At 51.5% G+C, this 139,915-nt stretch overlaps 4 protein-coding genes across 18 annotated transcripts in view; 2 read left to right on the plus strand and 2 right to left on the minus strand.

Moving 5' to 3' along the window:
- Positions 1–7,775, plus strand: part of PIWIL1 (piwi like RNA-mediated gene silencing 1) — a 15,261-nt gene extending 7,486 nt beyond the window's left edge. Inside the window, exons 11-21 of the mRNA XM_038152488.1 lie at positions 570–687; positions 839–953; positions 1,443–1,630; positions 2,158–2,230; positions 2,555–2,755; positions 2,841–2,944; positions 3,445–3,515; positions 4,044–4,197; positions 5,022–5,147; positions 5,722–5,869; positions 6,562–7,775. Coding sequence (XP_038008416.1) covers positions 570–687; positions 839–953; positions 1,443–1,630; positions 2,158–2,230; positions 2,555–2,755; positions 2,841–2,944; positions 3,445–3,515; positions 4,044–4,197; positions 5,022–5,147; positions 5,722–5,869; positions 6,562–6,678 — 1,415 coding nt within the window. The 3' untranslated portion in view covers positions 6,679–7,775. The remainder of the gene's footprint in view (positions 1–569; positions 688–838; positions 954–1,442; positions 1,631–2,157; positions 2,231–2,554; positions 2,756–2,840; positions 2,945–3,444; positions 3,516–4,043; positions 4,198–5,021; positions 5,148–5,721; positions 5,870–6,561) is intronic.
- Positions 7,776–9,036: 1,261 nt separating this feature from the next.
- RIMBP2 (RIMS binding protein 2) lies at positions 9,037–75,663 on the minus strand. 11 transcript variants are annotated; one of them, XM_038152622.1, is made up of 23 exons: positions 75,611–75,663; positions 53,330–53,419; positions 48,976–49,098; positions 47,330–47,434; positions 43,950–44,000; positions 42,728–42,748; positions 38,760–38,955; positions 34,902–35,053; positions 32,637–32,713; positions 31,771–31,880; positions 30,269–31,063; positions 27,618–27,769; positions 26,076–26,537; positions 23,449–23,598; positions 21,762–21,920; positions 18,148–19,467; positions 15,477–15,594; positions 14,525–14,709; positions 14,074–14,242; positions 13,129–13,235; positions 12,179–12,250; positions 11,823–11,957; positions 9,037–9,468 (listed from the first exon to the last, which is right to left on the minus strand). In XM_038152622.1, exons 4-23 carry the CDS (start codon positions 47,429–47,431, stop codon positions 9,277–9,279), a joined length of 4,725 nt encoding a protein of 1,574 aa, XP_038008550.1. In that variant the 5' UTR covers positions 47,432–47,434; positions 48,976–49,098; positions 53,330–53,419; positions 75,611–75,663; the 3' UTR covers positions 9,037–9,276. The 11 variants fall into 11 exon arrangements, 10 of the variants coding, with proteins under 10 accessions (XP_038008550.1, XP_038008547.1, XP_038008553.1 ...); XM_038152621.1 differs by lacking the exons at positions 9,037–9,468; positions 75,611–75,663 and adding an exon at positions 10,150–11,244 and having other exon boundaries at positions 53,330–53,338; XM_038152620.1 differs by lacking the exons at positions 9,037–9,468; positions 75,611–75,663 and adding an exon at positions 10,150–11,247 and having other exon boundaries at positions 53,330–53,338.
- A 32,888-nt stretch (positions 75,664–108,551) lies between these two features.
- On the minus strand, positions 108,552–124,483 carry STX2 (syntaxin 2). Of its 4 annotated transcripts, XM_038152784.1 has the most exons (11): positions 124,356–124,483; positions 117,880–117,951; positions 117,299–117,398; positions 115,927–116,001; positions 115,443–115,516; positions 114,722–114,830; positions 113,619–113,692; positions 113,381–113,518; positions 111,948–112,058; positions 110,845–110,905; positions 108,552–109,598 (listed from the first exon to the last, which is right to left on the minus strand). In XM_038152784.1, exons 1-11 carry the CDS (start codon positions 124,383–124,385, stop codon positions 109,423–109,425), a joined length of 1,020 nt encoding a protein of 339 aa, XP_038008712.1. In that variant the 5' UTR covers positions 124,386–124,483; the 3' UTR covers positions 108,552–109,422. The 4 variants fall into 4 exon arrangements, with proteins under 4 accessions (XP_038008712.1, XP_038008711.1, XP_038008709.1 ...); XM_038152783.1 differs by lacking the exon at positions 110,845–110,905; XM_038152782.1 differs by having other exon boundaries at positions 109,459–109,598; positions 110,778–110,905; positions 113,381–113,692.
- A 3,653-nt stretch (positions 124,484–128,136) lies between these two features.
- Positions 128,137–133,178, plus strand: RAN (RAN, member RAS oncogene family). 2 transcript variants are annotated; one of them, XM_038152873.1, is made up of 7 exons: positions 128,137–128,253; positions 128,839–128,881; positions 129,763–129,847; positions 129,941–130,066; positions 130,972–131,159; positions 131,669–131,839; positions 131,937–133,178. In XM_038152873.1, exons 2-7 carry the CDS (start codon positions 128,846–128,848, stop codon positions 131,979–131,981), a joined length of 651 nt encoding a protein of 216 aa, XP_038008801.1. In that variant the 5' UTR covers positions 128,137–128,253; positions 128,839–128,845; the 3' UTR covers positions 131,982–133,178. The 2 variants fall into 2 exon arrangements, with proteins under 2 accessions (XP_038008801.1, XP_038008800.1); XM_038152872.1 differs by lacking the exons at positions 128,137–128,253; positions 128,839–128,881 and having other exon boundaries at positions 129,706–129,847.
- The last annotated feature ends 6,737 nt before the right edge of the window (positions 133,179–139,915 follow it).

A 139,915-nucleotide genomic window follows, 5' to 3' on the forward strand; every position in this document is an offset into this window, starting at 1 on the left:
ACAATGCCTACTGAAAGAGGTCTTCTGACAGCAGCTTTCTGCAGAGTTCAGGGAAACTGTTTTGTTTGTATAAATGTGAGTTTAGGAGCACATTTTGTAGCCAAAAGATTGGATATTTCAGTGGGACTGGAAAGTTTGAGGGGGTTTGTTGTTGCATAGTGTTTAGCTATGGTGATCAGCAGCAGCACTCTGATAACTTGTAGAGTTTTGGTGGTAGAACTTCTGTTGAAAAAGAGCAATTTACTAGAAATCCATGGTAATTTTGTAAGATACATAAATACATGTTTTGCCCTGAGATACTCAGTTTGCACTAGCAGTACCTGAACATCTCAGCACTGTTTGTTTTGATTGGAAAACGGAACTGAAGAGCTGCAGTGTGCTTTCCTCTCAAGTGCAAAAATCCAGGATTTTTTTTTCTGTGCCAGTGGGGATGTATGTAAAACCTTGGCTATTACTGCCACCACTTCCTGTGTCTGCAGGGCACGTCTCACTAATCTGCACGAGCTGCAAGTTTAATTTTTACACTGCTTCACCTTAACTTGCACTCAGAAAAGGCTTTGCTGTTGCAGGACTGACTGACAAGATGCGCAACGATTTCAATATGATGAAAGACTTGGCCATCCACACCCGGCTGCCACCTGAGCAGAGGCAGCGCGAGCTTGGCAGGCTTCTGAACTACATCCAAAAGTACGGCACCCTAATTCCTCTCTGCTTCTGTCTCATGAGAGATGTGTGTAACAAGCTTCTCGCAGTGAAACTACTGAAATCTTGCTAGTTTTAAAAAAGTCAGCAGGAACAAATTTCTCACGTTTTTAATTCAAATCTTGTTTTTAAACAGAGATGACAATGTTCAGAAGGAGCTCCGAAACTGGGGTTTAAGCTTTGATTATAATTCAGTGTCCTTTACAGGAAGAGTTGTTCAAGGAGAAAAGATTTTTCAATCAGGAACCATGGTAAATGATAAATCAACTTCTAAAATCTTCTGGGTGTCTCAGTGATGAAGCAAGTTCTTAAGGAAGGAAATAGTTCTTTCTGGTTTATAAGTGAAGGATAAAGAGTGAAAATGTTATACACAAGTCTGTGTCCAAGCAGGAGATTTGTGAATTTGTTGAGTTGTTCCCAGGCTGTGGTTAGAAACCCTTGAAGGCACTCCTGAATCCCTACAGACTTTGTCTGTGAGATACCTGACAGGGAGATACTTTACATCACAGTGGGGTTGTCCTTGCAGAGCAGTCCTGGTCAGGTACGCAGTCTGCGAGACCAGAGGCGTTTCCCTTAGTGCCATCTGTTAAAAAGGATCCGTGGCTTTCCGGTGAAACCATTCCAGTGGGGTAGCTGGAGCACAGGCAGCGTGTGCTCAGTGCCAGGCAGGGTGAGCCGCGCGAGCGGTGGGGTGTGGATCCAGTCAGGCAGGTGTCAAACACGGGCTCTTTGCTCCGCAGTTCGATTACAACCCTCAGTTTGCCGACTGGACCAAGGAGACGCGCGGCGTGCCCCTGATCCGCTCCATGCCCATGGACAGCTGGCTGCTCATCTACACGCGCCGCAACTACGACGTGGCCAACACCCTGCTGCAGAGCCTCTTCAAGGTCACCCCGTCCATGGGCATCCGCATGAACCGGCCGAGCATGTGAGTGTCCTCGCCAGCGGAGGGGCCGGCACCGTGCTGCGCTGGGCTGCGAGGGGAGGGTGCAGCGTGCCACACTGCCGTGCCTGGGAGATCTCTAATAAAGCAGAGTTGCTTTCAGTCTGCAGATTGTTCCTTTTTCTCTTGGGATTGACTTTCCTTACTCATACTTTTATTTCTGAGAGCTTTTCATATGCCAGAACTAAGAAGTATCAGACAGTCAGTCGCTGAGCAAACCCTTCTCTAAGGAGCATTTTCTGCTGACTTAGGATGTGTTCTGATTCTGATCTGTTCTCCTTGCAAATGTCCTCCCTTGAGTACCTGTACTTGCTTTTAATTTTGAATTTGGAAGCCTAAGTTTGGAGGTGATTCCTTTTAATCTTCAGATGTGTGAAAGTGGTTTGTTAATAGCTGTAAATGTGACATTTCATACACTATTGATGCGTAGTGAGCATTTTTGCTTTTGCTGAAGTTTCAATAGCTGTTAGTTGTTTTTTTTCTGTAAGCATTTTCTCTCTCTCTCTTTTCAGGATTGAAGTAGATGATAGAACAGAAGCATATTTGAGGGTTTTACAGCAAAGGGTTACCTCTGACGTAAACATAGTATGTATTAGAATCCATCATTTCAAATCCTGTTTGTTTCTATAACTGGTGTTTAGTGGATTTGCTCTCAGAACTGCAACTTTGGGCTCCTGAGAATCCACTACTCGCTCATCCTCCTGTGCAAACCTAACACTAACCATGGGTGTCCTTCTGGATAAGAGCCTTTGGTCCCAAAGTACAGTCACTGACACTTTGCAGTTCTTTCTTTCACTGTGAACATTTGAATATTTCTCTTGAGCATAAGAACTTTTCCCTAAGGAGCTGTTCAAGTGCCATATAACTCTGAGAATGCAGCTTCTTACAAAGATTCTTTTTTCTTCAAAGGTGGTTTGTATCTTGTCTAGCTCCCGAAAGGATAAATATGATGCCATCAAGAAATACCTGTGTACAGAGTGCCCCATCCCCAGCCAGTGCGTGCTGGCTCGCACCTTGAGCAAACCGCAGACCATCATGACGGTGGCAACCAAGATTGCCTTGCAGATGAACTGCAAAATGGGTGGAGAGCTCTGGAGCGTCGAGATCCCCGTGAGTATTTTCCTGTAGATGGTAAGTGCTCTTCGCTGGGCTTTATTTCAAAAGCAAGCATGGGCTGTGTGTGCTTGCTTTGCAGCTGAAGCAGGTGATGATTGTGGGCATTGATTGTTACCATGACACCGTCTCTGGGAAGCAGTCCATCGCCGGCTTCGTCGCCAGCCTGAATCAGTCAGTCACGCGGTAAGAGCAGGCTGCCAGAGGTAAAAACCCCCAAAACACTAAAAAAGCCCTTTCCTTTGGCTGAAAAACAGCTTCAGTGGCGTGGTCCATCAGGAAGATTCAGAATTGGTTTGCTGTAATGGTTAATATGGAATGTATTGTGAATTTTACCCACTGCATCCCTTGAAGGAGTGGCCTTGTCCCACATCGCTTGAGAGAGGAGTCAGGTGCTGGAGATGTGGCTGGGATGAATAGAGAGCATCAGGGTGACAGGGTCTTTCCCCTTTTGAGTTGACTTGTGTGAAAGGCTCTTCTTGGTTGAGAAGAGTTTTACGCCATGTACGGCACTTTCACCGTGTTTTTATTTAGGGGAAATGTTCTCATAGGACCCCAGCTCTTCCTTGGCTGCATTGACCCACAACACCCATGAAGACGAAGTGCTCATGGGCATTTAAAAAATAACTTCATGGCAGTAAGCCTGGGAAATGCTTTGAAGGTCTGTTTCATTTTGCTCTTCACAGGTGGTTCTCCCGCTGCGTTGTTCAAAGTCGTGGGCAAGAACTTGTGGATGGAATCAAAACCTGCTTGCAAAGTAAGGGAAGGAAAGGGAAGGGATTCTGCTCTTGTGGAGCCAGATCTAAGAGCTGACAATTCAGCTTCCTCAAACCCTCCTCTCCTGCTGGCCTGAGGGGAGGCTTTACCAGCCTGCACTTGGATAACAACAGACTAAACATTCCATTAGAAATGCTGCTGAAAATGAATAGCATCTCGTGTAAATCTTTCACTGATTGCCACACTCCTGTGCGATAATTAAAAACTACTGAGCAGTGCACTTACGGGAATGCTGTAAGGGAGTCTGATCTCAGGGAGGGAGCTCCTGCTGAGAGAGGCCAGCAGAGCACGTGTGTCCTTGGGTCCTCTCTGTTGGTGGGTGCATAGCAAACCAGAGCTCTTCCTTGCAGGTATGTTTGTGGAGCATGATGCTGACCATTTCAGGTTACTGAAGGATTGAGGACATTACTTTTCCAATTTACTGCTGTTTCTCTAGGAATAAAAAATCTATTTTTGTTTTGGAATGAATTGTCATTACAACTAATGGCTTTTACTCTGCTTTTTTAAGCTGCTCTGAGGAACTGGTCTAAATGGAATAAGTCTTTGCCCTCTCGTATTTTTGTGTATCGTGATGGTGTTGGAGATGGCCAGCTCAATACTTTGGTTAATTACGAAGTGCCTCAATTTCTGGATTGCTTGAAGAGTATTGGTACTGACTACAGGTAAATCTGTTTCTACCAACCCTCTTCTTTACACTGCCAGAGAAGTAAACACTGGCATACAAAAGGAGGCTGTGGATGAAGACTGTGTTGTCTTTCCATCCTGATTTTCCCCTGAGCTCAGATAACTGCTTTTCTGATGGTTATTTACATGATCTCAGATACTTGACTTGTAACATAATAGGAGGATTCTTAGTGCATGCACCACGTGACTGCCACACACACGTGGGCACATCCACTCTTGGGCATTCTTGGTGGATGTGATAATTTACCTCTGCCCCCCTGCTTGGTCACAGCCTGACTGTTTTGTGTCTGCTAAGGCCTTTTTTTTTCTTTCCGCTTCTTAAAGGAAGGTGTCCAGTCACTTGCATTTTCAGCATTCTGCTTTGAAACTTATCAACTGCAGTGACTTAATCTGCCCTGAAAAATAAAAAAATTCCTTACACTGCAGGCAAGCAGAGCGATTGAAGTGCTCAGTTCTGTTTGGCTTTTGTAAAAGGTTTTACCAAAAATACTGTTAAAGCAGAGTGTTTTATGTGGGAAACAGTGGGGTAGAGAGTAGCAATCCAGTCTTTATTTAGACAATCCCTTTTTGATCCATTTTCTACTTCTCTATGAAGTTAAAGGAAAGTTGGATTGGTGAAAAATAATGTGAGCATTGTACCTCAACTGAAAATCCACAGTTGTGAACAATGTCGTATTTAATCTGAATCAGTAAAGACTTGCATGTGAAATTAATGCCCTGCAACTCCAGAGAACCTGCTCCTGAAACACTCCTAGTGCCTTTTTCTAGGAGAGTATTGTTTTTCCCTTTTCCTTTCTTTTAGCCCAAGACTCACTGTGATTGTGGTGAAGAAACGAGTGGGTGCCAGGTTCTTTGCAGAGATTGGGGGAGGACTCAAAAACCCACCCCCTGGGACTGTTGTTGATACAGTGGTGACCAGACCAGAGTGGTGAGTTCCTGCAGAGGTAACACCTACTGCTCCTGCCAGCAGCCTGCTCAGAAAGGGGATCTATCCACCTGCCACGGGCTGTGGCATCAAGTGTGTGACACACTCGTGTGGCTCAGGGGCTGGGGAGATGAGCAGTGTCAGCTAAGGGCATGTGCAGGGTGGCTATCGGGAGGAAAACAGGATAGAACAAACAGTTATGGGTGTTATGGTCTCAAGACCTGGTCTGTATAAGGAGATGATTCACGTGCCTCCAGGTCTCCTGGCCCTTCAGACCCAGAGGAAGCCCTTGTGGCCAGAGCCTGGGCACCCTTCTGGGGTGCACTCCATAAGCATGAAGTGACTTGAGAAAACAAGACAAATGCTTGGGGACTTGCATTCTCCTGAGGGCCACGGCCCTTACTGTGACAGTGACTGTGACAGTGACTGTGACAGTGACTGTGACAGTGACTGTGACAGTGACTGTGGCTGTGGCTGTGACTGTGACTGTGGCTGTGACAGTGACAGTGACTGTGACTGTGACTGTGACAGTGACTGTGACTGTGACTGTGCTGGTGGCTGTGCTTTCCCCATGCAGGTATGATTTCTTCGTGGTGAGCCAGACGGTGAAGAACGGCTGCGTGGCCCCGACCCACTACAATGTGATTTATGACACCAGCCAGCTGAAACCCGACCACGTGCAGCGCCTGACCTACAAGCTGTGCCACATGTACTACAACTGGTCGGTGAGTGCTCCTGCCAGGGACAGGGACGGGGGCATCTGGGCAGCTACAGCCTGCAGGAAGTGGAGCAGGTGGCCTTGAAGCACCCTGCAGCTCCAAAAAGCCTGCAAGGATGCCTTGGCACTGGAGCAGCTTGAGGACTGGGTGGTTCCTAGTTACCTGATCTCTCTGAAGATTACAGCCATCTGTATTCTCCCTAGCGTGTGCTTGTTGTGAGTATTGTTGCCAATTTCTGTGTCACAAGCAAAATGGAAATAATTCCTTACCTGCAGAAGTATCTACTCCTTTATGGAGGTGGAACTGTGCTGCTGCATTGCCTTGGGCTGTGCTGCACACCCAGCTCAGCACAGGCTCAGCTCGTGCCTGAGGTGTGCTTCAGCTTTGTCACCTGAGCAGCCACAAACGTCAGACAATGAGCCCATGTCCCAGCTTCTGCCAGGCCCACACTGAGTGTGCACCCGTGCAGGAGGTGCAGGAGGGCACTGCAGTTGGCAAGTGTGGGGGCTTTGGCATCAATTCTTCTTCTGCTGTGTTGGGTGTATGTAAAGCTGTTTTCACAAATCAGCATGAACAGGGAATACAAATTTTACAAGTGTGCAGACTTCAGAGGTCATGGGGTCTTTGTTGCAGCGACTGCATGCTTATTTAAATTACCTGAAATTAATTGCTTTCTTCTCTTCTTCCCCGTTCTGCAGGGTATTATCAGAGTACCTGCTCCTTGCCAGTACGCCCATAAATTGGCTTTCCTGGTGGGTCAGAGTATTCACAGAGAACCAAACCTGATGCTTTCAGACAGACTGTACTACCTTTGAAGCTGAGCTGCCAGCCAGACAGAAGGGAGTAGTTCCTCTCTGGGGAATGCAGAATTGTCTGGGCTTTTGGTTGAGTTTTAGTTCATAAGAGACGTGCACAGGATATGTGCAGTTGTGGAAATGATTTTATTTTCATTGTACCAAGGAAAAGCTTGAGATTTGCATTTTGAACGGGTGTCTGCTTGCTAGAATAACTACACAAATTTTTATGATTTTTGATACTTATTTTCTAAAGTTTTTCTCAAATTCTTCCCAAAAGTTTATTGGTTGTTCTTATTTACATTTTGATAAGTCTTACACAGAATTACTTCCTGTATGGGAAGTAAGAGAGTTATGCAGACCAGAATCCAAACTCTTCCAGCTACTATTTACCCCTCTGATTTTCAAAATGCTTCAATATTGTTGATTCCTTGTTTTTCTTGGTTGAAATGAGGGCCACATTTGTCTCCTGAGCTGTTTGATACCTCAAGAGGAGGTGACCAAGGCTTTGTCCGAAGGCTGCAGAGGGCTGCAGAGCCTCGGGAGGGTTTTGAACAGGTGTGCTGGTGAGGGATTTGCAGAGCAGCCCCAGGCTGGTGCTGCCAGAGGGCACTGAGGGGCTGTGCCAGGCTGCCTCAGCTGAGGGGCAGTGCTGTGCGCTCCAGCTGGGGCTCTCCACTGCCTCTCCTCTGCAGCTGGGGGCTCTGGGGGACAGGGACTGTCCTGGGGCCGCGCCTCTGCTTTGTCTGGCACTGCATGGTCACAAGAGAGAGGGCTCGAGACAGCTGAGCTGCTCCTGTGGGACACGGGCTTCTCAGCTGAGAAATGCCGTTTCCATCGAGGAGCGGCAGCCTTGGGGTTTTGGTGTTGTAGTTGCAAGCACTGGGAAGCTGCCCTGGTTTGTTGTCTGAGGTTTTCATTGCTGTTCTGCAGCCCATTTGTGAAACTAACAGCAGGTGTGGGGTGGAGGTTGAGTTCAGATTTTGGCAGTAGCAGAGTCAAACTACTGCACGTGGAGAAACTGAGATTAGTGCTGGTTTTCTTAACGGCCTTGTTGTGAACCTTGTTGCTTTTCTCTGTGAGATTCAAATAAAGTTGTTGCTGTAAGCCTTGCCCCTGGAGCCTGTTCTGTGCACTGTGTACTCCACTGGCCTTTGGGCACAGCTGGGCAATTGCTGGAGGAATTCTGCAACCCTTGCTTACCTCTGGGAAGCTCTTGCAGAGAGAGGAGCTTTTCTTTATTCTGCAGTAAACTTCAGCAGAAGTTGGGCAGTTCTGAAAAAAGGCTGACACAAGAAGCCAGCAGTTGACACACTGGATTTATGAAACATACTGCACTCTACAAAATATCAAATTATTTATTTATATAAAATATAATACACAACGATTGTACACATGCACACACCCACACAGTACCTTACCACAACTGTAGGCCAGTTATTTTCTTTAATTAAATGTTATACTCTAGCACACGGTATTTTACAGTAATTTACATTGTTATCTGAAGACACAATGGGGAAGCTTCGATCATTCATTTATAAACCTTCCGTAAATTACAAAAAGAAAGGCAGTCTGAAAAGTATGTATAAACAGTAAAAACAATTTACAAATGGACAAGAATTACAAAAGAGTAACAGCCAATGACCGCCATCAGCGTGGGCTTGGATTTTGTGGGATGCCAATGTTGCAATCGGGGTTTGGTTGGAGCTGCTGCCGCCTCGCAGGGCTGCGGCTGTGGCACCTCGTCCTTTCCGTGGAGAGGACCTGCCTCCATCTGACAGCAGCAGGATGAAAATGCCTTTTAACCTAGCACAGCCTCCACAGAAAAACAACTGGGGAGCAAAGGGCTGGCGGTGTGCAGTTGGGTTTCCCATAGCTCAGGAAGGGAACCAGGAGCCCCAGAGCTGGAGGCTGGGAACGGGTGAGGCTCTGAGGGACTCACGCTGCCTGGCTCCAGGGGAGTGAGAGTGACAGCAGCACACGGTTCGGGGTTTTACTGGGGCAGCAGAACTGAAAAGGGTTTAGCACAGCACGCACACTCCAGGAGCCCAGTGGCCATGGTCAGTACCAGCGTTCCTCTGGGATCGGGCGGGGGGATGGACACAGTACATACAAAGTATACGCTGCATATTTATTGACAGTACAAATCATTGTGCATTAATAAGGCAAAACATCAAGGCTGATTCAACTAGGAGTTTCAAGACCATTTTTGTCAATGATTGGATGCAGTGGGGTGATCTCTCTGAACTAGCAATCAGTGGAGAGAGTTTTCTCCCCCCACTCCTGCTTAAAGGAGACTAAAGGCTGAGATTTCTCCAGTGGACTTGCAGGTGTTGAGATGACTTCAAATAAAACCATGTTCTTCTGGTCTTAATCCCATAATTTTTTTTTTTTTTTTTTTTTTTTAACTTTTTGAAAAATGTTTTTGCAACAACAAATCCATTTCCCTTTTTTCCTTTGCTGTTTCGATCAAGCAATTGGCATGATTCTATTGATGTCAGAGTTAAAACTGCAACGGTCTGCTAAAGTACTGCATAGTCATGAAAGCCCTAGTTTTGACTTTAAAAAAAAAAAAATACACAGACTGGAAGCTTTACAAGTCGTCCAGGAGCACATGACTCATTTCACTGCACCAAGCTTTTTCAGCAGTTTCTTGCCTTTGGAAAGCAGCCCCTTTTTCTTTTTCGAGGCCATATCCCTGCCTCTCCCGGGACTACCAGAGCCCATCATAGGTGACGGAGGTGACCCGGAATGGAGATGAACTGTGGGGGAAGGTGCTCTCCGGGAGGTACCTGTATTCTCAGGAGGAACCTAGTAGGTACATTGTTATCATTTATTCAATCTTTGAAAGCGTCAAAGCCGTCAGCAGCAAGAAACTCGGTAACATCCCTTGTCCCATCACCCACTTAAACCAAAGGGCTGGTTTCTTTCTTCTCTCTGGCTTAAAATACTGCGTGGGCTCATGGAAAATACATCAATTTGGAGAAAAAAATTATAGAAATTGAAAACCCACCAGTAAAGCCCAGTTTTGGTTATACCTTTCTACAGGAAATATTGGATACTTGCTCTGCCAGAATTCTGGCCACAAAAGCCACAAAATGGCTTTGGTTTTTCATTTCAGTACTCTGATAGCACTAAAATGGAGAGGGATACTTTCAGCTATAGATTTAAGAAAAATAAACATGTTAATTACTACAGATTAGCAATCTATAGAAGCCAAACTCTTTTCAGGAGAAATTACTTAAAATGCTACATGATCACTTACTTTTTAATGTCCTTTAAATGCCTTTTCTTTAAAATTGGCTAGCAAACTTTATGTACAGATTAGAGAAGATGGCACACTGGCTTAAAAAAAAAAAAAAAAAGGAAAAAGAAAAAGCTAAAATGAACCTTAATTGCAATCAAAGAAAGCTTAAAGGCCCTGAGTGCTTGATGTGTATGCTGCAGCTATGAGGTTGTTAGACGACAGCATTCCTAAATATTTTGAACAGCTTTTTTTTTTTTTTCAGCCATCAAAAGCACTTGGATGAAAATGCTAAAATTGCATATACTCAGCCTATCCTAGCTACAGTGCCCAGCTGGCAGAATGGTTACTGTCAGTCCAGATGGTATTTTCATAGTGGATCCATGCTGGAGGGAGGCCGGCTAGCTCGCTCAGGTTAAAACATCAGCAATTTACTGGCTTGCTGTGCAACAGCGAGTTAAGCAAAGGGGCTTCAAGCCTACTTTGATTTTAAATCAAGGTCTAATTCTAATGAAAAATAAAAACCAAAACAAACCAAAACAACTTGGTAAAGCACCCCAACGTACACCTGAAGATACCAGATATCGAGTCTAATGCATTCATTCAGTGAGCTGCATGTTTCAGGTCGAGACTTTATTGCATTGGTAAACCAAACAGTGGCTAACGTTGCGAACGAGCTCTCGCTGGGACAAACCCAGGAATCGCACCACGGGAGGGACTGCTTTCAGAAGCGTTGAATAGTTGGTCTAGGCAAACTGGGGTAGAATAGATTGCGGAAAGCACATTTTAAGGCAGACAATTTAAGTAGCTGTGTTTGAGTGTAGTGAGTTTCAGAACCAACTATCCCCTTGTAAACTACCGTCCGTGCCAGCAGCACTGCTGGTTCTGCAGGGGCTGCAGCTGTTGTGCTTTTCTCTTGACACAGGAGCTTGGAATTTTTACATCCCAGCTTGGCTAGCAATGCAATATGCAGCTTTGCTTGTAGGGTAGTTAGACATCAAACTCTCCTCTCTATGTAAACATAAACACTGAGCTCGGGAAGAAATATGTTCCAAACGCTGACCTTCGTAAAGGGAGGGCTGATCGATTTCAGAGGCTCCTGTTTTAGAGGATTTGTCTCCCAAGAAAGGAGCGGGCTTGACTAGGAACAGCAAAGGCATGCAGCCTGTTCTTCTGTGGCCAAGGGGTTTGGAGACATATTTCTTTTCTTTTCCCCCACAATTAAGTTTCAAGACTTGCATTAGATAGCCAGGTAGCTTTAATTGAAATCTCTATTGGTATCTTCAGTTGCTCACTTACGTGAAGGCTACATTGCCTTATTAAGGTGTGAAATGAACACTCTTCTTCTGTTTCCAAGCAGATGAGCAAAGAAATAAAAATATATATAAAATATATAATATATAAAAGTATTGCAGTGATGAAACAAAACCAAAAATGAGATACTCTAAACATGATTAATTCTTTCATGAAAGAGAAGTCTCTGAGCAATTAATTATCGCCACTTGGAAGAGGAAGTTGTAAGGATTAAGAGACGACCACTGTCAGTCCATCAGCTGCAGTTACAGTTTGTATTTAGAGGAACACTGGTACCAGTCTTGTGCACAAGAACCTTTTCAGTAAGAGCAATTTAGGAGCTTTGGGAAATAACCATCACCAGGAAAGAGCGGCTTAAATTCAGGTTATGAAGGACGGTACTGCAAGGGCTGCAATCAAACAGTCCCTTCAGTTTCTCCATTTACAAACGTAACGAGCTAGCGGAGGCTAGAGTCATTTTCCCTCACGGTTTATTTTATATCTTTGAAAGATAACTTTAAATGGGCACATGAATTTAAACGTAACGTCAAAAATGATGTCTAAATTATGCATGGGACAGAATGAAATGGAGGATGTTAGTTCAAGTGTGCCTCAGCGGGCTGCTTACCCTCTTAGCCTTGGAGCGCGCGGGCGTGTCGTGGGCGTAGCGCGAGGGCGCGTCGGAGAGAAACACTTCCACATCGTCAGGCACTTCTTCGAGGAAGTTGGAAGGAACCAGCCCCTTCTGTCCATTGAGCTCGCCCTGCCAGCAGAGGGAAGGCACAGTGAGTGCTTTCATCTCATCACATCCATTCCCAAGGAGGCAGGGATGGTTTTGCCTGTCTCAAAGCTGGCGAGGAAGAGGAAATCCCCATCTGAGGCCCCTGGGGAGGCTGCAAGCTCACACAATTCCACATGCCCTCCCCAGGCTGGAGTAGGGTGAAGCTGGGAGCAGTTTGGGGTGAGCCAGCAGACCCAACTTACATAGTAAAATCCATCTTCATCGATCTCACCAAAGACAGTGATGATGTCCCCAGTGCAGAACGTCAGCTCGGCCTGCAGGGAGGGAGCAGGGACAGAAAAAGATCAGCCTCTTTTTATTAATAGGGAATCCACCCAGATTTCTCCCCACTCCTTCATGTTAAGACACTGGTGAAACCAAACTGATCTTTGACAGCCAAACCTCTTGTTTTTTCCCTGGGGGATTTCCCCCAGCTTGCTAAGCCTGGCCCTGTCCCACTGTGAGTGGGCGCCCACGGGGCTCCCTGTGACCAACGGCCGCGACGTTCAGGCCTTGAAGAACCTGCACCAGCTTTGAACTGCAGCCTCAAAGGGTCCCTGAAGCCATCCTGGTGGAGGGGGAGCAGCTCGGGGGTGGGACGTGGCTCGGCCCTGCTCTGTGCGAGTGCCAGCACCGAGGTGCAAACAGCTCAGGGCTGCTCAGGGGCTCTGGCATCGCCCAGCCCAACCCGAGGCACAACGCTCCTGCACGGCAGCTGGGCTGGATTCTCTTCAGCAAAACCTTCCAGTGGGCAGCTCCTCTCTGATCAGCACCCAGCGCACTGGGCGTTTTAATTGTCTGTGGCTTAAATGCAATTAGGGCGGGGCTTTTAAATTATGTTTAATTTCCTGTGGTCATGGGAGAGAGAACGAACAAAATCCCTGCAATACATCAGCACAATTTATTTGATTTGTTGGCCAAACTTCTTTGAAACACCATAATTTAGAAAAAGATTTGCCTCAGAAGAAACAGAAAACAACCCAGGCTGTGTTTCAAAGCACCAGGTCCCACGTATTTCCAAATTCCCTTTCTCCTTCTACAACTCACCAGTTAAAACCAAAACCAAAGAACATTTTAAAGGATGCCTGAGGAAGCTCACAGGTTCTGTGCCCCCGGGGTGCCCCCAGCCCCACGGGCTCAGCCGTGCCCCTACCTCCACATCCACGTTGGGGGAGCTCTCCCTGGGGTCGTAGTCATAGAGGGCCACCATCCTCCTGGTGGTCAGCGGCTGCTGCCGGCCACCGCGCCGGCCACCGCGCTCTGCCGCGGGCAAGGAGAGAGAGTTACTGCACAGCACTGCAGGTGCTCACTGCAGGAGCTGGTACAGGCACTGCAGTTACTGCACAGCACTGCAGGTGCTCACTGCAGGAGCTGGTACAGACACTGCAGTTACTGCACAGCACTGCAGGTGCTCACTGCAGGAGCTGGTACAGGCACTGCAGTTATTGATACAGGCACTGCAGTTACTGCACAGCACTGCAGGTGTGGATACAGGCACTGCAGGAACTGATACAGGCACTGCAGCTGTGGATACAGGGACTCAGTTATTGATAAAGGTACTGCAAGTGTTGATAAAGGTACTCAGTTATTGATAAACGTACTGCAGTTACTGCCAGAGCACTACAGGTGTGGATACAGGCACTGCAGGTATTGATAAAGGCACTGCAGGTACTGCCAGAGGCACTGCAGGTACTGCCAGAGGCACCAGGCCCAGCTCACAAACAATACCTCACTGTGGCCTGGCTCTCTCTGCTCTGAGGCACAGAACCCTCAGCTCACCGTGCACAGCAGGCTCCACAGCTCAGGGACTCTGTTCTATGCAAAACCCACTTTTTTTTTTTTCTTTTTTTTTTTTCTTATTTTATCAGAAAAGAAAGCAACAAGTGGAGTGGTGAAGCTGCAGGTCCCCCCTTGCAGCCACTGCTACCACCAGGATTAAATATTAGTTGTATAAAGTCATCCAGACACTGACACAGAATGTGTCCCCTGGGGCAGTGAATGACTGAAAAACTGATGCATCTGCATAAAAACAACAGGCAAATGCAGCCCAGCTGAGAGACCCAGGAGCCTGAAGGGAAATGGCTGTGTTTTCCCTTACCTATTTTCTCAATCGGAGTGTTCAAGGGAAGGAAACCTTGTTTAAGAAGCTGATCCATCATCTCTTCATCATCTGCCTGTATCTCAGAGACCATATTACACGGGATAAGGCCAACTCTTGCACAGGTTTCTCCACGGTAAAACCCATCAGCATCTTTGTCCCCATAAACCTGATATTCAAAGAACAATAATGTCGGTCAAAAAGAGTCACAATTTTGGGCTTATCCTAAATCTTTAATAAAGACTGGCCCTAACTATCTACAGCAACTTCGAGATTTTGTGATTATTTTTAAGCCATTAGCACTGGATGTTAATTGCCAGGCGGGTGAGATGCACAGCCTGAGGCTCTGAAGGAGGAGCCCTGGACTCTGATCTCACAGACAGCTCCCCCCGAGCGCAAAGCAGAGCCTGTTTGTGAAAGTGTCGTGGTTCCCCCTGGCTCCAGCTCTCACCTTGATGATCTGTCCTTCCTTGAAGGGCAGCTCCTCCTCTGCAGCGTCGGGGTTCGGGGACATCGTCAGGGGGTCGTAGTCAAAAAGTGCAACAAATATTCGGGTGGAAAGATCTTCTGTGCCAGGATCTGTTTCAGATTCCTCATAAATGTCAGGGGAAAGACGGTCATGGCCACCGTAGCCATCTGTGAAAGCAAATTCAGAAAAGAACAATTCAGTAACACAAGTTGGCCTCAGCATCCAGCTCTCTCTCCCAGTTAGTATTTGAAACACGTTTGGCATTTCAGTGAAAAAAACCAAACCTCACTGCATGTCCTATAAACCTTGGTGGGTTTTTTGGGGTTTTTTTATTAGCAAGTTGCTATTTAAAAAAAAAAAAAGCTCATAACACCTGCACTGGAAGCTGGGCTGATTTCCTGTACCAGACTGACATTTGCACAGCTCACGTCAGAAAGCCATTTCTGTTAGGTTTGCAAGAGTTCGCCATGAATTAATGAAAAAAGGAGTCAAGAGAATGGCAGGTGAACACAAAATGATGGCTGATGAAGGGCAGGATGCGTGGCTGGGTGGAGGCCTGGATGGCCACACTGATTTCACTGACCAGAGAGTAACCTGCCAGCAGGTTTCTCCTGAGCTGAGATCCAGCCGTGTCCAAGCTTAAGCCAGCTTAAACAATCTCAGCAGCCCCTGAGGGAATGGAAAGGCTCCCAGCAGTGCCAGTGACTGCACTCACGCCCTGGGAGCCCCAGCAGGCTCGTTGCAGCAGAGCTGGCTGCAGCAGAGCTGGCTGCAGCAGAGCTGGTTGCAGCAGAGCTGGCTGCAGCCCACTTCACCCCCTGTGAACCAGGAGCAGCCTGGCTCCACACCAGAGCCTGCTGTTGGTTTTTTTTAGGCTTTCCTCCCCAACTCTGAGGCTGCAAAGAACAGGAATGCACCGCTCTGTCCAACTAACCAATGGAAGGGACCAGCAGGGGCCGAGACCTTTGTGGCACTGCACTGCCATGGGAGGACCTTCGCCCTGCATGCTCCACCCTGTCAGGCCGTCCTGCAGAGGCTGGGTTACCTAAAAGCTAAAAAACAACAACAGAAAGAACAGGCTTGTCAGTTCCATGCATGGCAACATCGAGGTCACACGGCTGGACATGAATCAAGTCAATCACAATTGGAAGCGTAAGCTCTAAAGGCAACTAAACTTAGTTTTTAACTGAAAGGTTAGCTGAAAAGTGAGTACTGCTGCCTGGCAAACCTGCAAAAGAAAAAAAATGGTTCCCTGATTTATGGCAGAGCTCTGTAAAACCAGCAGTCACACGTCAGAACAAAAAGAAAAGAAAAGAATAATTTTTGAAATATTCTTTTGCCTTTGTCGTTGCGGCTAAGGTGGCGTTTGAGGGTCCTGGAGAGTGGCACGGGCAGGCTGAGAGCTGTGCAGGAGGGGCTGCCCTGGCAGGGCACACCTGGCAGGGCACACGGGGCAGCCCCAGCCGTGGAGGTGCAGCAGGGAGCCAGGGCACTCCTCGTGGCCCTGGGCACTCTGGTCGTGGCCTGGCCTGGCTGGCAGGGCTGCAGGCTCCACCTGGCACACTGGCTCTGCTGCCTGGGCACTGCAGGGGCTGCGCGAGCTCTCCAGAGCTCGTCCTGCCTCCCTGGCACTGGCACTGGCACTGGCACTGGCACTGGCACTGGCACTCCCGGTCACCACTCCTGCTGGGACGTGCCGGAGGGGCCACTCCAGCCTGAGCTGGGAGGCTCCAGGAGCAGCAGCTGACCTCTGCTCCTCTGTGGAACGTGTCGGGATGGAGCTGCACCCCCAGGATGGAGAGTGCACCCCGGGATGGAGCACCCCGGGATGGAGAGTGCACCCCCGGGATGGAGAGTGCACCCCGGGATGGAGAGTGCACCCCGGGATGGAGAGCACCCCGGGATGGAGAGTGCACCCCGGGATGGAGAGTGCACCCCGGGATGGAGAGTGCACCCCCGGGAAGGAGAGTGCACCCCGGGATGGAGAGTGCACCCCGGGATGGAGAGTGCATCCCCAGGATGGAGAGTGCACCCCCAGGATGGAGAGTGCACCCCGGGATGGAGCTGCACCCCGGGATGGAGAGTGCGGGATGGAGAGTGCACCCCCAGGATGGAGAGTGCGGGATGGAGAGTGCACCCTGGGATGGAGAGTGCATCCCCAGGATGGAGAGTGCACCCCCGGGATGGAGAGTGCACCCCCGGGATGGGAGTGCACCCCGGGATGGAGAGTGCACCCCCGGGAAGGAGAGTGCACCCCGGGATGGAGAGTGCACCCCCGGGAAGGAGAGTGCACCCCGGGATGGAGAGTGCACCCCGGGATGGAGAGTGCACCCTGGGATGGAGAGTGCATCCCCAGGATGGAGAGTGCACCCCCAGGATGGAGAGTGCACCCCGGGATGGAGCTGCACCCCGGGATGGAGAGTGCACCCCGGGATGGAGAGTGCACCCCCAGGATGGAGAGTGCACCCCGGGATGGAGAGTGCACCCTGGGATGGAGAGTGCATCCCCAGGATGGAGAGTGCACCCCAGGATGGAGAGAGCACCCCGGGATGGAGTGTGCACCCCCGGGAAGGAGAGTGCACCCCCAGGATGGAGAGTGCACCCCGGGATGGAGTGTGCACCCCCGGGAAGGAGAGTGCACCCCAGGATGGAGAGTGCACCCCGGGATGGAGCTGCACCCCGGGATGGAGCTGCACCCCCGGTGCTGCAGGCAGAGCTGGCTCTGCTCTCTGGGGACGCGTCCCTCACACCTGGAGCTCCTCTGGACATTACAGGGCAGAAATGCAAGCAGGCAGGATGGTGCAGAGCAGCCCTGGCAGCCGTGCAGTGGCCCCGGGCTCCCCTCGGAGCAGCTCTGTGCCTGCATTCTCTGCAGAGATGCAGTCTGCAACTCCAAAGGCAAGAAGAGATGGGCTAACGAGGACGGCAGCGGGGCGACAGCGCAGAGATAAGGCAGAAAATGAAAATGATGAAGCCGTGACTCCATAAATCTGGGTCACTGTCACACTGGGGGAGAATCTTGATTCTTGTCTTGAGATGTTCCATGACCAAGAGAATTTCCTCAAAATTCTGGGAATGAGATGAATGAAAACAACACGATGAAATGAATTCCTTGACAATAATAAAAAAAATTAAAAAATATGGATGAAACATTTCTCCAGTTAAAAATGAAGCTTTTTTTTTTTTTTTTTTTTTTTTTTTTTAGAGCAACATTCAGATGGGCAAAATAAAGAAAAGCAATCTTTTGGAAAAATTATAGTTCAGCTAACCCTTAATTAAAATTTAGATTCAGTTGTCCTTTAATAAAAGCAGCCATTACTGTAATTTGTTTGGGGGGAAAATCACTGCAAAGCAAATTAATCTGATTTCAGCATGACACAAAAGAGGACCATAAATGAAAACATAGAGTAACAAAGCAAAATGAATGGGGAAGAAAAAAAAATGGGGGGAAAATGTAGCAGATGGGTCCAAAGGATGGACTTTAAAAATCAATTTGGGAAAAAAAAATGAAAAAAGACCAAAAAAAAAAAGACGAAAAAATAAAGATAGCAAAGAAAACAGACTGATTTGGCAAGCAGATGTTAGAAGGAAGATACTTCACACACCAGAGAGTCTTCAGCATCTCTGTGGGATGGCTTTGCAGGGACAGCAGCTGCCCTAGAGTCCCCTGGTGTGGGGTGGCTCCTGCGGCCCCCCTGCAGCTGTGGCTCAGCCCCTCGCTGGGCCCTGCGTCCCCGCGGGGCCTCGGCCTGCCCGAGCGGGGCTGCCAGCTCCCCGAAATCCTCCTCGATGCTGCTCTGCCGGGTCAGCGTCCTCCTGCGGGCCAGCAGCGGCCGCGGGGCCCGGCGGCAGGGACGGGCCTCGGGGGGCAGCTGGGGGCTGTGCCTGGGCTCCTCTTCCTCACCGCCACCCCTGTGTCTGAACCTGGGCCGGGGCTGCTCTTCCTCACTGCCCCACTGGGGTCTGACCGAGTGCCAGGGCTCCTCTTCCTCACTGCCACCCCTGTGTCTGGCACCATGCCGGGGCTCCTCTTCCTCGCTGCCCCACTGGGCTCTGCCACCGTGCCGGGGCCGCTCTTCATCGCTGCCACCCCTGTGTCTGAACCTGTGCCGGGGCTCCTCTTCCTCACTGCCCCACTGGGGTCTGACCGAGTGCCGGGGCTCCTCTTCATCGCTGCCACCCCTGTGTCTGAAACTGGGCCTGGGCTCCTCTTCAGCACTGCCCCGTTGGGCTGTGACACGGAACCGGGGCCGCTCTTCATCACTGCCCCACTGGGGTCTGGAACTGTGCTGGGACCGCTCTTCATCACTGCCATTCCTGTGTCTGCCACGGAACCAGGGCTGCTCTTCATCTCTGACCCCCGGGGCCCTGCCATGGAGCCAGGGCTGCTCTTCATCGCTGCCATTCCTGTGTCTGCCATGGAGCCAGGGCTGCTCTTCATCGCTGCCCCTTTGGGCCCTGCCATGGAGCCAGGGCTGCTCTTCATCGCTGCCATTCCTGCGTCTGCCATGGAGCCAGGGCTGCTCCTGGTCGCTGCCCCCCGGGGCCCTGCCATGGTGCCGGGGCTCCTCGTCCTCGCTGCCGCAGTCCAGCCCGCTGTCGGGGCTGCGGGACAGGGTCTGTCTGCACCTGCAGCCTCGCTCGTCCAGCTCCTGCAGCCCCGGCTCTGCCCGGGCCTTGCCCGGGTGCCTGGGGCTGTGCTGCTGCTCTTGATTGCAGGGCCTGCGAGCTCTAGGGCCTCTAGCTATTCTGGGGTGCTTTTTATAGGGCATACCTAAACCCTGCTTGTACAGCACTTCAGAGTGTTCACCGTCCTCTTCAGCCACTTCTGGAATACTGAAAAGCCTTTTACTGTGGTGTGTCTGCTGGGGAAAGCCAGGCTGTTCCAAAAAAGTGGCTTCAGTGGCTTTATTCTTATCGTACTCCTTAAGATTATGTAATGTTAAAAACCAGACGGGGAACAAAGAGTGTGTGACAAAAATAAAATGGGAGGGAAAAGGGAGAAAAGAAAAATAAAGACAGAATTAGTTTTAGAGCAATGGCAAACATAAGACATGCAGCTTATATTATGAAAAGGATGTCATGCTTGGAATGAGGATCTGTGAAAAATAAAGACGTGATTAAGAAGTTGCTGGGTGCCAGGTACAACATGAGAGGTCAGTACAAACAACTGAGTGATGCTCTAACAAGAATAAACTCATGCATTTGAAACGGAGCAATGGAAGCCACAAACAGGTTCCAGCACGGTGGGTGAGAATGGCACTGAAACTCCTTCCTTGCCCCGTGCCAGACTGCCATCTGATTTTCTTTGCAACCAGAACCCATATCTGAGAATGACAGCTCTGCCCTAGCAAGCTTGCTCGCTTTGCAGCTCTTGGAGCTCCCTGTGTAAGTAGTAAATATCTTCAGCCTCCTGCCAGAGGAGAGCTATTCCACGGCCATCATTAAAGGAGTTCTGGTTTCCTTCCTAAAATTCTAAAAAACCCGCACCATTGTTAAAGCTTGGCTCCCAGGGAAAGCGCCCTGGGACACAGGCTGCTCTCTGAGGCGCCTGCTCTGCACTGCCCCAAACCTCACCCCGACCTTGTACCTGACTCGGAACACCAGCGCTTGAACAGCAGCCTGTCAGCAGAAGCAAAAGCCTCTGTTTGTGCCAGAAGCAGGCAAAAACTGTAAAACCAGCGATCTGCCATGCAGACACATTCAGCAGTTTCCCATGTCCACAGACCAGTGACAAAGAACCCTGGGAGTGCCCTGGCTGGGCCCTGGGAGAGGGAAGGGAGCACAGGAGCTGGCTCTGGCCGCCAGGATTATTGATTCTGCATCAGAGATCATCTCTCCTTGTGCCTAATGCCCGGATCAGGGGCACCTCTGGGCTCAAGAGCACCCAGAAATAACAACAGAATCCTCCTGGACGTGTCAGCAGCATCTCTCTCTGAGCACTCTAAACTTAGCTGCCGTTGGGACCTCGTCCCCTTCCACGCAGAGGGAACTTCCCAAGTTTCTTTAGACTGTTTCACCTATCTTCCTTTGTTTTTAAAATGTGTGCAACACCTGTGAAACTTGAGAAAAAGCACCACAGAAGTGAAAAAAGGATCAGTAAGCATGAACAACAGCAAGAAAAGCCTGCAAACCTTGGCAGGTCAAAAACGATTTCCCACACCAGTTAAGGCTCTGGAACTTTCTCAGTATCAACCCTGGTAATACTAATTGAAATCCAAGAAGTAAATACACCTTCTGATGCATAAAGAACAAGAACAGTCTGGGGATTATTCCTTTTGCCAGGGGAAGGGGATACAATGGGCATGCAGAAGGATTTTGGGTTCAACCTTTATGCTGGTGCAGCAACACAAACTCTGGTAATTTCTTCTTTTGTAAAAGTACCTGTCTCACTGCAGACAGTATCAGAATAAAAGGACTGAATTCACAGCACGTGAAAGCAGCCATAGGAATGGTCAGAATTCTTGTATGCATGACAAAATGGCACTGATTTCAGTTAAATAACAATCTGCTGAAGAAAAAGCTAACCTGTGGGTTTGTGCTTTCTAGGAAAACCCAGTCTGTGCAATTACTACACACACAAAGAAGCAAACACAATTCCATGTACAAATATAATATGGCAAATATCTATTCAGTACTGGGTGTGCTCCGTGTTCTGCACACGCTTTAGTTGCTGCACTGAAGCTGTCCTTCATGATGAATATTCCTGCACTAAAGCAATATTTCTGGAACGTATTTCCTACTCTCTCTGGTGATTCCCTGAAATTCAGAGCACAAGGAGTTCTGATAAAGCATTGCTCAAAGCTGGAACAACTCCCTTTCTTACAGGAATGCTTTAAGCCTGTGGAAGGGATGGCACTAGCACTGGGTACGTGGACAAATCACTCGGACAGGAAAAACAGAAGTTGTTTGGTAAGTTTTTACAGATCTCCTTGCTCAGAAACAACTCATTTTCCGGGGTAGCACATGCAGTATATCTTCACAGAGACAGGGGAAGCCCCCAGATGCAGAACAGAAATTGCAAGTGCAACAATCACATACAGGAGAAGAGTCCGTTAGTTAAAGGTTTATCCATCAAACAATGAAAAACCCTAAGGCAACAAATGCACCAAAGCAGCCCAGCTGTGGCTCTGCGGGACAGCGGGCTCGGCTCTCCCGTCTGCAGGCTCTGGGGGCCGCAGGGGGCCCCGGGGCAGCACCCAGGGGTGCCCAGGCTCACCTTGAGCGCACCGTGCGAGGTGAGGCTGAGGCGCCGCCGGCCGCCCTCCTCCAGCTGCATCTCCGAGTAGAGCTCCTCCTCATCCTCCTCCAGGATGTCCGACAGGTCCGAGCCCCGGCTGCTCTCCGTGTGGTACTCGTCCCCCAGGCAGTAGTGAGCCTGGCAGGGGAGAGAGCTCACTGCTAAAGCTGCTCATAATCCTGGCTGGCCCCGAGCAGCCACAGCACCAGCGGGGCTCTGCTCTGCTCTGCTCTGCTGGAGACACCCCCTGGAAAGTCTGGTTTGCACGTTTGTGATCCTAATTCAACAAACCCAGTCTCAATCCCAGTGATGCAAGAAAGCACATCTCCATGAACAGCACCAGATCTCGTGGAAATTCTGTTTTGCCCATTTTTGATCCTAATTCAACAAACCCAGTCTCAATCCCAGTGATGCAAGAAAGGACATCCCCATGAACAGCACCAAATCCAGTTTTAGTCTTGATTAAATGCCCCTTATTAAAGGGGCCCTTCATGCATCAATGGGCTTGCTGACCAAATTGTGAAAGCCTTAGGATAGTTCACGTATCATCTGTTCTTTGCAGCTGTTTGTTACATCACATTGTAATTTAAAAGTGGTCAGCATTTAATTCTTGCAGCATTCTACCACCACTGTGGACCCTCAACACAGGAAGTCAGGTCTTTGACTAAAGATTTTTAAACTATGCCAAGACATAAAAATAAAAATATCTTTTTCCAGACTTTACATCTCTTGAAAGTAATGTAATAAATTATTTAATATTTGTTTTCAGCGGGATCAGACTAAAAGCTGTTTGCAGTTGTGCAAAATTCTTCTGGCAACATATTCCATTCCTTGGAGCCAGTCCTACAGCATGCTTGTCGGCTGTCACTAGGCTGTGAGGACACAGGTGACATTATGGCTCACAGGAATCCCCCGTTCCCCACAGCAGGCTGCCACCCTCCCGTCCCCCACAGCAGGCTGCCACACGCAGCAGGGACACCTCGCCCAGCAGAAGCCAGAGCCCGAGGGACAGGACAGCCACTCTCTGTCCTCTGCCACCCTCGTGTGCTCACTGCCTGGGCTGCTGGGGGGAGGAGGCTCAGGAGAGCCCTGTGCCGAGCACAGGGACAGGGACAGGGACAGGGACAGGGACAGGGACAGGACAGGAGCTTCCCTGCCCACGGCTCAGCCTCACCTGTCACCTGTGGCACAGCCTGTGGCACAGCCTGTCAGTACAGGACACGAAGTGACACGCACACTGCTGCTCTCAAGGTGAAGAAAAAAGGGAATGTTTATTTCCTGACTCCAACATTTACAGATTTCCAAAAGTGACAGTGGATTGGAGGGTGACAGTGCCACCTCTCCAATGACACTGGACGAACCACCAGCCCATCAAATGTCTCCTCCTCCATAAAGGAATGCAAACCAAGGAGTTATCTACAGAAATTGTGTGAGAAAGTGCCTTACAAGAATGTAAACAGCAGAAAGCTTAGAAAATCTTAAAAAATCAGGGCGACAACGACCTGTGCCACAACCTGTGTCACCTGTGTCACAATCTGTCACCACCTGTGTCACAGCCTGTGCCACCAGCACAGCCGCAGCCCTCAGAGTGACCTGACAGAGCTGGCCTCTGGAAAACCCTTGGCTCCGGCCGAGACCTGGTGCAGCAGCAAAGCCAGCCACCCACCTGCTTCCCGAGCTCCGACTCCTTCAGGAAATCATCCACCGAGGCTCCCCTTCGCTTCACCCTGGGGGAGTCGTAGCCATCCTCCTCCTCCTCCTCGTCCGAGTACGGCACCGCAACGCTCCTCTCGCTGAACACGCTCCTCCTGTCCACCTGAGGGGACACAGAGCCGTGGGACACTGCACCAGGGACACACAGACACACACAAACACACACACAGACACTCCTCCTGTCCACCTGAGGGGACACAGAGCCGTGGGACACTGCACCAGGGACACACACACACACACAAACACACAGACAAACACTGACACACACACACAGACACTCCTCCTGTCCATCTGAGGGGACACAGAGCCGTGGGACACTGCACCAGGGACACACAGACACACACAGACACACACACAGACACTCCTCCTGTCCACCTGAGGGGACACAGAGCCGTGGGACACTGCACCAGGGACACACACACACAGACACACACAGACAAACACACAGACACTCCTCCTGTCCATCTGAGGGAACACAGAGCTGTGGAACACTGCCCTGCACCAGGGACACAAACACACACAGACACACACACAGACACTCCTCCTGTCCACCTGAGGGGACACAGAGCCATGGGACACTGCACCAGGGACACAAACACACACAGACACACACACACAGACACACACACTCCTCCTGTCCATCTGAGGGGACACAGAGCCGTGGGACACTGCACCAGGGACACAAACACACACAGACACACACACAGACACTCCTCCTGTCCATCTGAGGGAACACAGAGCCGTGGGACACTGCCCTGCACCAGGGACACAAACACACAAACACAAAGACTCAAGCACACAGCATTTAAGAGCACTCACAGTTTAAAGCACTGTGAGTTCCCCCTGGCTGGAACCTCTGAGGAGTTTTTCAGGAAGTTTTTGCCTGTTTTGTTACCCTCACTCCTAAACAGCTCCTGACCCGATGTGTCCATCAGCTGAGCTGCCAGCTCTGCTCCCTGCTCTGAGGAGTTTTTCAGCAAGTTTTTGCCTGTTTTGTTACCCTCGCTCCTAAAGAGCTCCTGACCCGATGTGTCCATCAGCTGAGCTGCCAGCTCTGCTCCCTGGGCCACTCACCCAAGCTCTCAGGGCTCTGCAGCCCCAGGCTGCCAGCTGAGACTCTCCTTTCCCCTTGGCAGAGGCACTGGCTGATCCCACAGCAGCATTTGTGGCCCAAGTATGAGGCTGTGGGCTCTTGGGGGGCTCTGAGGAGCCCCTAGGGCTCAGCAGCTCCTGCTGGCTGTGCTGGCAGTGCCCATCAGCCACCAACAGCAGGGGCAGGCACACAGCTCCTTCTGCAGCACTCAGTGAAGATTTATACCACAGGGGACCAAAGGCAAATATCCCTGGCAGGATTTGATTTAATTTAGAATCGATTTGTCTGTAAACTGCTGTCCAGATTCCTGAATAAAACATGCCAAGCATCGCTTAAACTGATGTAACCAAACGTGGTTCAGAGCACATGCTATGTCAGCAATTTTCCAAACCAGAAAAAGGATTTCTGTTCTCTTTCCCTATATGGTTCTTAAATCAACTTTCACCTCACAGGGCCAAAGAAACCAATTGCCTTTTCTCCCTCCATTCCATTCCAGTCTTGTTTATAAACAAAAGGGAGGTACATACAGATGCACACATGTTTTTATCAGAACTATTATTACTGACCCAGAACCATTCAGGTTCTCAAGAGCTGGCTTGATTTACCCACTGCATCAAATGCATCCCACAACAGGAACAGTCAGTCAGCTGGGGCTGCTAAGGCATGTGTGAACTGTCAAAATCAATGGAGTTATTCTGGAGATACAACGGGAGACTGGAAACTGGACGTAACAGATGACTGCCAGAGGAAGCACCGAGAAAATCTATGGGATAAGTGACACTTGCACGAAGTAACAGACAGCTGTGAGCAGCTTGTGATGAGAAAGTAACAGCCCAGGGCAATTTAAACATTGCACATTCGTGTGGAAAAGCCACAGCACGTTGTCAGGATGCATCCACATCAGCTGCACTGACCCCAGAGCCCAAATGTGGGACTGAAATCAAGTGGCAAAGGTCTGAGCCAGTGCACAGCCATGGGTCAATGTGGGACTGAAATCAAGTGGCAAAGGTCTGAGCCAGTGCACAGCCATGGGTATGGTGGGACTGAAATCAAGTGGCAAAGGTCTGAGCCAGTGCACAGCCATGGGTATGGTGGTCCCAGAGCAGGGGTGGCCTTGGGCAGCGGCACTGCTGGCAGCTCCAGGAGGAGCTGGAGTGAAAAGCAGCTGCAAAGCTGCACAGTGTGTGAAAAGGCAGCACGGGGAAGGACAAATGTGCACAATTCCCCGTGGATCCATGACAGCAGACACTGGAGGGCTTCATCAGCCCAGAATTCCAGCACTCTGCTTCTCACGCATCTTCAGAGCTTAGGAATGATTACCCACCCCTTGAAGCACACGATGAGCAACCTTTGATGGCAAGTGTCACAGGGACCAGCCCAGAAAAGCCCAGTGCCAAGTGTCACAGGGACCAGCCCAGAAAAGCCCAGTGCCAAGTGCACAGAGACCAGCCCAGCCCAGAAAAGCCCAGGAAGGGGTTTGCCCTTACCCTGTTGCTCTCTGCCACCCTCTGTGCAGCTTCTCTCGCCATGGCTTTTGCGACGGTGTTGGGCACTGGAGTGCCTTGAGGCTGGGGCAGGATTCTGTTGGGGGACGGAGACCTCCTGCCCTGGAGGGGGCCGTGGAAGGTGGGTGGCTCCAGCATGTGCCCGTGCACGGGGGACACCGAACGAGTCTGCTCCCACGACTCATCCCTTTTCAAATGTGGGCCTAGGTGTTCTTCTTTGGTTTCTGGGGCTCCGGCACTTGCTAATGGCTTAGATTTGGGAGCAGTTCTGGGGTGGGGGGTTGGAGGCACCAGGAGGTCAGATGGAATGGCAGCAAGAGCAGAGTCCAGGGACTCCCCCTGTGCAGAGAGCGTCCGCACCGTCACCTCCCGGGCGTCCAGGGCGCGCAGCCGCGGCAGCTCCACCGGCGCGCCCTCCGCCGCTGGGAACGTCACCTCGGCCACCTGCGGGACACACCGGCCCCCGTGAGCCCCCAGCCACCCGCTGGCCTCCCCTCGCGCCTGGTACAGCCCCCAGGGCTGCAGAGTGACCGCTGCCAGCACAGCTGTGAGAGCCCCACCAGGGCTGCACCTCACCCCAGTGGAACTCATCCCCCCAAACCCCTGGGGCCAGAAGAGCTCCTGGAGCCCCACCAGGGCTGCACCTCACCCCAGCTGTTCATCCCCCCAAACCCCTGTGGCCAGAAGAGCTCCTGGAGCCCCACCAGGGCTGCACCTCACCCCAGCTGTTCATCCCCCCAAAGCCCTGGGGCCAGAAGGGCTCCTGGAGCCCCACCAGGGCTGCACCTCACCCCAGCTGTTCATCCCCCCAAAGCCCTGGGGCCAGAAGAGCTCCTGGAGCCCCACCAGGGCTGCACCTCACCCCAGCTGTTCATCCCCCAGCCCCTCTGGCCAGAAGGGCTCCTAGAAAGGGAGCAGGTTGTCCCAAACACCAGGACAGGCTCCACTGGCAGTGCTGTCCCCGCCTTCCCTGTCACTGTCATATTTTCTGAAAGATCTCTTTGCCCAGGATTTTCTCCTGGGCAGCTGAGAAGCCTCAGAGAAAAAGGAAAACAGTATTATCTGATTTGCTTCTCCTGTCTTTTGCTGCTTTGGAATGCGGTTGGAGGTTGTTTATCCAACATGTGAATTATTTTGATTTGTGACCAATCAGGGTCAGGCTGTGTCGGGACTCTGGAAGGAGCCACGGGTTTTCATTATTATCTTTTAGCCTTCTGTCTGTGTCCTTTCTCTGTTCTTTAGTATAGTAGTTTAGTATGTTATATATATAGTTTATAGTTCAGAGTTATATATATATTTATAGTTTATAGTTCATATTATATATATATTTAGTATATTTTAGTATAATATATATATATATATTACAGTTCAGTATAGCATTCTTCAATACAATACCGATCATAAAACAACAAATTAGCCTTCTAAGAACACGGAGCCAGATCCATCCTTCCTCCCCACGTCGGGAGCCAGGAAACACAGCCCTGCCGTGCCGGCTGGAGCGCCAGCAGAGGTCAGGGGACTCACCCGCTGCCCTTTGGCATAGACCCCGTAGCCGGTGACGCTGGCACCGTGGGACGTCCCCGTCGCCGACAGAGCCGGGGGCTTCCAGCACACCTGCACGCTGCCCGGCGTGGGGCCCGCCCGCACGGACACGTCCTGGGGGGGAGCGGGAGGACCTAGGAGAGAGGGACGGGTCACTCTGCAGGCTCGGCTCGGGGCAGCCAGCTGGGCTGCAGCAGCTTGCACGGCTGCCAAAGGACAGCCGGGCTCACCCCTGCCTCTGCCCCGAATGAAAACACACACCCAGACACCTCCCAGGGCACCCGCAGGGTGTTAGAGTGACAGCACACCAAACACCTGCCCAGCTAAAAGGCATTGCCCTGCCATGAATAGCTCTACTTTGGCCAGAAAGACAAAGTAAAAATATCGCACAGATTATTAGTTGTAAATTTTTCAAGCATCCTGTTGTGCTGATTTAAGCACCAAACCCTGGGCAGAGGGTTGTTAGTCTGTAAATTTTTCAAGCATCCTGTTGTGCTGATTTCAGCACCAAACCCTGGGCAGAGGCTGCTGCTGCTGCGTGTCAGAGGCAGGGCTGGGCTGCAGCCACCTCTGCAGAGCAGAACACAGGGCCTGGCTGCGGTGAGACTGCTCCTCCCAGCAAACTGAACACAACCAGATCCTGCTCATCTACCAAAAAGGCTACAAATACTGCAGCTGTGCTTGATACACGTGCAAATATCACACAGCACACTGGCAGAATGCCAGTGCGTTTCACTGGTTTGCTGCCTCTGAATTTCGTCCTCTAGTGGACATGGACATGAAATCATGCTCACGTTCAGGACACTGCAGGCACAACAGGAAGCTTTTGCTCATACCATCCCTGCATCTCTAAACTATTTTTATCTTGCAAGCTGAGAGCATGCAAATTGACCTAATACTATTCTTGGCCAAGAGAGATTTTGGTTCAGGATTGAATTTCAGCTTTCCTGGCCATCCTGTTTTATCGACAGCCAGCACTCCCCATTCAGCAAGGCTGCTCAGCTTACAAGGAAGAATGCATCTGATCTAAGCCAGCCTCTTGCCAATGACAATGACATTAATCTGCTCCTGCAGGAGAAGTCACCTTCCTTCCACTCTCCCACCAGGACACCATCCCCAGGGTGTCTGTCTCGACCTTCACAGGCTGTGCAGAGAGAGGTTTAATAAAGTCCAGCGCCCCAGGCTCAGCGTGGCTCCTATTTCCTCCCCTCATTAAATGGGAAATGATTCCTGATGCTTTTCGATGGTCTTGGTCATCAACATAAATGTTTGCTTTGGAATTCTGCTACACTTTGCTCCTCGTGGGGTTTTTTACATAAACTAGCTCCAAAAACTGCAGCAGCCCCATTGGTCCTGATCCTGTGCTGATTTCTATTTTTAGATTTGAGTCCCAAGAGACAAACACTTCTGTTTCTATGTGAGCAGCTCCATTGCTCTGATGAATCAAGATGAGTTCAATTGCATGACACTCTGAGATGGCAATCCCATCACTGACTCCAAATTCCTCCTTTTCCTTTGCTCCAACGGCTCTGCAATCAGGCATCAGCCTCTAACCACTTCAACAGCTGCTCCTGTCTTTTCTCCACACAGCAGTGCAAAGTTGGCTTGTTTCTCTGGAAGTGCTCCCAGCGGAATGAAGCAGTGGGGATGAGATGATTCTGGGAGCTCTGGCTCCCAAAGCTGAGCTTCGCTGCAGCTCTGCACTGCTCAGCAGACTTCACAGCTAGAGGGAGATACAGCATGGGAAGGAAGTGCTTGGCCTGGAAAACCCTCACTCAAAAGGCCTTTCCTAAACAGCAAAGTTGAAATAAGCTGGAGCCAGCTCCCAGGCAGTGCCTCCCACCTCCCCCAGGACACGTGCCAGGTGTGAAATGCCCTCCCCTCCCTGCACCCTGCACTGCCGCGCACCCAGCGAGGGATCCCAGGCTGCAGAGAAGCGGCTGAGGGCATTCCACTGCAGCCAAGCTGCCACCAAAACAGGAGGCACAGAAGCTTCACCCCCCCGCTCAAGGGCACTGCTGCCCTCCCCGTGTCCTCTCCTCACCCAGGCCGAGCAGGGCAGCAGGATGGATCCTGCCCCTTGCTGGGATCACTCCCTGCAGGGCGTGAGCCAACCCAGCTCAGAATGCTGCTGGGGCTGCGCTTGCCAGGGGCCACTGCTGCCTGAGTGTCCCTTCAGAGGCACCCAGGGGTGACAGACTGAATACTGGAGGGGTCTCCTGCCTGGCCACGAGTAGATGACCGTGGGAAGGTGAATCTGTAAGGAAAGATACTCAGATTTTTTTCAGGTGCTGCCACACACCTCCAAAATTATGAGATTATGCTTGAAATCCACTGCTGTATTTCTGCTCTAGTTTTCAACACTGCTTCAGTGCTCTTGAACAATGGCAAACGACTGACAACACTCACCAACACTCCTAATGTAAAAGCCAGGTGGGAAAAGACCTCAGACTTTCCAAAGCACAACGAATCTGTTGGCTTTACAAATTCAAACTGTACAATGAAGTTGATTGCACCTTCACAACCAAAACACACTTACATCCCCTGAGGGCTGTGCAGGTTAAAGTATTTTATCTAGCATTTTCAGAGAAATTCAACCAAAGAGTTTTGGGGCAGGGAGGAAAACATCAAACCTGCTGGCAACGTAGAAAATTCCACAAAGGCTTCCTTTTTTTCTCGTTGCTCCAAGGGAAGCTGCCAGGGCATCTGGTGGGGCTTTGCCATGACCTTCACCTTGTAGGCCATGTTGGGCTTCAAATTAAAAAAATGGTACTTGTAGCTAGCAGCCTTGACAATGTCAAACTCCTCCTCGTTCAGGAAGATGACATGGCTGTAGTTACTGTTTGTGGGGAGCCAGGAGAGCTCAGCAGAAATCTGGGTGATGTTGTCCACCCGGAGGTTGGAGGGGGCCACGATGACGTCCTTGCCCACCAGCAAGGTGCACTGCAGCTCGTCGGAGTTGCCCTTGCTGGTGATGCTCTGGATGGATATCCTGTACGTGCAGGTGGAGGTGTTGAGCTTTTCTATCAGAGCTTTCGTCCTGCTGCCCAGGGCGACGTTCATCCTGACCTCCTTGTCCACCAGCACGTTGTAGCTGCTGACGGTGCCCCAGCCGGGCGGCACCACCGGCGGCTCCCAGCCCACGATCACGCTTTTGGCCAGCTGCTTGATGAGGGTGATTTTTCGAGGATAAGGCACGATGTCTTCTCCGATCTCGTCGATGTTGACGTCCAGGGTCCCCGCGCCGTTGCTGAGCGCGCCGGGCTCGCCGCGGCTCGGGGGGCTGAGCTCCAGCCGCCCCTCCAGCGCCGGCCCCGCGCGGTTCAGCAGGTTCTGCTCCTGCTCGCTGCCCAGCCGCGCCTCGCTGTCCTGAACAAAGTCCACAAAGTTCGAAGGGACCAGGCCTCTCTGTCCGTCCAGGAGCTCTCCTGCAGAGAAGGAGCAATGCCATTAAAAGCCCTGAAGGAGAACACCCTGTAGCCCGGATTTTTTAAGATTTTCTAAGCTGTTTACATTCTTGTAAGGCACTTTCTCACACAATTTCTGTAGATAACTCATTTATTTGCATTCCTTTATGGAGGAGGAGACATTTGATGGGCTGGTGGTTCGTCCAGTGTCACTGGAGAGGTGGCACTGTCACCCTCCAATCCACTGTCACTTTTGGAAATCTGTGAATGTTGGAGTCAGAAAGTAACCTTCCCTTTCCCTTCACCTTGAGAGCAGCAGTGAGCGTGTCATTTCGTGTCCTACAGTGACAACACCCCGTCCGTGGCAGTGCCTTGAGAGTGGGCAAGGGAAGGGGCAAGGGATGAGTGACAGTGCACAAACATCATCCCCAGCTCGGGAGCAGAAGGGCTTATCAAGGGAAATACCAGAACTGCCAGCAAGCTTTTTTGTCAACTTAAATCTTGCCAGTAGGAAAAGCTGACACCATAAAATATTTTATAATTAGCTCTGCCTGCAAGGAGCGGCTTTGCTGGTGCAGAAACTCTTTTAATTAACACCACGGTGATAAAGCTAAATTTAGCAGCCGATTTCGGAGCAGACGAAGGAGAGAATTTGGAGCGTGCTTGGCAGACGAACTGATCTCAGTCTGCTTGAATTAGCAGGAGTGGAAGGATTAAAGGAGACGTACCTTCGTAGAAGCCGTCCTCGTCCATGTCTCCGTACACATACAGGTACTTCCCTGCCGTGAGAGGCAGCTCCGCCTCGGGGTTCTCGTTTGGTCCATCGAAGGGGTTGTAGCTGTGGGGGCACCGGCAGAGTGCTGCTCAGGGCACGCCTGCAGCTCCCCAGGCAGAGCCTCCGCATCCCTCCCGACGCCCCCCGTGCCCGTGAGGCCCCTCTGCCCTCACCCCACGTCCTCTCCTGCAGGATGTGCTCTGACACTTCTCCCTTGGGGCTCTTGGTAACACCGGCCAAAAGTCTCTGTGTTTTTAGAGTGAATTAAGGCAAGCTCAGCTGTGGGGCCTTTTCCAGCTGCTGTATTGGATTTTATGTTCCTTTTACACCAGTTCATTAAACTTCTACAGGGGCAAGGTAAAAGAAGACCAAAACAGTGAGCTACATCTAAGAGAAGCTACAGAGAGACAAAAAAAGCACTTAAATCTATTTCCATCTTGGGAGAAGCTGCTAGCCACTGAAATTTTTATGGCGACAGTCCCTAATGCCTGAAATTTTAATGTGCAAAGCAGTGATGGACTTCAAATCTTCTCCTGCTTGAAGAAGCAATTGAAAGGAAGAGGGTGAGACCTCTCCTCTAGAGCAGGAGGTGCCCATTCAATCTGATTTGAACAGGAGGGCAGGAGGCAGGGGGTGAGAGCTCAGCTCCCTCTGGCAGCTGGGGCACAGGGACAGGCCCTGCTCCGCAGCAGTGCCAGCAGCACAGGCTCTGCAGAGCAGCCATTCCACGCAGAAATTCAGGGTACAAGGGAGGGGAGCCAGCCCTGCTGCTGAGTATCTCAGCTCTGGGTGAGTGCTGTAAGGAGACGGGTGCTTTACCTGTAACGGGCGATGCAAAGGTGGACTTTCCCAGAATATCTCTGCTTTGAGGTATTGGAATTCTGATCATTATCCATCTGTGGGGGTGTGGGGGGAGAAAAAAGATAATGTGGTTACAAAAAAAGAAGAATGAGCAGTTTTCCTGACAGGTGATATCAATCAGTAACACACAATAACAAGGAAAAAAGAATTAAATTCTGACATGGAGCACAACTGGTTAATTTTACTTAGAAGGGCAGAATCCAGTGACTGAGCACTTAAAACAAATGCTGAGTTTAGAACTGGTGCAAGTGTCAGCCTCCAAACACCTGGAAACCACGAGTATCACACAAAATATACCCCTTGCCAATGCAATCCAATCCAGCCCCATCCAATCCAGCCCCATCCCATCCCATCCCATCCCACCCAACCCACAGCATCAGCATCTCTTGAACACCACCCTTTCCACCAACTGAAGGAAATAACATATTTTCTCCTGAATTTCACATCACACTGAATTCAATCCTGCAAAGCCACATGTTTATTCTATTACAGATCTGGTCTAGAAAACCTGGAGGTTTAATTGGGGTGTTGAATCCAGAAAAAAATGACCAACTTTTTGCCTGAGCTCGAGAGAGTTAATTAAGGTAGAAATACTGGGTTAACAGTGGGATCAAATGAAATAAACTGTCCAAAAACAGAGCAAAATTTTACAGCCTAGGCAGAGTGAACACTGAGCTGCAGCTCCCAGCTCTAAACTGGTCCCTGCCAGGAGCACCCCAGGAAAATCCCCAGGGAAGAGGATTCAGGTGTCTGGTTGTTCCAGAAGGCTTTTTAATAGGAACAACCAGGCCATTGCAGACTATCACTGATTTATTTATTGGTTTATTGATTTCAGACTTCCCAGCACGGTGTTTCATTTTTCAGGTTTTATTCACACGCCCTCCCTTGGGTCTGGGTGTCTCCAAGGAGGAATGGAGCTTAATTTCTGTGAGCTTGCCTAATGTGAGCGTGTATCACATAATTACACTCTAGAAGGCACAAAAAGTACAGTTCTGCACAAGAGGGCTTGACATTCCCAGCGAGAGATAACTCAGAAATCACAGAAAAGGGGAATTAAATTGGACGTTTGCGTCTCCTGCTCCTTGCTGTTAGTTCTGCTTCCCTAAGTCTCCTTGCTAAGCTGCTTTTTCTGTGGCCTCTTCAAAAAGCAGTGAATGTTTCCACTTTTCAATAATGCTGCTGCACAAATATACACAAATATTTCCTCTGAATAATCCTCAGACATGCTTGTGGAATTCCCACTATACAAGAATCCAGTATTTTGTTGAATACCCTCAGGCTTGTGATCCATTCAGAAACATTCTGATTCCACCAACTTCCACATTTTCAGTACCAATTAATATAACATGGATAGAAAATAGGCACAGAGTTGCAACCTACTTACTGCTGTAAGGGTTAGGAAAGGGATTTCCTGAAATGAGGGGTAAAATCTGAAGATCATTTCCTCGTGGCTAGCTGCCCAAATAAGCCAGGATATCTAATAGAGAAAAAAACCCTTCTACAGACTTTCCAAGATTTGTTCTATGCAGTTTTTATATTTAACATTTGTCCTAAACATTAAAAATCATGATATATTATGAAAATCCTTTGCCAGGATTTTCTTCTCCTGAGAAGCTGAGGGGCCTCAGGAAGGAAATGCAAACAAGAACTCTCTGCTGCTGTGGGATGCAGCAGGTGCTGCCTTGGTTGGTCCATGGAGGTGTTTCTAATGAATGACCAATCAAGGATGCAGCTGGCTCAGGCTCTGCTCAGTCACAGCCTTTGTTATTCATTCCTTTCTGTTCCTGCCCAGCCTTCTGATGGATCCTTTCTCTCTGTTCTTTTAGTGTAGTTTTAATATAGCATTTTAATATAATATATATCACAATATAATAACTCAGCCTTCTGGAACATGGAGTCAGGATCTCTGTGTCTCTCACCCTTGTCCCAGCTGCCCTGAAGACCACACAGAGATGCTGCTGTGCCTCACCCAGGCGTGCTCTGTGCTCAGCACTGAGAGCTGCAGAGCTCCTCACAGCCCTGAGCTCCAACCGCGGCATCAGCCGCAGCTTCCCTGAGAACACCCCTCAAATCCCACCGGCCACGCTCCCGAGCTGCCTCAGGAAATGACAACATTGGTGTCTGGCTTTTTAAAAGCAGGTGGATCAACCTGCAACAGCCTGCTGGAGCAGAGGAGCCTCAGCCCCGAGCCACTTTTTCAGTTAAAAATTGAAGAAGACTCACGTCTGAATCAAATCTGCATCTTGGGGTACCAGGTCTTGACTTGGCCAGGAGCGTGGGTTTGACAGACAGCTGCTCTGGCTTGTCTCCAGATATCTGAAGGGGTCTGATGAACTCTGAGATCACACAGCGGCTTCCAGGAGGGCTCTCATGGCCTGGCACGGACAGAGCACACGGGAATCAGCAGCGGCTCCAGCACAGCCCTGCCAAGCCAGCACAGGGCACTCTCCTCTCCTGTCAGAAACCCTCCGGAGGAAGGCTGGGGGGGCTCAGCCTGGCAGCTCCCAGACCTTGGTAAACTGCTGAAGGCAACAACAGGTAGCAAAACACAGCCCAGAAAGGGAAGGCATTTCCACTGGCAGAGCCCAAAGGTACATGGAACAAAACACAGCCCAGAGAGGGAAGGCATTTTCATTAAAAAAACCCAAAGGTACATGGAACAAAACACAACCCAGAAAGGGAAGGCATTTTCATTAAAAGAACCCAAAGGTACATGGAACAAAACACAGCCCAGAAAGGGAAGGCATTTTCATTAAAAGAACCCAAAGGTACACGGAACAAAACACAGCCCAGAAAGGGAAGGCATTTCCACTGGCAGAGCCCAAAGGTACATGGAACAAAACACAGCCCAGAAAGGGAAGGCATTTTCATTAAAAGAACCCAAAGGTGAAGTTTCCCCAGTGAGAAGAAGCCACCTTGTCCCTTGGTGTGCCTGGGGAAGCTGAGGCACGCAGTGTAACACACCCGGCACTGCAGAGCTGCTGCTGGAGCCTGTATTTATTTTGGGGACCCTGTCATAATCTGGAAATCAGAGGCAAGCCATGCATTTGTCTTCTAAAACAGAGACTGGAATGCTAAGGATGCAGTTGGCAGGATATTCCTCTTGCAATAATTGTTTGACTTTTGGCAGGCAGGCAGTGCCAGGTGTCTCCTGGGAGCTCCTCACTGACACCAGCACTAAGCCACAGTGATTCATCCCTCCATTCTAAAACATGGAAACTCAGGCGATGCAAAAGGAAACGTCTCCAAAAATCCTTCTGGAATATTTTTACCGTGCTTCTTAGAAAGAGCTTAGAGGAAAGCAAAGAGAGCTCACACTGCCCACGGAGAGCCTCACCAGAGGCTGAGCTCTCTCCCCTCCTGGCTCAGGTGAGCACCAGGGGTGAGACAAGCCAAAGGAGCAGTGGTCCAGGCTCCAGTAAAGCTGAGAAAAGCCACTTGTACATTTTAGCTCTCAGCGTTGTTGAGTGCCCAGAGCAGGAGCTGTGACCTGAGCTGGTTTTGAGCAGGAGCTGCAGCAGGGCACAGCGAGCTGCTGCTCCACGGGCACTGGCACCGTGCATCCTGCCTCTCCTTAACACCAGCAGCCTGTGCTGCAGTCGTTCAGCCCCTGCATTTGTTTAGGTTCAGCATTTCCTCTCCTGCTCTGCCAGAAGCCTGACAGCAAGGTTTTGCTACTGAATTTCAAGATTCCCAGTCCAGGCCACCAGGAATTATCAGAGGAACCTCATTGTTCTCACTGCAGAGGAGAAAAAGCTGCAAGAACTCCATCAGAGGGTTTTCTGGTGAGCTCATTAGTCCAATATGATTAATTTTCTCTGCATCTCTGTAATTTACAGCAGGCCAGCTTCAGCACATCGACAGCAGGGAAATATACAACTCACCACACAAAAGATTAATTACAACCAGCCCCACTTAGAGCAATCCCCAGGCTGCAAAAGGGCACATTTTTTATTCTTGGAACCTTTCTCACGTCTACAACAGAGAAGCCCTCCCTGTTCAGGAGCCTTGAGCCAATTTAGCTCCTTCTGTTTGCTGTTAATGTGCTTGCCATCTCAGCCTGCCAGTGCCAAGCTAGAAATAACTGGGCCAACTGTGATTATTCGCTCAGAGGAAGCCTCTGGTGGGTCTCAGACCTCCGGCCTTGTTTCCAAACTGCTGGCACTAGGTACAGAGCCTGGAGCAAGGGGCAGGGCAGCCCTTGCTCTGCATGCACACAGGTAACGACCAGCGCAGGAGCACGCTTCATCAGGAACCCCAGGAAAATCAAGGTGCTGGAAGAGATCCTTATTCTTTCACTTGGCAAATAAGGTACCCAAAATGTACCCTGAGCCCGCCGAGGACTCTCATGGAATGACACAGTGCAGCCTGTGATTGACACGGGAGTTGTTTTTAGGTGTCCTCAGGTAACCTCTTGGCTGGTCTTTGTCCTTTCCTGTGAATAATGGATCGTTTACAAAGCTCTGCACGGGAGAGCCGTTGCCTCGGGCAGCAGGAGATGGCCTGGTGAAAGTTCAGCACAGAGCTTGGGCAAACACACACTGTTGACTGAGCTGGGGACTCTAGATGTAAGGACAATATCAATATATCAATACAGATTTTTTTTTAATTACTTGATGTTCTCCATTTCTCTTGAGACTGTTTTTTACTTTTTGGAAAGTTTTGCTTTCAAATTTTGATGGAGAAGTGCATAATTTCTGCTGCACAAATGAAACTGAGCCCAAGCCACTCTCATGTCTGTCAAAATACTCGATTTTCTGCCCAGCTCTGTTTAAATGGTTTTTTAATATAATGGATGTAATGTAATATAACTCCTCCTTCAGCAAGAGAGCAGACCTGCTTCTGTGCCTGGGACAGGGAAGGGCTTCCAACAAAGCCTGCACATGCAGACAGATGCATTTTACACAAAAACAGGCAATTTTAACCCTGAACAGGTTTCCTATCACTACACTCAACAACAATTGCAGAGAACTTTGCTCTCAGTGAAGCCCAGAGAGGCTCCCTGGAGCAGAGGCTGGACAGAGCTAAAGGAATAAAGCAGGGATTTACTGAAAAGCCTTCAAAGGATGCACCTTGGGCAGTGCCAGAGCCTGGCCAAGGCTGCACCCAAGATGGACAATGGTCATGAGTCTTCACACTTTTATGAGTTTTGGTCCATTTCCATCTTGGGTTCAGGGTCCAATTGCAGCTCCAGGTTGTGCAGTGCCTCCCTCCCAGGCTGCTCCCTCCATCCCCTGCTGTTTGCACTCTTTGGGTGCAGCTGCAGTGGTGCAGTGCCTCCCTGCATCCCCTGCTGTTTGCACTCTTTGGGCTGCAGCTGCAGTGGTGCAGTGCCTCCCTCCATCCCCTGCTGTTTGCACTCTTTGGGTGCAGCTGCAGTGGTGCAGTGCCTCCCTCCATCCCCTGCTGTTTGCACTCTTTGGGTGCAGCTGCAGCGCTGTCCTTGGCTCTGGGCTGGAAAAGGATTGCTGTGTGTGCCTGAGCTGTGAGGAGAGCTGCTGGCCCTGTGTGTGGGGCTCAGAGTCACACACCAGTGCAGGGCAGAGCCTGGGAATACGAGAGCTCAGACTGCAGGCATCACCAGCAGTGCCTGGATGAAACTGGAAGAAGCCCAGTGTAGTTATGACATTCTATGAAAATCCTTTTGTCAGGGTTTTCTTCTCCTGGGAGGCTGAGAGGCCTCAGCTTCAAAATACAAACAATTATTATCTGCTAGTGCAGAATGCAACAGGTGCTTCCTTGATTAGTCAATGTTAAGTGTTTCTACTCAATAACCAATGAAGGAGGCAGCTGGCTCAGACTCTCTGGGAGTCACAGCCTTTGTTATTCATTCCTTTCTCTTCCTGCCCAGCCTTCTGAAGGATCTCTCTCTCTGTTCTTGATAGTTTTAGTGTGCCGTTTTTAATATAATACATCACAATACAATAACCAGCCTCCTGGAGCATGGGGTCAGGATCTCTGTGTCTCTCCCCGTGTCCTTCTCTGTGTCTCTCCCCGTGTCCTGGCTGCCTGGGAGCCCAGCCCGGCGGGGGCAGCGATGCCGTGCGAGGTGTGCCCCGGCGGGAGCCCCCAGCCCCTTACCTTTGCCGATGGAGGTGGCGATGCCGTTCATCAGCTGGGCCAGGGCTTTGCCGGGGGGCCCCGGGGGGGCCAGCGAGGCGCTGCCCAGCAGCTCGATCTTGCCCGCCTGCTGCCGGAACCGCTCCAGCTCCCGCGACAGCAGCTTAAACTGCTCGCTCTGCGTGCGGCATTTCTGCTCCAGCTCCCGCACCTTGGCCTGCGGACACACGGCGCTCAGCGCCCGGGGGGCAGCGCGGGGCACACACAGCCCCCCCAGACTGGGGACTGGGGACACACAGCCCCCCAGGCACCACACAGCCCCCCCAGCCCGGGGATTGGGGATACACAGCCCCCCCAGCCCAAGGATTGGGGATACACAGCCCCCCAGGCAACACACAGCCCCCCGGCCCGGGGATGGGGATACACAGCCCCCCCAGACTGGGGATGGGGATACACAGCCCCCCCCAGACACAGATGGGGATATACAGCCCCCCCCCCAAGCCCCTCCCAACCAAAACACAGCCCCCCAGCTCGGGGATTCAGGACACACAGCACCCCCCAGCCTGGGGATTTGGGATGGGGGTTCAGGACACACAGCCCCCAGCCTGGGGATTTGGGATGGGGATTGGGGATGGGGGCTCAGGACACACAGCCCCCCCAGCCTGGGGATTTGGGATGGGGGTTCAGGACACACAGCCCCCAGCCTGGGGATTTGGGATGGGGGCTCAGGACACACAGCCCCCAGCTCCCCCCAGACCTCCCCACACTCGGAAGGTGGCCCGCGGGCAGCCCTGCCCCCCTGAGGTGATTCCTGCTTCCCCCACCAGCTTCCCGAGGGGAAATGCCTCATCTCACACCCCGGCAGTGCTGAAGAAATCCCTGCCAAGAGCACCCGCAGGGAGACCCTGCAGGGCTGTGGCTCCTTCTCTCCCAGCTCTGTGTGCCTTTCCAGCTCTCTAAAAGGCAGGTGTGGCATCTCTGGGGCATCTCTGGGCTTCGCCCAGCTGCTGCCATCCAGCTGAACCTCCTCACTGCTGCATTTACATTTGTGTCTTAAAACCCCACAAGAACAGAGCCCCCAGGGATCCTGCAGAGCCTGGGCCCAGCCACTGGCTGAACTCCCTCAAAACAGTGAAAACCAAACCACCCCGAGGCGCTCCAGCCAAGAGGGGGCTTCTGCAAGCCTGGGAGGGCTACCAAAACATGACGGGTTTGTCTGGATTTTGAGGCATCGGGCTTTAACAAAGCAGGACTGAAAGAGGAGCCCGTGTTGTGAACCTGCCCAGACAGAAGGAGGGGAATTGCTGAGCGAGCAGGGGAGGGGGTCAGACTCGTTCCCTGGCTGAAAGCAGGGGCCAAGGCACCCAGGGGAGCTCTGGGGGTCTGCACAGGTTGGACCACAGCACGAAAGCCCTTTCTCCAAGGCTGCACTCTCCCTGGCTGAATGGAGGCTGGAATAATGTGTCTGTGCTGAGCAAACATCACCTTCCTGCATTAAACCCCTTGGTGCCTGGCTGAGCAGCTGTACTAACAAAGGAGGGCTGGATAGCAATTAAACTCGTTCAACTGAACTAAGAGCTTCGGGTTTTTAACGGGAAAAACATTCCCTGTTTGTGTAAGAAACCTGTACATTTATACATCAAGAAAACAACGCTGTCACACAGCACCTATAAAGAGATCCTGGCTGAAGGAAAATGCTCACAGTACCCAGAAGAACCCCAAAACCCAAACGTTCTACTCTACAAGGTGGCACTGTTTGTTCCTTTTCTTGCACCTAATACTTTTTTAAAGTTAGAGTGGATTTTAAAGATATAATTTCCTTGCATCCATAACACACAAATCAATTTATTTCTGCAAAAGAAAGCTCAGGGTATCCCTCTGATTGATTATGAAACCAAGAACAGCAAGAATCAGACTTTGTGGGAGTTTTACACAAACATGAAATGCTTGGGGCTCTCGTCTTTCTTTTTTTTTTTTTTTTTTTGCTGTGGTTTTGAGCGAATGAAATGTCAGATTTTGCTACTTGTTAATTTGTTAACTTGTTAATTTGCTGCATGAAAATGGCATCTGTGCAGTTTCAAAAGGACACGAAGCAAACAAAGAAGAAAACTGGGTTACTTGGTTCCCACTTTCCAATGGAAAGCTTAAGGATGAGCCATTCAACCCTCTAAGAATATTACTGACCCTTCAGCAGGCAGCTATGGAAACTCTAGCACAGAATAAAAAACACAAGCATCGCAGTCCACGCCTCAGCAAGAAGATAAGGCTGCCTTAAGAGTATTTTTGAAAAAGCATTAATAACTTAGAAATTGTTTGTATTGCAGTAAATGCCCTGTCTTCTGAGCATGCAGAGGTTTCAAGTTCTCTCATGAGAGTAGGAAGCCTGGGAGAAAAATGCCTTTGCTGCTGTATTTGAGTAGGGTTGTGAGTTAGAACTGAGCTGGCACTTTATAAAGATAACTGGCCATGAGAGCCACGGTGGAGCCACCAGGAGGCATCCCCACGCTCATCCCTGCTCCCTGACCCCAGGCATGTGCTTGCTCTGCTCTCAGCCAGCCTCAGCTGCAGGAGATCCACAGATTTGGGTCTGACCCTGCCGAGCAGAACGTGCTCACAGGCTCAGAACTGGGAATTTTCCCCCTGTGCCTGGTCCCTGCCATTTAACCTGTGCTCACAGGCTCAGAATTGGGGATTTCTACCCTGTGCCTGGTCCCTGCCATGCAGCCTGTCCTGAGCAGGGTGTCCCAGGGCTGGCCCAGCTCTGCCTGGAGCTGGAGCTGCTGCCCAGGGCAGGGGATGAGCCAGCCCTGCTCAGACAGCCTGTCTGCCTGTCCCCTGGCACTGCCCAGCTCCCCTCCCAGCTGCTGAAACCCAAAGGCTCCAGGGATGGGGGGAAGCAGGCTCATCCATCAGACAGGGATTGCACACAGGGCAGGGAGGAGCAGCTCTGCAGGGCTGGATTGCACACAGGGCAGGGATGAGCAGCTCTGCAGGGCTGGATTGCACACAGGGCAGGGGGGAGCAGCTCTGCAGCTCTGGATTGCACACAGGGCAGGGATGAGCAGCTCTGGATTGCACACAGGGCAGGGGGGAGCAGCTCTGCAGCTCTGGATTGCACACAGGGCAGGGATGAGCAGCTCTGGATTGCACACAGGGCAGGGGTGAGCAGCTCTGGATTGCACACAGGGCAGGGGGGAGCAGCTCTGGATTGCACACAGGGCAGGGGGGAGCAGCTCTGGATTGCACACAGGGCAGGGATGAGCAGCTCTGCAGGGCTGGATTGCACACAGGGCAGGGGGGAGCAGCTCTGCAGGGCTGGATTGCACACAGGGCAGGGATGAGCAGCTCTGCAGCTCTGGATTGCACACAGGGCAGGGATGAGCAGCTCTGCAGGGCTGGATTGCACACGGGGCAGGGGGAGCAGCTCTGCAGGGCTGGATTGCACACAGGGCAGGGATGAGCTGCTCTGCAGCTCTGGATTGCACACAGGGCAGGGGTGAGCAGCTCTGCAGCTGGACAGGTCTGGATTCAGAGCAGGAATGGGCACGTTCTGCTGGGCAGGGACCACCCCACAGCCCCACTGTTCACACAGCAGTGGCTTTCACTGGGCAGCTCAAACCAGCCTCAGGGGCAAATATCACCTGAGCAGTCTCTGCCTTAGCAAAGGACAACCTTTTGAATTCAGACAAAACCCACACAGTCAGGAGGTCACACTCTGAGGGAACCACCAAACCACTCCTACTGGGCATGCTGGTGAGGAGCTGGCTGCAAACCAGGATGGAGCTCTCGTTAAGCCATGCCAAGGCTCCTTTCTTGCAGAAGTATCCTGGTTTGCATGGTTTGGTTTAAGGCCAACAGTGCAAAGCATGCTGGCATAACAAGGGCTCCAGCACACATCCCATGCGAGGTGAGGCCGGGCTCTGCTTCTCATGTGCAAGGGAGGAGTGCAGGACTCGGCACAGGGAAAGGAGATTCATGCCCTAAAATACCTGCATGCTGTCCAAGGTGTTCTGGGTGAAGTGCAAAGCAACAAATCCCAAACAGACACAGTAAACAAAGAGATGTGAAATAAACAAAGAAATAAAAACAGTTCTGAATAATTTCTTTACATTTCAAAGCAGCCTCTTAGAGGAGCTACACGTGTAAAAGCATGCATCAACGCGAGCAGCACCACAGCAACCAGCACTGCTGCTGATCTGAAACTGCAGAAGGCACACTCAGTAAAATGCTAACAAATAACGTGCTCACAAAAAGCAAAAGCTTTGGAAATCTTGTAGGGGTTATGCAAATCAGAGGTTGCAGACAGATCAGCTAAATCAGGATTGTGCTCGGCTTGAGGGGGTAAATAATCTCCTGCTCCTCTTGTTTCTGTTCTCCTGCATCAAACTCTTTGCACCAGGCATTGAATAATAACTGCAGCTCACAGTCTGGAAGCTAAACCAAACGTAATGGATATGATCATAATGAAAGCCTACGAGTAAAACACTCTCTGTGGGAATATTCACTTTTATAGATAATAGTAAACAATTGCTTTAATTTTTTTTTTTTTAAGTTGATCAATGCAGCAGGAAAAATCCACCTTTCACTGAGGCACGGCCAGCAAGTGCATACAGAAATACTGTGGGGAGGTGAAAGGACTGGAAATTGCCTCTAGATAAAAGGAAATTTCTAAATGAAACGTTGACAATGCACCTGTATTATCCATCCTATTTGTGCACGTTCTTTAGGACATGTACATTAACACTTAAAACCATTCCATGCCTTTTCCTCAGGCAGAAAATGAAGTGTTCTCCTGCCAGCACACCCTTTGAAGGTTTTTGAAGTACCTCAATTCTTTCATTAGGTTTACAGTTTCTGCCTCTTTGACATGTTGCTTTATGTTAATTAGGCAGTGTTTAATTAGGGACCCTAGGTAACTGGTGGGTATTTGCTGCTGTATTTCCAGCCTAATAAATCAAAATTCTCACCGTTAATCGCTCCCCTTAGTAGTATTTCACAAAAAATGGTACCAAAAGAGAAACATACATCACTTGCAACAGCTCAGCTCAACGCCCTCCTTACTGAGCTATAAATCCTAAAGGATGCAATTCTATCAGAAGAGAGAAAACCCTCTTTGGCTGCACGTGCCTCGAGAAGCTCCCAGTGCCCATGCTGGAAGTGACCCTGCTCAGAAGGGACCCGGGCAAGCCAAGGGAAGCCAGGGGATCTTACCTCTAGCAGCTGAACTGCTCCTTCATGCTCCTTCTTAGCTTCAACCTGAGCCTTGCATTCGTGCGAGAGGACGAGGGCAGAAGGAGGGGAAAGGAGGCAGAGGGAGAACGAGTTAGTCGTGCCCCGTTCACCGCGCTGAGAGCACAGCCAGCAGCACCCCCAGGGCCATCTCCAGGCAGCAGGGTGGCTGTGCCAGCCCGGCAGGGCTGTTTGCCTTGGGAGGTGGCTCTGGGAGCAGGGCTGCTCTGCACGCGCTGCCCCAGCCACTGCCAGCCTCCCTGCAGCCCCAAAGTGCAGCTGGAATGCACTCTGCTCTACACACCAGCCCTCCCTGCAGCTGGAATGCACTCTGCTCTGCACACCAGCCCTCCCTGCAGCTGGAATGCACTCTGCTCTGCACACCAGCCCTCCCTGCAGCCCCAAAGTGCAGCTGGAATGCACTCTGCTCTGCACACCAGCCCCAAGTGCAGCTGGAATGCACTCTGCTCTGCACACCAGCCCCAAGTGCAGCTGGAATGCACTCTGCTCTGCACACCAGCCCTCCCTGCAGCCCCAAGTGCAGCTGGAATGCACTCTGCTCTGCACAGCAGCCCCAAGTGCAGCTGGAATGCACTCTGCTCTGCACACCAGCCCTCCCTGCAGCCCCAAGTGCAGCTGGAATGCACTCTGCTCTGCACACCAGCCCAAAGAGCAGCTGGAATGCACTCTGCTCTGCACACCAGCCCTCCCTGCAGCTGGAATGCACTCTGCTCTGCACACCAGCCCTCCCTGCAGCTCAGGGCTGCCCAGCCCTTCAGGGGGACCTGGGTCAGGCCAGAAAGCCACCACCAAAACCCTAACCCAGAAACCCAAACCACAGACCAAAACTACAGACCAAATCCACAACCCCAAATCCACAGACTGAAACTACACACCCAAAACCACAAACCCAAACCCACAAACCCAAATCCACAACCCCAAATCCATAGACCCAAACCCACAGACTAAACCCACAGACCAAAACCACAGACTCAAAACCACAGCCCAAAACCCACAACCCCAAATCCACAACCCCAAATACACAAACCCAAACCCACAGACCAAAACCACAGACTCAAAACCCACAACCCCAAATACACAACCCCAAACCCACAGCCCCAAACCCACAGTCCCACAGCCCCGTCCTGCAGCCCAGCCCAGCCCTGCTGCAGCCCTGCTGTCACCCTGGTGACAAGGGACACGGTGCCAGCAGGTGCCAGCAGGTGCCAGCAGGGCACACAGAGCCTGAGCCATCCACCAGCACGCGTTTCACAGACTGGCAGACAATGGCACCCACGGCTGCCCCTGCTGAGCATCAAACCCCCTTGGGTTTAGGTTTTCTCAGAGAAGAAGGCTGGGTCCCCAGCAGCACCAACAACACTGAGCTCTTCCTCCCGCCTGGGAAACGGGGTCAGCCTGTGCAGGCACCAGACACGGAGTGAGCTTTTGTTCCTTGCAGAATGTGGCAGCAAGGCAGGGGCTGGGGCAGGGAAGGCTCTGCTCTGACGGGCAGCTTGGTGCTCCTCAGCCTTCCCAAGGCACGGGGCGTGCTGTGGAGAGCCACCCTGCTGCTGCCAGACTGCCACCTGCCTTGGGAAGCGCCTCCCCCAGGAAAGACAATGAAAAACCAAAAGGGAAGGAAGGGTTTGACACGCACTGGGAGCACTGGGAGGCCAGCTCTGGATGCAAGCTGAGCCAGCAGCTCCTGGTAAAGCTGGCAGGGACGTGTTTTAGTCCTTGGGTAACAGATTCATTTAAGACATTGATCTGCTGAGCATGTTGCATGGGTGGAACACCAAACCCAGCACAAGCTGGGCAGGGCCCAGTGCCTGTCCCTGCAGAAACAGGAGCACACACGTTTGTGCTGCCAGTCCAGAGGAGGATTTATGAGAAGAATGTGAGAAAAATTAGCAAAAAATGCTGTGTCTTCCTTTGATTTCTTTCCTTTGCCAGGAAATTTAAGCCCAAAATTTATGAGGCAGTTCTAATAATAACTGCTGAATATAACTAGAAATGGCATTTTGCAGTGTGCCTAAGTACACTTACTGAGAAAGACTAAAAGAAAATTAACTGGGAGATTTCATTTGGTCAACTACAGCGTTCTATTTCAAGCAACATTATTACATACATCTTTGATTCTGCTGAGAAGGTCCCTCCTTCCCAATTCCCTACCAAATTATCATTAGCAGCATTATTTCTGTGTTTTAATCTAGTCCAGCAATTGGAAAAATCAACATTAGCACTGAGACAATTGCAGCCTTAAGTGGCTTTGGCAAAACTGAAACTCAACATCATGGTTTTTGTATTACAATGAATACTGAGAAATTGCAGTGCGGGGAGAAAGAAAAGTCTTGAAGTGATTTGTGAATTAGAGAATGACCTTGGGAGTGAGTGAGGTGTTAAAGCAACTGCTCAGTTTCTGTGGGGGGCTGATGCTGGCTGGGCACCAAACCCTTACCACACAAACCTGACACATTCTTGAAAAGGAGGAGCAGCTGAGATGTGCCAGCACCTCACGAGACTTTCTTTCCCTGATTTACTGGGGAAAGGCAGCAAGGGTCGCACGTCTGGAAGAGGAGCCCAGAGAAATCCTGCCAAACACGGATGTGCCAGTGAGAACATCAACACAGGCTGGAAACGGCACAGACCTCGAGTCCGACTGCCAGGAAACCAGGACTGGGTTCCTTGGTGACATTTGAGAAACGCACAGGTGTCACCAGGCCAACCATGAGGGGAGCACTGGAAACGGAAAGGAAACCCAGGAGGCTGAGCCACTGCTGTCCCTGCTGGGCTCAGCAGAGCCCGGGACAGCGGGGCAGGTTCCAGCAGGGATCAGCCCTGCAGCACGGAGCAGCCCTGCAGCACGGAGCGGGGCAGGTTCCAGCAGGGATCAGCCCTGCAGCACGGAGCAGCCCTGCTTCCAGGGCACAGCAGGGCCCGGAGCCGCCAGGGCAGGCAGCAGCTGCAGCTGGCTGGGAGTGCCTCCAGCCCAGGGGATCCCACCATGCTCCTCTGCCCTGCAGCTCGTGCTCCCACCTGCAATCTCCTGCTTGTCCCTGTCCTGTCCTGTCCCAGGTACCTTCTGCAGGGGCTCCATTCCTCCCTGTCCCTGTCCCTGCCTGTCCCTCTTCCTGTCCCATCCCTGTCCCATCCCCAGGTATGTTCTGCAGCAGCTCGATCTCCTGCCTGTCCCTTCCCTATCCCATCCCATCTCCAGTGCCTTCTGCAGTACCTTGATCTCCTGCCTGTCCCATCCCTGTCCCATCCCATCCCTGTCCCCTGCTGTCCCCGTACCTTCTGCAGCAGCTCGATCTCCTGCCTGTCCCATCCCTGTCCCCTGGTGTCCCCTGCTGTCCCCGTACCTTCTGCAGCAGCTCGATCTCCTGCTGTTTGGCGTTGAGGACAGCCAAGGCTTGCTCATGCTCCAGCTCCAGCTGTTGCCGCCGTTCCGCAGCCTCTCGCATGTGCTGCGCCAGGAGAGGGACAGGACAGCTCTCAGGGCACGGGGACAGTGCCAGCTGCGGCCACAGGGGCTGCCACGGCCGGGGGGCACGGCTCCCACCCCAGACACCTGCCTGGCACCCTCAGAGGCAGCAGGGAAACCAGGAGGGGTGGGAGTTCAGTCAGGGCTTCAGCCAAAGGGAACTCAGGCACTTGGACATCAATTCCTGCCAGGACCCAGGGTCTGACCCTGCCAGGACCCCGGCTGTGACACTGCCAGGACCCCGGCTGTGACACTGCCAGGACCCAGGCTGTGACACTGCCAGGACCCAGGCTCAGCCCTACCAGGACCCAGGCTGTGACACTGCAGGACCCAGGCTCAGCCCTGCCAGGACCCAGGCTGTGCCCTGCCAGGACCCCCTCTGCAGATAGGAATCTTTTCATTCCAGGGTGATATTACTGCCCAGCATCCCTGCAGCTTCCCAACAGCCTGCTAATAAATGGGAGTTCAGAGAGATCTGTGCTGGATTCTGCTCTCTTCCCTGGTGGAGCTGGGGTTGAGGATTTTTATTTCCCGAGTTACACAGCGCTCCCACAGCGATCTCAGAGCAGAGGCACCACACCTCATCTGCAGCTCCGAGATACTGCACACAAAGCTGCGAGAAAGCAGCCCCTGGGAGAACAAATGCGTGGAGAAAACGGACAGGAACAGCCCAAAATGTCCCTGGTTGTCCACAGGAGAGCATTTCACCAAGCTCACTTCCCACCTGTGATGTTGTCACCTGCTACACAGAGGGGCAGCCAGGCAGGCTCTCTGAGGGGAAATATCTGGGCAGTTAAACATCTGAAATGAAATATCTGGGCAGTTAAATATCTGAAATGAAATATCTGGGCAGTTTTTCTCGCTCTGGGCTCTCTCCCGTTCTGGCTGCAATAGCTGTGCAGGGCAGTGTGCACTCAAGTGCTGTGAGTGCCCCATAAAGGTGTCTGGATGCCCCTGTGCTGCTTTGAGAGCCCTCTCCGTGCCTGGGGCTCTCATTCCCACTCTGTGTAGTTATGATATTTTATGAAAATCCTTTTGTCAGGATTTTCTTCCCCTGAGAAGCTGAGAGCCTCAGCTTCAAGATGTAGAGAAATGACTGTCTGTTGCTGTGGAATGCAGCAGGTGCTTCCTTGGTTGGTCCAGGTTAAATGTTTCTAATTAATGACCAGTCAAGGGGGCAGCTGGGTCAGACTCTCTGGGAGTCACAGCCTTTGTTATTCATCCCTTTCTATTGCTATCTGCTTTCTGATGCATCTTTCTCTCTGTTCTTTTAGTACAGTTTTAGTGTAATCTTTTTGATATAATATATTTCACAATACAATAAACCAGCCTTCTAAAACATGGAGTCCAAATTTCTCCTTCTCTTCACCCTTATCCCAGCTGCCCTAAAAAGCACAGCCCTGATCCCAGCCGAGAGGGGGGTTCAGTGCCTGGCTGTGCAGGGCCCCCCGGCTGAGCGCCAGGGACCGTGGGGAGCGGGGAAGGACTGGGATTTGGGATCTGGGATCTGGGATTTGCACCCACCTTCAGGACCTGCTCTAAGTTCTCCAGCTTGGCTTGGAGCTGGTGTTTTCCCCTGGCAGCCAAAGCTCGTTCTCGGGTCGCTCTCAGAAGGGTTTCTCGGAGGTGCTCATAGTCTGCGGTAACCTGGAGACACAAACAGGTCGCGGCTGCAGGGAGGGCAGGCAGCACACCTGGCACCTGGGCAGGGGAACGCAGAGGGAAAGGCTCCGAGCAGGCAGGGAGCCAGAGCCTCCCAGGGAATGCTCCCGAGGAGCCGTGCCTGCCCCAGGCTCACGGGACCTTCCCGCAGCAGGGGGGGAGGCTGCAGGGTGCAGCACAGGCTGCAGCACAGGCTGCAGCTGCAGCTACACACGCCATGCAAACTGAACAAACACAGCCCAGCGAGGCTGCAGGGTGCAGCACAGGCTGCAGGGTGCAGCACAGGCTGCAGCACAGGCTGCAGCTGCAGCTACGCACAGGCCACGCAACCTGAACAAACACAGCCCAGCGAGGCTGCAGGGTGCAGCACAGGCTGCAGCTGCAGCTACGCACAGGCCATGCAAACTGAACAAACACAGCCCAGCGAGGCTGCAGGGTGCAGCACAGGCTGCAGCACAGGCTGCAGCACAGGCTGCAGCTGCAGCTACGCACACGCCACGCAAACTGAACAAACACAGCCCAGCGTGCCCTGAACGAGGGACAGCCAAAACACTTCCACACTCCCTGCATCCCAGGGGCCCCGAGATGGGCGTGCTGTACAGAGAGGCAGAGATCTCACACACACACACACACATATATAAAAAAAAAAAAAAAATATATTTACATACATACATATATATTTATATATACATATATTTATATACACACATATATATTTATATACACATATATACATATATATTTACATACATATATATTTATATATACATATATATTTATATATACATATATTTATATACACATATATATAAATATATACATATATATGTATATATATTTATATATATACACATATATATTTATATACACACATATATATAAATATACATATATATCTTTACATACATATATATTTATATATATACATATATGTATTTATACACACATATATATAAAAATACATATATATATTTACATACATATATATTTTTATATACACACATATATTTATATACACATATATATATAAATATATATATATATTTACCTACTATATATATATGTATAAATACACATATATATATTTATACACATACACACACACACACACACACACACACATATATATATATTTGATAAAACTCAAATTTCCATTTCTTCTGGACTCTTTTAAGTGTGACCTGGCTTCAGAATAAACTCAAACACACATGATCAGCCCGCGTTAACGCTTGGAATCAGTGTGCCTGCAATTGTAAAATCAGTGTTCTTCTGCAATGAACCCCTTGCTCTGCCTTGAAACGTTTCTATGCAGAAGGTGTTCAAAGGATCAGACACTCCTGACAGAAGATGTGGTTTGTGGTTTGATTCTTTGGTCCTGTGTCAAGCAGTTCAGCAGGATCAAGTCTTTTGACACAGGATTTTGTGAATCACCAGTGACAGCGACTGCTTCATAAACAGAAAACAGGAAAATGCATGGAATTACTGCTGCCTGCCACGGGAAAGTTCTTCCTTTAATTCAGATCAGCTGAAAGTTTGATTTCTTAGCCCTGATCACTGCACGAGTTTGAGATCTGTATTGATGCCTGGCAGGATCATTGCAGCTGGAACCATACCAGATCTTCTACATGAAGGAAGAATCCAGCAGGAATGAACAGCTGGGCTAAAAGCCCCAAGATTATTTCCACATGCATTGCCCCTTTTCTGCAGTGTTTGCAGGAGGTGAGGAAGCAGCAACGTTTCTATTTCGTTTGGTCTGGTTTGTTTGTTTTTATTTTGGCTTTGTTTGTTTGGCTTGGGGTTTGTTTTTATTTTTTTTGTTTGCCTTTTCTAATGCACTGTTTTGAAAGCTGATTCAGCCTCTTTGTTTGCCTTCTGGCTGCAGCTCGTTGACTTGCAGATTTTGCCACGGAGCAAACCATGTCAATGGCTGCAGCCAGCCCCTGCACCAGCCCTGCAGAAGGGCTCTTTGGAGTGCAGTGGGCTGGAAAAAAGACAGGAACGGGGAACAAATCATGTTTTCCACAAGAACTGATGCAATTATTGTCAACCCCGGGATTTTTTTTTTTTTCTGTGCACGGATTTTCCTTTTCCCTTCCTTGCAGTTCTTTATGACAAAGGAAACTCTTTAACAATGGATTTTCAGAACCAATCACTCCTGCATCCTTGGAACTGCGCTGCACTGCTCAGATCAGAGGCGCTGCTGAGGAGGAACGGCGTGGAAAGGGGAGCAGAGGGGGTCGGGATCAACAACACAATCCTGCTCCTGTCTGGCACTGCCAGGACCCAGGCTGTGCCCTGGAAAGGGGAGCAGAGGGGGTTGGGATCAACGATGCAATCCTGCTCCTGTCTGGCACTGCCAGGACCCAGGCTGTGCCCTGGAAAGGGGAGCAGAGGGGGTTGGGATCAGCGATGCAATCCTGCTCCTGTCTGGCACTCTCAGCTCCTCTCCCCAGATCCAGAGGCACAATGTCGGGAACAAGTTACAAGAAGAGGTTGTTTGTGTCAGACTTTGGGTTTCCCTGTCTCCAGAACAATTCACCCCACCTGACCACCTCTGGAAAGAAGTTTTTCTAAACCTCACCAGTTGTCATATTCTGAATATTTTTGGGAGCAAGGGAGCAGAGTCAGGGTTCCCTTCTGCTCTGAGCCTCTCCCTGCTGGCAGGGCCCTTGGCTTCCTGGACACTGAAAGCAGAGCCTTTCCTCCTGGAAACCATCCCCAGGAGCCTGCAGCTCCCAAACCCATCCCCAGGATCCTGCAGCTCCCAAAACCCATCCCCGGGAGCCTGCAGCTCCCAAAACCCATCCCCGGGATCCTGCAGCTCCCAAATCCATCCCCAGGAGCCTGCAGCTCCCAAACCCATCCCCGGGAGCCTGCAGCTCCCAAAACCCATCCCCGGGAGCCTGCAGCTCCCAAAACCCATCCCCAGGAACCTGCAGCTCCCAAAACCCATCCCCAGCAGCCTACAGTTCCTGAAATCCATCCCAAGGAATCTGCAGCTCCCCAAACCCATCCCCAGGAGCCTGCAGCTCCCAGTCCATCCCAAGGAATCTGCAGCTCCCAAAATCCATCCCCAGGAACCTGCAACAGTGAGAGGAAATTCTAGTCCTGACTTGGGGGGAATTCTAATCCTGACTTAGTGGGGAATTCTAGTCCTGACTTAGTGGGGAATTCTAATCCTGACTTAGTGGGGAATTCTAGTCCTGACTTAGTGGGGAATTCTAATCCTGACTTAGTGGGGAATTCTAGTCCTGACTTAGTGGGGAATTCTAGTCCTGACTTAGTGGGGAATTCTAGTCCTGACTGAGCAGCCGCCGTGACAAACGCTGACCTCTGTGTTGAAATTGCTCTGGCAGACTTTCCCAAGGCACCTCGAGACAAGCAGAAGGAACAGTAAAGCGCTGTCAGCCACGCAGGCTGTGCTTTGTGCTTGCCGATGGTCAGAGCAGCCACGCCTTCGGTGTCCCCGGGGACTGAGCCCCCGCGGCATTAACGCTGCACAGCGCTGCGGGCCAGCCGGAGCAGCAAACTGCCCAGAGCCTCATCTCTGTGCCGAGGCACGTGTGAACAGCAGCACAGAGAGCAGCACACGAGGGGAGGGAGAAATTCACAGGCAGATGGATGAGTAAAATGAGGTGATGCTGTGACACACGTGGCTGCGTCCTGTCACAAAGTGCTCTAGCTCTGCCTGCTTACAGAAATCAGCTCCCACTGAGAGAGTGGGACCCACGGGGACCCAGCTCTGCTCCCACACCAGGGCAGGGCACCCAGGGCAGCACAGCCAGGGCAGGGCACAGCCAGGGCTGCACAGCCAGGAGCAGGGCACAGCCAGGGCAGGGCACAGCCAGGGCAGGGCACACAGAGAGCAGGGCACACAGAGAGCAGGGCACAGCCAGGGCTGCTCCTGGCTCGGGCAGGGGCAGTGCCAGGAGTCCCCCAGCCTCTGCCCAGGGAGCCCAGCAGGGCCAGGCTGCACCCTGGCCAGCAGCTCCTGGCTCCCAGGGGCACACCTGGCACACCTGGGGACAGCAGGGCACTCCTGGCACACCTGGGCACACCTGGCAGAGCAGTTGTGTGTTACCTGACCATGCTGCACTGCTCAGGGGCACACCTGGCACACCTGGGCACACCTGGCAGAGCAGCTGTGTGTTACCTGGCCATGCTGCACTGCTCAGGGGCATACCTGGGCACACCTGGCACAGCAGCTGTGTGTTACCTGGCCGTGCTGCACTGCTGGGGGGCACACGCTGGCATGCTGCAGGCTCAGGCAGTCCTTCTCCCGCCCAGCATCGTTCAGCTGCTCCTCCTGAAACAGAAACAAACGTGTCACACCCCCAGCTCCGTGTCACACCCTCTGCTCCGTGTCACACCCTCTGCTCCGTGTCACACACCCAGCTCCGTGTCACACCCTCTGCTCCGTGTCACACACCCAGCTCCGTGTCACAGCCCATGTCACACACCCAGCTCCGTGTCACAGCCCGTGTCACACACCCAGCTCTGTGTCACAGCCCCAGCTCCTGCAAAAATAATCCCAAAATCTCCCTGTGAGGTGAGAGAGAGCTCAGACTGCTGCCCCGCCTCGCTCGGAGCTGGCAGGGGAGGCACTCCTCTCCCAGGAAATAAAGCACTGCAGCTCCAGCAGGCAACAGCTGGAATGCAGGCTCATGCCCACACTTTTACACTCACACACTTCACCTCCCTTCCAGTGCATACTCATTTCTAACAGGAATAAATGGCCACTTTCCAGTTCAGACAGCCTGGCAGAGCATCTCTGTCCTGCCGTGCCAGGCAAGGCAGACATGCAGCACCAGAGGTGAGGAGCCTGGGCGCCAAGACCAAGGACTTAACTGCAGCCCCAGGAATGTATTTTTATGTATTTTTATGTATTTTTATGTATTTAGACAGCAGCCTGAGCTGGGAAAAAGAACAGTAAATAAAACTCAACCACACAGCCAAAGGTGAAACCAGCAGGGTGGGAATGCTTCATTTGCACCTCTGTTCACCACAGAGGCAGCTCCTCTCAGCATCCTGTCCCTTTAACCAGGATAAAGCCCACCTGTGTTCCCCATCCCAACCAAATCCATAAAGGTGAAGAAGCACCTGAAACAGCACCAGGAATTACTGGACAGCTCCAAGCCTAGGAAATACACAGACAGAAAGCCAGCAACTAAACCTCAGCTCCAGGATTTCCCCTTGAAACCCCTGCAGTTGGGAGAGGATGTATTTGTGTATCCTCAGTGTGTTTGGGAGTGACAAATAAATGTTAACTTGAAATATTTATATTGCTTGCTCAGAAAGAAAGCATTAAAGAACAAAGGATAAGTGACTCAAAGGTTCTGGAGCAATAACAGGTGGCAAAAGCCAGAAACTGAGCCAAAGTCTAAATCTCAGCCAAGTTCCCTCACTGGGCTGTGTCTCCTGGAAGTGATCCAGGTAATAATTACTGTCAAGGCAGGAATTCCAAAAGTGTCTGCTTGGGTGTGCTCCCTGGAGTGGCGTGTGAGCAGCACTGAGCCCATAGCCTGCAGCAGCTGGGGCTCAGCCCCGTGCCCAGGAAGGCACAGCCTGCCCAGGGCAGCCCTGAGGAGCAGCCCCTGATTTCGGGCTGTGGAACATCCTCTGTGAAACAGCCCCTGTGAGATAGCCCCTGGGGAGCAGCCCCTGCTTTCGGGCTGTGGAACAGCCCCTGTGAGACAGCTCCTGTGAGATACCCCCTGAAACAGCCCGTGAGACAGCTCCTGTGAAAAATCCTCTGTGAAACAGCTCCTGTGAGACAGCTCCTGTGAGATACCCCCTGAAACAGCCCCTGAGGAGCAGCCCCTGCTTTCAGGCAGTGGAACAGCCCCTGTGAGACAGCTCCTGTGAAAAATCCTCTGTGAAACAGCCCCTGAAACAGCCCCTGAGGAGCAGCCCCTGATTTCAGACTGTGAAACAGCCCCTGTGAAACACTTCCTGTGACACAGCTCCTGATTTCAGACTGTGAGACACCCCCTGTGAAAAATCCTCTGTGAGACAGCTCCTGTGAGACAGCTCCTGTGAGACACCCCCTGAAACAGCCCCTGAGGAGCAGCCCCTGATTTCGGGCTGTGAAACAGCTCCTGTGAAACAGCTCCTGATTTCAGACTGTGAAAAATCCTCTGTGAGACAGCTCCTGTGAGACAGCTCCTGTGAGATACCTGCCTGGGGACATGCTGCCACCTGCCTAGGGGTGCTGGAGCATGCCTGGGGCTGCTGGCACCAGCCTGGGGACGTGCTGCCACCTGCCTGGAGGGGCTGCCACCTGCCTGAGGACATGCTGGGATCAGCTTAGGGATGCTGGCTCCAGCCCTGGGGTGCTGGCTCCAGCCTGGGGACATGCTGGGATCAGCTTAGGGATGCTGGCTCCAGCCTGGGGGTGCTGGCTCCAGCCCTGGGGTGCTGCTTGCCTCCAGCCCTCCCGTGAGTGCCAGGGACTCTCCCCTCCTGCCTTCCCCACTCCCAGCTCAGGAACTCTCCCAGATTCTGATGGGGACATGCAAACAGGCACCACTGTGCCACTGCCTGCACCCGGGAGGAAATTCTGTGGCTTTCACAGCTCCTTCTGGAGCCTGGCACAGGGTGGGGGGATGTTAAACCTCTCGGCAGTACAGCAGCAGCAGCCTGAAAAGCAAACCTGCGGAAAGCATCGCCACGCACCCTTCCCTCGCCCTTCCCCGTTTTTATGGAAACAGCTTTTGACTTCCTAGCAGAAATTCAGTCAGGGTTTTGTCCCTTCCCTGCGTGCTGCCCTCTGTGCCCGCCCGCTCCCTGCCCGGAGCAGCTGTGGCAGTGGGAGCGTGCTGAGCAGCAGCAGCAGCTCCCTGCTGCCCTGGCGCGTCCCTGCAGGGCTGCCAGGCGGGCAGGGGCACGCCGGGACTCACCAGGGCCCTGCTGCAGGGCAGGGCAGGGCCACGCTGCCCAGAGGGAGCAGGCTGAGGTGCAGGGCAAAGGGAACAGCGCTGCGCGCTCCCAGATGAGCCCCAGAGGCCTGGCACTGGGCTCCAGGGATCAGCTGCACAGGCTGGCACCCCCTCCTCGTCATGCTGCTGCACTGTGCTCGCCAAAACATAAAAAATCAAGGGCTTGGAGCAATCTAATTACTAGTCTTGCATGAATCCAGAAATTTTACAGATAAATGAATGCGGGAGATTAGCTATAAGAAAATAAGCCACAGAAGGTGCCTGTAGAATAATCTCACTTCCCCCCAGAAAAAAACCCAGAGAGTACTGCCCCAGATCAGCATCAGCAAGCCACAGAGCAAACCAGCCCCAGCTTTGCTGGTGGATGGAGGCAGAGCCTGCCCAGAGCTGCTATTTCCCCTGCTGGAGGATTTTCACCAGGCTCACCACAGAACAAACCCAACTTTTGCTGATGGATGGAGGCAGAGCCTGCCCAGAGCTGGTATTTCCCCTGCTGGAGGATTTTGTATTTCCTCTGCTGGAGGATTTTGTATTTCCCCTGCTGGAGGGTTTTCTCCAGGCTCACCACAGAACAAACCAACCAAATTTTGGTAATGGATGGAGACAGAGCCTGCCCAGAGCTGCTATTTCCCCTGCTGGAGGATTTTTATTTCCCCTGCTGGAAGATTTTGTGTTTCCCCTGCTGAAGGATTTTCACCAGGCTCACCACAGAACAAACCAACCAAATTTTGGTAATGGATGGAGGCAGAGCCTGCCCAGAGCTGCTATTTCCCCTGCGGGAGGGTTTTTATTTCCCCTGCTGGAGGGTTTTGTGTTTCCCCTGCTGGAGGATTTTGTGTTTCCCCTGCGGGAGGGCTTTCTCCAGGCTCACCCCCAGAAGCACAGCCCACCCTCACTCTCACCCCTGGTGCTGACCCCGCAGCCGCGCTGCAGCAGCAGAGGCAGCAGCAGAGGAACCTGCAATGTCCTGAGCGTGTCAGCCACAGTTCCAGCCAGCAGGGACGTTTCCTGCTGGTGCAAGGAGTGCTGCGGGCACCCCCAGCTCAGAGAGGGAGGTTGTTGAGGAAACAACGCCCAGGATGATCCTTTCAGAAGCCGAAGAGCAAAGCCAGCCAGGGAACTGACAGCCCTCCCAAAAGTACACCAGCAGCACTGGTCTGGGGGTGCCAGAGCCCGCAGAGATTTCCAGGCCCACACTTCACAGAGCATGAGACAATTCATAAAGAAACAGCCACGGAAAATGAAACGTGGGAGACATTAAATATAAACTGTGCTACCTCAGATGGGAGCTGCATCTTTCAAAGTGCAGAAACGAAGGCACAAATGTGTGCTCACAACAGAGCAAAAGTAAAAATCCTCCTTTGGGTGTGAGGGCTGGCTAAAAAACTCCCAGCAGGAGGATGGCTTTGGTGGATTTAATACAACCTGACACCACAGTCTGGGTAGCAAGGTTCTCCATCGCCTGGAGAAAGGCATCTGTTGCCCTGTGTGCTAGCTCGCTCATCCATCAATTATTTTTGTTTTAAAAAAATCTTGTACCCTATTCATTTATCTGCAGCTCTTCTTCCTTGAGAAGCATTGCTGCCAGAGCCCTGGGAGGGCTGCACTGGAACACTGTGGCTCCAACCCCCTGGGAGAGCTCCGGGTTTGGGTGATGCAGGACACAACGCATCCAGGAGAAAGGGAAAACCTGGGGGCTGCAGGGACCTGAAAGCAAAATGAAACCTTCTGATCCTTTCCCGTGTATTCTGGCCCTGTAAATGACTCACTTCAAAGGCCAGGCTCACCACCTCCAGCTCATTTGTTATTTCTTCCAAGAGCTGGGTTTGAAAGGCAAAGCTGACTCACCCTCAGTGGTACAACTGCAGCTCCTGCCATGGCCCCAGAGCCGGGCTGGGGCACAGCCTGCACAAAAACCTGCCTTTAAATTAACCCTGTGAGCTCAGCCTGCACAAAAAAACCCTGCCTTTAACCCCTGTGAGCTCAGCCTGCACAAAAACCTGCCTTTAAATTAACCCTGTGAGCTCAGCCTGCACAAAAACCTGCCTTTAAATTAACCCTGTGAGCTCAGCCTGCACAAAACCCCTGCCTTTAACCCCTGTGAGCTCAGCCTGCACCAAAAAACCTGCCTTTAAATTAACCCTGTGAGCTCAGCCTGCACAAAAAAACCCTGTCTCTAACCCCTGTGAGCTCAGCCTGCACAGTGCAATCAGCCCAGCCTGCCCTGCACAGCTCCCACAGCCAGCAAGCTTCACTTACAATAAATGACATTTCATGGAAAACTATTACCTACAATGAAAAATAAACAAACGAGACGGTCTTACTGTTTTTAGGTGTTTTACTATTTCCATTTCATCCTTCCTCTCAATTGCCATGGTGAAGCACATGTTAGCAAGCAGCACAGGGAAGTAGCTGGACATTTTCTGAGGTTAGCACTTAAAAACGAATGAATTCCTGCAGAGAAGCTAACAACATGAGTTTTCCAGCACCACTCCTAGGGTGAAGGAAGAGCTGCTCAGAAACGCTTGCATTTTAAATAAAATCACAATTGGATTTGCTTCGTTTTAAAAATAGGAACTTTTCCGTGCAAATGATACTGTTCTAACAAAGGAAAACAAATGCAGCTTTACCCCCTAATCAGGAGGCTGAATTTAGCATAAGAAACACCCCACAAAAATAGCACTTCTTAAAAAGCACTGCTAAAAACAGCCACGGGAACTGAGCAGATTCCTGGCCTTGGAAAGCACCAGTGTCCTGCAGCACAGCCCTGGAGCAGATCCTGGGGAGGAAACACAGCAATTCCTCCCTGCTGGATTCCACTCCAGCGAGGCTCTGCAGGGAACCAGCCTCGCACACCTCTCACCTCCCTGACACTGCACAACCATTCCTGCTGATCACTGACACTGCTCAATTCCTGCTGGTTTCCATCCCCCAAGGCTCTGCAGGTACCCAGCCTCGCACACCTCTCACTGACACTGCACGACTCATTTCTGCTGATCACTGACACTGCTCAATTCCTGCTGGTTTCCATCCCCCAAGGCTCTGCAGGTACCCAGCCTTGCCCACCAGCTCGTCTCACTGCCTGTCCCTCTGAAGCTCTGCCTCCACCACGGGCCAGGTGAAACCAGGCCCACCTGAACCTCTGGCAGGCTCCCCTCCTGCAGGATCCCATGGAGCCCCCTTTGGTTGCTGCTGCTCAGGCCACCACTCTGAGCTGCCCATCACAGTCTCTGCCCCATGGGCATGTCCCCAAAGGTCCCCTGCAGCTCCCCCTGAGCCGGGTCCCCTCTGCTCCCCTAAAGCAGGGAGAGCAGCCCTGGGAGTGGGGATGTCCCCAAAGGTCCCCAAGCAGGGAGAGCATCACTGGGAGCTGGGGATGTCCCCAAAGGTCCCCCTGACCCGGGGGCAGCCTGGGCTCCCCTGAAGCAGGGAGAGCATCACTGGGAGTGGGGATGTCCCCAGAGGTCCCCCTGACCCGGGGGCAGCCTGGGCTCCCCTGAAGCAGGGAGAGCATCACTGGGAGTGGGGATGTCCCCAGAGGTCCCCCTGACCCGGGGGCAGCCTGGGCTCCCCTGAAGCAGGGAGAGCATCACTGGGATCTGGGGATGTCCCCAGAGGTGCCCCTGAGCCGGGTCCCCTCTAGAGCATCACTGGGATCTGGGGATGTCCCCAAAGGTCCCCAAGCAGGGAGAGCATCACTGGGAGTGGGGATGTCCCCAGAGGTGCCCCTGAGCCGGGTCCCCTCTAGAGCATCACTGGGAGTGGGGATGTCCCCAGAGGTGCCCCTGAGCCGGGTCCCCTCTAGAGCATCACTGGGATCTGGGCATGTCCCCAAGGGTCCCCAAGCAGAGAGAGCAGCCCTGGGAGCTGGGGATGTCCCCAGAGGTGCCCCTGAGCCGGGTCCCCTCTAGAGCATCACTGGGATGTGGGGATGTCCCCAGAGGTGCCCCTGAGCCGGGTCCCCTGTGCTCCCCAGCCTGGCCCGGGCTCTGCAGCTGCCAGGACCTGTCCCCCCGCTGTCGCTGCTCCCCTCGCAGACACCCGCTCCCCTCTGGAAAGGGAGGAGCCCTCAGAGCGGAGCTGCCGATCCTCGCAGCACAGTCAGGCTGGCTCTGCAGGCGCTCCTCGGGAAGCTTTTCCTTCTGAGAGCAGGGAGCAGCACACGGGCTCGGCTGTCGCCACGGTAACACCATGCCCCAGCAGGTGAAAGATTCACTCTGGTGGCGCTGAAAAAGGATGAAATGTACCGAACCCAGGCGGAACACCAAGCACAGCTCAAAGAGCTTCCTGTTCTGCCCAAAGACTGGCAGATTTTCCAGCGAGAAATGTAGAGATGCAAATGTTAAAAACCCTCCTGTGAACTCTGGGGACATCAGTAATTATTCAGCTGTCTCAGAGTAATTTTATTAGGCAGAAACTTATATCAATATATTGCATAAGTTTGGAAATCTCGATGAAAAGTTAAGCCCAATTTTTAGAAGCTATAAATGATTTGAAAACAGAAGATAATTTTTCATTTCAAGACAGACACGAGAAAAATATGCTGAATAATTTTAAGGATTAGGTGCCAGAAGCATCATTCAAAACCAGCTCTTCATGCTCCAGAAATTCTGTTTTCAGAACAGATAATATTACAGCCTTCAAGTAACACTGCACAACCCATTTTTCATCTGCTGAGCTAAGGCTCTGCACAGAAACACTGAACAAATTTATGAGAAAAGCAAAGGCTTCGGACCAGTGCTTTCCCTGCTTTTTTTTTTTTTTTAAGGAAAGATAAACATTGGTCCTGATGTTTAACCCAAGTTTTCTATTTCAGGTACAAAGAGCCCCACACCAGCTCCTGAGTCTGGAGCCCTTCAGGCAAGCAGGAAGGGTCTGCTGGCAGCACAGAGCAACGTCTGCCCATTTCTGCACAAAACAGCAGAAAACCGTGCTGAAGGAGAGACGTGGCAAGGAAAGGGGAGGAAAAATGGTGCACAACAGCCCTGCTCTGGGAACTGACTGCAAAATAAACTGAGGAGAAACAACCCCTAAAATGGACAAAGGAGAAATAACCCCCAAACCTAACATAAAAAAAAAAAAAGAATAACCCCCAAACCTAAAATAAACAAAGGAGAAATAACCCCTAAAATGAACAAAGGGGAAATAACCCCCAAACCTAAAATAAACAAAGAAGAAATAACCCCCAAACCTAAAATAAACAAAGGAGAAATAAATAAAAAGAAAAATAACCCCCAAACCTAAAAAAAAAAAAAAAAAAAAAAAAAAGAAAAATAACCTAGCCAGCAGCTGGACAGTGACAATACCAAAGGAGAAATAGCCCCCAAACCTAAAATAAACAAAGGAGAAATAACCCCAACCTAGCCAGCAGCTGGACAGTGACAGAAACCCCAGCAGGGGGATGTCTGAAACCCTGGGGCACTGCAAAGGGCCATTAGTGCCACCAGAACACGGGGCTCCACCAAGGTCAGTGCTGAACGCTCCTCCCGCTGAATTCAGGTTACACAAATCATCCCAGTGCTGAGAATATTTCGCTTCAGGCCTCGCCATTTTTAACTTTTTAATTTCATGAAAATCAACTGTTGAGGCAGCTGCCAATGAAAAGCTCTGGAAGTTCTCAGGAAAGGCTGTGGGGAGAGGAAAGAAGAAAAAGAAAGGAACACAGGAAACCACCAAGCACAAAGGCTCTATTCTATTCTCTGTTTCAAACTGCTGCTTATCAGAACTGAACAAAGAGGCTGGGCTTGATTAAAGCAAGCCTCAGGTGTCACCTTGCACAGCAGCCTCCTGAGCCGTGCCAGACAGCCCCAGCAGCTCCCCTGGCTCTCCCAGCTCACCAGGTAAAGGCAAACCCACGGTGGAAAACCTGCTCCTGAAGAAAGAAGGGATCTCCCACCAGGTAACTGTAATGCCCTGTGCTAAGCAAAACCCTGCAGAAGGTTTTCAAACTACACAGAAACTGCCTAGCACTTCAGACACAGGCCAGATACTGTCAGCTGTATTTCCACCTACTATGAATTTCATTAACATGTATTTTCTGTTCCTATCGAGCTAATTTTCCATTGTGCTTATGCTTTCTCATGATATATTTGTTTGTTCCAAGGAATGCTGAGAGCTCTTCGGTCCTCAAGCAAACTAATTAGTTTTAATGAAGCCAGAAGAAATTAGTTTGGGTTAAAAATTGACAGATAACAAATTTAAGTGATGCTTCTGGTTGGCAGTGGGCTGAGACAGAAGGTTAATATCAGTTCATCTGCCATTATCAACAGAGATTTTGCAATTAGGCAACATTTCTAGGCACATGAAGGACTGAAAACCACTGAATTTTGTGTTCATATGATGGCTATCAGAGAAGCTGAGGAAAAATAACCTGACAATAGGTCTGTGTGCGTCTGGGAGTGGGGGATGGCAGAGAAATGATTGCAAACTCCTCTCCCCTGGAGAGGGAGATGAAATCTCCCCAGCCTGACACTGAAATGAAGCTGAGCACCCCCGAGTCTCCCCGACACAGCTATCAGCAAAAGGAGGGACGAAAGTGGAAATTAAAGATGGCCCCAGATGGCTGCACGCTTATGAAGCTTTCCAGAACATAAATTTCATCTCATTGATTCATCTTCCCAGCTGCCTGCTGAAGGATGACGCCTGCCTGCAGAGGAGATCCCCAGGCACTCCGGGGGACCCGATCCCCCGGTCCAGGACAGAAACGGGCAAAGCAGCACATGAAAACTGGCATTTCTCCCAAAAGATATCCCTGTGCAGAACACTCAGCGCCAGGGCGCTGCTGAAAGCACGGCCAGTGCCTGCACAGCACACCCAGCTGTGCTCCCAGACCCAGCTGTGCTCCCACACCCAGCTGCAAGTGTGCCAGACCTGCTGCAAATGTGCAAAGCTTGCTGTAAGTGTGCAAAATCTGCTGCAAACAGGCAAAAACTGCTATAAAGGTGCAAAATTTGATGTAAAGGTGCAAAACCTGCTGCAAGCGTGCAAAACCTGCTGCAAAACCTGCACTTGGAGCCTCTCTGAGCCCAACCAACACAATCCTGCTGCAACCCAGCTCACAGCACACTCAAACCCCTGCTGGAGCTGCACTTGGAGCCTCTCTGAGCCAAACCAACACAATCCTGCTGCAGCCCAGCTCACAGCACACTCAAACCCCTGCTGGAGCTGCACTTGGAGCCTCTCTGAGCCAAACCAACACAATCCTGCTGCAACCCAGCTCACAGCACACTCAAACCCGTGTGGAGCTGCACTTGGAGCCTCTCTGAGCACAACCAACACAATCCTGCTGTAACCCAGCTCACAGCACACTCAAACCCCTGCTGGAGCTGCACTTGGAGCCTCTCTGAGCCAAACCAACACAATCCTGCTGCAACACAGCTCACAGCACACTCAAACCCCTGTCTCTGCCTGCCCCCTGGACTCCGAGCTCTCCCTCTCCTCCCTGGCACTCTGGAAGTCCCAGAGCAGCTCCCAGCTCTGGATTTCCCCTTCCCCACAGCAGCAGAGGGAGGGATTTGAGTCTCTCCTAAATCCGCGTGTCCCTCATTAGCCATCCTTCCCCTCCATTAGTGGCGTCTGTTGTTCTGCTTTCTGAGCTCCCAGCAAATTACCAGCAAATTGAATCCTGCAGAAAGTTGTCGCCGCTTTCTCCCCCGCGCCCGGCGGAACCGCGTTTTCCTCCCTTCAATCTACGCTACATTTACTCACGCAAATTATTTCCAAGATTGACTTCTGATGATAATGCTTATCACAGTTCAGGGGATTATTCTTCCTGTCTATTTTTAGCCAATTCCCGAAGAAAAGATTTGATCTGGAACAACTTGTGAAGGCCAAAAGTGATACTTGAACAGAAGATAATTTCTGTTCCCTTCTGCCTCCTTTGGAGCACTGCACACAGCCTGTGGCAGGAGACACAAAGCCCTCACTCATCTCCTCCTGCACAAATAGTGCCAGCAAATGGGGGAGCATGGACACAAGAATTAGGAACAAATCAGTATAATTCCTTTGAATTAGATGTCTAATAAATTTTTTTCTTTATGCACAAACCTACAAGTAAAGACATTCTTCCACAGTTTTCAACTGCTCTGAAATTCTTTTAAGAAAAGAAAATTATTATGTTTTGGTGCTATGTCATGAATATAACCTTCTGTTTAAAAAAATATATATATTCTCCGTATAAAATTCTCTCTTTTTAAAGCCCCATGCTTCAAATTGCTCGAAGTATGATGGGAGATTATCTGCTTAATCCATTTCTTTCACTTGGGCATTTCAGATTTCATGCAGCTGTGCCAAGTTAGTTCTGCTTAACAGCCCTGGGAGCTCCTCACAAAGAAGTAAAGGAGCCAGGAGAAAACCATCCAGCCTGGGGGGTTCAGAAGGGCAAGCGCAGAGAAATGGGGCTGCAGGGGAGGGATCCCGAGCTCCAGCTCCCGCTGCTGCTGCAAGGCTGGAGCAGCCCCGCGCCCTCCCCCTGCTGGGCTTTCTGCTGAGGAGGCAGCAGGGGAGCTTGGGGCTGCATTTCCTGCAGCGGGAATTCTGTGAGCTGCATTTCCTGCAGGGGGAATCTGGAGAGCTGCATTTCCTGCAGAGGGAATTCTGTGAGCTGCATTTCCTGCCGAGGGAATTCTGGGAGCTGCATTTCCTGCAGGGGGAATTCTGGGAGCTGCATTTCCTGCAGGGGGAATTCTGGGAGCTGCATTTCCTTGCTTTCCTGCTGTCAGCACAGCTCAGCATGACTCAGCCCTGGTGCTGCCCTGAAAGGGCTTTAAGCCCATAATTAACCAAATTCGTTCCTTGCCTTGGTTCTCCCTTTGGGTGGCTGGGTTTGTCTGTCCCCTCCGCTCAGTCTGCTCGTGCTGGCCCCACTCCCTGAGGCTCCCAAACTGCCCCAGCCAAGGGATCTGCAGGGCAGGGCAGGGCAGGATGGACCCCTCGGCTCTGCCCTGGAAATCCCTGTCCTGCTCCCAGGCAGCCTGCAAGGAAAGCCAGGTTCTGAACGTTTTCTCTCTGCTGGATTGTCAAATGGCATTATTTCTTCTGCTGTGCAAAATGTGTGCTGGAAGTTGCTCAAATGCCAAAACTTGTCTGATCCTGCCACAACGTAGTAGAGAATAATTTCTAAATTTAGGAAGTAATTGCTCTGCTGTCCAGTGAAACGTACGCTAAAAAACCATTTCCTCTAGGCAAGTCCTCATTTTAAACACCAACTCGGGCTGCAGTGACACAAGCACTAAACCTCTGGGGAAAGGAAGCTGTGCAGTTCCATTGTTGCTGTTTTCTGTTTCCGTGCTGTTTCACAACACAATCCAAACAACAACAGCACTGCTCAGATGTCATCCAGCACACGCTTACAAAGTGCTTGGCAAATAAAACCGCTCCGTTCCCCTGGGTCATGTTTCTTTTTGTGGAGGACTCTGCCTCCCCCAGCTGCGGTTTCTGAACAAAAAGCTGACATTTCCCACTCCTTTGTGCAAATGGAAGCAGGGAAAGGTGCTGGTTTCAGACACAGCCTGCCTGGCACTGCTGCCCTGGAGCAGCTCCTTGCCCGCCTGGATCTTGGGAGCACCCAGACTTTGACTCCAGGAATTTCACAGGACTGAATCCCCAGCTTCCAAAACCTGAGAGAGGCTGGGGGACAGCCAGGACAGTCTGCTGCCACTGAAATGATTCTGTGACAGCCCCACAAGCTCAAGGTGGGTTGAAACCCCTGCCAAATCCCCAGAACTGGCAGCAGCCCGTTTCTGCAGCACTGCCCACGAGCAGCTCTGAGCCTCGCCTGTGCCTGGTGCTCGCTGAATTACTGCTGGAGTCTAAACTCGGGGCTAGACATGTTCCACGTTTGAATTGTGATTTCACAGTTCTTCCAACTCGGCACCGATCCTGACGGGGGAGAAAAGGGCAAACCAAAATCCAGAGACCAAACCCGCCACGAATTTTTGTCAGTGCTCAGAAAGAACCAGGGGGAACGCAGGGGGAAGATGCACAGACCAGGCTGTGAATGGGAATCACAGAGCAGATAAAGAGACACCAAAGGCTGTCCCCAAGCACAGCAAACTCCCCAAGTGCCTCATCACCTTGGAATCCTGCCTGCCTGTGGAAGGAGAAGACTTTCAGTCCTGTTCCTGGGGTGGGCTCCCAGCTCCTGCCTCCTGCAAACCCCAGCAGATTCCATCCCTGGCGGCCCCAGGCAGGGCACTGCCCCTGCCCAAAGCCAGAGGCTTCACTGCGAGGTGCTGCTCCTTCCTGGGAACATGGAAAACTGGTAACAAACACGTGGGGCAAACCTGCAGGTGTTTGAGGGGCAGCACAGGGGATGGAGGAGCCAGGAGCTGCACAGAGTGGTTCTGAGAGCAGGGACAGCAAACCCCCAAACCCTGCCTGGGAGCAGGGACAGCAAACCCCCAAACCCTGCCTGGGAGCAGGGACAGCAAACCCCCAAACCCTGCCTGGGAGCAGGAGCAGCAAACCCCCAAACCCTGCCTGGGAGCAGGGACAGCAAACCCCCAAACCCTGCCTGGGAGCAGGGACAGCAAACCCTCAAACCCTGCCTGGGAGCAGGGACAGCAAACCCTCAAACCCTGCCTGGGAGCTCTGCATGCCTGCCATCCACCAGAACCTTTCCCTGGCTCAAAGCACACCCTGCCTGTGCACAAACCTGGCACTGAGACAGGTTCTCAGCCACATTCTGGATCAACTCCTGTCCTGCCAGCAGGAAAAGGTGCATCACTCAGCCCCAGGAGGTTTTAATGCACAGCTCAAAGGCCCAGCAGCTCTCAGCCATCCCGGGCAGCCTGGGATCTGATAACCAGTTCCTGGGGCATCAGCACTCTGCTTTTCTGGTTTCTGCTTTCATCCCAGGCAGCCTGGGATCTGATGACCAGTTCCTGGGGCATCAGCACTCTGCTTTTCTGCTTTCTGCTGCAGCGCTGTGGCGCTGCAGGGGGCCCACAGTGACACCACGCAGTCCTGAGGGAAAGGGGCAATGTCCATCCTTGATCATTTTTTAGCATGGAACTCCATCTGCATGCCCAGAAAGGAGGATCTCTGCAGCCTCCAAAACCTCCTGCATTCTAAACTTCTAGAGGGTACTGAAGGGTTTTTGAAGACTAAGCAAAGGAGAGGTTGCATTCAAAATATGGCCAGACTCCCAAATTCAGTACGCTACAAAATGTCTCACATCTTCAAACACAAGAGCAAAGCAGCCAGCGCTGGTACACTGGTGTAACACAGCACTGACCACTTCCAGGGCTGGGAAGAAAGGTGCATTAATGAGACCCAAATTGCACTGGAATTTAACCAGCAGCCCTTCAAGAGAGCAGACAGTTCCGGAGGGGTGGGGGATGCTCCTGCTGCTCTGGGGAAGCTGCGTTCCCCCACTGCACCGCGCAGGGACAGGCAGGACCACGGGCACACAGCAGCTTCCCCTGGCAGCTGGGAGAGCCGAGGGAACAGCCTGCTAAAAATAATCTGTTTTGTTCAGCAATAGCTTGTCATGATTGTCTCTGTGGCGCTGCAGCCTGTGAGGAAGGCTAATTCCTCTTCACAGATCTCTGCGTGTGCTCTCACAGCTCGAGCCAGGCTCTGATTTTCCAGCCTGCTTGGGAACCAGGAGAGGCTTTTACAGGGTGGGAGACATTAATGCCACTCGAATCAAACCTGCTGGAGACTGTTATTGCCGAATTCTAAAGAAAAGATTCAAAACAGGAACTGTGGGGGAAGAAAATGGGAAAGAGGAATGCCAAAGCTGCAGTTCGCTGGCAGAAACAACCATGCTGCTTTTGCTCCTGGTGTTTGCAGGGCAGAGAACCTGAGCCCTGCTTGTTCCCAGCTCCCCTGGCAATGCAGCCAGCTGCACAGGAGCTGCTGCCCCAGCTGCACCTCTGCCCCAGCAGGGCTGGGCACCTCCCTGGCCAGGCTCTGCTGCCCCGCAGGCCCTGCTGCTGCACTAGAACCTGCAGCAGAGCCTGCGCCTGCATGGCTGCTGCACAGCTGCACTAGAACCTGCAGCAGAGCCTGCGCCTGCACAGCTGCTGCACAGCTGCACCAGAACTGCAGCAGAACCTGCTCCTGCACAGCTGCTGCACAGCTGCACCAGAACTGCACCAGAACCTGCTCCTGCACAGCTGCTGCACAGCTGCACTAAACTGCAGCAGAGCCTGTGCCTGCACAGCTGCTGCACAGCTGCACCAGAACCTGCACCAGAACCTGCAGCAGAGCCTGCACAGCTGCTGCACAGCTGCACTAGAACCTGCAGCAGAGCCTGCACAGCTGCTGCACAGCTGCACTAAGCCACATCAGCACCTGCAGCAGAGCCTGCACAGCTGCTGCACAGCTGCACTAGAACTGCAGCAGAGCCTGCGCCTGCACAGCTGCTGCACAGCTGCACTAGAACTGCAGCAGAACTGCAGCAGAGCCTGCACCTGCACAGCTGCACCAGAACCTGCAGCAGAACCTGCACCTGCACATCTGCTGCACTAGAACCTGCACCTCCACCGCTGCTGCAGCAGAGCCTGCATCAGAACCTGCACCTGCATGGCTGCTGCACAGCTGCACCAGAACTGCAGCAGAACCTGCACCTGCACAGCTGCAGCAGAGCCTGCAGCTGCTGCTGGGGGACACCCAGCCCTGCACAGCTGCAGCGAGAAAATGCCCTCACAGGGCGAGAATCTGAGAAGCAGAACTGAAATTGAAATCCAAAATCAAACTCAAAAAGCCTCCCAAACCCTCCTGCTGATCCAGCAGTCAGCCAGCCTATAACAATTACATTGCTTTTAACACACTTTTTAATTGCTTTTAATTATTAACGTTCACGCTGCCCTCGAAATGACAAAGTGCCTCAGCTGGACCACGGATAAAATGTTAATAACGTTGGAAAGCAAAGCCACAAATCTGAGTGTGGACTTCAAAGGTGCCCAGCATCACCTGCGAGTGTGTTCAGAGCATGGCAGGAAGGCCAGGCTCCCTGTGGAAGGCTCAGAGCACTCTGCAGAGCTGGAAACACCTCTGAAGGCATCAGGAACTGTTTTGCACAGACAAATAGCACGGAGACACTTGCTCCTGTCAGGAATGAGAATTAGCAGCATTTAGCCTTTAAAAGGAGCCAGACTCACAACTGCCAAACGCTCTGGGTCTTCAAGGAAAGGGAAAAAATGTGGAAGAAAGATGGGGAAGCTGAATTTGGTTCAGAGCTCTGGCTGGGGAATAAGCCAGCAGGTTCCAGACTCCTCCTGGCCCTTCAGAAGCAAAGCTGCACCCAGCACCTCCTGCTCCAAATGCCAACAGGAAAACCCAGGTGGCAACAAATGCACAGCTCCATCTCCACAGGACACGGCCAGTCTGCAAAACCTCTCTGCTAGGCTGAAAGCTGTGTCACAAGAGATTAATCACACCAAGGAAAACCACCCAGAATACACCTCCTCATCATTGGTACTTTGCTTATATTTAGGGCTTTTAAAAAATTGCTCTACACTGACTTCAGATCAAAATATTTCCAAATTTGCAAACTACACAACTCCAAATTTGCAAACTACACAACATTTTATGGAGAAAAACAGGAACAGATTCTCCTGTGAATACATTCTGGTCAGTCTTTATCTTTTACTTACTCCCAACTCCACAACCTTGGTTTACATCTCAGAATCTGACAGGAGCAGGGCTTATTCCAACTAAACCAAATTACAGGTATCAATTAATGGCTCATGCTTGTTTGCCAGCTCCTGCAAGCAGAAGGGTGGATAAAAATGTATTTACAGCAGAATTTAATTACCCATTTTCAAGCCACTGGCCTCCTGGCAAAAGCCTCCCGATGTAGTGCAGAACAGGGCTTGGATTAGGAATTAATTTACTGTCAGGAGTGATCTGCAATTTAACAGCTTAATCGAGTTTGCTGTGAAATTGGTCAGGAGCCCTGGAGCCTGAGCTGCCCCGGAGCTGCTGCAGCCAGGCAGGGTCAGGATGCACAGCTCAGGCAGCAAACATAGCTCAGGCAGCAAAACAGAGGCTCTCTGAGACCAGAGGCTGCCCAGGATCCAAACCTCAGCCAGAAACCAGAGCATGGGTCAGGAGCCACAGCTCAGCCAGCAAACCCTGAGCCTGGATCAGGAGCTGCTCAGGATGCATAACTCAGCCAGAAACCAGAGCCCTTCTGTGACCAGGAGCTGCTCAGGAGAACTCTCTCACACGGAGTTACTCCGTGCTGGATCCTTTCAGCATCAGACAGTGGCAGGCTCAGCTCTTCACCCTGTGCACTCAGAACAGAGTTTTCCTCCTGTGCAGTCATCCTCCACCCCCCTGGATCCCAGCCCAGGGTGAGCTGTGGGCAGCAGGCATCAGCAAAGCCTCCCCCATCTCCAGTGGGAAGCCAGGCTTGCAGCCCTCGAAATGCCAAGGCACAAAAAAAGCATGCCTGTCCCAATTTCTTCATGTTATTTTGGTATACTTCGGGAAAAAACCCAACAACACATAACTCATTAATTATAACCTTTCAAAAGCATTTTCCTTCCCCCCCAAACTGCTAAAATTTAGCGGAGCTGCAGCCAAAGTTCTAATAGAACCATTTTTGGCTTTTGCCATGCACAGAACATCATGAAGTAGGTCTCCTCCTTCTATTGATGCACGCGTGTTCGAGCAGTCGGTGCAGGAAACTTTCAAAGGTGCTGGTCAGTGCTCCTGTGGGCCCTGCAGCCTGTGCTGGTGTGTGCACACACAGGCCACGGGAGGGAACAGCAGCTGGCAGTGCCAGCAGGTGTGCCCAGCTCCCTTCAGGGACAGCCAAGTGCAGATTTTATTGCCATGTTTATGTATTTCACTGATTTCCACACCACAACCCTTCAATACAGGCTGGCCTTGCTCTCTGCTGCCTGAGCCGAATTGCCAGAGTGTTTTAAAAATGGAAATGCTTTTGGTGGTCACATGCACTGGCTTTCTTTGGAAAGTGGTTCAGTGCTGATGAAAGGGACCAGATTGGAGTTCCCTGATAATCCACAAGGAAAACAAGGCACTGGCAGGGCAGTGGCTCAGCCAGCTCCCTCCAGTGCATCTCCCCTTAAATCCCTGGGAGGAAAACTAAAACCAGCACCACACACACCTCACATCTCTCAGCCACAGTCTGGCTCTGCCTGCTCACACCCTTGGCCTTGCTTCTTGTTTCCAGCAGCAGGGGAAGCAGCCAGAGAGAGCAGATTCCAAATGCCCCGAGCTGCAAGGGAGATGCTGAAGGACAGCTCTGAGAAATATACTTGAAATATACTTTTCATTCCAATGTCAGCCTAATTTACCATGAGAATTAAAAATTCCGGGGCAGGAGTTTGAAGCTGTGTCGTTACTCCTGATCTAAACGCCAGCGTTCTGCATGGCTTGCCTTGTCAGCTTTAAACTCTTCACAAAAGGACTTGATTTTTATTTTTTTTTAGCCCAGCATTTGTCAGTGAAGCACCTCGTGCATTTGGAATCTGCGCTGGGATCCCCAGACAGAGATGCAAAATAAAACATGCATGAGTGCTGGGCACGGGATGGGGCAGCAGTTTGTGAACATCAACACACACCAGTGTTCCTGTTCCCACAGCTCAGTTCTGCTGGCTGCACCTGATGAGCAGGGACAGCTCACAAATGCAGTTTTAAACATCTTTCTGACAACCATATGCTTTTCCCCAGCACACCTCTCATCTCAGATGTACCTCACCAAGCCATGGGCTCACCACAGCCCCTAATATCAGAGAGGGGTTTCATTTAAAATGCCCTCCTCCCAGCTGGGCTGCCCTCACAAAGTGCTGCACAGACTGTATAAACCCCATTTATATAACCTGGAGCTCTGACCCAACACTTCTGGTGGTTTTTAGCCAGTGCAAAGCAGGCCAGGTGTCCCTGAGCAGAGTCCTTGCTGCAGAGCCCATCACCAGAACGTCTCCAGGACACAGAGTTTGTCCAAGCAGTGATCACTGCACTCACCTGCTGCCTGGGAATATTCTGATTATTCACCCAGACAGGGCTGCTGTGTGCAGGCACCTCTCAGCCCTGCTGCCTGCAGGACCTGCCAGGACCTGGCCAGGACCTGGCCCATGGGGAAGGAAAATGAACTCTGACACTGTCCTAGGGAGCCCTGACACGGGGAACTCTGCCCCAAGGAGCCCTGACACTGTCACTGGGAGCTCTGACACTGTCACAGGGAGCTCTGACACGGGAAACTGTCCCAGGGAGCCCTGACACTGTCACTGGGAGCCCTGACACGGGGAACTCTGTCCCAAGGAGCCCTGACACTGACACAGGGAGCTCTGACACTGCCCCAGGGAGCCCTGACACAGGGAATTCTGTCCCAGGGAGCCCTGACACTGCCCCAGGGAACTCTGACACTGTCCCAGGGAGCCCTGACCCTGTGCAGTGTTCAGCAGTGCACTGCACACCCCTCAGAGGAGCTCAGCAGTGCAGGGCACACCCCTCAGGCTCCAGATCCCCCACTTTCACAGAGCAGAGATTCCTCTGCCTCCCCGTTTGTCAGGGCACTGGCTGCAGCCTCCAGCCTCATGGAGGCTCCTCAAAACCCCTCACAAATGCACTAAGGGGCTCACTCCAGCTCAAGGATGGGCAGACCACCAGAAGATGAAGAATCAGAATAGAAAGCCCGGCTTTACAAAATCAGTATTGATTTTCTGAAAGCCTCAGCACAGCCAGAGCCAGCTCTGGGCCCGAGCAGGAGCCAGTGAGGAACAGAGGTGTTGCAGCTGTGCCCACTGCAGAAAGCTCTGATATTCCCCAGCATTTTCCTCACCTGCTTTGGTGTAATCCCTGTTGGAAAGTAAAATCTAAATCCCCACGCTTTCTGTAACAAGGAGTCAAGCAGTCCCTGAAATAATTTGTAAATTAAACCTCAAGCCAAAATAGAAACCTGTCAGATAACACACCTCTGAGCTCAGCAGCAGCACCATGGGCCTGAAGGGTTTTTATGGGGTTTAAGATTTACATTTTTCAGTATAACCTGAATACTTTGCCTCCAACCACTGTACTGGACAAGAAGCCATGCAAGATTCTGCAGTCTGAATCATTAGGACAAAAGTTAATTAAATCACATTCTCTCCTCAGACATGCTATTTTGTCCTCAAGATGATTAAACAAGAGACAAATGTAATTAGGGCAGGAAAAAGTATGAGCCAAAACGTTAATGTTATTGTGTGTTTCAGAAAAATGGAGCAGTAAATCACCTTGCAGGAACTGATAACAGAGAGCCTCAGCCTTCCTGCCTGGTGCAAGCACCACGCTGATGGGGCAGTGTGGAGGGGAGCTGGGCTGTGCCAGCAGATATTCCACTCAGGAGAGAGAACATCTGAGCCTGGCTGAGGCAGAGCCACCAGCACACCTGAGCCTGGCTGAGGCAGAGGGAGCCTTGCAGGGAGCACCAGCAGAGCCCTGGGTGTGAGGGCCAGGGAACACAGGCTGCACCCAGCACCACCCAGCCAGGGGGTGAAAAACCCACCAGCTGCCCCTGAGAGAGCCCAGCCCTGTTCCACATCAGGAATGAACCCACCAGCTGCCCCTGAGAGAGCCCAGCCCTGTCCCACACCAGGAATGAACCCACCAGCTGCCTCTGAGAGACCCCAGCCCTGTCCCACATCAGGAATGAACCCACCAGCTGCCCCTGAGAGAGCCCAGCCCTGTTCCACATCAGGAATGAACCCACCAGCTGCCTCTGAGAGAGCCCAGCCCTGTTCCACACCAGGAATGAACCCACCAGCTGCCCCTGAGAGAGCCCAGCCCTGTCCCACACCAGGAATGAACCCACCAGCTGCCTCTGAGAGACCCCAGCCCTGTTCCACACCAGGAATGAACCCACCAGCTGCCTGTGAGAGAGCCCAGTGTTTGAAAACACCCAAAAGAGATGCCAGAGTAGAAAAGCTCCAGTAGAGCAGTGCTTCACCAGAGGCTGGCGTGGTGCCCAGAGTGTCCCCCCGTCCAGGAGGGGCGGCTGCTGCCCAGCAGTGTCAGATCTCCTGTGTGCCCCCAGCCCTGGCCAGGGGGCCCAGAGTGGGCCACGATGGACCCCAAGCCTGGCTGCTGCCCACAATCATTCCTCTCTCCTCCTCTCACAACCCAAATCCAAACAGAGCCTTTCGGGCCGCAGCTTCTCGCCTCCTGAAGGCACAAGTTCTGGGTGTGAGGGAAACAACCAGGGGAGCCCCAGTGACTCCGGGGTGCCCCCGGTGGGTCTGGGTCTGCAGGCAGCCACTCCCTTCCCCTGCTCGGGGAAATCTGGCACTGCAGGACAACGCTGACTCCCCTTTCCCCCCGAAATGCCTTTCACCAGACCTTACCACTCAGTTCCCGTCACTGCTGTGCAATTATTCCTTTCAGGAGCAGAGATGCAAAGAAGGCATTAACAGCCGCTCAGAATATCACATTTCTGCACTTTTCTCTTGTCATATTAAATATAATTACTTCTGATGCAATCAGACTCATATCCTTCACATGGATAAATCCAGCACCAAATTTAGAACCTCAAGCTTCACACATCAGGCTCCTAAAGCAAAGCTTTAAGCCTTTACTTTCAGTTCAGCGAGGTACAAAGAACGGTGAGAACATATGGTTTAAAAATGGTGTTTTAAAATGAAATTTCTTTAAATGACTCTGTTGGTTACTGGTGGCAAAGTGCTTTGAAGATCAGAGGTGATACATGAACTACATCTCCTAACTCAGCAGCAGGAGACGGGAACCAGTAACTGACCAAGCCTTCTGGAAGTTTCCTGTCCAAATTCAAGAAGTGCCTGAAAATCAGAGCATGTGAACAGCCAGAGATGCAACCAGAACACATCTGCTGCCCCTCAGAGCCAGGACGGGTGCCCCAGAGGCACAGACTGTGCCCAGGCTGCTGCACTTGTTATTCCTGCATCCAGAGCTCTGCCCTGGAATTATTCACATCCATTCTGGCTTTCACAGCCCCACCTGAGGCTGAACACTCCTGTGTGCTCAGTGCCAGCTGCCACGGTGCAGGAGCTATTCCTGCATCCAGAGCTCAGCACTGGAATTATTTATGTCACTTTTTGGCTTTCACAGCCCCACCTGAGGCTGAGCACTCCTGTGTGCTCAGTGCCAGTGCTGCCACGGTGCAGGGGTCATTCCTGCATCCAGAGCTCAGCTGTCATGGTGCAGGGGTTATTCCTGCATCCAGAGCTCTGCACTGGAATTATTCACATCCCAATTTGGCTTTCACAGCCCCACCTGAGGCTGAGCACTCCTGGGTGCTCAGTGCCAGTGCTGCCTTGGTGCAGGAGCTATTCCTGCATCCAGAGCTCTGCCCTGGAATTATTCACATCCCAATTTGGCTTTCACAGCCCCACCTGAGGCTGAGCACTCCTGTGTGCTCAGTGCCAGCTGCCACGGTGCAGGAGCTCAGCACAACTGAGGGGGTGCAGCCAAACCCTCCCAAGCCTCCCCCCAGGAACGCCCAAGCCCTGGAGCTGTGCACATGCACACAAACCCACACGCAGCCCCGGGCAGCAGCTGGAGTGCCAAACAAAACTGCCCCGAGCTGCACTGCAGCTGCCCCGAGCTGTGCCCGCAGGGGCAGGACTTACTGAGAGCTGCCAGCGGTGACACTCTGCAGCTGGGCCGGTGACATGGGCTGGGGATCTGGCTCTCTTCTACAAACCAGCTCTGAGCAAATCTCTTCTGTCGAGCTGCAGGCTGCAGGCGTGGTGGAGCATTTCCAGACTGTGCGGGATAGAAGAGAAGCAGTCAGTGGCCAGTTTGTCACAGCTGCATTGCCCCGGCTCCGGCCGCGCCCGGCGTGTGCCCCAGAGCTGCAGCACAGTGAGGGTTAATCACCGCTGCATGCAGTGAAAGCATGAATTAATTAAATAATTAATTAATTCAGCCTTGCCGAATAAACATTTTTGTCATGGCAGGCAACAATCTGAGGTCCAGCAAAAGCTCCAAAAGAAGCCTTAAACGGTGTCATCACTGCTAAAATGATTTCAGGGGGCAAATGCAAAAACTCAGTCTCAGTACCTTCCCTAAGAAATGTAGGGACACAGAACGAAGCAGGAAAATTCTATCCAATAGTTATCATTGCACTCTGCAAGTCTGCCAGAAGCTCTCTTTATAGTAACAACAAATTTCCAGCAAAGGTTAATACAAGGCAGCATTAGAAATCCTGCAGGGTTTTTGCTGTCCCACCCACTCGACTCAACTCACAGCACTCCTCAGCTTAACAGGGATCTTTACATCTGATATTTCAAACCTTTTTGGATGGAAGCAGTGAAGACAACATTCTCAAATTCCTCTTCAGAAAGGGTTGGGAACAACCCCCTGAAATCCACAGCATTTTCATGCCAACTTCCTTTGAAGCCCACGTTTCTGAGCAAACTGGAGGGATCCTCACCTTGGCACAGCTGAAATCCTCTTCATTCTCTGCTGAGCACTTTTGTTGTGGCCAGCAATCAAACACCTTTCCAAAGTGACTCAGAGGGGACCGGGCACCACTGAGGGAGATGAAATCCAAAGCAGGGGAGCCCCCAGGGGTGACAGCTCGGCTGCACTGCCCCAGGGGAGAGCCAGCAGCCCTGGCACAGCTTCCCCTCCTCACACCCAGCAACCCCAGAGCCACCTGCAGCCCTTTAGGCTGCTTCAGGAAGCACAAACACCAGGGGAAGCTTCTTAAAATCACAGGGTCCTTTTCAGTTAATTCTGGGAGAACTCTCGCTGTGTCCTCACTTTTCCACTGAGCCTTCACCGCTCCGCGCCACACGCTCTACCCTCACATCCCTCTTTGTGCAAGACACAGGTCAAAATAACCAAGTCAAAGTCGTTAGAGCTATTGGAAGAGCAGTTTTAGAAATAAATTGTGCTGCCAGTGGGGCTCTGAAGCAGCGAGGCACCTTTCAATAAGGTTTGATTTGGGCTGCAGCTCACTAACTAGAAAATAAAAAACGGAGTAGAAAGATCTGCTGATTAAGCTCAGCAAATAAAACTCTGGTGAGCCCCCAGCTTTGCAGAGATGTTCTCATTTCAGCTGCACTGAGGGGTAGGGGGAATTCAGACACAGCAACAACTCCCTTCCAGCAGCACTCAACCCTGGGACCTGTCCTCTCTGCAAAGTGCTGAGACCCATTGGGGCAGCAGCTCCCACCTGTGCTCACCTGCACACAAACATCAGCTCCCAGCTGTGCTCACCTGCACACAAACATCAGCTTCTACCACTGCTCACCTGCACACGAACATCAGCTCCCACCTGTGCTCACCTGCACACAAACATCAGCTCCCACCTGTGCTCACCTGCACAGGAACATCAGCTCCCACCTGTGCTCACCTGCACACAAACATCAGCTTCTACCACTGCTCACCTGCACAGGAACATCAGCTCCCACCTGTGCTCACCTGCACAGGAACATCAGCTCCCACCTGTGCTCACCTGCACACAAACATCAGCTCCCACCTGTGCTCACCTGCACACAAACATCAGCTCCCAGCTGTGCTCACCTGCACAGGAACATCAGCTCCCACCTGTGCTCACCTGCACACAAACATCAGCTTCTACCACTGCTCACCTGCACAGGAACATCAGCTCCCAGCTGTGCTCACCTGCACACAAACATCAGCTCCCAGCTCCCACCTGCACATGAACATCTCTGTGCCTCTCCCTGAGCCAAGGAAATTCCCCCAGGCTGTGCAAGAGTGTCCAAGTGTCCTCCTCAGAGCTGCCCCTCTCTGGCACCTGGGGCAGTTCAGGACTGTCCAGGGGCACAGCAGGGCGTGGGGCAGCTCAGGACCATCCAGCCAGGGGCACAGCAGGGGCACAGCAGGGCCTGGGGCAGCTCAGGACCATCCAGCCAGGGGCACAGCAGGGCCTGGGGCAGCTCAGGACCAGCCAGGGGCACAGCAGGGGCACAGCAGGGCGTGGGGCAGCTCAGGACCATCCAGCCAGGGGCACAGCCACCCCAGCAGTGCCACAGGCCCCGTCCTGGTCTCTCATTAACCCCCTCAGGCTGAGGTGCAGACCCGTGCCCTGGCTGTCACACAAGTGCAGCACAGCAGCCTCTGCAGCCCGGCTTGGTGCTGAAACCCAGAGTGGAGCAGAGGAGGGGAGGGGACGAGAAGCATGAATCAGTTCTTCCAAAGACTTTATTTTTTTCCCCTGGAATGGAATTCTAAAAATACCTTGGGATGGCGTCCCTGCACACGCAGAGTGGCAAGGCAGATGAATTGCATCCCATAGGCACGAGCTAAATACCAGAGGCTGCAGTCTAACAGATTGCACAGAGGCAACGACAGCTACTTCCACCCATACCCACACACTGCCAGCTATTTTTAAATGCCTTTACTTACATAATGCTTGGTGTCTTCATCAGCACAAGTCTAATTCTGATGGCAGCGTCAAGGCTGTGCTCGTGGGACACGGAAATCACTCAGGAAGGGATGCACCCCCAGCTCTGCCGGGCTGGGGCCTGCAGCTCACATCGTTCATTATTCATGGCTGCCCTGAGCAGAACCAGGGCTGCACAGGATCGTAATTCAATCTCCTGCAACCTGCCCGAGGTGCAGGCTGGCTGCTGGAGAGCTCAGTGGCAGAGCCTTTGGCTGGGGAAGTTCTATTCTGAGAAGCCACTTCACGCAGTGCAAGTGCCCCACGCTTGGTTTGGAGCCTGCCATCATTGCTCAACGACACAAACAAAGGCAGGGAAGCACAGTCACAGCACGGGGGGTTCTGCTGCAAGGACCGTGCCAGCGGGCACTGGGGTGCTCCACGGGCACGGGCCTTCAAAGGCAATTCACAGCTGCAGCTGGTGTTCAGGCACAGCATCTGCAATCAAATGCAATTCACAGCTGCAGCTGGAGTTCCAGCACTGGATCTGCAATCAAAGTGCTGTTTTGCAAGGAGTTCTCACCGCTCCTGTGGAATTCCAGCCTGACCCTGGGGCTCTCTGAGTGTAAAGAGGAGGAGCTCCCTGCCTGCACAAACGCCCAGCCCTGGTGCCTGCAGGGCTCTGTCAGTGCAGGTGAAAGCCCTGGCAGAGCTGCAGCCTCACGATCATCAGCCTTGCAGAGCTCTCCTGGGGAAGGTGTCACCACGACATTTTAATGACAATCCTTTGCCGGGATTTTCTTCTCCTGAGAAGCTGAGGGGCCTCAGGAAGGAAATGCAAACAAGAACTCTCTGCTGCTGTGGGATGCAGCAGGTGCTGCCTTGGCTGGTCCATGGAGGTGTTTCTAATGAATGACCAATCAAGGATGCAGCTGGCTCAGACTCTGCTCAGTCACAGCCTTTGTTATTCATTCCTTTCTGTTCCTGCCCAGCCTTCTGATGGATCCTTTCTCTCTGTTCTTTTAGTGTAGTTTCAATACAGCATTTTAATATAATATATATCACAATATAATAACTCAGCCTTCTGGAACATGGAGTCAGGATCCTCATCTCTCCCCTCGTCCTGGCTGCCTGCAAAGAGCACAGGGAAGGTCTCGGGTGACAGGAGCTCAGCAGGAGCTGGCCTTTCCCAGAGAGCTGTGCAGCACACACAGGCCAGCAGGGCTTGCTAAGAGCTGGAAAGTCTTTCTAGGAAATGCCTGCCAGCACCTGCAGGGCCAGGCTCTGCTCCTGCTGGGCTCTGGGCTCAGCTCTGCGCTGCCAGCCCTGGCGGGTCACGCTCAGCTTGTCCCAGCAATCTGGGAGATGCTGTCACTGCCTTGTCCTGCGTGGTCTCCAGCTATACCCTGGAAATAACCCGGCACTGACTCTGCAGGTGAGGGGTGCCGGGTGACCACAGGCAGCAGCCAGGTTACAGAGCACCAAGCCATGCAGCATTCCAAACGCCAGCAGCTGCAAGTCATCCCTGCCCTGAAGCAATGCTTGAGCGTGAGCTTGTCACGTCAGACACCTCAATAAATCCTGCACAGAACACATTTCAGTCTTTCAAATTGAAAGGGTTTTCCTGACCTGCCTCTGCTTTTAACATCATTTTCCTTTTGCCTCCATCAGAGTATAAATATTCAGTGTTAGTGCAATAATCAGCAGTGTCACAAAGTGCAGGGCTTGTGCAGCTCTGCGCTGCGTGGGTGCGTGCAGAGACTCCTTCAATCAAACTGACCAAGCTGGAATGGCTTATTTACTGTAATTAATTTATTACAATCTAGTACCGTCCTAGGAAGTGTTAGTAGGTAACAGTAAGATAAGCCTTGGATTAGGGGCACTGTTAATTTTTGGGTTAAAGAGCCTACAAACCTGCACTGTGGTGGTGCAGGACAAAGGGGCAGAGACTCAGAGAAGGGAAGTGGCACCATGCACGTGAAAAACGCCAATCAGTTGTTTTCAAGATTTTAAAAGTGTGAAAGTAATAAAATGGCTATAAAAATAGTAATATAGTTAGAGTAATAATAATTTGGACAATTTGGGTTAGGACAATAGGAGACAATAAAAACAAAGAGTTATGGACAGTCCGGGTGCCTTTTCTGGGCAAAATAAGCCCCAAAAAGGACACCTGTTAACAGAGGATAAAAACAACAGAAATTTGCATATTCATACACCTCATCCATGAGGCACAAATTCCATTCAAACCAAGGATTCTGGCTGGGCAGTGTCAGCGATTCCTCTGAATCCTGACAGCGCCTTCATGGCTGAGCAAGGTGGGAAGAAGTTATAAATAAATAACTATAAATAAATAACTATAAAAGCAATAAATCCTCTTTCTCTGAAAGATTTTGGTGTCCTGTGGCTGCTGTCTGGTGTGAGTACCTCATTCCTCTCTTTAAAAACATATCCCACACACACAGTTTCTATTTTAACATCATAACCTAAAACCATATTTGAGAAAATTAGCACAGCATGACTTTCTAACATAGCACATATAATACTCATCCTAATATTTGCGAAAAGCCAATCTCAGAATACGCGTTTTTCACCGTGCAGTACCCAGAGCCCAGGAAAAACTGCAGCTCCCAGCTCTCCCCGGGCTGCCAGCGAGGATCCAGCTCTCGGGGAGCCCCCGAGAAAGGAGGAAAGCAGCTGCAGGAGCCTCTCCTGGAACGTCTCCGTGCAGGACGAGGGTTTGATGTCTCAGTGTGAAGCCAAGCATCATCCCAGCCCTGGTACTGCTGGGAACAGGATCACTGTGGTGATATTTGTCTTCCAATTTGAGAGCCTCTTGGTGGGTGAGCAAGGGCCAGTTTTGTCCCATTGCATCCCGTTTCAAAGTCACAAACCAAATTAATTAGCGAGATTGTGCCACCTCGTCCTTAATCTCATTAGGAAAGACTAATGGCTACAGAATCAACTATTGCATACAGATTACTGCCCCAACACCACCAGCCTCCCCATCACTCGGGCTCGTTCTGGATCTTCAATTCCGTTGTCGTTTCCTCCACTGCTTTAATTACAACCCTTAATTGAGTCCCTTCTTTAATCACCTTTATAGCTGCGTCCATCCAGGTGTGGCAGCACATAAAACAAGAAACAAAGAGCACCCAGCAGAACTGTGGGGCCAGCAGCAGAGCTGTGCCAGGGTTTGGCTGGCCCGGCCTCTGCTCCCGGAGCTGCAAGCATTCCTTCCTTTGAAATACCCCCAGTGAGCTCTCACAAATACAAACCCCACATTTTAGAGCTACAGAGGTCTACAGAACCATGATGCAATTTCCATTTTGTAGCTCCTGAAAGCGCAGTGGATTTGTGATTACGCTGACACTCTTCACTGTTTACTCTTCTGTCAGCTCATTTCTGGGGGTGCTGTATTTTCCAGGATAGATAATTTCATTTCCAAAGCAATAATTGAGATTTTCCAGCTTCACTCTCCGCTGTTACCATAAACAGTTTGCATTTCCTTCCAATGCAGTGCAGGAGTAACAAGTTTCTCCATTGATCTAGACACATTTCTACTTTTGCTTTTTTTGCTGATTTTTTTTCCACAATGGTAAAAAATAAATTGCTATCATTTCCTGATAAAGAATCCAAGTGTTTTTTTCCTTCAATTCTATCTTTCATATTCTCATGCATAACTGATGAAACTATCCAGTGACGTTTTTCTTTGAGATCTACTAGAGCAAATGTACCAAAAGGAAATTAGCAACAAAAATGAGAAAAGCCAACACCCTCTCTGTATGCAAATTTCTTCTCTTAAACACAAAAAATGAGACCATGGGAATCCTATTGCACTGAGCAAATTAACAAAAGGTCAGAAAGCTTGATCTTTGTCACTGGTGTACCCTGTCTGAAAGCTGAACTGCCATTTAAATATTTATGAGGGAGAGCTGTAATTGCAGGTTGAGAGCTCTGTGTGCACAGAAGAGGAAACTGAAAATATTCATGACGTGGGAGATATTCCACCAAAGGAAAATTCGGGTGAAGGAAAGGAGCCCTACCCTGGAATTTCAGTAAGTTATGAATCCAAGAACATGAGGAAGTGTCCTGAAGCCTTTCCCTTTTGGGGTCTGTTATGGGACACAGGCACAGGAGAGAAATTCAGCCTCCACCAGCCACGGGAAACTGAGGAAAAAAGGGGTTCCAGGTGATGGCAGGACCACAGGCAGTACAAGGAACCATGCTGCATTTTTATGACTATTTTTTTATGAAATAAACAAAACAAAGGAGGAGAAGCAGCTGCAGAGACATCCAAGTGCAGAGAGCAAAGAAAGATGTTCAGCCCCTGCTGCAGCTGTGAACTGGGCTTGCCACCAGCAGATGAAGGGTTCTTGCTACATAACCTTCCTGCCTGGTTGTAGTGCCTCCAATTAAACTAAATTCATACTTCTCCCTGTAGTTTGATACCCAGTTTATTGAAGTTTCTCTTCAAGTTATTGAATTATTCAGATTTCCCAGCCAATTCTTCCCGCACAAGCCCCAGACAACACCAACACTCTGCTCCCTTCAGCTGGGCTCCCTCCAAGCCCAGATGTGCTTTTCACACTGGGGAACGTTCCCTTTTGGCCATAAGGAGATTCCCCCAGAGCTGCTCAACACGAGGCTCTCCAAGCACAGCAACCACAGGGCAGCACAGCAAACGCTCCCAGGTGAGGTCCCCTTCTGAGAGGAAAATGCTCAAAGAGCTGCCTTGCAACAGCCTGGAGGCTTGGAAGGGAAGTAATTACAAGAGAAATAAAATCCAGCTCTATCAAAAATACACAGTGAGCTTGACAGGAATTCCTCTGAACCATCTGAAGAGAAGGAGTGTTTGGCTTTCCAGGAAGGATAACTGTCTGCAGGGTCCCCACCCAGTGATGCCATGGTACAGAGGTTTTGAAAGCAAGCTGTCGTTGGAAAAGGGAAAGTGGGCTCCAAAAGAAAGATTCGCTCTGGTTAAACTCAATCTTGTGAAATAATTTTTGGAAGCATGTAACAAAGCACGCTCATTGGTTAGACAAGGCAACATCCCAAAACACTCCACTGATGACACCTGGTGGAGTCGCACAGGGTTTCTGTCAGCTCTGAGCACATTTCAGACCGCAGGCAGCCAGCCACCAAACTGTGGGACAGTGTGGACTCCACTCTGAATTGGTTTGATGTTATAAAAATTATACCATGTTCCTCACATCCCAGCACCAGCTGTGCCAGCTGTACACCCCAGGCTGATCTGAACACCCATTATCCATTATCCAGCGTGTCAGCTCGGGGCTGTGCAGCATCTAAACCTGCCCTGTCGGGCTCCTGGCTGGAGCATCCGTCCAGAGCACACGGTCTCTGGGCCTGCAGCTGCAAAGTGCATCCCAAAACTCGGGGTCCCAGACTCACAGAGCTCGGGGTCCCAGACTCACAGAACTCAGTGTTTCAAACTCACACAACTCGGGGTCCCAGACTCACAGAGCTCGGGGTCCCAGACTCACAGAACTCCGTGTTTCAAACTCACACAACTCGGGGTCCCAGAGTCACAGAACTCAGGGTTCCTGACTCACAAAACTCTGTGTTCCAGACTCACTCAACTTGGGGTCCCAGACTCACAGAGCTCGGGGTTCCAGAGTCACAGAACTCAGTGTTTCAAACTCACAGAACTCGGGGTCCCAGACTCACAAAGCTCAGGGTTTCATACTCACAAAACTCCACGTTCCAGACTCACAGAACTCGAGGTTCCAGTGTCACAATGCTCTGTGCTCCAGAGTCACAGAACTCCATGTTCCAAACTGACACAACTCGGGGTTCCAGACTCACAGATCTCAGGGTTTCACACTCTCAGAACTCGGGGTCCCAGACTCACACTGCTCGGAGTTTCAAACTCACACAGCTCAGGGTTCCAGGCTCACACAGCTCGGGGTTCCAGGCTCACAGAACTCAGGATTCCAGACTCACAGAACTCGGGGTTCCAGGCTCACACAGCTCGGGGTCCCACACTCACACAGCTCAGGGTTTCAAACTCACACAGCTCAGGGTTCCAGGCTCACACAGCTCGGGGTCCCACACTCACACAGCTCAGGGTCCCACACTCACACAGCTCAGGGTTCCAGGCTCACACAGCTCAGGGTTTCAAACTCACACAGCTCAGGGTTCCAGGCTCACAAAGTTCGGGGTCCCAGGCTCACACAGCTCTGCCCTGCTGAAGGGAGCCCTCACAGCTCGTTGGGCAGAGCCCGTGGAATGAGAGGCGTCCTGGAAGGGTACAGACAGACAGACAGACAGACACCTGTGCTTCCTGGGGCTCTGGCCAGCAGGAAGCTGCCACCTTCACTCCTCACTGCTCTGCTCCAGGAGCCGTTCCTGAATTCCCCCCAGAGCGTGCCAGGCAGGGAAGGTGGGCAGGAGAGTCCCCAGCATGGGGCAGCTGAGTGACAGCTGGGGCACAGGGTGACCTGGGGCAGCTGGCAGCTCCACCCTGCGCATTTCAGCTGAAATAAAAACCCCTCTTCCCGCTGACCCCGGGCTCTGGGGATGGACACAAATCCCTGGCCTGAAACGCAGACACGGCACATTTCCTGGCCTGCCTGGGGAAGCTGGCTGCTGCCTTCAATAATGCTGTTTTCCCCAGCAGTTTGGGCTGCCGTGAAACCACCCTGGTGGCTGTCAGCTCTTTCACAGGATCAGGAATAAACGAGTAAGACGTGTTTGTCATCAGCCAGAAACATCCTTGTGTCTCTGTTCCAGCATCCTCCCAGTATCAGCCAGACCGAACAATTCCCACCACGACAGCAAAGAGGAAACGCTGCTGAAAACGCAAAGTCGAGCTCGTGGCTAATTACACAGAGCATGCTTTGGCTGAATGTGATCTTGATTGTGAATGGGAAGATTGTTGATTTGATTTTTTAATAAATAAATTCAAAAATTAGAGCTCGCTTGTCACTTGCAGCTCAAAGCAAGGAAGAACAATAGGCAGTGCTGGAGGCTGTCCAGGCATGCAGCCCCAGCCCTGGAACAGAAACATCCAGAGCCTGCCTCACCAGAATGATAAAATGAGTGCAGACAGTTGACAGGAAAAAAGCCCTGATAAGCAATAAAATGCTCCCACCAACCAGTGGAAACCACTGCAGAAAAAGTATGATTTACTTTGATTTGATGAGTGAACTAAGTGAACTGTTTCCTTCAAAATTCAGCTAAGGACTGGGCTTTTTTTCTTTCTTTTTTTTTTTTTTTTAATTTTTTTTAATTGGAACAATAAAATCTTCAGCAACTATATTAACTATCTATTAACTATATACTGCTAAATTTTATATATATATATATATATATATATATATATATATATATAGTATTAACTATAAACTATTACACTACTTTTCCAGAGTTTTCCACACTGTTTTCCATTCAGGTCACCATGGCTCTGTGCTCCTCCCTTTGAAGCAGACACTCTGGATCCTCCTTGGCACACAAACCCTTCCTCCATCAATGAAACTCCACAAAACCGAGCTCTGCTGGGAGCTCCACTGAGCAAGCTCCTGCTTGCAAAAGCCTCTTCTCCCTTCCCCATCCTGAATTCCCCTCCTTTGTGCAGTCAGCATCACACTGCCCTGCCCTCTCAGCTTAAAAAGTCTCAATCACTCTGATTTTCATCATTTTCTTGCTGACACCAATTCTCCAAAGCACTGCAGTCTTGAGGGCTCCCATATTTTTAGCTGCTGTGCCAAATTGCTCTGAATTTAATTAGTTAAACACCTATCTGCAGAAATCTATCCTAAATTCAAAGTGAGAGTCTGCTGCCAAAGTTTTCATGATAAATTCAAAGCAACTTTGGTGCCTTCTGGGCAGGAAGCTGTGATGCAAATGACTCATGTTGCTGTGTTAATCTTTATAGAAACCACTTCTAGCTGTACGTCTCAGAAAGCAGAGCATCACAGAGCGTGCCAATAAATCCTGTGGCCACAGCAAGAAATGTGATTCTTGGGAAAAACACTGATCTGGCTATTAGATGGAATAATTGCTTTATTTATTACTCTTTAACACTGCGCTAGAGCAGAACCATTCTGTGCAAAGAGAGAACCATTCTGTGCTAAATCAGAACCATTCTGTGCCAGAGCAAAACCATTCTGTGCTAAAGAACCATTCTGTGCTAAATCAGAACCATTCTGTGCTAGAGCAGAACCATTCTGTGCTAAATCAGAACCATTCTGTGCTAAAGAACCATTCTGTGCTAAAGCAGAACCATTCTGTGCCAGAGCAGAACCATTCTGTGCTAAATCAGAACCATTCTGTGCTACAGAACCATTCTGTGCTAGAGCAGAACCATTCTGTGCTAAATCAGAACCATTCTGTGCCAGAGCAGAACCATTCTGTGCTAAATCAGAACCATTCTGTGCTACAGAACCATTCTGTGCTAGAGCAGAACCATTCTGTGCTAAATCAGAACCATTCTGTGCTACAGAACCATTCTGTGCTAAATCAGAACCATTCTGTGCCAGAGCAGAACCATTCTGTGCTAAATCAGAACCATTCTGTGCTAAAGAACCATTCTGTGCCAGAGCAGAACCATTCTGTGCCAGAGCAGAACCATTCTGTGCTAAATCAGAACCATTCTGTGCTAAATTAGAACCATTCTGTGCCGGGGCAGAGCTGCTCCTGTGCTCCATCAGCAGCCCTGCCAGGGCTCTGCTGGCTGCTCTAAACGCTGCCAGCCCCAGGTTTAGATGGATCTGCCAAATCAGAAATGGAACCTGCAGGGAGAGAGCGCTTCTCTCTCAGAGCAGGGCTGAGACACGAGCCCTGCTGGACGTGTGCCTGCACAGGCAGCCAAGGCCAGAGCAGCCAGAGCAGCCCTGCAGCCCCTGAGCCCTGCAGGCCTCCCCTGCCTGGCCGAGCTCCGCGGGCACAGCTTGGGCTGCCGGGGGGGCTCTGGCAGCCGGGCAGGCGCTAATGGGCTCATCAAAGCCCGGCTCAGCCCGTGGAGGCCAGCCAGGCAGAGATGTGCCCGCTCTGCAGCCAGCCCTCGGTACAGAAACACAGCTTCCTTCAGGCTCCGAGAATCCGGGATCGTCTGCGTGGAAATTATAAATGATGCATCAGCATCTTATCAGCATCGACCGTTTTCCAACGTGTGCTCCTCTCACTGAGATTAAAGATGCTCGTAATTAAAAATGAATCCATCTGCTATACAAAATGGGCAATTTAAATCTTCATGGGATTATTTTGGGTATCATTAGAGGTGTATAAACTCGAGTTGTCTGGGCCTCTGACACTCAGGGAAGAAATGGGCACTGCAAGGTGTAATTTATATCCACTCCAAGACAGGCACTAAAAACAGAAAGCTTTCTTTCTCCGTCTGAGTTCTGGAAGTTATTCCTGCCTGAGCATTACTCGTGGTCCCTGTGGTGCTGCTGAAGCTGCCCCTTTCTGGCCAGCCTAGCAGCAAATCTACCTCGATTCCCACTTGCTTTTGTGGTGAGCCATTCAAAGCTCTCCCGGACCCCAGGCACCCGTGCTCACACCCTCCTTCCACCAGGAACCTGCAGCTGCTGCTGCCTCCTGCCCTTCCCCAGGGGAGCTCTTTGGGTGAGGGCAAGTTAAATAACTCTATCATCACAGGTCCAGAATTAAGCCCAGGAAGCAGGAATCAATTTACTTTGACTTTCCTGTTAAGTTATATGAAGATTAGTTACAGGATTTTCTCCGGCCTCCATCTGCATCCTGTATCAGCAAAGGGTGGAACTGCTGATATGCAAGTCACAACTATCCTCCTCTTTGATCCACTTAATGAAAGTGAGAAAGTTGCAATTTCCTGCTTTCCATCTTTGGAGGAACGTGGTTACTCAGAGGATTCCTTGAAGCTTGCAGTGTTTTTCCTTATAACTAAATTCTGTTTCTCCTGGATATCTTATTCTTGATCACTGCCAGTGCAAGTTGTTAATACACGTCTGTCCAAAGCATTCTGGACTGACTGAGCTCCACGAGCTTAAATTCTGACATAACTGATAGAAAAACTTTTCTAGAAAACATTTCTTGCTTTCTCCCTCCTCACACAAGAATCTTGTATTTCTGACTGCTGGTGCAAGCACTGGAGTAGCTTCATTTAAACGATGCTTCAAGAATGCTAAAATGGATGAGAAGGTGTCTTCATCAAGGGAATGGGCAGACTCTGCTGAGCTGGACCCCAGTCTGGGCAGGTTCTGCTGAGCTGGACCCAGCCTGGGCAGGTTCTGCTGAGCTGGACCCAGCCTGGGCAGGTTCTGCTGAGCTGGACCCAGCCTGGGCAGGTTCTGCTGAGCTGGACCCCGTCTGGGCAGGTTCTGCTGAGCTGGAGCCCAGTTTGGGGCAGGTTCTGCTGAGCTGGACCCAGTCTGGGCAGGTTCTGCTGAGCTGGACCCAGCCTGGGCAGGTTCTGCTGAGCTGGACCCCGTCTGGGCAGGTTCTGCTGAGCTGGAGCCCAGTTTGGGGCAGGTTCTGCTGAGCTGGACCCCGTCTGGGCAGGTTCTGCTGAGCTGGACCCAGTCTGGGCAGGTTCTGCTGAGCTGGACCCAGTCTGGGCAGATTCTGCTGAGCTGGACCCAGTCTGGGGCAGGTTCTGCTGAGCTGGACCCAGTCTGGGCAGGTTCTGCTGAGCTGGACCCAGTCTGGGCAGGTTCTGCTGAGCTGGAGCCCAGTTTGGGCAGGTTCTGCTGAGCTGGACCCAGCCTGGGCAGGTTCTGCTGAGCTGGACCCAGTCTGGGGCAGGTTCTGCTGAGCTGGACCCAGTCTGGGCAGGTTCTGCTGAGCTGGTCCCAGTCTGGGCAGGTTCTGCTGAGCTGGTCCCAGTCTGGGCAGGTTCTGCTGGGACAGACTCTGCTGAGCTGTCCTGTCACAGGGATCAGCTCCCAGCCCCTGCTCTGCCTCTCCCCCTCAGGATAAGAGCACACCCAGAGGGGTGGTGGGTCAGAGGCTGTGCTCAGCTCCTGGGGCTGTTTCCAGCCTGAAGGCTCCTCTCATTCCATGGGCACAGTCCCACCCTCCCCTGAGCTCCCACCCAGCCGGGCTGGCTCCGGAGCAGATCTGCAGGAAAGCTGCCAGCACAAATACTGGAATCCATCCTTCCAGCTGAAAATAAACCAAAAACCCCAGAGCACCACATCTCCTGACAGCCTCCACCTTGCACAGTCTGCTGGCAGGCTGGGATAAGCCCACTGGAGGGGAGCTGGGGGAGCTGCAGACGGGGAAGGTTCACAGTGCTGTGCTGGGGCTGGCTTTGCACTGTGATTAGGCTCCCTGCCAGCCTGATTCCTTCCCTGTTTCAACTATCTGCAGCTGAGTGATTACATTAATAAACTTCCAGAGCAGACAGCATGCTGAATTCAAGCCACTGTTCATGTAGGAAGAGAATGGATGTCTTGAAATACACTTTCTCTTTAAACCCTAGGAAAAGAAAAAGGCAAACCCTGGCCTGATTTTCCCCGAAAGAACCCTTCCTTAGAAACCTCCAGCAGCCTCCTGATTCTCAGCAGGGCTTTTAGGACCGGCAGAATTCCCTCTCAGCTGAACAAAGAAATTTTTCTTTATTTTTAAGGTGGCTGCTAAAGCCCAGCCAGACAGGTGCTGTGCACAAGCTGCAGTAAAGAGGAGCAGCTTTTGGCATTTCCGAGCACTTCCCTCATCCTGGCAATCTCTGGCTGCTTGAACGGGAGCACTCAGCACTGAGTCTGTGCCTGAGTCAGCATTAGTGATGAAATCAGACCTACCTTGTCATTTTGTCACTATCAGACAACAAAGAATAAGCTCTTTTAGTGTTTCATAACATAAGCTCCCCAAATTCCTGGTTTATTCACACAGCCCTTTCTTCTCCCTGTTCCAGTTCCAGCTCATCCTTCCCGGACACAAATCCCACACTGACACAAAAAGCCAGAGCTTTGAGGTGTGTTTGAGAATTCCACTCTCTTTGTAAATGGTTTTAATTGCGGATGATGGGAATAATGGCAGTTGTTTCTCACACCTCTCGGAGTGGACAGTGGGATATTTCCCTGGTGTTTACTCACTGGTTGTGCTGTTTGTGTAAGAGAGGTCTGTCATCAACCCAACAGTGTGGACAGTGATAGCTGAGCACTCCTGGGGGCTTCGCCCCTGAAGCAGCTGTGATGGAAGCACAAAAATCCAGATGCACCTTCCAAATGGCTCTGGGGCACAGAGAGCCCCAGACAGACCAAACCCACAGACAGGACTCAGCCTGCAGGGCCATGGCCAGGAAACCAGCACGAGATTTGTGTGCTCCAGGGAGTGCCTAAAGTGCACTGGAGAGGGGACAGGGATGGACAAAGATGCACAAGGGTCTGTAAGGATGTATAAAGATGGATAAGGGTGCACAAGCGTGTATTAAGGAGTATAAGGGTGTCTAAGGGTGTATTAAGGATGTATAAAGACATATAAGGGTGTATAAGGGTGTAAAAATATGTATAAAGATGTATAAGGGTGTCTAAGGGTGTTTTAAGGATGTATAAAAGTGTATAAGTGTGGATAAGGGTATATTAAGGATGTATTAAGGATGTATAAAGGTGCACAAGGGTGCACAAGGGTGTTTTGGGCACCAAGAGTGTGGAACTGTGTGTGAAATGTGACCTGGGGATGGTTCTGGCCTGCAGGAAGGAGGAAGAGCTCTTACTCTGTGCGTGGACACGTTGCTGCCGTTTACAAAATGCTCCTTCAGCAAACCAGAACCTAATGAATTAGCAAGCATTAAAAATTGATTGTCCCTACGCAGCGTTTCTGAGCTGTATTGATTCATGCTTTCATTCTGCGGGAAGCACCAGGGCCCAGTTAACATCTGGGGGAGGTGAAGGGGTGGGGGGACACAGGGCAGCTTCCTGCGCTCGGGTCCCTTCAGCTGGGGTGAGCAAAGCTCCCAGCAGAGCGGGAGGCTCCTGGCATGCTGCATGTACCCTGGGTCCCATCGTTACCTGGGATTCAAAGCCAGCCCTGCCTGCCCGGCCCTGCAGGGGCTCAGACAGGGAACACAGCTGACCTGACAAGCCAGGGCACAAATCTTGTGCCAGAACAAACCATCCACAAGATTTCTGCAGTCATCCCACATAAAAAACCCGGTCGGGCCGCTGGCTGCAGACACAGCCTTATGTCAGGCCCAGTATGACACAAGCACATTTTCCCCAACTACTTAAAGGTTATGTAATGGAGATCTGCAGAGCATTAGCAGTCACATGACAGGCCACGAAGATTCCAAACTGCCACCTACCAAATTTAATTAGCAGGCAGTAAACAAGGGAGCAGGGAGGGAGCACACGCCTGCAGCTGGCAGGGAACGTCCCCAGGGCTCTGGAGCCCAGCACGGGGGCAGGAGGTGGGGAGAACAGACACCCCATGCCAGGAGGGGGAACGGGGAGAGACACAGAGGAGGGAACCGCAGAGCACGGGGCCAGAGCAGCCCTGTAGAGCTGGGGCAGAGACAGCTGAGAGCTGCTTGCCCTGCATCCTGAGCAGCACCAGCTCCCCAACCCTGCCCTAAATCCAGACTAACCCTATACTCAACCCTGACCCTAACCCCAGCCCTAATCCTAACCCTAAAACCAACCCTAGCCCTATACTCAACCCTGACCCTAACCCCAGGCATAACCCTCACCCTAAATCCAGCCCTAACCCTATACTCAACCCTGACCCTAACCCCAGCCCTAATCCTAACCCTAAAACCAACCCTAGCCCTATACTCAACCCTGACCCTAACCCCAGGCCTAACCCTCACCCTAAATCCAGCCCTAACCCTATACTCAACCCTAACCCTAACCACAGCCCTAATCCTAACCCTAACCCTAACTCTAACCCCAAACCCAACCCTAAACCTAACCCTAACTCTAATCCCAACCCTAATTCTAACCCCAAACCCAACCCTAAACCTAACCCCAACCCTAACCCTAACCCTAACCCTAACCCCAACCCTAACTCTAACCTCACCCCCAACCCTAAACTTAACCCCAACCCCAACCCCAAAACCAACCCTAAACCTAACCCAAACACAACCCCAATCCCAACCCTAACCCCAGCCCCAACCCCAACCCCAATCCCAACCCCAATCCCAATCCTAACCCCAGCCCCAGCCCCAGCCCCAGCCCCCCGGCTGTCCCGCCGTGCCCAGCCCCTGCCCCTGCCCCTGCCCGGGGCTCGGTGCTGTGTCCCCCAGCACAGATCTGCACCATCCTGCCCGAGGGACACCAGAGAACCCCCCAGGGCAGGGCTCCCCCACGCCCACCCCAACGGGCACCCCGGTGTTCCGCACGGGGGTAACAAGGAGCATTTCCCAGCTCTGTAAGGAGGCACGGGAATATTCAGCTGAAAAGGTAAAGCCCCAGAATAAACTCCCTGTTCTGGAGGAATTTAGCCCTGATGTAGGATTTTTCTAAGCCAACCCTAAAGAAGCTAACCTGTTTTAAGAAAGGCTTATTTTCCTTTCAGCGCTGGCAAGAGGGGGTATAACTGTAATTTTTTGTAATTGTAGATTTTTTCCATCACACATCCAGGGTAAAAACTTTGTGAGGCTGTCTGTAAAAATGATTTATGCTCCTCAGTGAAAGAAAATAAATCAGACTAGTTATGGAAGGAAAGGGGTGCATGTGAGGCTGCCCACCAGCTCAAACCCCGAGGAAGAGGAGCTGGCTGCAGGATGGACTCTGAAGGAAAGCTGGGAAAGGGTTTCTAATTGTCACGAGAGGAGAGCAGGGAGGAGAATCTGTGCCAGGCTGTTATTTCCTCAGTGCCTTCCTCCTGCTCATGGAACAGCCAGCCCTGGGCACAGCACTGCCTGCTGCTCCAGAAACCAAGCCCGTGTGTAACACAAACCTTCATGACAGTTATGTATATTTTAAAAAGCAAAAATCAAGCCCCCTGTCCCACTCCCTTGTCCTGACACCTGCCCTGTAAATGCTTCCACCAAAGCACGGCCAGCAGCAGGGAATGAGGCTCTTCACTCCAACCTGGACACACCCACCAGCACCACAGGGAAGCCGGCTACCAAACGTTATTCCAGAAACCCCAGAACTGATTCCAGCTCTTCTGGCACTCAGCAATATTCTTCCGTGGATCAACAACACACAATGCAGGCTGTCAAGTGATTTATAAGCAGCATCTAGAAGCCTCTGCTGGGATTCAGCATCCTGATGGAGAAAACAGCATTTGGTCTGAAAATCTCATTTCCCAAGCAGATAAAATAAGTAAAATGTAGTGGAAAGAGTTCATTATTATTCCCATTTACAGAAGGTGAACGGAGCCCAGGAGATGCTAAATGCCTCGCTCAGGGCCACTCACAGAATCCGTGGCAGAGCTGAAGCCCCACTCTGATGTCCTGATCAAGCACCATGAGCACCAGCCAAAGTGTGGAGCCAGGAGCCTTTGGAGCACCCTCAATTCCCCCCAGGATCCCAGCCACGCGTGGCTCCGCTGTCACCACTGGTTTACAATGCCTTTAAAATCACCACTGGTTTACAATGGCTTTACAATCACCACTGGCCTTACAATGGCTTTACAATGGCTTTACAATGGCTTTACAATGGCTTCACAGTCACCATTTGCAGGATGAACACAGCTCCACACATCATTCACCAGGATGGGTGCAGTGAGCAGAGAACCCTCAGCGCCCACTCAGGCTGCAGCCCCCAGCTGCCCCTGGCTGGAGCCCTCTTCTTCCTCGCTGAGCTCCCCTGCCCCTGGCAGCCTGGCTGGAGCCCTCTTCTTCCTCACTGAGCTCCCCTGCCCCTGGCAGCCTGGCTGGAGCCCTCTTCTTCCTCACTGAGCTCCCCTGCCCAGAGCCCCTGGCTGGAGCCCTCTTCTTCCTCGCTGAGCTCCCCTGCCCCTGGCAGCCTGGCTGGAGCCCTCTTCTTCCTCGCTGAGCTCCCCTGCCCCTGGCAGCCTGGCTGGAGCCCTCTTCTTCCTCGCTGAGCTCCCCTGCCCCTGGCAGCCTGGCTGGAGCTCTTGCCCACCCCGAGCCCCAGCGGGGTCCTGCACCCTGCTTGTGAGGAGCTGCATCCTCCCAGCGCTGTGGCCACACTCCAGTTCTATTTTTATTCATGATATTGGGATATATTTCTCAATTCTAACAGCAAGTGCTGCTGTAACAGAGGAACTGCTGCTGTCAGCAGCTCTCTGTGACAATCCTCATCTGTGCTGGGCTGGCATCTTGCACAGAGCACCAGCAGCACAGTGATCACCAGGGGCACCAGGTGCCATCCAGAAAATCCAAATTTCAGCTCCTTGTCCTAGGCACAGAGGCTTTCCAAACACCAGAGAGGAGCTGGTGTCTCTACGGCCTGACATCCCCTCAGAATGGGAGACGCAGGCTGTGGCAGGGGGAACAAAGCATTTACACAAAATTCCAGTTTAGTCAGAACCTTTCGCTGAATAATAACCCAAAAATAAGTCCCGGGAGAAAAGTCGTGACTAACAGGAATTTCAGCTGGTGTGACATATTTCGTGGCAGTGATGAGGGCCTGAAAGAGTTTCAGTGGAATGACAAACAGCCTCGACTGTCAAAGCACGCTGCACTCAGCACGAACGCTGAAAGGACAGACATGGCCAGCGAGCTGCTCACCACAGAGCAAAGCCAGCGTGATTTGCAGGTTTGATGCTGATCTGTGGCGGGGCCTTTGACACCCCCTAACAGCCGAGGATGTTAATTACCCCGTGACCACAGGCTGCCGTTCCTCTTGTGGCAGCCCAGGAAGGTCCAGGGTTTGTAACAAGAGCACTCTCGTGCTGTACATTGATTTAAGGCTCAGGCTCACACAGCTGTCCCAAGGGCAGTGGCTGCACACTCGGGTGTGTGACACCTGGCACCTGAACCAGAGACACACCTGTGCAGCTTGGGCAGGTGCAGAAGAACATCCACAGCTTGTACAGGTATGAACATACAGGTATGAATGTATTTATTCTATCCACAGCTTGTACAGGTGTGGATGCACAGGTATGAATATACAGGTATGAATGTATTTATTCTATCCACAGCTTGTACAGGTGTGAATATACAGGTATGAATGTGTTTATTCTATCCACAGCTTGTACAGGTGTGGATGCACAGGTATGAATATACGGGTATGAATATATTTATTTTATCCACAGCTCGTACAGGTGTGGATGCACAGGTATGAATATATTTATTTTATCCACAGCTCGTACAGGTGTGGATGCACAGGTTTGTTTGGCAGATGCAGAATTTCATCCACAGCTTGTGCGGGCATGGGACTGGTCACATCTATAGAGAGATGCTTCGGGTCTCTGAGCTTGCAGCTGCGGTTGACTAAAGCAGCACTTAGCAGCTATTCAGACCATCTTCACGCAGAACTCTGTGGCACTGCCCTGCCCCATATTTTGCCCCACCTCACTTTTCCTACCCCTGAAACCCACGTGCTGTTTTAGAGCTGTAACTCGGTTTTAATTCTAGAAATTTCAGCAGGCTGCCTGTCTCAAAGAGGTGCTCCAGGCAGAGACAGACAGATCCAGCTGGCTGCAGCAGCAGAGCCCCTCTGTCCTCTGCCCCTAGCACGCAGCCAGGCTGTATTTCAGCAGGCTGGGGCCCATTCAGGTACATTCAGGGAAAACCAGGGCTGCTCTCCAGCCTGCAGACAGCACGGCCTCGTCACTGGTTTCATTTAGAGCTGTCTTTCCCCTTTTAAAAAGAAATCAGTCTGCACAGAGCCACTGACCAGGACCATCAGATCAAAAAGGAACAACAAAGAGGCACCTGCAAAATCCCCAAGCTCCTTTCAGGTCCTGGAACTAGCACAAATGTGTTTCCAAGGCTGTTGCAGCGGCGAGTCCTGGCTGACAGCTGTAATATTTGATCTGAATTACCTCCTTCATTTGTCAGCTGGGCAGACTTGAAAGGCCTGCTCTGATAAAAATGTAACACCTCCGGATCAGAAACGCCAAAACACAGAGTGACTACAGCAACTTCCCTGTCAGTGCCACATACTGCTGGTTTTTATCACGCTGGCTTTGTGGGGATGCTGCTGGGTCTGTGCTTCAGTATTTCATGCCGTTTTCTTAAGGCAGCTCTTCCGTCTTGCCAAGCAATATTCCTTGTTTTTATTTGGATGATAACCACCATGGTATTCTTCCCCTGCCACAGAACACTTGGTGCAATTCCTAATGTTACAACCAGCGGCTTTGAATTTAAGTATTTCCTGAAAATACATCCAATCCCTTAAGAAGCAGACTCTGTGTTTACCAGATGCAGTGCCAAGGCTCACTAACACGTTATTCTGCTGAGTTATTCTGTATACAAACCCTGCATCACCACCTGCACTGGGCAAAACAGCCCAGGCAGCGTTTTACCACTAAAAAACCAGGCGGCAGCAGCTTAAAAAAGAAAAACCAAAGCTGTGATGTGCCCCGAGATTCTCCTCGGCCACAACTGCACTAAGCCCGCGTACAGCTGTAATGTCGACCATCACATCACTCCGGAAAGACACACCCCCGTGCCCAGCGCCACCAGCGTCTCCAGTTTGGGGGAGAGGCCGATGAAGCCCTGCAGTGCCCTGTAGCGCTGAGCACAGCACGCTGCCGCACGCCAGCTCGCCGGTGTTTAGGGCAATGTGCAATAATAAATGCAATTATTGTGTTCTGCGCGCTCGTCCGCAGAGCAGACGTCCCCCAGCCCTGCTGTCCACAGTGTTTCTGTCCGGATCCATCTGCAAATCTCGCCGCTCGGTGGGAGAAGGGTGAGGTGTTTCCTTGCGATTGGTGTGATTTGGCTTCAGCCGCCCGACAAGCGGCACGTACCCGCCCGGGCAGCGGCCGTGCGGAGCAGCGGCCGGGGGTGACTTTGCCGTGACACGACAATCCCCATTCGCAAAGCAAACACATTCTGGGGAGATGCGCCACGCCTGGGGCTGGGGGCAGCGACAGCCACCGCCAGCTCTGCCCACAGACAGCGACACGGAACGGAAACGCGGCCCCCCGACCGGCCAAAATGGCTTTTATTGTATTGGGAACCCTAAAAGCGACTGGGAAATGACATCAGATTAAACATCAGCCGGAGGGGGGATGGAATAATCTAGCAAGAGTTTAATCCCTTTACCTAGCGCTCGTGCACGATGCACATTTTATTATTCAGAGCGGCACCTGGGAGGGAGGATGCAGTGAAGGGCATCGCCGAATTGCTGCAGAATAATAAACTTTGCCTGCCTGCCATAAGAGGGACCGATGCCGGAAGGGGACTGTGCCCCCGCACACGAACACGCATCCCCATCCCATCCCATCCCGTCCCATCCCATCCCGTCCCCAGGGCGCGGGGCAGCCGCGGCCGCTCCCGGGAGCGATCCCCGCGTACCTGCGCTCAGGCGGGGCCGGGGGCGAGCGGGCTCCAGCCGGGGGGAGCGCAGCGGGGCCGGCAGCAGCTCCGGGGCCGGCAGCAGCAGCAGCTCCGGGGGTCGGAGGGGAGCAGAGCGGGGCCGGGCAGGAGCTCCGGGGCCAGGCAGGAGCTCAGGATGTCGACAGCAGCAGCAGCTCCGGGGCCGGCAGCAGCTCCGGGGCCGGCAGCAGCCGCAGCTCCGGTGTCGAGCAGAGCAGAGCGGGGCCGGCAGCAGCAGCAGCTCCGGTGTCGGAGGCAGCAGCAGCAGCAGCTCCGGTGTCGGAGGCAGCAGCTCCGGGGCCGGCAGCAGCCGCAGCTCCGGCGGCGCTCGGTGCCGGCGCTTCACGGGCGCCCCGCGGGCGGGCAGGCGGGGAGCCGAGCGAGCATCATCGCCGTGCACGGCCGCCCCCGAGCCTATGAGGCGGCGGCAGGCTCTCGCAGCCGCCCAAGATGGCTTTCCCGGGGCCGCGGCGCTCACATGGCCCGGGCCCGCAGCGCGCCGGGGCCGCGGGCGCGCCCGGGGAGCTGCGGGCAGAGCCGCGGGCTGCGCTGGCGCAGGATCCGCTGCCGGCTCGGCTCTGGCCTACTGGCACGAACCAATGAACTGTAAATGCGAGCCGCAGGTTTTTTTCCGCCGCCCGGCCTGCCCAATGAAGGCGCAGGAGCGCCGATGCAGAAGGGAATTAAGGCGGATTACCTGGAGCATCCCGGCCGTCCTGCCGCTCCTCTTCCCGGCAAACGGGGGCAAAGCGCTCCCACAGAACTCCCAAGGCGCAACAGCATCTGCCCGGCAGGCAGGGGGAGACGCTGTAAGGGGATACAGGGGAAGACTTCCAATAAATCAAATTTTAGAAACCCAGATTCAGTCGTTTTCTCGTTGTGTTTTGCTCCTAGTTTCTCCTGAGCAGAGATGTGACAGAATCTGATCACTCTGGGAGTGCATTCACTACAACGTAACTGAATCCCCCAGGCTGGTGAAGGTTAAGTCATCAAGAAAACATCTGAATTTTATTGAGTGGTATTTCTGTATTTTCCTTTTTGTGTTTTACAGAGGAAGGAGATAGTGCACTCTCAAGGCACTATTTTATTGGATCCTGCTAAAGTGTCTAGAGAAACACATCCCTCAATTCAATGCTGTCTTTCCTACAGTTCCTTTTCAGACACCAGCCTTCCTCCCATGCTTTCACCCACAGGCACAATGAGGAAGAGCAGGAGAATTTTCGGAAAAGTCTGGAATTAACAAAAGAAGGCAGATTTCCCCTCAAGCCCGATGGTTCTCTCTGAAGTTGAAGTGCACGGGGGGTACCCTGCTCTCCAGGAACTGCAGCGCCTGATGCTCCTCTGGAAGGAATCAGGAGCCGTGGAAGAGGCCATTCTCAGAGGGTCTCTCTCAAGTTTTGTGTCACCTGCATGTCCAGCTCACGCTCAGCGTGAACCCCTGATGGTCCCTGGCCAGCTGAGGAATCTCTCCCACCTGGCCTTGTCTGGATTTCTGGAGCAGCAGCTCCCAGCCACCCTTCTGTTTGAGCCCCCAGAGCTCCCAAAGCACTGCTCCCACCTGCCTGGAGCACGTTTCTCCTCAGAGTTTGGGGTTAAATCGTGGCCACAGTGTGAGCTGCAGAGCAGCTGGCTGCTGCTGAAAACCCTGTCCCTGGCTGTGTGAGTGAAACACCCAGAGCTGAGGTCTGAGATCTGAGACCTGAGATCTGAGACCTGAGACCTGAGACCTGAGATCTGAGATCTGAGATCTGAGATGTGAGCCGGGTGACGTGGCACGGCAGGAGGAACAGATGAGGAGAGCGTTTACAGACAGTCTGTGCTTCCTTCCCTGCAGATCTGCCCTGGCACCATCTAGAAAGACCAGAATCTTCTGAGTGAGAAGTCCAAAATCTCAAAGCAAGGTCCCCAAGACCCCTCTGTGGTGCAGATCCCAGCCCCAGGTGCCCTTCCCTGAGATCACTCGTGACTGCAGCAGGAACAGCAAAACTCCAGCGTTTTCTGAGGGAGAAGCTGCTCCCAGCCAAAGCTCACTCCCAGATTAGATTATGGCTCTGATCATCAGGCAAGGCCCTCTTACTTTTATAACCACTTTGTGCCATAAATGGCTTTCTTTTTTTTTTTTTTTATTCTAATTTTGGCTAGTCAGATTTCTCCCCTCAGCTGAGCTACATGGCAGCTTCAAACCGAAACGTTCCCTCTGACAGTACCAGCACTGAGCACACCGTGCTCCAGCCCCAGCTCAGATCTGCAGCTCGAGAGGTCAGCTGCACCAGAATATTCCTTCTGGCACGCTCTGGGGACCTGCCCTGCCAGGCTGGGGACTGCAGGAACGTGGCTGTTCCTCTGCCTGCATTCGTACAAACAAAACAAAAATGCACCAGGCCAACCTGGCACTTGGAAGTCTGTCAGATCAGGGTGAGATGGTGCTACTGACGTGCCACGCTGAGCTCTGCTCCTCCCTTGTCACGGTGGGTTTGGAACGTGAGTGTCTGTGCAGGGGTGTGGCTACACGCAGGGATAAAAGATGTAAATTACCATAAACTTTCTGAAAGCCTGCTTGCAAAAATATGCAAAACTGCATGAGTAAATTTGATTAAGTCATTCTGAAAGTAAAACAGCAAGTAGTTCTTTAAACTACCCGTGCAGACTCACTGCTAGGAAGGTTTTAAAACATATTCTTTATCTCAAGAACATGTTTAGCAATTTGAGTCATAAAAATTTGACATATGCAACTTGTTATGCCACAGCAGACGAGAACTGACATTTTACTGGAGCTGTAAGAAGTTAGGATTTATTACCGTAAACATTTCATTATTATTTTGGTAGTTTGTGTGGCCGAATACCAGCATTGAGTGTGTAGCTTGATAATAATTTTTCCTGGCTGCAGTTGTGCTGTTGATGGCTACTGGCATGTAAGAGCACACGTAACACATAGAGCAGCTCTGCTGAGAGCAGAAAGGGAGTCAGAGCTCTGTGTGCCGTGGAATCCCCCAGGACAACCCCCAGAGGATGGCCCTCCCTTGGGACAGACACTCTGGAGCAGGAGGGAGAGCAAAACATCTTTCTGTAGGTGATAAGGGCTCCGGGAAATACCATTGCAACTCTGACACTTTTCACGGGCTCCAGTCCTTCTGAACTGCATTTATTCTGAATTGCAATTATTTAAAAGATGTCCTAAGAGCTGGGCAGCCAGTGCATGAACAGCCAGTCCTGCAGGGTGTTGTTTCAGTAAACCAAAGGTGATGAGCCCTCCCTTCCCCAGCTCCATTTTGCATTGGAAAGCCCCTGGAGGAGCTCACCTGTGCTGCCAGGGATGGAGGAGAGCTGGCTCTGGGCTCACCTGTGCTGCCAGGGATGGAGGAGAGCTGGCTCTGAGCTCACCTGTGCTGCCAGGGATGGAGGAGAGCTGGCTCTGAGCTCACCTGTGCTGCCAGGGATGCCCGGGGAGGAAGGAGAGCTGTCTCTGCAGCCTCAGCAGCTCTGCTGGCAGGGTCTCAGCAGCCCCTCCGTGTGCCCCTGCCCCAGCAGCACGGGCAGTTCTGCATTCCCCTCCTGCCACACACAGGGGGACAGTGACACAGCTCAGGAGCTCCTCTGACCCAGCCAGGGCAGGTGGGACACGAGCTGGGCCCTCGGGAGCTGAATTCATCCCTCTCACGGGGTTTGCTGCTGGGCAGAGGGCTCGGAGATGCTGCTGGCAGGCACAAATCAGTCCAGGACAATGCCAGCAAGAGCTTGGGTAGAAACACAAGGTCCAGGAGTGGCACAGAGCACCCCAAAGTACCAGCTCTTCTCCTCAGGGGAAGCCTCGAGTCTAAACCAGAAGTGCTGTGGATTCAGACCCACACGGCTGCACGCAGGACAGCCTGCTGGTGTTTGATGCTGGGTAAATAATTACCTGTTTGGATGAGAAACGGGCAGGTGAATGTTTTGGGTTTGGCACGCCCATCAATAAACTATTTTCACTGTAACCAAAATAATAATACAGTTAAACTATTTAACTGTACCAGCACATTGGATATCAAGAATAGAACGGGGTTTTGACTGCCCTCAGGCCCCCCAGCTGATGCTGGAGCTCCTCGCTGTCCCCTGCAGCAGCTGGATCTGCAGATGGTGCATGCTCTGGGATTGTCTGTTGATTTGTGCAGATGTTGAGACCGAGCATTGACCAAGTGCCTTTCCTGCTCTGGCGGCCGTGTCCTGGTGCTGTTCTGTGATGACAGCAGTGTCACTGATGCCAGTGCCAGGGAAGATGAGGAGTTGACAGCCTGGGAAGGAGAAAACACATTTTTCCTTTTTCATGTCATTCTTGCTAAAGCTTTGTCTGAGGGGAAGAATTTAATTCAAACGCTTTCAAAAATGGTAGCTGAGTGCTTTATTTGAAAATTTCCTTCCTCAGACGTTTCATTCAAGCTGTGAGCGAGTGAGAGCCAGTCTTGCCTGATCAGTCTCAGGGGTCGGGATGGGGCTGGCAGAAGGAAAAGCTGACAGTTCTTTCCTTCCCTGTCCCTTCCCCGGCCACCCCGCTGGTGGCTCTGGGGACGCCGATGGATTCGCCGCTGGATGGCAACCGAGCGCTGCTGCTCCCGCGCCTCCGACAGCCGTTCGTGCCGGTCCGTGCCGAGCCGGTCCGTGCCGAGCCGATCCGTGCCGAGCCGGTCCGTGCCGAGCCGATCCGTGCTGAGCCCGCTGTTCTATCGGAACCGATCCGTGCCGAGCCGGTCCGTTGCCGAGACAATCCGTGCCGAGCCGGTCCGTGCTGAGCCCATAGCCCGTTCGTGCCGGTCCGTGCCGAGCCGGTCCGTGCCTGCCCGCGGCTCCTCGCTGCTGCCTCCCGGGCTCTCTCGGGGCCACCGAGCCCTGCCCGGGCTGGGCCCGGGCTCACCCGGGACAATCCTGTCCGTGCTCCACCGCCCGCGGACATCGGCTCCGGGCCGGCTCGGCGGCTGCGGGCACGGAGGAACAGGAGGAAACTGAAGCAGCGCTTTCTCCCAGCGCTGTGCCGGGCTGCACCTCACTCCTTCCCTTCCCTTCCCTTCCCTTCCCTTCCCTTCCCTTCCCTTCCCTTCCCTTCCCTTCCCTTCCCTTCCCTTCCCTTCCCTTCCCTTCCCTTCCCTTCCCTTCCCTTCCCTTCCCTTCCCTTCCCTTCCCTTCCCTTCCCTTCCCCTCCCTTCCCCTCCGGGGCTGCGCTGCCCGGGCCAGCTCAGCCAGGGCAGCTCGGCCCCGTCCAGCAGGGCTGGTTCCTCTCTCCTGGCCTGGGATGCTGATCCTCTCTCCTGCCCCAGGGCTGGCTCCTCTCTCCTGCCCCAGGGCTGGCTCTTCTCTCCTGGCCAGGGCTGGCTCCTCTCTCCAGGCCGGGGATGCTGATCCTCTCTGCTGCCCTGGGAGATGCCCCTGCCCCTCACTCTGGGCTGGCTGCAGGCCCTGGCAGAGCAGCTGCTCTTTCACTTTACATAACGTTTAATCTTGTGTAACCAAGACCGCTCCCACAGGGCAAACAGAGAGGGAGATCTCTTTTTTCCAGGCACACCACCCTTATTTTCATCTTCTCTCTCTCTGGTGAGTCAGGCTGGCTCTGCTCGGGCAGCAGGACAGGCTTCAGTCCCATCTGAGTGTGGGTCTCACATCTGAGGGAAGGAGAACCTGGCACTGCCAAGCAAGAAGGTCTCTTGGGAAAAGGAGCTGGGGTTTGTTCTTTTCTCTGGTCAGATCTCAGAATTATCCAGTCACTGATCATGTACAGCCAATCAGCTCAGCTTTGCTCTTCCTCCTGTGCCCTGCTGCACCGTGCTGTGGCACTGTGAGGGCAGAACTTCTCAGGTTACAGCAGATGTTAATGAAACAGCTCCCCTTCAAGCACAGAAAAGATCTTTTTATGCAATTAAAATGATGCCACATTCACTTTTCTAGTATAAATGGTAGGGAAGTCATCAAGGGCACTTATTTATATCTGTGTAGGATGAAAGAATGCTCAGTGGAAACCCAAGAAAAGCATCCTGGCCCACAGGTCTGAGTCACCCTGCTCAGCACATGCTTGCCTTAGCAATGAACCTGGCTTTGAGGAGGCACAACACAGAAAGCAGAAATGGAATCCAAGCCCAGCCCTGGTGTGGGCTTGTGAGCTCAGCTGGACTGCAGGGCAACTGAGATTCTGCCTTTATTTTCTTCAATCTCACCTGAAGTTTCTGTTATTTAGGGATTAAAAACATAAATATATTGGCTGTGATTTAAAATACATGTCAACACGTGCTGCCTTTTATTGTCCTGTGAGTTTATGTTTTGTTTCTGAGGCTGGTTTGTTCCATGGTTTTATTTGCCTCACATTGGAAGGAAAACCATGCCCAAAAGTCCATTAGGGAGAGCTGCATACATGGGAACTCTGACAAAATCTCTCTATAAATAGCTTCAAAGTCAAGGGAGCACAAGTGTGCCCAGCTGTCAGCCTGGGCTGGGCAGAGCTCTCTCCTGTCCTGCAGACAGGGCAGACCTGGGGCTGCGTGGAGCAGGGCAGGATTGCTGAACCTCAAAACTGAACCTCAAAACTGAACCCCAGAACTGAACCCCAGCACTGAACCCCAGAACTGAACCCCAAAACTGAACCCCAAAGCTGAACCCCAAAGCTGAACCCCAGAACTGAACCCCAGAACTGAACCCCAGCACTGAACCCCAGAACTGAACCCCAAAGCTGAACCCCTGAACTGAACCCCAAAACTGAACCTCAAAACTGAACCCCAGAACTGAACCCCTAAACTGAACCCCAAAAGCGAACCCCAGCACTGAACCCCGAACTCCCCCAGCCCCGGCTCTCCCTGGCACACGTGCCGCTCTCTCCGTGTCCCCGGGCCCTCGGAAAAGCCGCCGTGCGGACTCGCTGCGGCTCCTGGGTGGCTCTGAAGCCGATTTTGGGTGAACTGTTCTGAGTCCTGCCTTCAGCGGCCGTGAGGGACTGTGCGGATCGGTGGTGAGGAGCAGCTCTGCCCTGCAGGAGCAGCCTAAACGCACCTTCCACACGTAAAGGGATTCATCTAAAACCGGGGTAGCACTCGGAGGGCAGCTCGGGACTGGTTTTAGCGCGGGGACAGGAAGAGGAGCTCAGCGAACCCTGCAGCAGCTCGGGAGGCAGGGGCAGATCCCTGCGGGAGCTGACTGCACCCTAAACAAACGGCCCTGGATTCTGCCCGTCCTCGCCTCCTGCTGCAGGAGGGCGCTCACAGAAGCCTCTCCCCCGGAGCCCCACTCTCTGGGCTCTGCTAACCGCGTGCTTGAGGAGAATTGTTTATTTCGGCAGCCCGTGTGAAAGTTTCACTGGCTGCTGAAAGGTCAGTGATGCTCTGAACTTCCCCCACACAAACGAGCTCTTTTTAAAAGCCTCGCATTTGAAAGATGCCCACCACGGCTGCCCAGCTGAAAACAAACTGCAAGGCAAGCTCCAGCTCCAGAGAGGGAAATGCTGACAGAACACCAGAGGAGAAACGAATGCATGGAAATGTTCCAGCGGTGCCTTTACAGAACAGAGCCAGAGCAGCCTCTAAAGGCACAGCTCCATCCCACCTTTCATTTCTTCTGTCCCTCGTGCCACTGCAGAGCCCCAAAGCCCTGCTCCAGCCGAGCGGAGCAGTGATCCTCATGTGACAAACAACGCCCAGAAAAGGGCCCAGATTCGAGCTTCACACAGCACAAAAATGGGACATTTTCCTAAACAAAAAATGTGCAAAGTAAACATAGAGAAAATTGTATGGCAACACCCTGAATTATTGAACGGCCAGCTATGCAGAACAAACATAATTAAAGGGTCTCATTATCTCCTAAATAATCATTGTAAATAATGCTTTAGATAATTACTTCATTAGCTCCCAAAACACTGGCTTTTATTCTCCTCTGAGATTCTACCCACTAACTCCTCTCTGAATAAATTGCCAAAAGGGAAAATCAAAAGCAGAGCGAGCGTGTGAGCTGGGGATGCAGTGTGCGCTTGCATGCACTGATTGGGACCCAGGATGCTTTGAAATGGGTTTTTGCAGCTTCTCAGATGGTGAAAAGCAGTTTGTTGGGATTTTTTGATGAGTGTATTTCTTTCTTCAGCCTGCTGGCTGCTCAGCCAGGCTCCCCTGCTCGCAGCTCTCAGCTGGTGCTGCAGAGGGGACTGGAGCTTAATTGCTCTCGCTGAAACACTTCAGATCAGAGCTGCTCCCTGGACTCAGCTCCAGGCTGCTAGCTGTGCTTAACTCAGAAATCCCAGGGAAGGCCTGCAAGAACACAATTACAATTAATTGTGTTTTCTGAGGGCCCTCCCATCCCACTGAAATTTGCAGCATGGAGTGCACACAGCTGAGAGGCAGCTCTGGACGGAATGGCTCTGTCTGCCCCACGGCAGCAGTCAGGGGCTCTGCTTTCCACCTTCCCAATGTAAAACCCAGAAATGAATGGAAAGCAGAGCCCAGCCACGGGCCAGCTCCCTCCTGCCCAGCAGCCTGGCTTGGATCAGGGACCAAAGAGCCAGCCTGGCAAGTCCCAGGAGTATCCCAGGAATCTCCCAGGAATGTCCCAGGAGTATCCCAGGAATATCCCAGGAATATCCCAGGAATCTCCCAGGAATCTCCCCACGTTCCCCCAGTGCACCTCACCTGCATCGTGGCCAAGCTCCTGCAGCTGGGTGGGGAGAGCTGCTGGGAAACCTCTGGAACCTCTGCAGGGGAAATGCTGACTGACAGATCAAAGCAATTGCATAAACCTTCAGCAGGCTCCCCCGATGGCAGAAACGCTGCTGAGGGCTGTGCAAGCTCAAAAACCCAAAACCCCTTCAAGAAGAGAAGCAGGAGAGCTCTGTGCAACGCCAGCCAAATCACCAAATCCATGGAGTTCAAAACACCACACACAAGGACTGAGTGAGCTGCTGCAGGAGCAGCACCTCTGCCCGGGCACTCTCTCAGCTGAGCCACTCAAGCTCAGCCTAACCTGTCCTGATTCCCTTTCAGCTGACAGGACCTGGCACAGCCTGACCCAGCCAAGGGTCACGTTCTCCCAGCAGAACGGACACAGTAAACACCATTTGGTATGCAGAATAATCCAGGTCTCCTTCCTGCTTAGGGCTACGCCTTGGTGGCTGTTTGCATCGTAACTCGCCCGTTTTCTAGGAACTGTTTACCCCAACACTGAAATCCTCCTTTCCCCTGTCTGCAGCACAACGGATTGAAGTGCCAACCACGTTCCTCAGAGCCCCAACACAGCGGTTTTGACAGGTTTTGTCAGTGCTTTCCATTTCTGTGTGCTGCCCTTTGTGAAAACCTTTACTCCACGAGTACTCTGCCCCTCAGCGCCCAGCTGCGAGTGCCTCTCCAGAGCTGCTGCCACTGCCGAAGGCTCGGGGGAGCTCCGGGGCTGCAGCTGGCACCGGGGGACAGCAGAGCCCAGCCCCGCTGCCCTGCACGGTGACAGCTGCTGCCAGGGGTGCCAGGGCTGTTTCCAGGGGTGCCAGGGCTATGCCAGGGGCTCCAGGGCTGTTTCCAGAGGTTCAGGGGCTGTTTCCAGAGGTGCCAGGGCTGTTTCCAGGAGTTCCAGGGCTGTTTCCAGCTTTTCCAGGGCGGTTTCAGGGGTGCCAGGGCTGTTTCCAGGGGTGCCATCCCAGCCCCATGCAGAGAGCACTCACTCAACGCAGCCTTGGTGTTTGCTACCTCAACATTTCTCTAAAAATCCCCCACCATGGGCACAGCTTAATTAACATTTCCCATTGTTTTCTCCACAACTACCTCCACACCTTTTTTGGTAAGAAGCTGCAGAGAAGATGCCACCTCACCCCGTGTTTGATGTAAGCCTGGCTCAAACCCTTCTGGAACGCCCCCGGGGCCCCAGGGACACACAGCAGACACAGCAGAGTGGCTGATGAGTTTATTAGTGCATAGGTTAGAGATTTACTCCCCTCCCACCTCCAAACAAAGAGGTTCATGTGAAAAGGTCTGTTTTGCTTTAAAACAAACTCAATGAGGCAGCTGTTCAACAAGAAGTAAAAACTGTGGAGTAGCCTATTCAAATTTCTGGTCTTGATGGGCAGATTACTGCATTACAGAGAAAAAATTCAACAGGACAGGATTTTGAGGGTCAGTTTATAACCAGCTGGAAAACAGCAGGAGTGATTTTTCCCCCCCATCTAATTCGCATATCTGTATAAATAATATTTACTGATAAAAATCTAGAAAACTACAGAATAAAATATATTTACCTAGAATGAGCATTAAGGCCACCAATCCTTCCTTACTTTGCATGTAAACTTCCTCACAAACATCAGTGAGCATTCTGGACTCAGAGGTAAAAGAAATTTTTGTTCATTGTTGAAGCCGAATTTTTCAAGCGACTTCTTTATGGCTGACTTGTGAAGAGACCAATAATAACAATAACAACAACGGTATTTGGTTTCTTTTTTAAACATGTTTGACATCTGAATAGCTCCAGCATATTCACAGTATACCTGGGCAGCAAAGCAGGAATATCCACACGTGCAAGTGTAAACTTTGCTGGATTTTGTGAAGTCTGAATTCTCACCTGTGAGTAACTTTGATCTCAGACACTTCCAACAAAACCTAAGTTTAAGGATTCTAAACTTGCAGGACTGAGTTACTGCAGTCAACGTGAGAGCTGAGTATCTGAAAACATTATGAGCAGTTTTAGACTATGTTTAAAAAGGCACAAATTACCCTCTCCTCCACTTCTCCTAGAGTGTAAATATATCTACATATCTACATGGATATGCTTAAACAACGAGGAGTCACAAACCCGAGTTACAAATACTTTACACACAGAAATACAAAAATAACCTGTAACGCTAAATGCAGTTATGTGGGTACATCTGCATGCTCTGAAGCCTCCAGCTGGCACAACAGGCACGTGCACACCCAAACACTTCATCCTTGTTACAGCCACACGCGTTCCATAACAAATCAGTGTCTTAGTTTGAGTTTCAGGCTCTTCTGGGGCAGTTCATCCCCCTGTGCTGTGCTCACGCATCAACAGCAGCAAACTCCAGAACAAGAAACTTGATTTGGCTTTATGAAGTCATTTCTGTCATGTTCAGGTAAGCAGTAAGGCTAAACTGATCCGTCAGTTTCCTCTGCACAAGAACTACCTGTGAAATTACCTGCCCGAGTGCAAACGCGGCGTTTCAGAGCTGTGTGCTTTTACCAGAAATGTTGCAACACACTTTTTATTAACCATGAAGGAAGTATTTAAAGCAGTTAACCTTGACAGAAAAAATAAAAAAAAAAAACCTGGCAAGTGTAAAAAAGCTTTTTCTGTTTTTCTTCTCAAGTAACGCACCAGGCAGTTAAAGGAGTAGTCTTTTCAGGATAAGATATTTTAGCACTTGTTGGAGAAAAAGCGTAAGGCTTAAATAGGTTTAAGGTGACTAAATAATTAATACACTTAAACACAAGGCTACATGTCATAAAAATATTCACAAGAGTGCTAACAAAGGCAGCACTGGCAAGGTACTTAAAGTCATGATTAGAGTTGGGTTAGCTACAGGAAAAAAAAGCCAAACACTCAAAACTCAATAGTCTCTCAACTCCCTACTTCCACTGTAACACTGAGATGTGAAAAACCTAAGTTACTGTAGATGAAAACCAAGTTTCAGTCTCACAGGTGTCTAGTTGATGCTGTAAAATCCACACACCCCCTAAGGCATTCTGATCTTCATTTGTGAGTAAACATCAGGAGTGATTTTGCTTTCATTTCTAGCCATTAGTGACAGGTCATCATGGTGGGACAGGTAAGGCATCATCTGTGGAAAGGTTTGGTTTTACCGGAGATGGTTTGGAGTTCCTGAAGGCTGGTAACTCTTGGAATGTGCTTGCTAGGACAGAGTTGTTGCTAGGATAATTCCAAGTATCAGAAGCAATACAGTTACACATATTATTATGAACATCAATTTCTGCAGGGAAGAGAGAGAAAAGTTAAGATTGAAATACTTTGTCAGAGACAGAATTAAATATATTCAGAGCCACAGCAAGACTGACACCCAGGCTGAGTGCTGGGATTCTCCTTCTAAGGAATAATCACTGCTATGATTTCCTGTTTCTAACACACGTGTAACCACAGTCACAAGACAGAGCCATCTGTGCAACATTTCTCTATTTTCCTTCACAGAATGTTGGTTATTACTCATGCCCAACTTCTGTAAACATCGCTGGGAACAGATGTGGGTCAGCTCTAAGGAGTTGCTCGCTGCCACCCTCCTTGGATAAATATTTGCAGCCTGCTCCAGCCCTCACAGCTGCACCCCAGTGGAATTCACCAGAAGGTCAGTGAGAACACTGAGCAGGCAACGGCTCAGAGGGGCTGCAGGGGTTAAAGTGGAGAGATGCTGCTGTGCAAATGCCTCAGGGGTGACTCTGGGGCAGGTGTTTCTGACTGCAGGGAATGGCACAGGGAATCCTGCCCCCACCCACGACCCAGAGCTGAGAAGAGTCTCCAGCCCCAGCCACAAACCTGGGTGTTAAAGGGTGTTAGTACAGAAATGTGAATTTCTGAGGAGCTGTCTGAAGTGGGCCTGCTGCTGGTGCTCTGCGTGCAGCTCGGGGACTGTGCACGCTGCAAGCTGCACTGCTGCTGCAGCCAGGGCAGGCAGCTGCTGAGCTGGCTGAGCACTGTCTGAGCCAGAACTGGCTCTGTACTGCAGCAGAAACACGAACACAAGGAATCCCCTGTGCTGCACACTGTTATCTGCCACCGATTCACCCAGGCTAGCATCAATAAACAGTTTCAGGGGAAGGCATCTGAAGATGGGCTCCAAGCCATAACAGACATCTCCTTTTTAAAAACTGCTTAAAACCTCAGAAACCCCCACTGGGTAAAGTCCCAGGGGTGCTCCGTACTCCGGACTGTTGCTGATGAGAACTTTGAGCACAAGAACAGTGACTGCAAGGGCTGGGAGCCAGCCCCGGCTGCTGGGTGCCCTGGGCAGGGTGGCTGTGCGCAGCCACAGCACTCACAGGACCTGCCACAGGTCCTGCAGCACGACACAGCAGGGCCAGCAGGGCACTGCACAGGCTGAAGGGGAGCAGAACAGCAGGGAGAAAACGAGAGCCAAATTAGTTGATTAGTTACTTACTGCCACAGTGGCAGGAAGCCATGCATGCTGAGGTTATCCAAGCATCACCGAATACCCACAGACAAACCAATTATCAGAGCTACTATGGCAATCAACACCACTGACACAATGACAATTATCACCATTTTCTGTCAAAAAAACAAGCGATGGTAAATATTAAGCACATCAACACTTGCATTTACGTTCAATTTTTCAAGTAGCTTTTAGATCCACAAGCACTGTTATTAAAGCCTCCTGTATTCTTAAATTGAGATTAATTTCTGTATAATCTTGCAAATGTAAGGATTAAGGTTTTTGAACAGGTAAACTCGTGATTAATGCCTTACAGTTATCAGAGATGATACAAGCCCCATTTACACAGACATTAAGTGGGCTCTTCGAACACTTCTGAAAAGGGCTTTTGTGAGGGATCAGGGGTGTTATCTCTGTGTAGATCTCTATCTACAGAAAATGAATTATTCCCTCAAATCCAGCTCACCAGAACGAGCCGCACCCAACTGCACAGCACATCAGAAGGGAAATTGGAATGCAAAAATAAACTACTTAGTAGTCTGATATCAGAATATATTATTTGGTGTCTGATGGGAAGAAAGATACTGAAACAAAGCAAGCGCCCTGGAAAGTGCCAGAACCTTGCTTTGAACTCAAGCCCTCCACAAATTCAGTGTCACGGCACAATGCCACACCCTTTCCAGAGGGAAGATCCCCCCAATTTATCTGTGAAATTAAAAATCAAAGCACAATTTTTTAAAAGTAAGCCTATTAAGCAAAAGAACTTTTATTTTTTTCTGCTAGCGAATGGATTTTATAGCCTTAAATTCAAGTAAGTTCATTTGTGATAAACAGCCAGAAACTATTAAAGTTATTTAGAATCTGAATGACTTAATGCATTGTGAAAGCTGATGAGAAAAAATGGGAATTTATCCACTGGAATAATACAAAAATTCTTCTTTTGGGGTTTCTGCACTCTGTAATGGCAGCTCTGAGTGGAGCACTGTGAGCAGACCCTCAGCTGGGCACGAGCTGCTGATCTGTTCCCACAGGCCCAGTGCCTGTGCTCTGCTGCTGGTACAGATCTGCAGCACCAGCTGCAGCAGAGTCAGGCACAGGGGAGATGTTGCTGAGCTAAACTAAAGCAGCGCCGAGCGCAATCACAGAGAGACAACATACCCTGCGTGCCTTGCTCTGGTATTTCACTGCCTTTTTTGTCTCTTCTTTCGCATGCTCCACATAATCTGTCGCGTTCATCACGTTCTTTTCTATGTTGTTGATCATTTCTCCCTGAAAACGAGATTTTGAGGGAAAGCCAGGTTACTGCAATGCACGGATCTCTGTTTAATGGCTCCAGAACATCAAGAACGCTTCCACAATCAATGACGCACACACTGGGGATGGCATTTAGTCTGCTTTGGCATGTGAAGGGAAAAGGGAACGAGAAGCAAGGGCTCCAGCTCTGAGCAAACCAGGGATGTTCATGAGCAGGGCAGCGAGCTGCTCCTCGTGCAGGAACAAGGAGCGAGCCCCTGCAGACATGCCTGGTGTGGAGGCGCTCCAGCAGCCACAGCTGAGTGGCACACGGGGACCACAAAGCCCTGGAGTGGCTGCAGGGGGACAGGACACACGCTCCCTGCCTCCACACAAGGTCCTGCAGCTGTCTAACTCACACACGTGAGCTCCCAGAGCTCAGGGATGGGTGCCAGGGCATGACAAACTCAAATTCACCATGAGGAATGGCGTTTGGCAGTGGAATGGAGGATGGTGAAAGGTGACAGCAAGTCTGTTACCTGTGTCTCTGTCCATCAGAAGAAATATCAGCAGCAGTAAACAGCAAAGCATTACAGAATGATGCACAAGTAACTTCTGCTCGTGTGTAATTCAAAAGAAACCTGCTACCACGTTCTCTTGGCTGAATATTTAACATCAAAGCAACAGAGGACTTCTAGAACAAACCCAGTTGCCAAAACCAGGCAAGTTCCTCTAACTTGCTTCTCAGGCAAGTTTCTCTTCTAACACCATTCTTTTCCCTTTCCTGCAGAAGTCAAACCATTTTAAGATCGAGGTTAAGAACACTTCTGTGGGATAATTGGTATTGAAAGACTAAAAGTAGAACAGATTTATGTAGGTGCCAAGACGAAGCTCATGAGTACAAGAGATGGCTTGAGGGAACGTCAGGCCCTTCACATCCATGCTGGTGAGCACAGAACTGCACTTCTGCACGAAGTGCACGGTGCACACAGCCCTGCTGACACACCTGCACTCCATGGTGCCTGAGAATCCGAAATCCCCAAGGAATTAACTGTTCCACAAGGCAGCTTTTCTTACTTAAACATGCCCAAAGGTGTTCCAGCGTATTGCAATTAATCATATTGGAGAAAATATTAAATATACTGCCTGCAAGGCAAGTCTGCGCTCAGCTATTGAAAGCATAAGGACACTGAGATGGTCAATTTGTCCACGGGAACCTCCAGGGATTAATTTCCATGTATTTTAACCACAGATTCACTCTAAACCTGCACTGTCTGAATGTAACCCACTGCCATGCCCATGGCAGAGGGCAGAGTGAGGCAGCCCAGCCACGGGTGTGCCTGAGCAGCCCCAGGTACCTGAGTCTCCACAAACATGGCCATGTCCATGAACATCTCGTGCAGCTCCCGGATGCTGGACTCCAGCTTCATGATGTCCTTGTGGCGGGACTCGATCTCGTTCAGGGCTTGCCGGGTGATCTGCGAGTCTGAAATGATCTTGGGGACAAAGGGAGGGGACAGGGACACGCCTGAGTGCCAGCGCCCTCCCAGGAGCGGGCAGCAGGGCAGGGAGAGGAAATGGGCCAGGAATACATACATCAGAAGTGAAAATGGAAGGATTGCCACTCTCCAACATCTCCTCCAGCTCCTCATCAGTGGTGGTCTTCCCAGCTAGGATAAAAACAGCAATTAGCATGAGAGGCTAATGACAGATTTGAAAAGCACACAAAAAGCAAGATTTTCTTGTAATTTGCCAGTTCCCCTGTTTGCATTCCCTGTTTCAACAATGTATATATTCATTTCTATAGGGCACATTTAAAAAAGGACTAATTTCAGGCACTTTTTAGACACCTTCCAAGCTAGATACTGTGCTTCAAAGTGAAGTCAGGAAGCTTTCTAAATACTCCTAATAATGGACTGGAAGTAAGTCGTATGTGAGTCAGTCAACAAATGAGTAAAGCACATGTAACAGCAGCAGTGATTTTGTGCCAGGTGAAGTGTCCTTGTAGACAAAAACGGAACCACATAAAAAGAGCTGTTATCCTGTTAGGCATGTTAATTTTGGAATGGCTTTTAATAACACTTGCTGTTTCAGAATGCAGCTTTTCTTGATGCTTCATTTAAAGCTGCAACATTGGAAGTAAATGAAGCAAAGGAAAAAGATGATTTCTTTAATAATTTTCAATCCAAAGGAAATGATTGAGTTTTCTCTCTTTTCTTTACAGCTGTTCTAGAAAGAGTAATAACAAGGAGTTTGTGCCACACAGTAAAACTGATTCTTTCCTGTCACAGCCTGTGAGATGCTGTCCAGGACCTCTGAAGCTTTGTACACGAGTGAATGAGGAACAGGGGGCTGTCACTATGGGACACGAAAGAGCACCAACGCTCACTGCTGCTCTCAGGGTGAAGGGAAAGGGAACGTTTATTTCCTGACTCCAACATTCATAGATTTCCAAAAGTGACAGTGGATTGGAGGGTGACAGTGCCACCTCTCCAATGACACTGGACGAACCACCAGCCCATCAAATGTCTCCTCCTCCATAAAGGAATGCAAACCAAGGAGTTATCTACAGAAATTGTGTGAGAAAGTGCCTTACAAGAATGTAAACAGCAGAAAGCTCAGAAAATCTTAAAAAATCAGGGCGACAGGGGGCAGTGACAGGGAGTGACTGGTGGGTCTGGGAGCAGGGGGTCACTCACTGATCTCCAGCTGCCTCTGGATGCGGCCCTTGCTGCGCTCCCGGAACAGCGTCTGCGTCTCGTTGTACTCCGTCATCACCTCCACAAACTTGTGTGCCAGCACCGAGTGCTGCAGGGACAGCAGGACAGCGTGGGACAGGGACAGCACGGGGACAGGGGTGAGACAGGGACAGCACGGGGACAGGGGTGAGACAGGGACAGCACGGGGACAGGGGTGACAGAGAGACAGCACGGGGACAGGGCATCAGGGAGGAACAGCAGGGACAGACAGGGACAGACATGGGGATAGGGCATCAGGGAGGGACAGACACAGGGACAGGGGCATCAGGGAGGGACAGCAGGACAGGGGTGAGACAGGGACAGGGGCATCAGGGAGGGACAGACACAAGGACAGGGGTGAAAGAGGGACAGCAGGATAGGGGTGAAATAGGGACAGACACGGGGACAGGGGCATCAGGGAGGGACAAACAGGGACAGACATGGGGACAGGGCATCAGGGAGGGAGAGATGGGGCAGACAGGGGCAGACAGGGGTGTCAGACAGGGACAGATGGGGCAGTGAGGGGCAGACAGGGGTGACAGAAAGGGCCATTTCTGTACTACAACTCACAGTGGCACTCAGAGCCCAAGAAAGCAGCACCGAGCTCTGAAATGAGCTCAGAACAGCTGAGCTCCTCCTCCGCCAGGACCCCCTGCCTTTCCTCCAGCTGAGGGGAGCCTACCTGTGTTTTCCTGATCCTCAGGTCCACTGACGTCCGATTGGCATTTTCACCCTGATCAAAGCTCTGCTCAATCGCTGAGAGCAGCACAAGAGCACAGAGTCAGTGTCAGCTATTTTACAGCTCAATTACTTTGTAAATGTTATTATTGCTTTTTAAAGGCACAAGTTCCACAGAGACATGTGTAACATTTCAGGGGACAGGGGGGGCATATATAAGTAAAGTTTTAAAATAATTTTGGTAATTGGTAGAGATCTTTAAACACAGTAACTGCTGCAATCATACTCTTAACAGAGTCACACTACTGTCCATTACACTGGAACAATTTTAAAAGGAGTCATTTTGCAGTTAATCTTCTTCCAAAATACCATCTCCCCAAAAAGCACTTGAGTTGCAGAAGACATTTCTATATGGAGGAATTACTTTGCATTGTCATTTTCTGGGTTATTTCTGAAAGCAAGGAGTTCCACTTGTCCTCACAACTTACCCTTTAACCTGGCCCGGATTTTATTAGCAATCTTCTTGATTTCCTCATTTAGTTCTTCAAGTTCTTCCTTTGTTCCTTTAAAAAATATAGTTTTGGAACAGTTAATGATTGATTGCAGTAAGTCAGCGAGTCTATGAATCCACCTTGTAATCTCAGAATTTCATTCAGTACCACCATGCAGAGCTGAAGTTTATTATCCTCCGGAGTGCTTTAAATACTGTTTTTACAACAGCACCCATCTTATGACAGGCTTCCACCTGGGCAATGTTATTATTGGTTATTATTTGTTGGATATTATTTATTGGATATTATACTATATGGTTATTATCACCAAATCTTCAACTGAACCAGTGACAAACAGTTTTTCTAACACCTTCAGGGTAATGTTAATTTGCCAGTCGAAAGCTGAATGCTCCTGAGCTGTAAGTGGTGACACCACAGATTCCTGTCCCCTTTTCTGTGTGCTGTGACCCCTCTGTGCACTGCTTTACCTGCAGGGACACGCCTGTGCCAGCGGCACGGTGACACTGGGAGGGCTGCCCCCAGAGAGCTGTGCACATCCCCAGAACACACCCTGCTCGCAGGGCTGCCACGGAACAGCCAGCTGAGCCCCGGGTTACCTGAGAGCCTGAAAAAGCAGCCTGCAAAATCAGCCGTGGGACTGCAAACACACACCAAGGAAAACGGGACAGGATAAAACGACTCCCCAAGCTCAGCTTCCACCACCGAGACGCAGTCACAGGATGAACGGCCAGCCAGCATTGCAACACTCACACAAAAGCACCTCAGCATCTTCTGTTCCCCTTTCTCTGAGCCCTGCCCGGAGCCAGCAGGGGCTGAGCAGGGACCACGCTCTGGGCAGGGCTCTGAACTTCCCAGTTCTGTGCTGGGAAAGCACAGCTGCACTTCCAGCCTGGGGGAAGCCTCTGAAAATTGGGCTGCACGTGGAACTGCAGGAGCTGAGCAGCAGCTGGCCCTGGTGCCACGCAGGACCCCGGCCCCACGCAGGAATAAAGATCTGACAGCACAAACTTCAGCTGACAGCTCCAACACTTGCACAGGCTGCAAGAAACGTAAGTAACCTCTCTGCTTCTGAAGGAAAACACCCACATTAAACTGAGTTTTGGTCTAGGAAAGGCTGGGATGATGCAAGAAATATTCTGAGCACACAGTTTTTCAAATGAGACTTAAAAAGGGTCAAAATAAACAAATGAAAGTATTAATTCAAAATTAAAAATGAAAATGTTTACTTAGTGTTACATTTTGCGTTCTGAACTCCTGAAGTTCTACTCCTATGGACAGCTAAAATAAGCAAACAATATTTCAGAATATCTAGCCACACTTATGTGACATCTTAAAAATTATTACTCACTTCCTTCAGGATTTGGTGCTGACAGGATAATGCTGTGCTGCTTCTTCACTTCTTCCACATTTTGTGCTATTTTTGCTATGTTATTTCTAATTTCCTCAACCTAGAGGAAGAGAAATATGGCAAAGAAGATGTTAGAATAATTTAGGGCAAATATTTTTTAAAAACCCCTGCTAATAAAACCCAAACTCTTTCATCTGTAAGTAGCACAGAAAGAAATCCCAGCAGAAATGTCAACATTTAAACAGCCTGTAATTACTTTTTTAAACTATAACCCGGTATTGGTAATAGCAAATATATTCTGAATGGCCAAAAACTTAAGTGCTAATGTTCCTAATAAACAACTATTTTAAAATTTCATTAGCAAATTTCTTGTTGACAGGGAATTAAAAACATTTCTCTGCAATAAACACAGAAGATACCCTGAAATAAACTAACAGAGCATTACCAAGGCGTGTTTTGGCACACAATCACTGACCATACTGGGGTATGATGGGGTAGATGAATTGTTAAACCTCACTACGGAAATGAAAAGGCACAGAGAAGAATCAGTCTTCAATCCAGGGTGAATGCTGGAACTTTACCTGTTGGAAGAAGTCATCCATGAAATGGTCTTTCTCGATGATAACTGTCTCCCCATCTTCATTTCCTTTATACTGCAAAAGACAGCAAAGAGCAGCCCGTGAGAGCCAGCCCCCGTGGGGACAGCACAGCCCTGCCCCGCTGCTGCAGGACACATTCCCATGGCTGGCACAGCCAGGGCAGCTGCCCTCTGCCGAGGGCTCTAATCTAAAAGCAAATAAGCAGAGAGGCCCCAGAAGCCAAGAGAGTCCTGGAGAGCAGGGAGAAAGCCAGCTCTGCCCCGCTCGTCAGCCCAGCGCACAGAGCTCAGCTTCTCCCACAGCAACAGACACGATCCACGTGCTCATTGAAGGGAAAGAGTTCAAGCTTCTCTTCCTCCGTTCCCTCCGTGGAGCACGGGCTGTTTGAAGTGCAGGGGGCCACAATGAGAACAAAACGCTACCCTTAACACACAGTCAACAGGTTATCTGTTAGGAGAAAACAAACTACAAGATATTGTCATCAAGGGACTTTCATTACAAGACAGCTTTCCTTTCTTACAAGGCCATCTGATCTTCCAACACCCACTCTCTGCTCCTAACCTCTGATCCTATTACCCACCAAGTTTAGTTCTGGTTTTCTTAAATTACGTGAGATACTTGTTTGCATGACAATTCTGCAATTTAATCCCGTGTCAAACACTATTATCTTATAAAGAAGTTACTGTCATTAGGAAAGGCTAGGAGTGCCCCAAACCCTCAGGGAGAAGTCACAGACTTGGTGCCAGCTCCTCTCCTGCAAACTCGGGGAATGCACAAAGCCCTGGGGCAGAACCCAGCCGGGTTTTGCTCAGGGGAAATAAAGATGCCCCAGGAGAAATACAGGAAGGAGATGTCACTGCCCTCCTGGGCCAGCACTCGGGGCTGGCTGTCACTGAGCACTGGGTAAGTTACTCCTTTTGGGGAGATAAGGCCAGAACTCACATTATCTGTCCTTGCAGATTGCCATCAATTAACAGCCTTGCTCAACGCACACAAGGGAGGAAGTCTGTGCCCCAAGGAAGCCACCCACAACTTTACCTTTCCCAAGACTGCCCTGTACCAAGCCACAAGCTCCAAGTTAATGTTTAAGAAGGAGCTACATTTTAAAGACATTTAATTTCATTATCTATGCAAAAGAACTACCTATGTTTATATTTACTGAGTAAAGGATCATTTTTCTGCTTGCTCATAACTGCATCCTATATTTAGCTATTTGAACTAAAAATAATGAAGATACCATCCACTAAGGGATTCAGAATGTCAGCTTTCAGTTCGATCAGATCTCAGTGAACTGTGTAACACCTGAGTGAATGCTGGATGAATGAAGGACTGCAATGTGACTCAGGAATCTGCCTGGAGATGCTCAGCTGGGAGGCAGCTGACCATGACTCCCCAGCCCACAGCCTGTGCCATGTGTATTTCACTGTCCTGCCTGGTCGCAGTGATTCCACTGACAGGTCCATTTGGTCAAGGATTTATGGACAGCCTAGCTCAGTCACCAGCACTTGAGACACCTGAGAAGTCTGTCAGCCTCTGTTCTCTGCATTCTAAATCATCTCTTACCGAAAGCACAGCTCATCTGCTGACTCTCTTTGGCTGATGTGCTTTTGTGCCTCTTTAGACGAGCACAGCACTGACCAAGAACTCACTTTTATCAGAGTTTAGCAGAAACACACTGCCCTGCCTGGACTTCACCTCCCCAGTACAAGCAGTATCACAAAAAGCTGATAAAGAGTTTCACGTCAATGCCAAGAGCAATCTAATAAAGTCTGTTTGCAGCTCATACCTTGACCTTGGGACTCAGAGTCTGGGACTCGCAGCTCCATAAACATTCAGAGACTGTAAAACACATCCAGCCCCGCCAGGGCTTGTGCTGCTGAGGCTGGGACAGGGTTAACTCTGTCCCCAGCAGTGGCACGGGCTGCGTTTGGGATTTGTGCTGGATCAGGGCTAGTGACACAGGACCCAGGGCTGGTGACACAGGGACCCAGGGCTGGTGACACAGGGACCAGGGCTGGTGACACAGGGACCCAGGGCTGGTGACACAGGGACCCAGCTGGACCAGGGCTGGTGACACAGGGACCAGGGCTGGTGACACAGGGATGTTTCAGCTCCAGACCTACAGAGGCAGGGCCTTTTCTGCTGCCCTCCAAGGGGCTGGGGGGCACAGGCGGCAGCAGCAGTCCCCAGGTGACCCAAGGGACATTGCAGGGCACGTGGCATTATGCTCAGTGGGTGAAGCTGAAGCAGGAAGGAGGGGGGCACCTTTAGTCTTCAGGCACTTTGTCCACTGTTATGTGTGACAGCTCTGCTTTTCTGCAGACCCTGCCTGCCCAGTGGAAGTAGGAAGGAAATCCTCTTCCTGCTTTGCCTGCATGTAGCTTTTACTTTACCAATTAAACTGCCTTTATTCTCAATCCTTGAGTTCCCTCACTTCTGGAATTCTGCCCCATCCCACCGGGGCGAGCGAGGGAGCTCTCGCTGCCAGCAGGGTTAAACTGCAGAAATTCTCACCAGGTCATTTCTCAGCTCCAAGCAGAAGCTATGCTGATGGTTTATGAAGCTGCTGTCACTTCCACTACCTGACAGAACTGCAGAAATAACTCAGGCTGGAGATGTCTTTGTAATTACTGACCTTTGGAACTGGAAACAGCTTTTGCCTGAAAAACATGACTCTTACTTGCCCTTGAAATTCCGTTCAAGGTTAGCAGTTTCTCACACACATTCCTGTGAAAGCTGCAAGGACCACAGCTGACCATTATCCCGGGGAGCCAGCCCCAGGAGTCCTCACACAGAGTTCCAGCCTCTCCTCTCAGCATCCCTGTGTCCAGAAACCCTTCTGCAGCCAGCAGGCAAGGAGGGCTTGCAGAGGGCCGGGAGAGCTGAGGCAGCTGGGGCAGGTCAATCATTAACGTGCCTTTAGCAGCAGCGCTGCACCAGCCCAGCAAAGCACCTCGCACGGCCACTGAGGGCACAGGGCTCATCCTCAGCAGTCACACCTGACCCAGGCAAACACGACAGCCATGCTCTCCTGCTGCTGCGAAGCTTCACTCTGGGCTTGTTTCTGTACACCCACTTCCAGCAATCCCAACCTCTGTGACTGCGGCTGTCACCCACTTCTAACTATCCCAACCTCTGTGACTGAGGTGTTTCACCTGCTCCTGAACAGTCCTGAACTCAGATTTTAAAAAAACCAGCCATGTTCTCCTGCTGCAAAGCCTCACTTGGTGCTTGTTTCCAAACCACCCACTTCTAACAGTGCTAACCTCTGTGACTGAGGCGTTTCACCTGCTCCTGAACACTCCTGAACTCAGGCAGAAACAACAGCCGTGCTCTCCTGCTGCTGCAAAGCCTCACTTGGTGCTTGCTTCCAAACCACCCAGTTCTAGCAACCCGAACCTCTGTGGCTGAGGCTGTCACCTGCTCCTGAACATCTCTGGGGGCACCGAGTGCCTGGCCAAGAAAGTGTTTAGGAAAAATCAATGCACTTCTGCCCGAGTTACAGGTCCTGCTTAAAACAAGCTGCAGTCAAATATGAACTTGTAGATTGCTATGTACTACTCATTTTTCAAATATGAACTTGGTATGTACAACTCATTTTTCAAACATTTCACGTAACAGACCTTCGTTAACGCTCACGGGTAAAGAAATACAAAAATCAAGTACTTTAAATGATTCACCTATCAAGCATGAAAAACAGACTCCAGCAAACAGGTCTGCATCCACTTCAGCATGTCACAAGGGGGAAATTTTGGAGCCATGTGGACAACGCAGCCCAAACCTGAGATCTAAACCAGCACTCTGCTTGAGCAGAGGTTTATGTCTTCTGAAATGGCAGAACAGCAGAAAGGAAGTATGAATAAGTTTTATTACCAGGCTTTTAAAGGCTGCCTGTCTGTAATAGCTGAAGTTGGCTAAACGTGCTCAGCTGGAGGCTGAACATGGTCTGCAGAGCTCTCTGAGAGCCCTTTCAGATGGAGCTCATCTGGGCACAGCAAACCACGCAAGGCTGGGAGCACATCCTGCAATCGTGGCTATGCACCACTCACTCTCCTATTCCCTAAACGCCTGCTATAAACCACTGCTGAAAGCACTGTATTGGGCCACAGAACCTTTCAATCTTACACTTATTTGTGCTCAAAATAACTAAAACCAGTCTGGGATTTGCTCAATTGTCCCATTAATTGTATTAAAAGACAATTCAAACAGCTTAAAGAGGTTAATTTAGGCCTGCTTAGAGTAATTTAGAAATGACATTAAAATAACCCCCTGAAGTTGAACAAATACATTTATGGTTGCTGTCTTCTCAAAAAGCACATAGCTTACAAAACTCCTCTGAGCCAGGAAAACAGGAGGAAGCAGCATTATCTGAAGGCTATATAATCTGCATGTCATCAACCACTTCTTTCTCCAGCAACTGTTTAACAGCCTAAACACAGTGCACTAACAAAAATATCTGACAGTTAAACATAATATTAACAAAATATCTGACACTGTTGTGTCAACGGACCACAAGCACTGATAGGCAGCATTTCTCCCTCTTCCCCATAATGATCTAGGAAAAACTAACAACAGAAAGCTTTGCCTGCTGCCCAGTAAAATGCAGGAACACAGAAATGGGGAGATGGGAAAGGAGCGTTTCTGCTGACGGCGGCGGTGTGCTCAGTAAAACAGGCCAGAGCACTGGGCTCTCCGGGACCCCTGTGTGCCAGGGAGGGTCTGGGGGCTGCAGGGAGCTGACCCACCTCACACCGCTGGGGCACGACCAGAGGAAACAATGAACCCTCATGGCAAGGGAAAGAGGCAAGGCACAGCTGTCCCTGGAGACTTTGCAGGCCTGTTGGAAAACCACAATGCCCATGCTCCACTCTTAAAGATTAGCCAAATGCAATACAGCGAAACTACATGAATAAACCTAAACACTTAGGAGAACAGGCAAGCAAGAGTTAACACATCGTTCCTTTGGATTTGCTCTTCCTTTTCAGAGCATCTCATCCACCTGTCAAGCATCTCTGCTCAAAGCGTTCATCCTATGAAAGGAAAACCACAAAATCACTATGCTTTTGGTATTTCAGATAAAGATGTAAGATGGAAGTTGCTGCTTCAGTGAGCTGCCCATGGAAATGGGAACATCCATCTCCCTTGGATCCACAAAACTTCAGGTCAACTACACACCTCTAATTGTGACGAAACATAGACTAGATCCTCAGTAACTTTAACCTTCATTTAATGTTGAAGTATTTTCTTCACTGGAAGAAAATGTTTAAGTCTCCAAGCTGTCTATTAATTCTGCAGTGGGAATGACATTGATGAACACGTGAAGCACTTCAGCAATACTGGCCGAGAGATGTTTAAAGAGCAGCCCACTGCAGTGATGTTTTCAGATGTCAAATACTAAAGCTGCCTTAAGAATTCCTCTGTTCAGCTGCATTACACACTTTTAACCCTGTCAATGGCGGGTGTGGCAGGGTGTGGACTGGTTTCCTCCATTTATGAAAACACAGAACAGGATTAAGTCTGCGGGTATAGAATTATAAATATAGAGCAAATTTGGATCACTACTGGTTGCTTCCTCTATCTGGGAAGTGTACACCAGCACTGAAATCTGGCATGTGTTCCCACAACCTGGAAAGGGAACAGCTATGCCTGAAAGAAATGGCACTGGTTTTTTGGCATGACTCCAAAACATCATTCCTGGTAGAGAAACTGAAATTTAATAATCCCAAAACTTTTCCAATGCCTATTCATCCTTTCAGAGAGAAAGACAAAAAGACTGGTAATTCCATCACTAGAGATGGAGCTTCCAAAATGTATTTTATGGTCCAGAAGATGGAAGAGCCCCAGACCTGAATGCAGCTCAACACAGCCCAACTTCCACACATACGAGCAGTACTGGAACTATCACAGGAACTCCTGTGTGTGCGCTCCATTTCCATTCCCTTCCAGGAAAATAACAAAACAAAACCCTGAAATATCCTTTTATTTTACCCAAGTCATATCCTGTCGCAGACAGACGGACGGTGCCTGTCCCCAGACTCTCCCTTCTTTTTTAGGACACAGTTTCCAAAGCACAAGCAGCGGAAAGGAAAAGAGCGTATAAACAGCGGCAGCTACCATTTTGTAAACACGCGGAAAACGGGGCTGGCATTGCAGAGCGCTTTCCTGCCGCATCACGGCCCGAGAGCCGCCGGGCGGACAAACCCACCCCGCCGCGGCCGGGGCGGCTCCGGCGCCGAGTCCCCGGGGAATCCAGCGGGATCCCCGGGGAATCCAGCGGGATCCAGCGGAACCGCGGACTCCAGAGCCGCCCCGGGCGCTCCGCAGCGGAGCCCGGCGCGCCGCAGACACCGCGGAGGGCGGCCCGGCCGCCGCAGCCCCGGGGGATCCCGGCGGAGCGGGGCCCTCCCGGCCCCGGCAGCGGCGCCCCCGCCCCGCCCGCTCCCCGCGCCCCGCCGCACCTCCGCCAGGTCGGCCAGCCGGTCCTTCATCCCCGCGGCGGCCCCGCGGCGCCCGCCGCCCGCCCTCCGCGCCGCTGCCCTGCGCGGGCCCGCCCGCCGCGCACGCTCGGCCCGCCGCCCGGGGCCCGCCCGCCGCCAGGGGCCCGCCCGCCGCCGTGACGTGAGGGGACGGAGGGCGGGCACGGAACGGGGGAACAGGGCACGGAGAGCGGGGAGCGGGCCGGGGAGCGGCAACGGGGGAACAGGGCCCGGAGAGCAGGGAGCGGGCCGGGGACCGGGGAGCGGCAACGGGGGAACAGGGCCCGGAGAGCAGGGAGCGGGCCGGGGACCGGGGAGCGGGCACGGCGAAATGGGCACGATTGAATGGGCACCACGGAGCGGGCACGGCGGGCAGTCCGGCCCCGCGGCACGGGCACGATGGAGCGGGCAGGGAGCGGGCACGATGGAACGGGCACCATGGAACGGGCACCATGGAATGGGCACCATGGAATGGGCACGATGGAGCGGGCAGGGAGCGGGCACAATGGAACGAGCACGATGGAATGGGCACCATGGAGCGGGCACGGCGGGCAGTCCGGCCCCGCGGCACGGGCACCATGGAGCAGGCAGGGAGCGGGCACGATGGAATGGGCACCACGGAGCTGTACAGTGTGGTCGGTTATTTCTTAGTGAGAGAAGGAGCTGTACAGAGTGGTCTGGTCATTTCTTAGTGAGAGAAGGAGCTGTACAGAGTGGTCGGTTATTTCTTAGTGAGAGAAGGAGCTGTACAGAGTGGTCGGTTATTTCTTAGTGAGAGAAGGAGCTGTACAAAGTGTGGTCGGTCATTTCTTAGTGAGAGAAGGAGCTGTACAGAGTGGTCTGGTAACTTCTTAGAGAAGGAGCTGTACAGAGTGGTCTGGTCATTTCTTAGTGAGAGAAGGAGCTGTACAGAGTGGTCTGGTAATTTCTTAGTGAGAGAAGGAGCTGTACAGAGTGGTCTGGTTATTTCCTAGTGGTACAGGCTTCCTGAGAGTTGGCAGGGCAGAGCAGGCATGGGCTAGGGAAGGCAGTGCTCCTCCTCCTCACATCTCCAAACGCTCTGTGCCTGCTGCCTTTGGTATGTCTACCTGAGCCAGACTCACTAGGTCTGTTCACAGCTCACCTGAGTTAAGATACAGGAAATGGAAAGGCCTTCTAAACGTAATTATTCTGCTGACTACCTACGGATCTCATGGACTAATCTTGCAGGCAGTGATCTAACACTGCTGAAGTGTTTTGCTGCCTTTTGAATGGGTTATCTGGAGCAGATGTTTTGTGCATCCTCTGAACTGAACACTTAATTATACATGCTGATGAAACAGATGCTAAAAACTAGATTCCACATGGTAATTTATCTTTTTAACAAAGAAGTAAGTGTATGCCAGGAGCTCAAATGCTATGATAATGGAATTTTTAATTATTCCAAAATAAAGTGCTCGATAGCTTACAGGATAAAAGTAGTTCACTAATAAATTTGTTACAATATTAAGAAATAACTAAAGCACAGTGAGTGTTATATACACAGTTACAGATTGCTTTCCCCCCCGTGTTTATATTCTTTAAAACTGCCGAACTCTACTAATGTGGCTTTACAGCCTCCTATTTATAAACACATTCCTGTTTGTCAAAAGGAGTTTGCCAGCGTTTTACCAGGATAGCATTGTGCTGAGGAAAATAAAAGATGAGTTGCATGTTGTGAAGAAATAATCCTGACACCTAGAGGCACTCAGCAAAAGTGCTAAAAACCACACAAACCCAGCTCATCTCAAAAAGGGAAGGCAAATGCAACGTGCCAGTGATTTATCCAAGGAAATCTCACACAACATTTGGATTGGCATTACACTATCAAATAGGCAAAAATTACAGCCCGCGCCAGCCAGTCTTGTAAAGCTTTGAGTATATTTTGTGTCTCTGTCAGAGGAAATTAACAAGAAATAAACTACATTTGTATATATCAGCTGCTGTCAAATACTTTCCTTGTCAATTCCATTCATTGAGATAGATGTAAAAACATATCATTCATTTCTTCTAGATTACAGGGACAGCAACAAATATAATAAAAGCAATTTAAGTATGCTGGATTAAAAAAAAAAATACCAGAGGCCTTAAAAATCAGAGTGAACCTGTGAAATTGGTATTTACAGACACATGCAAAACTCGCACATTCTTTGGAAGTCAGTTTTCAAGCAAGTTTTTTTCACTGATGTTTGGACAGAGTTCTGAGATCTTGGAGAACTATTCTAAATGCAAGGCTTACAGAACAACTTTTGCTGTCACTACTGCACTGTAGTGAAGGCAGGTCAGTTTGGACGAAGAACGGAAAATCACGGTACTGAGGCACATGGAGGGAAAGCCCCTTAGACCACAGCCCATCGTACCTGAGAGCTGCTGTCAAACCTCCTGCTGGAGAAGCCTCTGCGTTAAACCACACTGGCGGCACCTGAACAGTTTATCTAAGTCACTACGCGCCTTTTGCTCACTTTGTCCGCGAGAGAGCATCGCCGGCTGAGAGCATCTCCCGGCATTTCATCGGTGCAGCCGGGTCGGTCCCTGAGCCGGGCACAGCGGCTGTGCCACCCTCACCAGGACAGCCCGGGAGTGACCGCAGCCCGGGAATGACCGCAGCAGGATAGACTGAGAGTGACCACAGCAACCACAGCCTGGGAGTGACCGCAGCTCGGGAGTGACCACAGCGGGACAGCCCGGGAGTGACCGCAGCTCGGGAGTGACCGCAGCTCGGGAGTGACCACAAAGGGACAGCCTGGGAGTGACTGCGGCAGGACAGCTCGGGAGGTGCTGGATGTGCCCGGCAAGGGCAAGCGAAGCCACAAGAGGTGTGGAGAGGTGTGGAGAGCCTCCTCCGTGGTGGAGCTGAGGGGCTCAGGGGGCACCTCCTGCTCCCCTCGGCTGTGGCCAGTGCCTCCTGCCTGCCTGAGGCGAGGCCGCAGAGGAAAGGGCCTCGAGCCCCCTGCACTGTGGGTATGTGGGAATGCCGCGAGCACTTTGGGTATCTGGGAACTCTGGCTGCTTGGGCACTGGAACGGGGTGCCAGCGGGCGATGGAACCCCCATCCCTGAGGTGCCTACGAGGCTGTGGAGCGGTTTGGGAGGCCGTGCTGGGCTGGCTGGCCTCACAGGGCCCTGCCCGGTGCCCAACTCAGGGCCCTGCTCAGTGTCGCGTCCGGTTCTCTGCTCGGTGCCATGCCCAGTGCCCTACCCGGTGTCCTGCCCGGTTCTCTGCTCGGTGCCGTGCCCGGTGCCCTGGTCAGGGCTGTGCCCGGTGCCGTGCCCGGTGCCGTGCCCGGCTCAGTGCCCGGTGTACTCCCGGTGCTCTGGTCAGTGCTGTGCCCGGTTCCCTGCCCGGTGCCCGTTGCCCCGCTCGGTGCCGTGCCCGCTGCTCGGTGCCCGGTTCCCTGCCCGCTGCCCTGCTTGGTGCCGTGCCCGGTGCCCCGTGCCCGCGCTTTCCCTCATGGCCGCGGCCCAGCCCCGTGCCCCGCTCGGGGCCGTGCCCGGTTCCCTGCCCGGTGCCCGTTGCCCCGCTCGGGGCCGTGCCCGGTTCCCTGCCCGGTGCCCGTTGCCCCGCTCGGGGCCGTGCCCGGTTCCCTGCCCGGTGCCCGTTGCCCCGCTCGGGGGAGTGCCCGGTTCCCTGCCCGGTGCCCGCTCCCCGCTCGGGGCCGTGCCCGGTGCCCCGTGCCCGCGCTTTCCCTCATGGCCGCGGCCCAGCCCCGCCCCCCGCCGCCTCCCGCGCGCCGCGCCCCACGTGACGCGTGCCCCGCCCCCGCCCGCGGCCGCGCGGTGTCGCCGTCCGGGTATTTGAACGGCGCTTCCGCCATTTTCCCTGCGCCCGGCACGGAGCGAGCAGCGGGAGAGCCTCGGTGGAGGTACGGGCCCGCCCCGGCCCGGCCCCGCGCCCGCCGCCGCCGCGGCGCGCTGGCCGCTCCGGAAAGCGCCGCCGGCGGGGCGGCGGTCCCCGTTAGCTCGCGGCCGGGCCGGGTCGGGCTGGGCGGCGGGAGGCTGCGCCTGAGGGAGCGTTGCGGCTGCGGGAGCCGGGGCGCGTGGCGGTTTTCCGGGGCGGCGGAAGGGCCGGGGCCGCGCGCGGCTCCGTCCGCGGTGCAAGGGCGGGCGCGATGAGCGGGGCGGCGAGCGGGGCACGGCCCGAGCCGGGCGAGGCGGCGCTGCTCAGTCATGGTGCCTCATGGCGGGCCCGCCGCGCGGGGAGGCCCGGCCGGGCGGGCGCTCCGCAGCACCGGCCGCGGCCTCTCCCCAGCGGGCACAGCCGCAGCGGGCGGCGCGATGCGGGCTCCGGGAGGGCTCCGCGGGCGCGGGGCGGGCGGAGGCGGCGCCGCCATTGCCGCGCGCGGGGCCGCCACACGCGGGCGGGAGGCGCCGCCCGGGCCCGGCCCGGCGCTGGAAGCGGCCCCTTCCGGCGGGCCGCCCGCGCTCACACGCTGCCATTTCCCCCGCAGAGCCAGCATGGCCGCCCAAGGAGAGCCACAAGTGCAGTTTAAGGTAAGGCAGCGGCTCGCGCGCTGGGCTTGGGGTTTTTTCCCCCCCTTCAGTAGAAAAGTAGCGCGAGGTACTCTCGAGTGTCGACGTGGATGGTGGGTTTGGTTTCCAAGCGCTGCTCTTTCCGTAATGGGGCGGTTTGTTGTAATGTTGGGTGCAGCGCACACGAAGAGTCTGTTAGCTGTGGCAGTATATTCTGTTTGCAGTTTAATCTGATACAGTTTAATAAGTATTTGCCTACAGAATGCAGTTCAATTCTTAAATTCAAAAATCACTGTAAAAGGAGTGATCTAGAATTAGACTTACTCGGAATGAATTTAGAATGAATTAGAATAGCATTCTTTATGTTATGTGCTCATTGATCAAGTGTTTCAGAAGAGAATTCTCTGATGTTTCGAGTGGCTGGTGGGTTGGTGGTGTTTTGTGTTATCTTAACAGCCAGAAGTCCTGAAGACTGCTTCTTTAAGGTTGTTACTTGTGTTTCCTGCAGTTCTTGGCTAGTGTATTCCAGTTCATGGTGGGTTTTGGGTTTGTTGGTCTCTTTGATTGTAAGATAACGGGTTTCTCCAGTGGCTATTTGGATAATTCCTTTCCAGATCTGGTCACATTCAGGTTGAAAGCCCTCAGCATTCTTCATTCAGTCTATTGCAGTAGTTTGGTAGAACCATGTTCACAGTGCAGTGCAGTTCTTACCTGCAAGGACTGGGTAAGACTGACTTCAGGGCTTCACAGCCTGGTTCCCAGCACAGGGAGCTGCCTCATGGGCAGTTCTGTTTGCAGCCCCTTGTAGGAACTAAGCTCTTTGTAGTAATGAACAGTATCTGTGCTAGGATGACTGATAAATGTCTCGATGCCTTGCTCTGACTCTCTTTCTCTCTCCTCAGCTTGTTCTGGTTGGTGATGGTGGCACTGGTAAAACAACATTTGTAAAGCGTCACTTGACTGGTGAATTTGAAAAGAAGTATGTAGGTATGTCTGAAGAAACATTTGAGCTCCGGTGTCTTACAAATGGGAGGTCAGTCCATGACTTGCTAAATGTGCTGCTTTGTGTTCTTTCCCTAGCAACGCTGGGTGTTGAAGTTCATCCTCTGGTGTTCCATACTAACAGAGGCCCTATTAAATTTAATGTATGGGACACAGCTGGCCAGGAGAAGTTTGGAGGCCTGCGTGATGGCTACTACATCCAAGGTAAGAACTGTGGGGGGACAGTTCTGTGCCTCTCGGGCTCAGTGCTTCCTTCTGCTCATGCTGCAAGCTGGCAGAGTGGCTGCAGCGATGAGCTGGCATGGAACTCCTCAGACTCTCAGCAGAGGATACTGTCCTTTGCCACACGACGTGGGAACACGGTGAGGTTGTGTCTCAGGGGGTGGCTGTGGTATTAATGGAATGACCAGGTACCACTGGCAGCCTCTGGCGGGTAAGGGGGAAACGTGTGCTTCACTAAGTGCAGGTTTCTGTCTATTGCTGTGCTCAGGCAAGGGCTTGGAACACAGACTCAGCATTTTCAGTACCCTGAGCAGGTTGGACGCCTTCATGCCAAAGTCTGTGTTTCTGAAAAAGTGCAGTGTTCCTTACTTCTGCTTGGCAAGGGTCTGTCCTGTGCTGCTTCACTCACCTGCATATCTTTGTTACATCTTCTTTTTGTGAAGCGTTCTTGAGTTCCTGGAGAAACTGCTCCGGACAAGGGCATCCTGAGATGTGGACCCCTGGCTCTCAGCCTACCTTTAAGCCCTATTAGTGTGTCTGAGATGAGTTAAAGAGGTGCTACCTGATTCTGCCAGGCGTTTGGGTGAATCCAGGCTGGCTTCCATGGTCTGGTGTATTCCATACGGTGCAGTGCCATGCTCCTTGGTGATACAGCTGAGCTAGTGGAGGCAGCTGGACTGCTGTGAGGTGACACAGCGTGGGCCGGGTTCTGTGGGCTCCTGCCCTGACCTGGTGAACAGAGCAGGAGCTGTCCCAGCTGTGACGCTGAGAGGGAATAGCTGGTGCAGATGCCTAACCCTAGTGTGGCATGTCTCTGCGTTCCTCTCCATCCTGTGTTGAAAGCAAGTGCTTACACCTGGTGTAACTTGACTTCCCTTCTCTTGCAGCTCAGTGTGCCATCATCATGTTTGATGTAACATCCCGAGTTACTTACAAGAATGTACCTAATTGGCATAGAGATCTGGTACGAGTATGTGAAAATATCCCTATAGTGTTGTGTGGCAACAAAGTGGATATTAAGGACAGAAAAGTCAAGGCAAAATCCATTGTGTTCCATAGGAAGAAGAATCTCCAGGTAAGCCAGGAGGAGTCCAGTTGGTTTTGTCTTGTGAGTGCAGCTGGGTTGGACGGTGAGAGGGGTGCTCTGTCATCACAGGCAGCCTCCCATCTGTGGGCTCTCCAAGCCAGCATTCAGGGGAGAGGCAGGTCATGATGTGAAGGATGATCATCACTGGCCTGCAGCACAAGCTGTGCTGAGTTCTTCAAGAACTTGTGTGCCCTTGGCTGAGGCTGCTCAGGATCTCATCCCATGGCAGGACTGGGACCACAGTAGATCACATCGCAGGAGAAGGATATGTGCACTGTGGTCTCCTGGAAGTTTTGTCCTTGATGAGATTTGATAACCTTTCTGTTAATAGTTTCTGCCTGGAACTGATTGTTCCTGGCCACTTAAATCATAACTGCTTATGGAAACAAAAGCCATGCAGTCAAAAAGAAGAAGGTAAAGAGTTGATTGTGTTAATCTTGATAAGCTCTAAACATCAGAGGGTTTTTAAAACAATGTCTAATGTGTGCTTTTTTCAGTATTACGACATTTCAGCTAAGAGTAACTACAACTTTGAGAAGCCTTTCCTGTGGCTTGCTAGGAAGCTAATTGGAGATCCCAACTTGGAGTTTGTTGCCATGCCTGCGCTCGCACCTCCTGAAGTGGTTATGGACCCAGCACTGGCAGCACAGTATGAGCAGGACTTACAGGTCAGTGCAGGGGGCACGGGGGAGCAGCTGGCTGCTGTCACACTCGGGGCACAGGCAGCTGAGGAACAGTTCTGAAGTGTGATTTCCTCTCTTGCAGATTGCTCAGACCACTGCACTGCCAGATGAAGATGATGACCTGTGAGGGATGAAGCTGGAGCCCAGCGTCAGAAGTCTAGTTTTATAGGCAACTGTCCTGTGATGTTGGTGATGCAGCGTGTTTGCCACTTTATTATCTAGCTGAACAGAACATGTGCTTAATCTTTGGGATGCTGAAAGAGATGAATGGGCTTCGGAGAGTGAATGTGGCAGTTTAAAAAAAAAACAAACAAAACAAAATGAAAAAAAAAAACCAAAACAAAAAACCTTCATATTTTGGACCTGCATATTTAGCTGTTTTTTGGACTGCAATTACTTCCCCTTTTGAGTTTCAAATACAAGACTGCTGCAGTCACACCAGTGTTAAGTGGAAAATCTTGTTTCTGTCATTCCCATTCTTTTGTTTAGGTAATAAAGTTGTATTTCAAGTATCTCCAAGAAAGTGAACTTTCATGCATTGTTAGGAAAACTGTTCAAAGTGTCTTCTGTTCTTCATTTGAGGGTAATACTTGATTGTCTACTACTGCATTTCTCATTCTGTTTTCCTTCTGCTTCTCATACTAAGCTCCTCTTGCTGATTCAGAGCTAACAGCCTGTCCTTTTTTGCTGGCTGCAGAGCTGAGGCGTGTGCTCAAGCTGAGCTGCCAGGCCGAGCCCCAGCAGCGAGCACGGCGTGGCAGAGGGGAGTGCTGCTGCTGCAGGGCTGCAGAGCCCAGCTGCAGCTCTGCTTGCACGTGCTGCACTGGCGCCCAGCCCCGGCTCCTCAGTGCCACAGGTCCCCGCAGCTCTGCTTTCAGCAGCCAGCAGCAGATGGCAGCCGGGGCTGGAGCTGGCTTCAGCTGTGTCTTTGCATGGAACAGCGTAGAGCTATAGCTGGTTAAACCAATTCTAAGCATCCTCAAGTTCACTAACCAGAAAACAGCCATGGTTCGAGCCAAAACGCTCTTGCCTACCCAGTGCTATCTTTGCTGGAGCCACAGTGATTTAAACATCTAGACTTTACTGTAACTGCACCAAGTTCTTAATTTGAAACTGGCTTATTACAGCACAAATGGTGGAAAATGTCAACTTTTAACACTACCTTGTAGAGATGAATCTTGGTCAATATTAGTACTGCTAGTAAGCAAAACTTAAGTTTAGGAATTTTTTTTTCAGTAGTGTTTGAGTACATGAAGTCTTGAACTCTTCAGTTTTGTATTTTTGGTTTCTTAATAAAGTGGAGCATTTCATTTATTCCTTTTAACTTGCATGTTTGTGTACGTGGATTACTTCAATATTCAGCTTTTGCTGTGTGCTAGCAAAACGTGCACTGTGATTATTGTGCAGTATTGCTCTAAAGGAGTCATTTTTAAGTTAGTGCAGTTTGGGAATTCTTGGGGCGTTGGGCTTTTTGGTTTGTTTTTTGGCTACTCCGAAGCATTGAAGCGTTTGAGAGTTGAAGCTCCTGGATGGAAATGAGGGATGTTGCACACTTGGTGTTTGTGAAGGGAACTATTCATTGCCCCTTCTTGCTGCGTAACCCTGCTCTAACTTCTGTGGTGGGCTTGTGCCTGCAGCATTACTAATTCCTGCGCAGGCCGTGGCTCATCCTGCTGCCCTGGCTCTGCTGCTTTGCTAGCTGTGCTGTGCTCTGGTAGCTTTTGTGCCTTCAAGCTCTCACTTCTGCAAACAGCTGCCCAAAGCCAGCACGGAGCACTCCTGCAGCGCTGGCACGCTTGGAGAACAGGCAGCAGCAGCCCGGGGCTGGGCTGGTGTGGGTTCACAGCGTGGCACCTGCACAGCTCCCCTGCCTGCCTGGCTGCTCCTGGGGCTGGGCTGGTGTGGCACTGGTGGCACTGGTGGCACTGGTGGCACTTGCACAGCTCCCCTGCCTGCCTGGCTGCTCCTGGGGCTGAGCTGGTTGGTGTCACAGTGTGGCACTGGTGGCACCTGCACAGCTCGCCTGCCTGGCTGCTCCTCCTGGGGCTGAGCTGGTCTGGTGGCACTGGTGGCACTGGTGGCACCTGCACAGCTCCCCTGCCTGCCTGGCTGCTCCTGGGGCTGAGCTGGTGTGGGTTCACAGCGTGGCACTGGTGGCACCTGCACAGCTCCCCTGCCTGGCTGCTCCTCCTGGGGCTGAGCTGGAGTGGATTCACAGAGTGGCACCTGCACAGCCCCCCTGCCTGGCTGCTCCTGGGGCTGAGCTGGTGTGGGTTCACAGCGTGGCACTGGTGGCACCTGCACAGCTCCCCTGCCTGCCTGGCTGCTCCTGGGGCTGAGCTGGTGTGGCACTGGTGGCACTGGTGGCACCTGCACAGCTCGCCTGCCTGGCTGCTCCTGGGACTGAGCTGGTGTGGTGGCATGGTGGCACCTGCACAGCTCCCCTGCCTGGCTGCTCCTGGGACTGAGCTGGTTGGTGTCACAGCGTGGCACTGGTGGCACCTGCACAGCTCCCCTGCCTGGCTCCTCCTGGGGCTCAGTTGGTGTGGTGTCACAGTGTGGCACTGGTGGCCCCTGCACAGCTCCCCTGCCTGGCTGCTCCTCCTGGGGCTGAGCTGGTCTGGTGGCACTGGTGGCACTGGTGGCACTGGTGGCACCTGCACAGCTCCCCTGCCTGGCTGCTCCTGGCCTTGGTGCAGGTCCTGCACAGCAGCCCCACAGGGGAAGAGCTGCTTGGAGACTGCCCTGACCTGGGAGCTCTGCTCTGATCTTCAGGGCGTCTCCCAGGCTCTGGAAGACTGGCATGCTCACCCTGCAGTAAAGGAATCTTCAATTTGCAATGTGTGGGGAGAGCAGGAAAGCCCGCTTGCAGCATTTGCTTAGTCCTCGTTAATATTTGATTTTAAATGTGGGCACCCTTAGCTGCGCGCGCAGAGTGCTCAGGTCAAGTTCCTCATCCATAACCATCCCAAGGAAGTTTGCACATTTTGGGTTTAGAGAAAACACAACGTGTTGTGCTGCTGTTTCAGTCTGAGGCTGCTGGGATAAACGCCTGCCCTCCCCTCCTGAAACATGCGCGGTTTGATGGAAGCCGCTCCTCTCCCTGCCCTGGCAGAACCGCGCCCTTCTCCCCTGAGCTCTGGCAGCCCTTCTCTGCTCCTCTTATCCCTGCTCCTCTCCCTGCCCTGGCAGAACCGGGCCCTTCTCCCCTGAGCTCTGGCAGCCCTTCTCTGCTCCTCTTATCCCTGCTCCTCTCCCTGCCCTGGCAGAACCGGGCCCTTCTCCCCTGAGCTCTGGCAGCCCTTCTCTGCTCCTCTTATCCCTGCTCCTCTCCCTGCCCGGGCAGAACCGGGCCCTTCTCCCCTGAGCTCTGGCAGTGCTTCTCTGCTCCTCTTATCCCTGCTCCTCTCCCTGCCCTGGCAGAACCGGGCCCTTCTCCCCTGAGCTCTGGCAGTGCTTCTCTGCTCCTCTTAGCCAGGGGCTGCCTCACAGGTGCTGAGCAGCCTCCACGGCCTCGGTCCCTCGTTTCACTGGGGAGTGTTAATTCTCAGCCTGGCTCTGTGGGAGCCTTGGGATTGGCACTGGGTGATAATAATTTAATAATTGCTGCTGTATAAACGTGCCGCTGCACAAAACCACTGCACCAAATGCTGATGGCTTTTTTCCATCTTGGTGGCTTTCAAAAATAGTACTGCAGGGGAGCACCCTGTGTTTTGTTTAGACTGAGAATACAAAGGTTAGCTCTCCTGTCAGACTCTTTCAATGGATAACAGCATGTAAAAAAAACCAAACCAAACCAAAACAAAAAACCCAAACCAAACCAAAACAAAAAACAAAAAACCAAACAACAAGAACAAAAACAACAACAACAACAAAAAAAACCAAAACCAAAACCAAACAAACAAAAAAAACCAACCTGGGTCTAGGAGTGGGTTCTCTGGGCAGTTTTTAGGGAAAGGGCTCAAGCCAGAGAGTTTTGTTGCATTTATAAATGAAAAGGAGGGCTATAACGAACAAGGAATCTGCAAATTTTGGCATTATTCACTATCTTTTGATCCCGGATCTGGATCCCTAAGTTGAGGGCTGGGTATAACGCTCGTTTCGGAGCACAGCAAACACAATTGTGCCAGTTCATGTGCGGAGGGGCTCAGAGCAGCCGTGAGCATCCTCGGCTCGCTGGGCGAGCCGCTCTGCGGGCCTCGGGAGCAGCCCTGTGCTCGCTGCAGGGTGGGTTCCCTTTGCTGGGGCACCCGCCGGCATCCTCTCAGCACCGGGGCCGTGCCGGGCTGTTCCGGGCCGGTTTTGGGACGGTTCTGGGCCGTTCCGAGCCGATTTTGAGGCCATTCCGAGCCGATTTTGGGCCGTTCCGGGCTTATTTTGGGCCGTTCCGGGCCGATTTTGGACCGTTCCGGGCCGATTTTGGGGCCGTTCCGGGCCGATTTTGGGCCGTTCCGGGCTTATTTTGGGCCGTTCCGGGCCGATTTTGGGGCCGTTCCGGGCCGTTTCGGGCCGATTTTGGGCCGTTCCGGGCCGATTTTGGGGCCGTTCCGGGCCGATTTTGGGCCGTTCCGGGCCGTTCCGGGCCGATTTTGGGCCGTTCCGGGCCGATTTTGGGCCGTTCCGGGCCGATTTTGGGGCCGTTCCGAGCCGCTGCTCCGACTCGCTGCAGTTCCAGTTTCGGCCACGCGGTGGCGGCCGCCGCCCGCCAGCGGCTCTCGGCCCCTTGGGAGCGGATGCAGCGAGCGCTGCTGCGGCCTGCGCGTGCGCAGTTGTGCATCCTGCATTCTGCGCGTGCGCAGTTGTGCAGCCTGCATTTCTGCATGTGTGCATTTGTGCATCCTGCATCCTGCATCTCTCTCTGCTTTCTGCATGTGTGCAACTGTGCATTTGTACACGCATCTCTGCATTTGTGCATTTGTGCGTTCATTTCTGCATTTGTACATTTGTACAATTATCTCTGCATTTGTACATTCATTTCTACATTTGTACCTTCATCTCTGCATTTGTACATTTCTACATTCATCTCTGCATTTGTGCATTCATTTCTGCATTTGTCCGTTCATGTCTACATTTGTACATTTGTACATTCATCTCTACATTTGTACATTTCTACATTCATGTCTGCATTCGTACACTCATTTCCGCATTTCTACGTTGATTTTTACAGGTGAACTCCTCCAGAAGCGCGACACGCGGCAGACGGAGCCCTGCGGGCGGATTCCTCCATCCCAGCGCTGTGAGCACCACCATCACCTTTGCCACAACCCACACACTTGTGCTGAAGAACTGTTTGCATCAGAGCTTGTCACAGGAACGCAGCCAACACAGTGACAACTGAGGCTGAACCATGCAGCTTCACCTGGGGAAAAGGTCATCCCTTGAGTGCTGAGCAGCTGATGTTACCAAAAAAGTGTTGAGGAGCTTGCAGTAGCCAAACCTGGCCCAGCCGTGCCACGGCACCCGTGGGCTGAGAGCAGCAGGATGAGCAGGAAGCCTGGAGCGCTGGTGCCTGGGCGGCGTGCGGGGCTCTGCTCGGAGCCGCGGCTCTGGGGCTGGCTGCCGGAGGAGCGGCTCCCTGACGGTGTTCTCTGCTATCCCTGAAAACAGACCTTGAGGAGCACCCGAGAGACAAACAGGATTCGGGCTCGCAGAATGCTCTGTGTTGCAGTTTAGCCTTTAGCCCAGGCCAGCCTTTTCCTGTTGCCGGGTTTGGGATTCTCTCAGCTGGGCTGAGTTTTGGCCGTTTTGCCCTGTGAGCCTCTGACCTGGGCTGGCCTGGCAGCTCCAGCAAAGCCCAGCAGGAAACAATGCTGCCTGCCTCAGTTCATCACCTCTCCAGGCTAATTTGTATTTTAATTGCCATTGAAATGCAGTGGGCTGTGGGGCGGGTGGTGGCTCCTGGTGGTTCACGGCCAGCAGAGGATTCATGGTTTTATTCTGTCGGAGGAAAACTCCTGCTCCTGAACGCATGGCATAGATCCCTGCCGGTAGCAAACGTGCCTCGCTGAGTTGGTGATGCCAGGTGCTGGCCTGGCCACAGAGCTGTTTCTCCCCGTTTAGCTCTGCAGACTGACTGCTGGGTGCTCCCTGGTGTTTCCATCTCCTGCTCTGCAGCCCATGTGCTAAAAAAGTCCCAGAGCCCAGAAGGGAAACGCTTAATCTCTTGAAAAATCGGAATTTCTAACTAATTAAAAGGGATATGAATCAGGTTGCATCAATCATCTCCAGCTGCAATGACATCTGAAAATGACATTTCTCTGAGGAGCCTATGGGAAGCACTGGGAGATTGACAAATCCTCCGGAAAAAGAAAGGGGGATTTCTTTGATCTCCATATCATATCCATTTTCATAGTCAAAATCACATTTTGAATGGTTGATTTTACTCCAGTTTACTTTCCTGCAGCGTGCACGAAGAACAATGGCAGATACAAATGGGATTTTTTCTTCCCTTTCATTTATTGTTTTGAAAAGATGTTTTTAGGCAGTTCCATGATTGCAGGGTGTGGTTGGTGATTTTAGGATCTTGGGATGGCTGTTCCAGCCGGCAGATGTGAGTGATTATCGTGAAGCTTGCAGCAGAGAGGATCAAACCAAGAGGAGCCCCAGGGCGGAGCGAGGTCCGGGGAGAGTCGGGGTGGCTGCGGGCTCCTGCAGCCCCGGGGCCGGGACTCAGCCCCCGAGACTGCGGGACTGGGCCTGGAATTCAGCTCCACGCCTTTGGATCAGTTCATGGGCTGCGTTTCAGATCGGGTGACTATTCAGTCAGAGTGCAGATTTGGGATTTGGTTCTCCCCAGCCAGGTCTCTCACTCCTGTCCCCACTCCTCTCTGCTTTCCCCACTCAGATCTGAGGTGGGAAACTGTGGTGGCCTTCACAGGGGTCTCAGGATGAGGGAAGAGTGGGACTGTTGATTCCATGGTTTAGAAGGTTTGATTTATTATTTCATGATGTATATTGTATTTAAAATGTTACATTAAAACTATATTAAAAGAATAAAGAAAAATAATTCATCAAGAAGCGAGACAATAAAACAGAATGAATAACAAAGTTTTGTAACTGACTAAAAAATCTGAGCCAGCTGCATCCTTGATTGGTCATTAAGTACAAACACCTCCCATGGAGCAATCCCAGACGCACCTCTTGCATTCCACAGCAGCAGAGAGTTACTGGTGACATGTTTTTTCTTGAAAATACTCAACTTCTCGAGAGAAGAAAATCCTAGCAAAGGATTTTCCTAAAAATGTCATGGTAACAGAAACCCCAGAGCCAGAGCTGAGGATCCTGTCCCCTCTCACTGCTTTTGTCTCCAGGTCTGGAGCAGGAATCCCCAGAGGCAGCGCTGAGGATCCTGTCCCCTCTCACTGCTTTTCCCACTCAGATCTGAGGCAGGAATTCCCAGAGCCAGGTCTTTGATTCCTGTCCCCTCTCACTGCTTTTGTCTCCAGATTTGAGGCAGGAATCCCCAGAGCCAAGTCTCTCATCCCTGTCCCCTCTCACTGCTTTTCCCACCCAGATCTGGAGCAGGAATCCCCAGAGCCAGAGCTGAGGTTCCTGTTTCTGTCTCCAGGTCTGGAGCAGGAATCCCAGAGCCAGAGCTGAGGTTCCTGTCCCCTCTCACTGTTTTTCTCTCCAGGTCTGGAGCAGGAGTCCCCGAGGCAGCGCTGAGGTTCCTGTCCCCTCTCACTGTTTCTGTCCCCAGGTCTGAGGCAAGAGTCCCCGAGGCAGCGCTGAGGTCCCCAGGGCTCCGGTGGTGGCCCCGGTGACAGCTCAGCTGCTCCTGCTCGGGGCTCGCTCCCGGGGCTGCTGCCTCCCCCTGCCCAGCCCCGCGGGCTCTGGCACCCTCAGGAGCTGCTGCACCCCAGCGAGAGGAGGCAGAGCTGCGCAGAAAAGCCGGCACAAAGCCTCGAGGCGGCATTTATCACGCCGTAGGGATTGTTCACCATTATCATATTATTACAAATATTATTTCAGTATTTGTGTAATTAAGAGGATCTGGGCACCTGAATGTCCCAGAACACACCCAGTGACACACAGGGGCTTCTGGCAGGAAGGATTTGGCTT

The sequence above is a fragment of the Motacilla alba genome, chromosome 15 (assembly GCF_015832195.1).
Source record: "Motacilla alba alba isolate MOTALB_02 chromosome 15, Motacilla_alba_V1.0_pri, whole genome shotgun sequence".
Taxonomy (NCBI): Eukaryota; Metazoa; Chordata; class Aves; order Passeriformes; family Motacillidae; genus Motacilla; species Motacilla alba.

What these genes read in the sequence shown, in the direction of transcription:
- RIMBP2 (XM_038152622.1), bottom strand. Translation starts at nt 47,431, where the DNA reads ATGCGAGAGGCTGCGGAACGGCGGCAACAGCTGGAGCTGGAGCATGAG. An exon ending in ATGAAGATGGATTTTACTAT is followed by an intron (nt 11,958 to 12,178) that starts GTAAGTTGGGTC and finishes CTCTGCTGGCAG; the next exon opens with GGCGAGCTCAATGGACAGAA. An exon ending in CGCGCTCCAAGGCTAAGAGG is followed by an intron (nt 9,469 to 11,822) that starts GTAAGCAGCCCG and finishes TGTACCTACTAG; the next exon opens with GTTCCTCCTGAGAATACAGG.
- STX2 (XM_038152781.1), bottom strand. Translation starts at nt 124,385, where the DNA reads ATGAAGGACCGGCTGGCCGACCTGGCGGAG. An exon ending in TGGATGACTTCTTCCAACAG is followed by an intron (nt 117,399 to 117,879) that starts GTAAAGTTCCAG and finishes CTCTTCCTCTAG; the next exon opens with GTTGAGGAAATTAGAAATAA. An exon ending in AATCCGGGCCAGGTTAAAGG is followed by an intron (nt 115,517 to 115,926) that starts GTAAGTTGTGAG and finishes TGCTGCTCTCAG; the next exon opens with CGATTGAGCAGAGCTTTGAT.
- RAN (XM_038152872.1), top strand. Translation starts at nt 129,721, where the DNA reads ATGTCTCGATGCCTTGCTCTGACTCTCTTTCTCTCTCCTCAGCTTGTT. An exon ending in TGATGGCTACTACATCCAAG is followed by an intron (nt 130,067 to 130,971) that starts GTAAGAACTGTG and finishes CTTCTCTTGCAG; the next exon opens with CTCAGTGTGCCATCATCATG. An exon ending in AGTATGAGCAGGACTTACAG is followed by an intron (nt 131,840 to 131,936) that starts GTCAGTGCAGGG and finishes CCTCTCTTGCAG; the next exon opens with ATTGCTCAGACCACTGCACT.